Below are 144,179 nucleotides of genomic sequence, written 5' to 3'. Positions count from 1 at the left end.
CATTATTTTATGTATTGGAGTAGGTCAATATTTGTCAAGTTCTCCTGCTTGGTCTCCATTATTAGGTCAGAGTGGAACCCACAAACACTACAGGGGCAGCATCGCCTCCTCCAAATCTCTCCCAGCCCACATCCCTGAGGCCACCCTCTGTCTCCACAGACCACAGATACACAGGGACCCTCCCTAAAATGCTGACAACTCTTCTCAAGCATAGGCTGGGCAGGAAGGATGTGGGTGGAATATATCACAATTTTGGAGGTCTAAAGTTCCACATTCTATGGCATTGTTATTTCACCAACCCTAAATTTCTTTAAAAAAAAATATTTAAGTCAATCTGTCTATGGACAGAGAAAATTACATGGATTGTTAATTCTGTTTATGCTTTTTTGCACAGAGATCATTGGGTTTTCAGACCACGAGTTCTCCACATACATACACACATCACATTTTACCAGCCTGCATGTGCTTCTTTACAAATGTTAATATGTCTTTGTTAATGGGAATTCTTGTATTGGGTGTATATATATGCACTATATACAGTTTTTGAGAGATTTTTGCCTTCCTATTTCCCATTATTTTCTAAAATAATAGTTTCCCTACTTGAAAATGGAATACTTGTTTATTATAGAAAATTTAGAAAGTAAAGGAAAGCACAAAGGAGAAAATAAGAATCATTCATAAGCCCCTACCCAGGAATAAACACTCTCATTTTGGTATATATACTTCTAATCTGGTTTTCTATGCATAAATACACTTTTTTTTCCTCCAAAATAGTATTATACTATGTATACTATTTTATAAAGAGGTTTTTTCCACTTAATATGTAACAGACATTTTTCTACATCATTAAATATTCTTCAAAGCATAATTTTCAGGAGATGCATAATATGCCATACTACGCATATGCCTAAAGTTATTCAACCATACCCTATTGTTGGCTATTTAAGTTATTGCCAATATTTTGTTATCATTAGCCACATTATGTTGAACATCCTTTTATCCGTGCTTAAATCCAGAATTATTTCCTTAGGGTAAAATCTTGTAAATTAAGTTGCTGAGTCATTGGGATTAGGCAATTATTAAGGCTTTCTATATATTGTAGAATGGCTTTTCAGAAAGATTATATCAATTTACATTCCTACCAGTGGTGTATCAAAGTGCATTTTCCCCTATTTTCCAACACTAGTTTTCCCACTATTTTGATATTATATCTTCTTGGAATAGAACTTTTTCTGACCGTTGTCTCTAAACCGGTAAATGAACGGCATTAGACCTGTCAGGCAAAACTGGCAGTCAACATATTAAATCTGATCACTGACCACTGTTCTAATGCGCCTCCCATACTCTCACTTTCTATGGCTAATCTGTCCTTTTTCATCCACACAAAATGTTTCTGATCATATATCTAAATGCTCTTAAGTAAAAATAAAGGCAATTTCAAACAGTTGGGGATAGAGATTCCAAATATGGTTCTATAAAATGTAATGAGGTTTTGAATTGTAAAACTCTCAGTTGAGGGGAGAGTTCTCGGCAATGACTGTGATACTAACAGGAAGATCTAAAAAGTAAACAGCTCAGATCCCTGAACGGACCTCTGAGGAATGAAAGCTGGGTAAAAGCTAGCAGGAGTGAACAGAACAATATCAGAGTAAATAGACTGTACCGATTCCAAGAGATAAGACTGATGAAATCCAGTGTAGCACTAATATATCCCACCCACACAGTTATATAAATAGGATTGTGGAAGAGAGCTTATGGAAATGTGTGCCCTAGGGAAAAAAAAAAGAAAGAAAGAAAGAGAAAAAAAAATGCAGGCTGTGTCAGGTCAAGGCAGTGGGCTTGCTTTGTGTAATGAACAAACTATACCTCCCCAAAGAATCCTCCTAAAACTGGATCTGAGCCTGGTAGGGTAGTATAAAATAGGGTGTATTGAAAATAATTTCTTTTAACTAGTAATGCTAGTCCATATGAAGTTATGATCTACATCCAATTTCTCATCTAAAATAGTTTGGAGCTCAATAATTAGTATGAAAGGTAACTTCTAGAAATGTTTGACAGAGAAACCCATTATTTCTGTGTGAGGCTGCCAGCTGGCCTCCACATCCACCAAAGTAGTAAATGAGTCCCAGAATGCTTAGGAAAAGCTGACACACTGAACTAATCTTTAATTTATTGATTTGCTACCACACTGAAAAAAAGTAGGATATCAATAAATGGCTTTTGTTAAGAAGTTAAGGTCCAAGAAGAAACAGTGAAGGTTTGCTGGAATACACTGAGTACAACAAGGTTTATAGAAAATAAAATCAAGGGCTTCTGGGAGAAAATTGATGTCTGGTAAGGACACAAGAGCATCAACCAATATAAACTTTAAGATCAACAAACTTGAAGATCTATTTTATTATGTCCTTCCTTTTTTTCTGCCCTCTTATTTGTACAAAATAAAAAACAACAACAATAAACTGGAAATTTTCAGATGAACTAATCTAAAAACAGTAAGTGAAATGAATAATTTAGAACTCTAGGATCCCACAAAATATGACTTTGTAACTTATGACTTTATGCTTAATTATAATTATCAATTAAAGAAATCTCTGTATGAAAATTAAAAATAGGGAATCCTAAAATGATAAAACTAAATAAAAAGGAAAGTAAAAGAGAAAAGGCAATGATGTAAAATAAAAATAATCCTTAATTCTGAAGTTGAAAAGGGCCCCTGAACACATTTAAATTACTTCTTGCTCTTGCAGTCTTATATTACTCTTTCATAAGAAGAAATTGTAAAATTTTCATTTATACACAAGAGAAAATGTTGTTGAAACATATATTCTGAGCATGTATATGACATTAATAATTTGGAAATGTGCAAAATTATTTCTTTTTAATAAACATGGAAAGTTGATTTTGAATAAAATTTTAGGTAGATTTTATAATATATATGTGGTATAACTTTTGAGAAGTTTTGATTAATGAAGAGCAGACTGACTCATGATGCCATCCCTCAATGCAGCTATGAAAATTTTTGTACGTTCCTTTCCAACATTTTTTATTTGTGTTAATGTTTATTACATAGTTACCATAGGTTTCATAAAATTGGGTATCCTTTTTTCATTAACAGTATATCAGAAGCATTTTTAATATTACTATATGAGAGCTACCAAATAGTTCTCCCAGTGTGTCATAATTTTTTATTGCTCATATTGGACATTGAATTACATTTATGTATTGCTACACTATAAAAACCATGGTGATGAACATCTTCATGCATAATGTCTTGATTGCCTATGCAGATTGATTGCAAAGATGACAGCAGTTCTTCCCCTTCTAGTATCCATGCCTCTTGCCCTGTAACTGTGAGTGCAGTGCCCCCTGCTCTGACTCTGAGCTCAGCCATGTGACTTGCTTGGCAAAAAGGACATTAGAAACCATGATGCATGCAGGTGCTTTCACACTGGAGCTTGGCTCCCTTGCTCTCCTGGGAACTCTTGTCACCATATCAACAAGCCCGAGCTACCTTGCTGAATGAAGAGACACATGGCCAAGTTGCTGCCATCCCTTCTGCAGACCTGCGAACCATCAGACATGTAAGTGAAGCCATCCTAGATCACCCAGCCACCAGTCAGCTCTCCAACTGAACACTGAGATTTGAGCAAACCCTGCTGAAATCAGGAGAGCTGGCCCAGACAAGAAGTAACACCAGTGACCCAAGGAATCATGAGACATCATGAGTTATTATTTCAAACCACTTTGTTTTGGAGTGGCTTGTTATACAGCAAATACCATTAATATAGATTTTTAAAATTTCCTTATGCTACATTCCCAGAAATGAATTTACTAGGTCAAAGGGCAAGTACACTGACTTTAGTGTGATAACTTTAGTTATCACATTCAGTGATAACAAATTATTGTAAACAGTCTACCTTCTCAACATGCAGTAGCCCCAAGAATGAATTAGCCATTATGTAACTATTGTCTGAGTGGTTCCTAAAGTCTTCAAAGACTCTTCTTCAGTGAGCCAGAATGTGGTATTTGAGGTATTGATGGGCTAAAGGAGAACCCCTTGCCATGATTTCCTTAACACCCAAAATTTGAACCTCCAACTCTGATAAAGAGACATGTCCCAGGTCCCAAATCTGCTACTAAGGTGGGATATTTCCTGTCCTTGGGCATCCTTACTCTTAGGCCTGATGAGGTCCACTCTAAAGCAGTGAAGCCATTCTATCTCTTACTTTCTTTCACTCATTCATTCAAAACATATTTACTTAGAGTTTATTAGATAATGAAGCAGGTGTTGGGAGGCAGCAAGAAAATGCCTCCTACCTTCAGGATGCTTAGTCTTCTAGAAGAGAGGATACATGTCTAACCACAGAGATCCTGGCAGCAATCTCCAAACTTTCTATTAAAATATAACCTGAAACACTCTGCTCACAGACACCCAGTTCCTACCTTGATCCTAATTTAATTTCTTTTGGCTTCAGTAGTAGAGTAAAAGTAATTTAGAATAAAAGTAATTTTTATATTGATTACCTGGTGAAATGATAATATCTTGGATATACTGAGTGAAATAAAATATATTATTAATTTCACTTGTCTCTTTTTTTAATGTAATTATCACTAAAATTTAATGTATGGCTCACATTTGCAGCTCACATCATATTTCTGTTGGACAGTGTTGCCCTAAATACTTTCAAAGCCTGGATGAAAAGGATGCTGATTTAAACCGAGCAGTAAATAAATTAATTGAATGAAGTTAACTGCAATCTGGATAGGGGTGAAGACTCACATGAAACAACAAGAATGGGTCCAAGTGTGGATTTGAACTTCTCTCCTTGATGTAGAAACTTGGAAGATTAGCTAACCCTTCGGCTGGTAATACGAAATCATCATAGATGCATGTAGCCCTCAATCCCCACATCCCATCTCTCACCTCTGATCACATCCTGGCCATGACTTGTTAACCCAATAACCAACTCTGCTCACCCACTAGAGGAAATACTCTAATGGGTAAGTATCAATATATTATCCAGATTGGGAAAGGCTTGAATGAAATAGAAATATAATGAAATAAATCAAGCCCATAGTATTAAAAATTTTGTGTTATATTCAGGAAAAAGTTTTACCATTAGGACAATCAGTATGTATATGTTATTGAAGTATTTTTAGAAGATTTGGTATATTAGGGATTCTGACAGGTTATTAAGCTTTGTGATTCCAACATAAAAAATGTGTAAATACTTTTAGAATTGTTTTGAAAGGATTAAGAGAATTTTTCAAAACATGCTAAATAATACTAGAATGTTTCAGAGAATTTCTTCATGCTTATCATTTGTTTTACTATGCTTCCAAGTTAATGCAGTAGATTTACAAGAGTTTTTTAAGTGCTTGGGAAGTTTCCCCTTGTTAGAGTCAATCATTTGCCCTATCAGTATTCAAATTTGTATAAAAGAAAATAATATCTATTAAATAATTGGTGCATTTTTAAATGCTTAAGAATTTGTTTAAGCTGGATTTGTAGATAGGACTTGTTTAAAGAGTCTCTGTTCTTTTCAACTTGAGTTAATTAAATAATCTAAGAAAAAGTAGAATTATTTATTCTTATTTTAATAGATTTTTATTTTTAAAAGCTTAATAAAATATATTTCATTTTTTAAATTTTTATGAATTATTAATTTAAAACTCAAGTATTATAAGTGGTTCTTTCTATGCACAAAAGCCCTACTCAGGACATGAAAAAAACATGCACAGCAGCAAGGGAAGGTATCCAAAATTCTTGGGGGAAAGCCAAGTTCATCCTTGTATACAAATTATACTTGTTATTGAGTAATATTTCCACTAGAGATTAAAAAGCCAATCTTATATGAGATAAGAAAGTTGTGTTGGATATCAACTTAGACTCCATATCTGCCTCAAAAGGCCAAACATCTCCATCCTTGGAAGCAGTTGCCTGGTCATGCCCAGGAAATGGCTGTGGGTTGTGGGCAAGCCCTCTGTGAGCAACCCTTCAACCAAGAGGACCACGTTGGTTCAGGGGTGCTGGATGGCTCGTACCATGAAGCATTCCACTTTTGGCAAAGGCCTCAAACAGTATCTTCATATTGCCTGGAACTGGGAGTAGAAGGACAATAAAAACCACGTGAGGGGTCTCTTAGAGCCCTGAAATTTCTATCTCATTGTTATTAAGAGAACCAAAGTTGAGCCTATCCCAGAAAGAGGACTCATTTCTAATTACAACAGTCCCTAAAATATATTCTGTATGCCCACCCTGGCAACCATGTCAAAATGCTGGTCCACATATGCCTCATTTGTTGATGCTCCATACTTTCCTTTCAGAGAGAAGCAGGAAATGAGACTGAAAACACAGTTTGAGGCCACATTGTGGAGGGCCTTAAACAAAGACCAAAGAGCATTTACTCTGTTTAAAAGGCAGTGATGGGTTGGTGACGGTTTTAAAGTAGAGGATCAATCTTTTCCAGTAAGCACACATCCAGGGAGAACCTAGAGGGAAGAGGCCAGTTAAGAGGTATTGCAAGAGGGACTGAAGATCTGATCTAGTGCTGTGTAAGTTGTAGGGTGACTGTCTCATGGTCCTAATCAGGACGCTTTTGTGAGTTAAAGAGGGTGTTAACAGGATGGGATACTGGGCGGGTGTAAATCCAAACTGTCCTGAGAACACTAGGGTGTATGGTTACTCTAGCCAGGGGGAAGGTAAAGGAAGAAAGATGAGAGAGAAATGTGAAGAAAAAAAGCAAAAAGGGGCTTCCCTGGTGGTCTGGTGGTTAAAATTCTGCGCTTCCACTGCAGGGGGTGTGAGTTTGATCCCTGGTCAGGGAAGTTCCACATGCGGTGAGGTGCAGTCAAAAAAAAAAAAAAAAGCCTTAGTGATTTACCAGATTCAAGAGGTGAAGAGGAAGAGAAGAGTCAAACATGACACTGAACTCTGGATAACTTGGAGAATACTGGTACCGTTAACATAAACAGGGCATACCTGGGTGCTGGGTAAAGGGTGGAGGTAATCAGGTACGGATGTCAAGCAATCAACAAATGCTGGATTAAAGCCTGACCAGGTCTGGGTATAGAAATATGGGACTCAGCTCCATAAGAAGGAAGGTAAAAGAAGACAGAGAAGAGTTTTGGAAATATTGTCGGGGGGGAAAAGGAAGGGTAGGCAGTGAAGGAGTGGACAAAGGGGTCAGAAATATACAATGGGGAAAACTGAGCGTGATCATTACAACAAAGGCTTCCAAGCAAGTTTGGAGAAAACAGGAGAACAATGGTACGAGACACTACAGGAAACACCAGGCTGAGAAGAACTGAACCAAAAACTACTGGATTAGGGATCAGGGAGTTACCAGTGAATGTCAAGAACATCTCTTTAGAGAAATGGGAATTACAGCTAAATTGCAAGAAAGTAGTGAGTGGTGATGAGAAAATGGAAACACAGAGAATAGACTATTCTCTCTTAAATGTTTGATAATGAAAAGGAGGAGAAAGACAGAAGGGTGCTGGAGCATAATCCTACCCTGTACAGAAAACATATTTCCAACAGCTAAATTCAGGTTCTCTACCCAGGTAAGACCTACAAGGAAACCACCTGATTCTCTTGGGTTCTGTATATTCATTTTGGAGAGAGCCCAACAAAGCCCATATAATAACCTACAGCATGTTCACTTCTGTTTGAAGTCTCTCAGTGACTGTAAATTCTGGATCAATTGTTTTGGTTGAATTCAAGTCAAGTGGTTCTTTGTGTTATTGGAATTTTGTCAAAAATCTTATATCTCATTCAAATTTCCATGTTATTGCTATTTAGAAGACTGTCAATTTAGGAATATTCCATCTTCTAAATACAATTTTAATTTTCAAGTTACCAAAGTAAAGGTTTACTTTCACCTTAAAAAGGTGGAAAGAGGGGACAGGGAGAGGAAGGTGGGAAGAAAATAGAGAAGAATAGCAGCTCACTATACTTTATTTATTTATTTATTTATTTATTTATTTTTTGCGGTACGCGGGCCTCTCACTGCTGTGGCCTCTCCCGTTGCGGAGCACAGGCTCCGGACATGCAGGCTCAGCAGCCATGGCTCACGGGCCCAGCCGCTGTGCGGCATGTGGGATCTTCCCGGACCGGGGCATGAACCCGTGTCCCCTGCATCGGCAGGTGGACTCTCAACCACTGCGCCACCAGGGAAGCCCCTATTTATTTTTTATATACTGTATATATGAAAGTAAAATAATGTAAATAAAAATCTCTCTAGATTTGCTCATTTGAAGGCTGGGTCATTAATCAGGGCAGTACTCCAAGAAAATTTAAATTTACTTATATTACTTATTGTCCTGCCTCCTGCCCACCCATCCCCAATCTTTAGCCCCTTTTCCCATCCCCTTTCTAGCTCATGGTCACTTTCAGTTTACAGCTGAACACCACTCCCCATGGCCCTTCAAACTGGGTTAGGATAACATGACATATGTCACTTTCATAATCCTCAACATCCTTTATCTGCAATTATTTGTTTACTATCTGTCTTCCCACCAATCAATATTCTAAGAAGGTAGGAACCATGGCTGTCTTGTGTAAGCTGTGTCAGCACTTAGCACAGTGCCCAGCACAAAGTAGATGCCCAATAATACTTAGCAAATGAGTAAACACCTAAAGCTCTGAAAAAGGTGATCATCTATTAAGCCTGGTTCTACCTCCTATTCCTGACAGGCCACAGTATTATTTTTTTTAATTCACAGAATCAAAGGTCATAGTACTTCCAAGCAATAGTGATACTTAAAGATGATCTGGTTTAAACATTTATTTTAAGCAATAGATCCTTTTAAAAAAACACACCATCTTATATAGGCTCTAATCTCTAAGTGAAGTAAAGGAGAGCTGCTCTGGTTGAAGCATGGTTGAGGGAACCAAGAGCCCTGCCCATTCTGCCTTTCATTTTCAGGGAAAAACACCCACACACCTCACACAGCTCCATAGAAACTTGGGCCTCCATAGACAACAATTTGAAAACCACAGGACTAGATTAATACCAGTATATTAAAAGCACCTGGAAATCAATAAGAAAAATGACAAATTAACCGATAGAAAAAAGTATGCAAAAGTTATGAAAAGGAAATTCACTAAAGAAGATATACTAATGGTCAATAAAGATATGTAAAGATGAGGAACTTCTCTGCTAATTAGGAAAATGTAGATTGAAACAAGGAAAAAGACTTTACCCATAGCACTGGTAAAAATGCAAATATTATCAGGAAGGTGAGAAACACAGCTATGGAAGTGGAAATTGGGCAGCAATTCCAGTTTTCAATTGTATTTGCCCTTTTACCTAGAAATACTACTTTTAGGAATCTATTCTACAGAAATCGCAGACATGTACATAAAGATAAACATCCTTGAACATATCTTTGTGCATTATTGTTAATAAAGAGAAACTGAAAACAACCTCAGTGACTACAGCAGAAGAAGATTTAAATAAATTATAACATTCATACTATGGAACACTATTAAATCGTTTTTTAATGGTAGATAACAACAAAAACAAATAACGATAAAAGTAAAAGCTGATATAACACTATGTTAAATTGGGAGTTTTAACTGAGGCACCAAGATGCAGTGAATATAGTATACCAAAGTCTGATACCAGCCTAATTTTCAATGCAAATAATCCAAAAACTTGTTACTGAAATCCTAAAACATCTCTCCCTATTCAAAGATACAAAAGGATTGAGTTATGGGAAATTAAAAGGATCTGAGGAATACTTCTCTGAAAGGAACAATTTGCTGAAAGCCATTGATATACAATGAGTATACCACCAAGGGGGGGAGGGTTTGAGGTGCTCCCTGTATATCTCAAGTTAAGAGGCAGGGACTCCAGAGAGACTACTTAGAGAAAGAAACAAACATCCCCTGAAGTTAGGGGGCAAGAGGGGGATACAGTGAACTCATGTCTGATCCCACCTGAAAAATGGCAAAAGAGAGACAGACTGTCTCGCTACTGATGGATGAGCTGAAGGAGTGGTGGCTGTGCTGGGGGTGGCCCTCACTACCAGAGCTGATGGAAGCAAAGAGACTTGAGAGATGCCCATGAGCCAGGTGTGGGCTGCAGGGGAGAAACAAGCAGCTTGATGTCTTCTCGGGGCCTATCTAATTGGGCCGTTTGAAAGGGTGGACCGACCTCAGCTGAAAGTAGTAGTGTATTTCTAGGAACTACATAGTGGGAAAGAAGTTCATCATTCTTATCAAGGGAAATACAGGTGGGAACTCCCTAGTGGCTGGGGATATCCCAAAAGAGCCCATGCAAACACTCATAGGAGAAAGAGTCCATTGTTAAAAACTGCCAGATTCAGAAAGCACAAAATCATCCAGTAACTTTCCTGCCCCCTTACTGCTCTCCTTCCCTCTCTCCCCTCTGAAAGTGTCAGGGATCATAAAAGATGCCAGAAGAGGGATGCAAGGGGAAGATGGAGAAAGAACTTCAACTCAAACCACCTTTCCCTGGTTAAGCTTACCACTTACAGCAGGTCCTAGCTGAAGGAGGGGAGAGGTTTGAGGTTTAACTGTAAATCATTGATTACATTTCAAAGAGATGGCTCCCAAGTCCTGAGGAAGACATTCCTGGGTCATAAAGAGACAGACAAGAGACTTATTTAGCTTCTAAAATGATTTACATACATTTCAAAGAGATTGAGAAAGAACTTCAGTGACAAGTTTTCTAACATAAATGCTCTAAGAGAAAGAAGAGGAGGGAAATCTCTTATGAAGGAAGAATTAAGCCTCTTATTTTTAATTTCTTCTTTGTCCTTACAGATTGAATGTTTTTACTTAGTGGTTTGTTACCTTAATTTATAACCTTTAGCTATTTAGATATACGTCATGTAGACCTCATTTTTCCTGCAGGAACTGCAAATGTTAGAGGCAAGTCTGCCAGCATATTGCTTGTATTTATTTTCTAACAACTTTTTTTGGTCATTTTTAAATGATATTTTTAATTTTTAAAAAAGGAACTGATCTAGGTTAGCTATTTAGTTTACAGATGAGGAGACTGAGTTTCAGAATCAATGAGCACCTTGCTCAGGTCACTCAGGAAGTCAGTGAGAACTAACCAGACCTCCTGGTAAAGCTCTGTCCTCTGTCTGTTGAATCATGCTGCTTCCCGGTCACTCAGATCATTTACTATCATTGCAGGCTATCCTAGCATATCTTAATTAGTCCTGATATGGCCTAAGAGCTAAACAGCTAAACAGGGACCTGAAGAAAACTGTGTTGAATTTGACTACTTGAAACTTGGTGGGGGGAAATATGTTTTTAGCACATAATTGTTGTCTAGGAAGCTAGTCTGAAATCAATATGTCAGAAGAGGTCATTTTGCATTTCCAGAATTAAAGATTTTTTTAAAAACTGACATGTCAGCTGCCCACTCCCCATGCCCAAGATTCCTATAAATCCCTGAGGCTCACATTCCCCCAAGCTGCCTCTGGCTCTGACTTCCCTTCCTCTAACTCTCCGTTTCACTTGCACTGCTCCTCCCCAGACTGAACCTGGAGCTCATCCCACATTCAGTGAAGTCTTCATGCTACCAGACTTTCTCATCTTTCTCCTTGAAATCCAGCTCCCCCTCCTATTTCTCATTCCCCATTCACACACACAAACACATACCTACTCACATCTGGGTTCAAGATTCTCATCCTCCCTCCCTGATCCTCCGTACTCTGGCCCCCTTCTCTCAAAACGAAAATCCTTTCATTTCATTATGTAAAGCAACTTAGGTCTCACCCACACTCCAGCTACCACATTTGCACTTCCAAGACTCTGGAAGGACTAGCTACTCTGGGATCCACAGTCACATAAAAGAAAGAGAAGAGACTTTGTAATTTCAATATTTTCTTTCTCCATCAGTGGAAGGGAGTACTAGAGAGATTTCTTTTTCCACTGTATAAATTAGAATGATTTCAGCTATAAGTATTAGATGACACAATTCAAACTGATTTAAATAAAAAGGGTTTATTTTATCATGTAACAAGAAGTCTAGGGTTTGGGAGATTTGGGGATTGATTTCAAGGACACAAGCCCCTCCATCTTTTTTGCTCTGTCATCCTCAGTTTACTGGCTTGATCCTTAGAGCTGTCTCCTTATAGTCACAATATAATTGCCATGGTTCCAGAAGTCAAATGTATACACAACGTCAGACTGAAAAACACATACATTTCCTCCCAGAAGTCTCTTTTTAACTGTAAGGAAATGCCATCCAGCATCTCATTGACTGAACTGGTCAAATGTATCCCCCTAAAATACTCTGGCAAAAGCCTTGAATTACCAAAATTGGCTTAAACTAATCATCATTCACCTCCTGGGACTGGCAAGGGGGCCATTTCCTGAGCACATTTATTCTCGTTATCTATTATTACATGACAAAGTATCCAAAAATTTAGTGGCTTAAAATGATTTACTATTATCACTCATGGTTTTGTGAGTTGACTGGACTCAGCTGGGCATTTCTGGGGGCTCCTATGTGGCTACAGTCAGATAATGATGGGCTGGAATCTCCCGAAGGTACAACTGGGCTGGATGTTCTTCAAGACGGCTTCCTTGCTCACACATCTGGTCCTTCAGGATGCTTCCACACAGCCTCTCTTTCTAGCGGAGCAGCCTAAACTTACATGGCAGTCATAAATGACAGGAGGCAGAAACTGCCAGTCCTTTTTAATGGTAAGTCTGGAACTAGCCATATTCTATTATGTCATACTCTTCTGCCATATTCTATGGGTCAAACCAGTCCAGCCCAAATTCTAGAGACTCCACTTCCAATGGGAGAGTGGCATTCCTGAACAGGAAGGGGAGAATTCATGCCAGCCATCTTTGGAGTCAAGTTACCACAGGATTTCTGACCAACATTCAAATAAAATTGGGAACCTGTTGACAAGGAAAAAGTGGAAAAATAGTTGTTGAGTAGACAACCACTTTAGCCTTTCTTTGGGCAAACTGTCTCTGAGAAGAGGTATGTTTGCAATCCTAATCATGAGTCTGTAAAGTCTAATCATGGGTCTCCATTATGAACCTCAAACCAGAACGACCATCCATGAAATAACTACATAGATTCCTTTGATGTGTCCAATCATTCACTCAGTTTTAACTATCATAATTTTTTTTAGATCATAAGATATTTTAGCTGATAGAAATTCAGAGATCATTTTATCCAACAAATCATTTTGCAGGGATTACATGGAAATTATATGCTATGTCTCAGTAAATGGCAGAACCAGGACATTGACCACCAAGACATGGGCACTTCTCAGTCCCCCTCTCTGCCACTACAATAGAGTTCACATCTTCAGTTGGGTAGTAGAGTTAAAAGAGCACTCGATTAGGAGTCAGAGACCAAGTTCTATGTCTAACTTTGTGTGATATAGACTGTTCGTGCCTCCTCAATATTCAGCCTCACATTTTCCATAGTGAAAGACCTCCCAATTTCATTTAGAGCATGGGCTTGACTAAAACCACTGCATTTCCCAAACTTCCTTGGCAACAGATACAGCTATGTAACAAAGTTCTGGCCAGTAAGATTTAAGCACAAGTGTGTGCCTTCCAGGAAACCTCTTAACAATCTAACCTTCACCCATGGCCTTTGTTTTCCCTCTTCTTCCCCTTTCTCTGTTATGATGTCTGACTCCACCATGATCGCTAGAGCACTGGCAGCCCTGTGGACCACACAGACAAGGGCCACACCCTAGGGAAATGGAAGGAAACTAGGCTTCTGACAACTCTGCACAACCACCCACAAATGATTTTACTTTTCCCCCCAAATTTTCTTCCTGTCAGCTTCCAGTCTCCAGGTACAGCAATACTGCCCTCCTAGACACAAAACTACTCATAACTTTGGCATCACTTTTATCTCCCTTATTTCCGTCATCAGACAGCAAATCCCTCACCACATCTTTCTGATTCTTTCATCACTGCATGCTTTGGCCCTTCCCTCCTAGCCTGGATCTGCCTGAGCAGCTACCTGATTGGTATTGATAGTGACAGCAGCAACTAAAGCTACTTGCCAACCTCCTAAGATGATGCTTTGCTCACTGACTCAGCTGTATCCTCTGTTTTTGTCAGTCACTGTCCATTGTGTTCTCTATGGGCAGTGCATGTTGTAAGCAGAAAAGAAATGTCAGGGTTAAGATCTTCCTCCAATGAATGTACAGTCCTACCAAAGAGAGTCTGCCATTCATTCATTCACTCAGTCAACTTTTATTATGTGTTTGTTTTGTGCTAGGACCTGAGCTGGTGCCAGAGGGAAAAAAAAAGGATGACTGAGACATAGCCCCTGCCCTCAAGGACCACAGCTTCCAGAGGAGAAGATAGTTTTATATAAACAGAAACCAGAAACAAATAACTAGATGAAAATTTATTTTCAAGAAGAAAGTCCCAAAGCCAAGTTTCTCTTTGCTATTCAAGGAAGAACAATGCAAACACCACCCAGAGTCTCTTAGGCCCAGTCTACACATTTGGAAGAGAGTCCCATAGAGTCCATGCAATAACCTACAGCATGATAACTTCTGTTGTAATCTCTTAGTGGTTGCAAAATGCCCATCTATCGTCTTAGCTAAGTGGGATTTGGGTGATTACATTCCTTTCAGCTCTAAATTTCTATGTTCTATAAAATACATATCTAATGACAGTTACGGCTACCCACACACATATACATGAGTGCTTAGAGTGATACGAGTGTCTTGAGATGAGCGAGTTAATCTACGAGGGTTTAACAGAGGAACTACCCACATAGGCATTCCAGTAGGAATGAGAGTGCTTTCCTGTCAATAATACTTCCAAGTGAATAGCAGCCACAATCAGAACCCTCGCCTATGCTTAATACAAAAGAGTTTCCACATATATGATTTAGAAAATGAGGCAATATTATTTAATAAAATGTTATGGTTTCATTGCACATTTTTTATACTCCCACTGTTTCTAAAAGCTGGATTTGAAATCACTTATAATAAAATATATATATATATATATATACATACACACACACACACAGACACACACACAACACACACACACACAATAGGAGAATTTTGTAATGGGTAAGAGAGCAAGAGACCTAGAAGACTAGAATGATGGAATTGACCAGAATACTGACCTCTGAGCTTCCTGATAGCTAAGGTAAAATGTAAAACATCTTGAGTTACATCATTCTCATTAACTGAAAAAAAGAAGGATATCAGTTTATCAGGATCTCTTTTTAATTTTTGAGAATTTATTGTATAGATCTTTATGAAAGGGACAATGAACAATTTGCAAAGAATATATTCAAGAGCAGGTTTTAAAATACCTTAAATCAACACTCAATAAAACACCAAAGCATGGAATCAAATTATATCCTGTGTAGGACAACCTAATATAAAGTTGCTGCTAACTACAGAACCCTATTTTTAGAAGGAATGAAGGTCCTGTCCTAGACTCTTGTATAAAACTGAATATCCTAGGCTCAATTGCCCACCTGGATGTCACTTTGCACAGATATACTTCTGTGTGACCTGGAACTTTGCAACAGGAATCCCCAACGAGGGTGTTCTCTGAATTCTCAGTCAGTACTTGCTGATCACTTGACCAAAGTAAGCCAAACCAGTCCACCAAGTCCTAGTATACAGGATCACAAAGAATTCTCTGAAACAGCCTTCATTCTCAGTGGGTTCATGCTGAACTCTGAGTGCCCTGGACTTCACTGAAAGCCACTGGCAGCACCAGATAACCTTCCCAAATGGACCAGGTGCATTTCTACAATGACAAATGACCAACTAGGGCTGCTGATGCTTCTTTGCTTTCTTTCCAAAAATTCAAGAGCATGGATTCCTCTAGTCTGCTGGATGGATACTGGTTTGTCCCTTTGACATCTCAGGCTTGGTCCAACCTTGATCCCCAGACATCTGCCCAAGGGCTACCTAGCTTCTCATCCCTAAGAAAGGAGCAGCAGTGCTCAGCACCCATTGAAGACCATAAGCAGATGCTCTGGAGTAAGACAGGACTCCAACAACTGCTTTCGAAACTTGGTTACCCAAGAGTTTTTTTTGGAGTATTTAGAACCCACTTCTTGCTCTGAAATCTTCAGACTCCCCTAGATCCACAAAGCAGATGCTGAAAGCCCCAGCAGGCTTTAAAGGTCTTTTCCTAAATCACTCTGGATCTCAAAGATCCCAAGTGCAGCCAGCAGAGGAAGGCAGGGTAGAAGCTTGGGACAAGTCCCTTTGCCTTTGCACATGCTCCTTCCTCTTGGATGGACGTGCCTCTCTCTTGTTCATCTGTCAGAATCTTATTCATCCTTCAAAACCCAAGTCAGGCCTTATCACTTCTGTAAATATTTCCCTGACAACTCCATCTCTCCATGAGCATTAATCACTCCCAGCTCTGTACTATTTCTTTATTTGTATGGGCTTTACTGTTGCCTGTCTCATTAGTGTGTTTATTTCTCATGTTCAACTCTAAACTCCATGAAGGCAGAGATTTTTACCCCTCTTTGTAATCCTCAATGCTAGCAGAAAATGTTCTAGGGGCTTAATTAGGGTTTGTTGAACTATCTGAACAAGAGTTTTAAGCATGATTAAAAATTCCATGTGTTACATTAGGGATTTTTTCAGTCTCCTGGACTGCCTGGGTAAGGTATTCATACGTCCAGTGCTGTCTACCATACTTCACATTAGATTCTTAAGAGTTGTTAGAGTTCATCTTTAAGAACTCAAGACCTGTACTGGTGACAAGTTGGGATATGGAGGGATTGTGTGCTCAGTGAGGTTACAGAACATGTAGAAGGAAAATGTTTTGAAATGTTTGCCTCTATTGTTCCCTGTTTCTCCCCTTCCCTACCATGGGGAATTCTTCCACTTATATACTGATAACCTCTTTTCTCCTCAGCTCATGGTCAAAATTCTCTCACTCTTTGCCAGCTAAACTTTAACAAAGACAAACCTTAGTCAGGATCCTGAACCTTCTTGTAAGCCATCTGTGCACTTCTTGTAAAGTCTAGTTTGAGCAAGAACCCTGCTAAGTCAGTCTAACCAGAGGCCCCTCCCTCGCTATCTGAGCCCCCTTGATATCTGATCAGGTTCCTCACCCTCCACCATCCTCCAGGTGATGTCTGATCACCCTGGCCTGTCTTCAACAAGGATCCTATCAGGTCAGTTTAGCTAGAAACCCCCTTAGCTCTGATGGTTCCTCCTAGTAACTTTCCATCCACTGACCCCCACTCTGCTCCTTGGCAGTAAAATCCCACTTGTTTGAAGTTGAGCCCAATCTCTCTCCCCAACTGTAAAATCCCATTGCATAGGAATTCCCTGGCAGTCCAGTGGTAGGACTCCATGCTTTCACTGCTGAGGGCCCAGGTTCAATCCCTGATCAAGTAACTAAGATCCCACAAGCTGCGTGGCCAAAAAAAAAAAAAAAAAAAAATCCCATTGCAGTGGTACCTATACCTATCACGATGGTCCTGAATAAAGTCTGCCTTAACATCTTTTACGTGCATCATTGAAAATTTTTTTCTTTAATAGAACCAGAAGGAAAAGCTTCAGGCACTTAACTATTTTGGGAAAAAAGAAAATCTACTAACCTAAATCTAAGGAGAAAGATTCAAATGTATACTTGCAAGGTGTGTTTTTCTGTTCTTAGAAATAAGAAAATGTTCCCTTCTCAGCTTCGAATGGAGAGAATAAGGGAAAGGGATCACAATGGGGGGAGGGGTGGCAGGTTGAAAAGAAAACTGCTGGAGCCAAGAGCACAGAGCCCACCCTCTCCCACCTGTGTCTGAGGACCTGCAGCTGACAGCAGCCAACCCACTGCCCAGGCATTCTCTGGGTCGGAGTGGCTCTCATAAAGACACCAGAATTTTCCCTACCCTCTTCTCCTCACCTATCCTCACACCACCCTCACCCTGTGCTGGCCTGGGACATAAGCTCCTCTCAGAATGGAGAGTGAATGTCTTCACCTTCAGGTGATGGCAGGAAGAGAAAGACTCCCAACGGGCAGGGACCATATGGAACCATTTGAAATCAGCCACCCATCAGCACAGTGGTGGGACACATTATCCCCATTACAACAGCCTTATAACTGTGCAATGTTCTGAAATATGGAACCTTCACACATGTGACATCAGGCAACTCAGATGTCAAGGTCCCTTGGTCCCGGCAGGATTCTAATTAAATGATCTATGGTTTGAGGAGGGACCCATCGTCTGTGTCTCCAGGCCACATAGTTAGCTCTGTGTTTGGAATTACGAGGAGTCTTTTGGATCCTATCTTCCAGCTTCCAGCTAACACCCCAAGTGGTAACATTTTTAGTACTGGGGCTCACTACAAAAATGTGCTTAAAGTTAAAATCTAACCTAAAATATACATTTTCTTACGTGGTGACTGAGGCATGAAATGGAATCATATGGGATAAGGAAGCAGCAGAGTAGAACAAAGAAAAAATACCAATGACACAGAAATTAGTGTTTTCTGAGCCCTGGGAAACACGTTTGAGAAAGCTAATTCCCCAGGAAGTACTTGCTTCTGTGTTGTAGTTTTTTTTTTCTGTTGCACTCTACCACTTCCTTATCCCATGTGATTGTGTTTCATGGCTCAGTCACTGAAAAGAAAATGTATATTTTAATTCTGAAGTGCGAATTCTGAAACATCTTTGAAGTATGCGTTGGTTCAACAAAGCTGAATCCCTAGTAGGCCTGACAGCTCAGCAACAGAGGTGAGCCGATTGAAAAGAAAGTTGAAAGCTCAAAACGTTGATTCAGCAAGAAAATTTGGGATGACATTAGGTGGCAAGAAGTAAAGAAGTGCCAAACTAACCTACTGTTGCTCAAAATCAGGTATATACTGAGACAACCAAAAAAATAGTTCAAGCGCCTATGGAAGGCAGGTGGTAGCAATTAACAGGAGAACAAAGGGTTCTGTTTTTTTTCTGCATTGATTTTTCTGGAGAGAAGCATTGCAATGTTTGAGCCCAATTAAAAGAATTCTAATATTAATCGCTTCACTCGTAAAGAAGAATAAATCCAAAGGAAAGGTGTATACAATAGGTTATTGTTGTGTTTTTAATCAGAAGTACAGCATTTTAAGAGTCCAGTCACATTTTTTAATGGCAAAGAGGGCTACAATTGTTTTTCCAAGACAGTTATTCAATAATTCTTACACTGTTTGCTGTTATAGAGAAAATCTTTGGAGAGAGGGAATTGATGGTTGTAGAGGGACAAGACCTGCAGAAGTTCCAGCACAAAAATGCTCCTAACGTCCAGTTAACGGTTCTATCAAAGTCAACAGCCATCTGGGGCTTGAATGTCATTTGCTATTTGTGTTTCTAAAAGTTATTTATCATCATTTCTTTCTGCCTTTCTAAAAAAACAGAAAGAAAAAAATCAACTTTTTGTATCCTGGGAGATAAATTTCACCCTCAGTGGAAAAGAGCTTTATGCTCATATGTTTTCCTAACAATAACAACATTTGTGTTACCCAAACAGCCTCCTCCTCAGCTCTACAATAAAAATCTATTGTTCAAAGAGAGACATGATTCCTGAGATAGTTGTCATGCTTCAGTTTATTTGCTGCACTGAAGGAGAAAGAATGCTGATCCCTCAAGTCCTCACTGCACTTCTGAGGGATCTCAAGGTTCCAAAACTTCAGCTGATGATTGAAAAAAAAAATCCTACAATGTTGTGTGTGGAAAGTCATGTTTACCTAACAGGCCTGAATGTTATAGAGTCACCAAAACAAAGACAAGATTGAAGAAGAGAAGTCTTGCAATAAAGAGACAAAGAATCCCTGGATAGCGATGGGCCAGCTGTCCCTCAAAAAAGGCCTTCAGTTCATGGCATATCTTTTTGGACTTTTTCTATAAACTAGTTCAATTATCTACTAAACCTCTCCTGAACCTTTCACTAGCAACTTTTTGCTCCTCTCTGTTACTTAAGACAAAGTGAGACAAATAGCCCAAACAGGAAAAAAAAAAAAACACAAATCTATAGTAATGCTTACTAAAATCAAGAACTTAGAGTTTTTCCCTTAAAAATGAATTATAAATTTTTCAAGTCATGACTTTGGCCATTTACTATTTTTATTTCAGAACAAAGTGTACAGAGTCTGAAGAATGTACACACATGTGTACATTCCATGTGTGTACATTCCATTTGGCTCAGGAACCATATGTATAAATTCAGAGATTAAATCCCTTTAGTGTTTCACATATTTGAGCTCACATAAGTCAATAAATTTTGAAGTTATGGGTTTCTAGAACAACAAGAATTTTCCAACTCCTTCAGAGTAAATATTTTATACTTTTAAAAATATATAAGCAAACCCAAACTGAGAGACATTTTACAAAATAACTGAATTGTATTCTTCAAAATGTCAAGGTCATAACAAAGACAGACTGGAGACTGTCCCAGATTGAAGAAGACTAAAAAGACTTGACAGTTGACTGCAATGCATTATCTGGGGTTTTCTCTTGCTATAAAGAAAATTATTGGGAAAACCAGCAATTTGAATAAGGTAGATTAGATAATAGTATTACATAAATTCTAATTTTGTAAAAGAATGTCCTTGCTTTAGGGAACATACAAGCATTGAAGAGTAGAGGGGCATCATGTCTGCAACCTACTCTTCAAAATACAGTTCAGAAAAAACTAATAAAATGTATATATGTGCGTATATATACGCTATACACACATACACACAGAATAGGGGCAGTATAAATAAAGCAAATGCAGTAGTATAAAAATATGGAGACTGACTAAAGGGCATACAAGAATTCTTTGTACTATTCTTCTAAGTTCTCTGGAAATCTGAAACTCTGTCAAAATGAAGAGCAAATAAAAAATATTTTTAAATAAAAATATATAAAATTAAAATTTTTACTATAACACATGCACTCATACAACCTTTAGAAGTATTTAAAAAGAGAAACATATTAAGGGGTCAAGACTCCTACTAGGGTGTTTTATGCTAAAAATATGTATGAGGGAGCACTGTTTCAAGAAGGAAATATCTAGCAATAAGTTAAAAAACAAAAAGCTGGGATCATTACATTCAAAGCCTGATATCTGCAAAGAGACTTTAGAATGTGGACAGGTTTCTCACAGGTTAGCAATAAATATATTTTAAAAGCTGAGGCTTACTTATTTCAGGAAAGGGAAAAATTATTGTCAAAGGAAAGAATGATCCCCCCCCAAAAAAAATCAATACCTTTTAAAAGAGGAAGATCCCCCCCTACTCCCTACTATACTAAATGTAGAGGAAGTTTGGGGAGAGGAAATTGATGGGAATGGAAGTAGCAATACCCACCACTGATAAAAGTCCCTGTGCAAATTGCTCTAAACTGGGTCCTAGGCTTGGGTTCACTGAATGATTGTTTAACAAATGCTTTACCAGGAGCATGTACGAGTTCTTCACCTTCTTTTACACCAATCAATGGATCCCTCTTTCAGAAGGATGAGATTCACTCTCCCTTTTATTTTAACTGATATAGAGAAAAATATCAGTGCAGATGAAATGTAGTTGGAACAAGAAGTCAAATAATGGTCCTAGACAATCTGTAAAATCCAGTGGCAAAACCAAGAAGAGCATATGCCTCCTGCATTATGTTTAATATTGTTTAATATTTAGTATTTAGTATTAGTAATTTGGTCAGAAACTTAATGAATTTTTCAAATGTCCCTAGGCTTTTGTTTTTGTTTTTTAGGTAAGAAGTGGATTTATTTTGAGAGAAAAACACTCTACAGACAGAGTGTGAGCCATCTCAGAAGGCAAGAGGTCAAATGTCCCTAGTTTTTAGATTAACATCTAGGAGAGTGGGTTGCTCTCCTCACCCTCTTAGAAAAAGTTCTCTAGGCTAAAATAAGAGGAAATCATCATAAAATATGAATATTATGGCTACATTACTAATTTTTTTTCAATTTCAGTAAAATTTCAAACCAAAGTGATTCATTTTCCAACCTAAACATTTTATTAACATATATATTTGCATTTAATTTTATGAGTATGAAAACTCCTGAGCAGAAAATAAAGCAAAGTTAAAAGTTAATGTGAATAGTGCCTTGTTTTAGCTTAACCTGGGTCTCTCTAAAAAGTCATATGAATTATCATGAATTGTCTAAATGTCTGGACACAGGCTTAAATTTTTAATATTCCCATCTAAAAAAATATGAACCATTTTTCTTCTAATCTGACTCCATTTTCTTTGCTCAATGAGAATGCTACTCACATTCAGTTTGAAGTTTATGGCTTCAGCTGTTTAAGTTATATAAGCCTCAAAAGGTCCGAGCATTTTTTTAGAGAAGAAAGTACGTTTTTTCACACTCACATAACTCAAATATGGCTAAAGTGACCCAGCAGAAGCTTTAAAAAGACTCACATACCTGTTGATTTGGAAAGTTTTGACGTAAGAGAACGTAATCCATAACCTAAAATGAGACTTTTCAGTAGCATGTGTCAGGGAAGGGGAAATTTCCCCTTCTACCCATGTTGAGTTCTTGTGGTTGGACTAATAATAAAATTGACACGACAGATTAACAGGGGAAAAAGTAACAGATTTTAATTCATGCACATGTAGGTCTTATAGATGTGGGACTTAAGAAGTGGCCATAGCAGGCAGCTTTTATACTTTTTAGATAAAGAAACAGTAAGTTTGTGAGAAATTGACAGGACAAAGAAACTTAGGATTTGGGTGTTTAATGAGTGAAGAATCTAGACAGAGTCTGGACTTGGAGTAGTAAATTAAAGAAATCACAAGGTTTGTTTATAAACACCCTATCTCTGGTGAAAAGGATATCTTTCTACCACCAGATTCAGGCAGTGCACTTTTCACATGAGAGATTTATTTCCTGCTTTCAAGGAAACAGGGAGGAGGGTCAGAGTGTCCCTTTCGCACTGGCTGTTTCTTGAGTAACTTTAATTCAAAATAATCAATGCCATTATGGCATATTTGGGGGCAGCCAAACATGTTCTCATATTACCTTGATTACATGTTCTGTAGTAACATATGCAAAGTCTTAAACTCACAAGGTTTAAGAACTTAACACAATTATTTTTTATTTGGTTTTGCAATACTTTTTCTAGATGTAAAAAGGCGATTTATTAATAGATTAATAAATTAATGTTTTAAGTTAAACCGTTCATTCGAACAAATAGGAATGATGGGCATAAAACAACTATGTTGTCTCCCACTGTCCTTCAAATTAGCCCTGTCTGAAGCTAGTTTCTCCCACCTCCTTGGATGAAAATTAGGGCAGGTTCAAGAGCTTTTCTCGATACTCTTAGGTAAGAAACATTCCTCTGGTGACTCTGGTCCCCCCATCTCAGTTCATTAATAAAATGTTCACTCTCTGATACTTGTTAAATTTTCCAACAATGCTTAAAGTTACATGTTCTTCCGTTCTGCAGCTTGGCCTGATTCAGGCTGGACACTGACAGAGACAGAGATGAGCATGATGACTTCTTTATTACCCTACCAGCACTATCCCTTTCCTCTCCACCATTCCCAACTCAGCTCTAGCTGGGCCCTCAGACCTCTCAGGGTTGGAGGGGAGTGGGAGAGGAAGAGAGGTAGGAGCAGCAATATGGTGTGACACTGTTTTCTGGAAGACTTGCATAGCTGACTCCCTCTCCTGGGCTCTTCAGTGGGTTCTTGGGCAGTAGAGGACCTCTTACCTGCAATGCCGACATTCTGGAGAAGGTATCATATTAGGCTGAGAACTTACACCTTCTCCCTCAACTGCTATCTGTCTGTACTCCCCCAGAATCTTCCTGCCAAGGTCTCCTCGCCCCTCCAGCTGGACCTTTGGGGCAGATCTTGGACAATCCTATACCAGTTCTCTCTATTTTGCGGCCCACACTGGTTCCAGAGAAACCAATGGCATTTGTTGTTTCACAAATTCTGAGTGTATATCCTGTCCCCTACCCAGTACCAATATCCCCGCTTCTGCCAAAGCAAGCAACTAGGGTCAGTCCTGAGGCAGTATCATTCCATAGGCATGAGATGAGAGTAAACACCCCTTCCTCCTCTCCCTTTCTAACTTCCTAACTTTTCCCAAAGTTTCTTATTTCCAACTCTGCTCTTAGTCTCTTCAACAGCTCTTACAGGTTGGAGATGGGTGACCAGCTAAGGGTTACCAAACCAGTTCTCGGACAACCTCTTTACAATTCCTCCCTTGGTAGTCTGGAATTCAGTTGGTACCTATTGTCATGGGACCTGAGCCAGAACGGATCACAATTTTTAACATCTTGTTCTTAATACTTTTGCAATACCTGCCAAGATAATAATTAAGACACACTGGAATGTAAAAAAGCCAAGATTGGAGAATGCAGTAGTAAGCATTCAATTTATACTGTTTTAATACAATAATTTTAGACCCAGTATTACACATACAAGTAAATCTAAAAGGAAGGGAAAATACACGTTACATTTGTACACCAACATTAACGTGCCTGCAAGTTCCTATCATAACACAAAATTCTAGTGAAACTGTTAAAAGTGGCATATCCAGGTTTATGACTTCTATCTACAATTATCTCTGGGACCAAATGCATTCACATTCCTCCACATAACTCCACAAGACCACTTCATAAGGATTCATGGGCCCCAACATAGCACCAAATGAAAAATTTCCTTGCCACCAAAGATCCAGGGAATGAGCATAGAACTCCAAAAACTACTCTGAAGATGACTCTCTTTATGTTTATTCTCACCATTTTCCAATTTGTTTAGATGTAGCTAAATATGGTCTACAAGTACCTACAAAAGAAGTTGGCCATAAAATTACTTATAGTAACACAGCACAACTTAGTTCTCTGCAAAATAAGTTAATATAATACTATTTGTTCCCTCCCATAGATAACTTTGGATTTGTAATATTTAATTTCCTTCACTTCTATTTTAAAAGAAGAAAAAACATACAATAGGGGTAGCCAAACTATTGCACGGAAATATTTATCCCTTACTTTCCCTCCACTTTACAAAACAAATTGTATGATTCTAACACTCTTAAAACAAAATAGACTTTAGGAATAATTTGTTCTAAACTACCTGTATAAGTTTCCTGTGGCTGCTGTATCAAATTACCACAAACTCTATGGCTTTAAAAGAAATTCTTTTCTCTCACAGTTCTGGAGGCTGTCAATCCAAAATCAGTATCACTGGGCCAAAATCTACATGTTGGCAGGTCTGTGCTCCCTCCCAGGCTCTAGGAGAATCTGTTCCTTGACTATTCCTGATGGATGCCAGCATTCCTTAGCTTGTGGCCACATCACTCTAATATCGGTCTCCATGGTTACCGTGCCTCTTCCTCTTCTGTGTGAAATCCTCCTCTGCCTTCCTCTTATAAGGACACATTTATAAGGATTACACTTACGATAATCCAGGATAATCTCCTCATCTCAAAATCATTAATGTAATCACATCTATCAAGACCTTTTTCCATTTTAGGTAACATTTACAGTTTCCATGGATGAGGACTTGCTATCTTTGTGGGCCGTTATTCAGCCTAATACACTGACCATTTTAGAAATGAGGAAACTGAGACCAAGAGAAGAGATGTACCCTAAAAAACATGCAATGAGTTAAAGTCAACATAAGAATATAAATGTCCTGATACCCAGCTGAGTGCAGCCTCCTTCATTACAATGGTTCCATGATATTTTTTTTACTTTTGCAGAATTACAAAATACATGTACACATGTATTTGTTTTTCAAAACTGGCACCATAATGTATATACTGTTTTTGCATAAACTCCTTTCCATGTCAATTATTATTTTTTTCACCTCATTTTTAACTGCCACATAGTATTCTGTAGTAACAGTTCAGCAAAAAATGGTGATATATATATATATATATATATATATATATATATATATATATATCATCATTCTTGTTGAAAATTTGGATAGTTTCTAGTTTGTTTTTCCAATGAATATCTCTGCACTGCAATGAATACGCCTTTGCATCTTTGCATTTTTGTATATATTTCTGATTGATTTCTAATGACAAATTTTAGAAACAGAATTGTACAGTGAGAGAGTGTGCATGTTTTTGAGGTTGCCCTCCAGAAAGAACAAAAACCAGCAGTGATTTTGAGTGCCATTTCCCAACACCCTTACCAATAACAAGAATTGGCATTCTTCTTAAACTTCACTTATCTGAAAAATTTTAAATTGTATCTTACTATTATTTTAATTTGAAATTAACTAATCTTTATCCATTTGTGTTTATTATCTGATAAACTGCCTACTCTCTTTTGCCTGTTTTTCTACTGGAATTTATCTTTTTGTTATTGATTTACAAAGCTTCTTAAATAAGTATATTAACCCTTAATCATATAAATTGCAAGTTTTTCCCCCCAAGTTTATCAAGGTTTTTTTAATGTTATTTAATGTATTGCTTTTTTTTCTGACACAAAATGGTTTAAATTGTTTCTTGGTCAAATGTATCATTCTTTCCCTTTAAGGTGTTCACAGTTTCACTTGGTGCCCACAATTCTTAAAAGAGCATATGGCCTGATGTATTTGGAGGAAGAAAAGGGAAGAACTGGCTCCAGCAGAGCCATAGTGATTTCATAGTGGTGCTACTGAACTCAGCTTGGGTCTGCTTTGCCCAATTGGCAAAACAAAGCCAGTCTACTGACACCAGGTTGTGGTGAAAGATTTGTTGCAGGCACCAAGAAAGGAGAACGGGCAGCTCATGCTCAAAAAACCCAAACTCCCCAATAACTTTCAGGGAAGGATTTTTAAAGGCAACATTTGGGGTGAGGACTGCAGGGTACATGACTATCTTCTGATTGGTTGGTTGTGAGGTAACAGTGATATTTCAGGAATCGTAATGTCACCAGCAAAGTCCATTAACAAGTCCCAGGGAATAAAAATAGAATGTTGGTAATAAAATAAAGTCTCACCTTTCTTTTTCCCTTTATGCTTAGTCTAGTTTCACTTGCTCACAGGAAGTCGAGCGCAGGGCCTTTCACCCAGCACTTCAGATCAGAGTTCCTGCTGCAAAATGGCCACACTGATATCTCAGCTCAGCTGGCCAAGTTCAGAAGGCTGTGTAAGACACCTCGATTCAAAATGGTGGTGGTGGGCTGTGTGCAGAGAGGCTGCACCTGGCACTGCAATTCCCCACCACCACCCCCCATCCCTACCACGAGATCCCTATAAAGCAGCCCACACCTGTTGGGGAGAGCAAGTGTTCTAGCTCTGGAGCCAGCACCTCTCCATTCTTTGCTTTCGTTTCTGAGCTGAACCCGGTCTCGTTCTATTGGCTCAAATGACACTGGGCAAGGGAACAGGGGATGGCGCCCAAAAGGGTCAGTAACAAATTTTCATGCCCCAGATGGGACAGACCGTGGCTTTTTCACCTACACCTATCCACTAGGCCTATTCACTAGGTTCTGGGCTCACTCCAGCTCTAGCAGGAGGACAGTGGAGGTTTGGGGCAGTTCGTGTAAGGATGATGGACTCTGGTCTTTGAGGACACTCTGACAGGGTAGATAGATCAGGGGCAGCCTTCGGCTGAATTCAGAGCAGCTCTGCCCAGCAACTCGATACTCAGGTGTGGAACACACAGAGTGTAGCCCCCAGAGTAATCTGGATTGTATTCCCTTGAGGGGATTACACCGTGGCATCGCTGGGGATCCGAGAGTGAAACTCACACATGTCTTCCCACTGCCTCTGGCTGGCCTTCCCACAGTACCAATGCCCGGGGACGGTGGAGATCTGTGGATGAGAGGGAACCACGGCAGTCCTGCCTGCTGTCTTGCCATTAGTGCTGTTCTTTTGACCCTTGTACAAAGGCAGTAACGGCGGCACCAGGGCTTTTGCCCTCCTCGCCGACCTTCAGGCATCATTATCATTATTCTCCATTGTCACTTTTGGTTTGGTAAAGTGGCCAGCCCCATGAGCCAAGAGGCAAGACCAGGAAAAGGCCCAGGTCATGAGGCCACCTGACAAAACGGAACGAGGACGCTAGATCCAAGTTTAGGAAAAGGCACCAGAGGACACCTGGGGACGAAAAGATCCCAACATAGGTACGTAACCGGTGACTTGACCTCTGATGGTCAGCACTAGTTTCTCTGAGTTGGGCTGGGGAGCCCTCTGAGCTCCTTGAAAGACCAGGAAGCCCATTATCGGGAAGCCCTGTGAGCTGCTGGCAAGAACAGGAAACACCCACCGCCCTTACTCTCCTCCTCCCTCTGCTTCTGAGGGGGACCTTAGGTGATTCTTTATCAACCGAGGTTCTGCGGGCTCTCCTCCTGAGATCAGCACAGAATACCAGCTGCCCCAATGATCTAGTGAGTACCCCATGGGACTCCATCGTGCTTCTAGCTCTCAGCCAGCAGGAAGTCCAAAAACTCCTTTTCAGCCGAAAGCTGTCCTGCCTCAGACAGCTATGCCACTCCCTAATGGACCAAGTTGGTCGGGAACTAACGTGGCTAAGCTGCTCTGGCCCAGAGGCCATCCTGTCTAACCTCCTGTGGGACATTCTGACTGAGGAAGGACTATGTCAAGCACAGGCTGTTATAACTTCAAGGGAAACCCCCAACTGTATCAGAACCCATGTCTATTGGGTCTCTTGAGGAATCCATTAACAATTTGTTGCTCGTGCCAAATTTCCCAAATCAGAAATCTTATTTGAGTCAAATCTTGTGGTATTTGTATGCCAACAAATCACTCCGGTGACCCGTTCGGTACCTGGAAACAAATCCACAACAGGACATCTAAGTATAGGAAACAAACATTCAACGTACTGAAGGATAGCCCATGAGGATGCATCTTGCAGAACTGGAAGTTTTTCAGATATCACTGCCTGACCCCAAAACATTTAATCTTCCTGTATAACACAGCTTAGCCCCAATACCAGCTGAAAGATGGGGAAACGTGGCCCGTCAATGGGTCTACTAATTGCCAGCCAGGGTCCAACAACCCACCAGGAAAAGTACTCCCTTTGAGGCAGGTCCCCAGTGGAGAAGAAGGGCTCATCCAGGTTTGTATAACTGGAAAATTCATAGTAAGGTGTTGAGGGAAGATACATCCAGAGCCTCATGCTACTTTCAGACTAGGGCATCAAGTGATCCCTGATAACAAACCCAACTGGGACCACTGAGACAATGGAGAAGGGAGTAGAAGACAGAGGCCAACCCATTATAAAAATTTGATCCTAAAAGGGAATCTAGGCAGCAGGAAAGAAACTGTCGATTGGAATGAGATAACGGAAATCAATCAGAAGCCAATGGAAACCCTTTGGCAATCCTAGAGCACCTAGGGAATGCCTACCACTGACCCTGAGTCATTGGAAGGGAAAACAATCCTGAGGTCATATTTCATTTCCCTAAGCACCCCCCCCCCCCCATATCAGGCATAAACTTCCTACCTCTCGCCTGGTCAACGTTGCCTACCAGGTATTTAATAACAAGACATACAATACCCAGGACATGGAAGCAACCTAAGTGTCCATTGACAGATGAATGGATAAAGAAGATGTGGCATATATATACAATGGACTATTACTCAGCCATAAAAAGAAACGAAATTGAGTTATTTGTAGTGAGGTGGATGGACTCATACAGAGTGAAGTATGTCAGAAAGAGAAAAACAAATACCTTATGCTAACACATATATATGGAATCTAAAAAAAAAAGGTTCTGAAGAACCTAGGGGCAGGACAGGAATAAAGACGCAGATGTAGAGAATGGAGTTGAGGACATGGGGAGGGCGAAGGGTAAGCTGGGACCAAGTGAGAGAGTGGCATGGACATATATACACTAACGAACGTAAGGTAGATAGCTAGTAGGAAGCAGCTGCATAGCACAGGGAGATCAGCTCAGTGCTCTGTGACCACCTAGAGGGGTGGGATAGAGGGATAGATGACCACAAGAGGGAGGGGATGTGGGGATTTATGTATACATATAGCTAATTCATTTTGTTATAACGCAGAAACTAACGCACCATTGTAAAGCAATTATACTCCAATAAAGATGTTAAAAAAAAAATAACAAGACATAGAGGAGGATAAAAAGGCCCAGAGGCAAGCCTACCCACTGGCTGTTGCCCTCCAATGTCAACCAGTCAGCACGTGAATCTGGACTAACCACCCACAGAGATTCTGGACTCCAGCGAGTAATCCCTGGCTCCCATCAAAGGAGAGCAGCCAAGGAAACCTGGATCCAATCAGTGCGCCATATGTAAACAAGAGGGACACTGGGAAAGAGAATGCCCTCGCTGACCCGAAGAGGGATGTAAATGACAGATCCCAGCCACTACACTTGAACACAGATGGTCCAAATAGGTTAAGAGTGACGGGGCTGGGGGCTCCTAAGCTGGCACACCAATTGACCTCCAAGGAGCCCCAGCTGACACTGGACATAGGGGAAAGCCTGTTGAATTCTTAGTCGACACCAGTGCCACTTACTGGGTTCTGAAAACCAGATCGAGCAGACCCAGCCACAAGGGTTGTAAAACTAAGGGGGTATCAGAGAAAGCCTAGGAACAGGCATTCTTAGAGCCTTTACAGTGCCATTCCTTCCTGTTTGTACAAATTGGAGATTGGTGTCCCCTTCGACAAAGGGCACAAGATGATAATATTAATGGTTGAGCGCAAACCTCCTGAGACAGAGCAAGTCCATCTCCCTGGAGGAAATCCCGAGGTCTGAGCCCAGGGACGGGCGGGCTGAGCTGCAGGAGCCAATCCCGTGATAGTCCATCAAAACCCCGGACATATATGGCCAACAGAAAAGAGCACCCCCTTTGTCAGGAGGCCTTATTGGGCACTGCCTAACTGACCAGGACCTTGTTAGATCAGGCCAGCCTGTCATCTCCCCAATCTCCCCGTAAAGAAATGTACTGGGGAGTACCGGGTGGTAAAGGACCTCAAGGCAGTCAGTGAAGCACTTGAGGATATACATCCACTGGTCCCCAATCCCTATACCCTGCTAGCCGCTCTACGTCCACCAGGACCTGGTATCTGTGTTTGATTTACCTGAAGCTTTTCTTCTGAAAAACAACAAGACAACAAAAACTACAATACACCAGGGATATTCAGGCCCCGGCAATGAGCCTCGACACCAGGGCACACTCGCGTACAGGCGACAAGATCGAGATACCTGCATTTTTAGGAAAAATTTGACATGTGACCATTATTCCTTTCCTAATATTTGGGCCATGCATCCTAAATTTTCTGGCATCCTCTGTCGCCAAAACGTTAGACAAATGGTGGTCGCTCAGAGAAACAGTGAGGGCTGAGGTCTGGGGGCAAACAAATCTAAAGGCAGCTGAGGAGAAGGTCTGCTCCTCCACCCGCGGTTATGACGACGCCCACACTCAGCAGGCAGCGGTTACATAAGACGCACCTGCGCCCCTCAGCGTCCCTCGAGAATGAGGAGCAGGGCAAAAGGCAGAGGAAAAATTTGTCACCAGCAAAGATGATTAACAATTTCCGGGGAACAGAAATAGAATCTGGGTAATAAAGTCTAACCTTTTTTTTTCCTTTGCGCTTAGGCTAGTTTCAGTGGCTCACCGGATGCTGCTGGCAGAGGCCTCGCACCTGGCCCTTCAGACCAGACTTCCTCATGCAAAATGGCTGCTCCGACAGCTCAGCTCGGCAGACCGTGTTCAGAGGCCGTGCGCGAGACACCTCAATCCAAGATGGCGGTGGCAGGCCGTGTGCTGAAGCACTGCACCCGACACTGCAGTCTGGAGCCAGGAGCTGCACAGCCGCGCCCGCCCTGCGAGAACCCCCTAGCCCCGCGAGAATCCCCTAGCCCCGCGAGAATCTCCTAGCCCCGCGAGAACCCACTAGCCCCGCGAGAACCCCGTTCCCCCGCCGCGAGATCCCTATAAAGCAGCCCCGCCCACCCTTGTCTGGGAGAGCGCGTGACCCGAAGCGAGGGTCTGCATCCTTTTATTCTTTGATTAAGGGATAAAGGTTGGCTTGAAGGATACCTTGAAGGAGGACTCTTGTTGGGTCACGACTTGAAAGGTTTGGTAACATTAATCATCAGCCTTCTGTTTCCAACCAGTCTGGGGTCTTCCTGCTTGTTCTCAGCATGTAGCCTCCACCTGCGTGGGCGTCTTAGTTCTTGCAGAACAACTGAAAGGTATGTGTCAAATTGTTATGACTATCCCTTGAGGAGAAACTAGGTCCCTGTTTTATCACTGAGCTCATTTCTTGACTGCTTTTCCTTTGTTTCTGCATTCCCTCACTTCCCTAGAGAGTAACTCTCTTGCCTGCTCTTTGGTACTCAGAAAAGGCCTAGGAGACTAAAGGCTTTTTCCTGCAAACAAGAAACGGTACATGGAGGGGCTTTTGTACCCAGGAAGGTCCCCCCAGGGTCCTGCTCAGTTTCAATCCCTTCTTTGCTTTGACACTTCTCAATCCTGAGGGGAACAGGGGTGGGACAAGAAAGGGAATGAAGTTTTGGATGGAGAGGTTCATCATCAACTCAAAAGGGGAACTCGGTTTTAGGGGGACTCGGTTTCAGTGGCAAGACACATAGACAGTTGGGGAATGTTAAAGCTGGCAGTGTCAAAGGTGACTATAAATATTATCAAGTTCAATTCTTTTCAAACTTTGGAAACGGAATTCCGAAGAAATGCCACCAGGAGTAAAGGGGAGACCGAGCATGTGATTCAGAACTTTCCACTTCAGCTTTAAATGGAACAGCTTAAATTTAATGTTTCATTATTAGGCTTCCGCAAAATGTTTCATAAATTGTTTAAAGGGTCCTCTGGGAAACAAAACTCTGCTCAAAAGCAGTATGCTTATTTACAAAAGCCACTAGATGGCCTTCACTTTCTTATTGCCCTCATCATCTTGGTCTGCAGAAGCAACTCCATGAATGTTGGTTGAATTAAGCACTTGCCCAAGACAACACTGTTGGTCAGGACTAAGCTCGGACTGGAACCGAGGTCTCCAGATTCCCAGCCCAGGGTTGTGACTGCCATTGCCACACTGCTTTCAGTTATTAGGGTCCTAAGTTTAATAAATACTTGCCGAATAATTGCACTAACCTGCTTCACGTAAAAATTGATGCACACTTCCAGGAAAATATATTCAGCTCCATCGTCATGTTTGGTCATGGCTTTTACAAGACCTAGCTTTGAGTTGAGATGGGACAGAGGGTTCCCTCGGTGGTGCAACTTGGAGAGGAGTGGCTATGGCAACACCACAGAGAACCCAATTTCCACATCTTTTTATTTTTTTAATTAATTTTTATTGGCGTATAGTTCCTTTACAATGCTGTGTTAGTTTCTACTGTACAACAAAATGAATCAACTATACGTATACATACATCCCCTCTTTTTTGGATTTCCTTCCCATTTAGGTCACCACAGAGCACTGAGTAGAGTTCCCTGTGCTATACAGTAGGTTCTCATTAGTTATCTATTTTATACAGAGTATCAATAGTGTATATATCCTGTTTATCACAGACTTATGTTCTTTCAGTACAAAATTTTGCATCATCAGAAGTCCCTTTTTCAAATGCAAAATGTTCCTGGGTAGACCAATTCATTCAGTCATTATCAAAATGAATTAGAACAGTGATTCAGAAAATTGCACACAGCCTTTATCTTGGGCTCTCCTTACAAAGCAACTTCTGATTCAGTCATTCTGGGGTGAGGCCTGAGCTTCTGCATTTCAAACAAGAGGCAGGTGCCGTGATGCTGCTGGCCTGAGGACCAGTCTTTGAAACTAAGCAAACAAGTGTCCAAAAAAGACCTAGGGGGAATAGAGCACAGGCATAAATCTGGTGGCAGAGCTTCTGCATGAGTTCCACATTCAGGAAGGCCAGGCCTTGGGGGCTTCTAGTGCCGGAGATTCTAAAAATTTTCTAAGAAGGGCCTGAGTGTGGTCACGAGGCGCAGAAAAGGCAGGGGACCAAAGACTGTTTTACTGGAAGCTGGCTAGTTTGAAAAAGAAAGTACAAACCTGGGTTCAGCCAAGGGAATGGGTGAGTCTTATAATGAGCCATCTCTATGCTTAGCACCCACCTGGGCATCCACAAGAGCCTGGAGTCCTGGATTGTTTAATAAGACCCCCTTCCCAGGCTCCCTCGACTTTCAAGTTAACACCTCACTGAGGTGACTGAGCTGTAAGCACGCACTGGAGTCTCACCTAGCTCTGCCGCAGCAGCAATATCAGGATTGGAGATGATCTTCATAAAGGCTGGGGGACAGGAGCACTTGCTAAGTTGGTTTCAGTGAGACTTTCACAAAACTCCTTAAGCAGTTTGCCTCGTAGCAGGCAATATCCAGTCTTCCTCCCTCTGTGGCGTTATGCAGGGGCTTGGAGTTTCCTTAGCCCCAGCTTAATTTTTACCAGGTCCCTACTGAGCATACACAGAAGCAATTTTTTTAATTGGGCTATTTTTTTTAAATATATTTTGTACTTTTCTTTCTTCTTTTTTAAAATTTAAGCAAATACTATTGCAAAAGGGAGATGAGTCATTGGTGAAGTTTGAAGTTTTGTCAGGATTTTTTTAAGGCATTATGGTAAATATCTTTTCTCTTTTAGACCTATACAATTTAGAACTATATCCATATTTTTTAAGGGTGGGGAATATCTTTGTATAACAAAATAAAAACTAGCTCTAAAATAATTTCCCAAACTATGTTATATGTAAAATTACATCATTCATTCCTTTGCCAAATAAGGTGTAATTTTAATTTCTAGAAATGATAGTTATGTATTTTGTCCTCATCTTGAACACATCTTTTCTCTTATTGAACACATCTTTCTCTTATTTTATTAAAAAGAAACACCCCAGATTATCTTAATTATTTGTCAGCCACAAGCTTGAGACAAACTGGAGCTAATCTCATTTTTAACTTTCTGAGTTTGTTGACACCACTTTGCATTCAATCAGTTAGCAGTTAGCCCTCCTTCTCCCAGAAAAAGAACATTTTCTTGTTGGTGTTCAGTACGTTCTGCAGGGTTGTCTTCCTAGTTCTCATCGGCACTTCCCATGTTGAGGAGTCTTTCTACTTCTTTTTTCTATCACTGCAAAGTTAATGTTATTTTAAAATGTCCCCCGTCAGAGCCTAGATTCTCCTGAGGAGCATATTCCTTTCCATGGAATGGGCATTTTCACAACTTAATATCTTATATTTGATTACCATTGGTGCATATTTAAATGTTGTCTTGCTCATCTTGTTTATTACATATATGTATTAAAAACTAATAAGAGCAAAATAAGACAAAAAACGAGCATTTCATTTTGGCATCCTCCCTACTACAAAACCCTGCAGATGTTTGGCTGCCTGTGATATATTTTGGAAGATGGAATTTGCAACTGTTATAATTAAGCAATGCCATTAAGTCACCCGAGAGTATATTAGAAAGTAAACTGGTGCTGTGTGCTCAGGAACCCAAGATTATAGGCTGAGATCTCTATTCAGTGTCTGAAGTCAGCTCACTTCAAATTGATTCTGAAATAAAAGGTGTTATTTCTATTCCCTACCTCCAGAATACATAAGTGTATTAAACATGTCCCTTATATTGATTTGGCATGCCAGTTGTAATCTTGAATTGTAGGAGAGGAAATGTTTTCGTAAATAGTGCTATTTCTATTTTGCTACTCCTGTTTCAGTGGTAATGGGCAAGAGAAATGCGTAGGTCTGGATTATTTCCAGGGATTTGGCTGAGATCCATGAACTCAGCAGTGGTTTGAAAAAAAAGGAAAGAAAGAAATCAAGAGAAAGAAAGGAATCCTAGCACTTCCCATTGCAGTTAGAATTAGATGAAGGTAATGTCACATCTCAGACTTTTCCCTACATAATACCATCTGGAAAGAGACAATCAAATCCCAACAACCCAAAATACAAATCATCAGCAATCTGACTAGAACATTGATACAATAGTTGTTCACCAAAGCAGCTTGAACAACCTATAATCCGATAAATTTAGAATACTAACAATTAAAAACTTGTTAATAATTACCTAACAAAATTAAGCTAGATAATCTTGAACATAGCACCATGCTAAACTCCTCTTCGACAGCAGTTTAAGCTGACTAAACTAAGACAGGTCCGGCCCCTTGCTATTAGCTACCCAAAGTATGGTCTTAGGAACTCGCCCCTTGCTACTTCAGGTATGGTCTTTGAAGCAATATTATAAGCACAGTTTGGGAGCTTGTTGGAAATGCACAATCTTAGCCCCACCCAAGACCTACTGAATCTGAATCTATCTATATATATATATATTTTTTTTAAATTACTATTTATTTATTTGGCTGTGCCGGGTCTTAGTTGTGGCATGCAGGATCTTTAGTTGCAGCATGTGGGATCTAGTTCCCTGACCAGGGATCGAACCCGGGCCCCCTGCTTTGGGAGCGTGGAGTCTTAACCACTGGACCACCAGGAAGCCCCCTGAATCTATATTTTAACAAGATCTCCAGATGATTCATTCACATATTTAAGTAGGAGAAGCACTGATCTAGATCCTTGGCTTCCTACCTGTTTTCAGGGACCCAGGTCCGCCCAAATTCACAAAGCCTTTTAGTCACAGGACAGGTACCACCTTTTTCTACTTCCCCACTGGTCAGTCATTTCCTTGACTTTAATGATGTGGCTGATCTCCCTAAAGTCACACTGCATTTTGGCAGTTTCCAAGAATGCTTTACAAATACCACCCGTCTAGAGGATTGGATCCCCCCTCTTTTCAGTAGAGCTGCTTTTACTGAGCTCCTCACAGAAACATTAACAAGATATTGATGCTATACATTTTCAATTTAGTCCTCAGACTGATCTTTCTGCACCTGAACTGTTGTCAGGATGGATTGCTTTTCTGCCCATACCTGACATATGCCTCCCCTGATCTAACAATCTGTTGCAACTTGGCAGCCTAAGTTTATCAAGTTTTCTATTCTTCTTCCAGTTTTTCTTCTATAGATACTACTCTGCTTTTCTTCTTCATTTGTCTGGGTTCAATTTGGTTTTGCTCTGATAGAATTGATGCAAAAGGAAACTCTTTGTAAAATGACATTGTCCTTTATAGATATGGCCTATCAGGAATGTGTCCTCCCTACGATGACTCCAAAGACCTGCTTCCATGGCCTTCTCAGGCTCCCACTTTTTCACTCTACCCATCAGCAGAGGTGGAACAGTGTTCCCATTGTGTGTGATTTTGTTGGAAGATTGCAAAGGATCTTGCATATGACCTGAGGACATATACCCTCTAATGAACTTTAAGAAAAAGGAAAAACAGGAACTTTAAGAAAAAGGAAATACAAACCTAGCTACGTGAGGTCCATTGCATCATGTTCATACAGATACAAAAAGATTTAACTATGGCAAAGACCAATCAATCACTATGGTAACTAGTATATCAACCAAAAGGCCAAGGTCCACTTTGTGCTCCAGGTAGCCTCTGTAGATTCTTCTCCTCCCCCACATATACTTGCTTGTCAGTTGCCTCCATGATTACATTTAATCCAACATTTTGCTACATAAGGTTTGCTTTTATTTCTACTTGGCAGTTTTAGTTTTGCTTTGACTTCCAGAAACTCAACATTATGAATCACTTGAGCAAATAACGAGCCAATAAACACAAATCCAAGGGAAATTTCTACAAAGCTGTCTTTGACTCTATTTTCACACAGAGCGAAATGTTTCTTGTCATGGGATAATAATCTGAGAAACAACATCTGGCCTGATCCACAACTTCGTTTCAAATTGCATACTATTTTAATATGTTAGAATAAACATTTCTTTATGCAGTCAGTATCTATTCAGTGCCTACTAGATGCAAGAACAAAAGAACAAAGGAAAAACTCATACAGTTAAATGATTTTTTTTCTTATTTCTTCAAGCCTGTTCTTCTCAAATCCATCAAAAGGGCCTCCTAGCTAATTGAAAGGTCTCCATGGCTTTCCGTACTCCTAAACAGCTCACATCAGCCCTGGGAGCACTATCAATTCAGAAGAGGCCTTGAACACTTTTCAACTCCCCATGGAGGCACTCTCGCAAGCATCTAGAAGAGAGAGCTCTTGATGGCAAATCAAACATAATTTTAGTTAATATGTTTCTTAGTCATCTCAGTTTAATTTTTGTCCTCCCCCCACATGAACCATTTTTCATACTACTTCCAATGGTAACAATTTCCCAGCCTCTTGAAACTATGTGCTTAGCACTGTGGGACCTAATCAGGTTTTCTAAGCAGCTCCATGCTGTGCTCTCAACACTCTGGGACAATGGAAGACAACTGAAATAAACTGGGGGAAATGTTTTTCTTTCCCTATTCCCAAGTATGCAGTTGGTTCTCAATAAGTTTGCTTCTGATATAGTAGCCAGGCATAAAACCTTGTGATCATATTGAGAATCATTGCCCCCAAGATGCATCAAAAGGTGCTGAGAGACTTCTGATACCAGATGGGGGCTTGCACAAGACCAAGGAGGGGGCACGCAAGAGAGCAAGTCTCCATGCTGGATGCTGGATCTGTATGTCATTGGCTGAGCAGAGAGATGTACATGAGCAAATAAAATCTCATTTTGTTGAAAAGCCCTATTTGTTTCAACTACCTGCTCCAATTTGGGCTGTTTTCCAATTGAGATGTCCTTTAACTTGGAAGAACTCTTCCTTCTATTTTCCTAAACATTCCCTGATAAATTCTTCTCTTTTGCATATGGTAAGTTTTTTGTCTCCAAGGCTTTTCCTTCTAAGCTTCCCTGGAGCTTCACACAGCCTCTTTTAGGAGATACCATAAGAGAAAAGGCAAACAGAATTATAAAGTTGAGACAAATGCTGCCTGATTCTAAAACTAAAAGCAAGATTCAGCCATCACTATCTAGAAAAACAGACCCTATTAATAATAATATGATGCTTCTGATACATCCCCTACTTTATACTTTGTAAATTAGTCTGCCATTCTCATCAGTCTCCCCTCAGGGTTGGCGAGAAGAGCACTGGCGCCCCAGGTAATATTTTTTTGGCAACCCCTCCCCAAAACAACAAAGCCAGTCCCCCACTGCTCTCTCCTCTACAGTCCTCAGGTTGCCCCATCTCTCTAATTGGTATTCATCCAACGCGGAACAGTAGCTATCAGTACTTGATGATTAACAGCCTTGTGAGACCTTGTGGTAGCAGCAAGAGTTGGCTCTTGTATCCACCATTTAAAAGGGATGCTTGAATGTGAGATTCTTGTTTCAAAGAGGTACAGATGGATGGCATTGTGTTTCCACCACCTGAATGGGTCATGGGAGCGAGGGATGTGTGGTGGAGGACGGACACCAAAATCCCTCTGTGCAGTGTCCCTCCCAACATGGCTATATTCTGGGGAACTTTGAAAGCTTGATCTGATTCTACAATGCTCAGACATTAATAAATCACTTGACTGTTTAGTCTTGAGACTCCTGTTTGTATTTCAGAGGGCCTTCTGATCTTTATGTTTTCTCCATATTTTTTTTTTATAAATTTATTTTATTTTATTTATTTATTTTTGGCTGCGTTGGGTCTTTGTTGCTGCATGCGGGCTTCTCATTTTAGTACCTTCTTTTGTTGCAGAGCACGGGCTCTAGGCACGCGGACTTCAGTAGTTGTGGCGCACGGGCTTAGTTGCTCCGCGGCGTGTGGGATCTCCCTGGACCAGGTATCAAACCCGTGTCCCCTGCATTGGCAGGTGGATTCTTAACCACTGCGCCACCAGGGAAGTCCCCTCCGTGTTGATTTTTGTGCAGTCCAAACCTCTTGACCTCCGCCTCCGCCACCAACCCCAGATTTAGGATTCCTGACTCTCTGCATTCTGCACCAACTTCACTGAGTCATAGGAAATTGGATATTCATCTACATTTATGCTGGAGAGTAACCCAGAGTCACATATAGAATTAAACTTCTTTTCTGATGATCCTAAAGGTCTCTAGTTACAAAGAATTTTGCATGTCAAAATGATGATCCCACCATGTGGGGCTATTGGCTTTGCACTGGACTTGGGCACTGGATTGCAGAAACATGTCTTGGGTCTCGTGGAACTACCGAGTATGTTTAGATGGCACCAGACTTTATAAGCCACAGAGAAAATTGTCAATGCTCTTGGATACTGGTGTACATTTTATAAATAATTCTGGCAGAGTTTTAATTCTTTAGGACTTGGGGGGTTTGTTATATTCCATTTTTCATTATTTGTTCATTTCCATGTGGCCTTATTCCTGCAAACACAATTTCTTGAGAAATGGAATTAGCTCCAGATTTAGCAAATACAAAAGGATGATTTGTAACATTTCTCTCATAAACTGGTTCTGAGCAAAGGCAAAATGAACTCATTTATACTTAGTGGAACATAATTGTAAATTTACACATACAAGTTGAAGGGAAAATTGATATTTTGAATTTCACTGGTCTCTACAGTTGCTCTCCTAACCGCTTTAGGGTGATGAGGCCCCCCTCTTTCGGACAGTCTTATGCCCAGAACCCCACAGGGCCCATCTACTGACTAGAGGAAGCAGTGACTAAGTGGCCCCGGAGACAAGTTCCTCTCATTAGAACTATGTCTTTTTCGAATGCTTCAGATTCACCACTGTGCATTGGTTCTATAGAGTGACTCAAGGAGAAAGGAAATGGCTAATGTAAAAATAACTTTTTGAGCTATTCATATAATTATGTTCCCTCTGCCTAAAATACTCTTCAAGCAGATTACAGGACACAATGGCTCACTCCCTCACCTCTTTCAGGTCACTCAGTTGCCACCTTCTCAGGTAGGACCTCCCTGACCGCCTGTTTTACATTGCAGGCCCTCCACCCCCAAACCCTTATGCCTCTCTGCTTTTTCTCCAGAACCACTGTGCATGCACACAGACCATCAGACACAGACACACACACACACAGGCACACACACACACACCCCACTAGGATGCAGGCGCCATGAGGAAAGGGATTTTCGGTTTTTTGGTCACTCCTCTATCCCCAGTTCCCCGAATAGTACCTGGCGCAGGAGAAACGCTCTGTAAATATTTGTCGAATAAAAAAGGAATACAAATCCATAAACAACATACATATAAACACAATCTCAGCCACATTATCTGTGTAAAGTTCACACTGTAATATTCACTTTTCCCCTAGACTTTGCCTCATTAGGACTGAGCCTGTACCTTTTAACCTGTTTTCCTCTCTATAGAAAGGTTTGAAGTGAGAGAAAATGCATTTCCTAAACTCTACACTTTACTGGAAGTAATTAGTTGAGCTTCTTAAATGACTAGTCTGTGCCTTTATTTCTTCAACAGGCTCCCTTTTCAACTCCCGAGTGTTGAATTCAGTCCCCACCACACCACATAACAACCTGAAATTCTTCTCACTCAATCACTAAATCCACGTGGATGAGTTTTCACTTTTGTGTGTGTCTCTCTCTCATGGAGACTAAGTGGCCTCCCTCATGGAGGTTACATGCTGGTGGGTCTTACCTCACTTTAATTCATTCTCCACAGTGATGTCAGAAGGACGTTCCCAACTCTTTACTCGTCCTTCAGGTCTGAGCTGAAATGCCACGTGCTCAGGAGAGATTTTCCTTATCCTACAGACTGGGTTGTATGCCCAGGTCAGATGTCTTCCTGGTGTCCTGCCTCCCTTCATTATGGTCCTTACCACTCTTAAAACTGCTTAAGGATGAAGTTAAACCAAAGTATAATATGTGGCTTTTACTGCTTACTTCTGCCACGTGCTCACAATTCATCCCCATCGTGGCAACTTATCAAACCCCCCTCTCCCACCCAGTGCACTGCATGCTCTCAGCTCTCTGGGCCTTTGCTCACAACAGGAACTGGCATTTCTTGAGGCCTGTTATGAATCAAACATGGTAACAGGTGCTTTTAATATATTATCTCATTCAGGACTTAAAACAGTCTAAGAACTTTTGTTTTAATGGCAGTGGACAGAAACCCTCACAGAAATTGACTCATGCATAGGGAGATTTGATTCATAATAGTAGAGTGCAGGAGCAAAACGGGGGTGAGGCCTGACCTCACTGGGGTGACAGTGAGGGCCTTGGCACTCAGTTTCCCTGTTCTCACTTCTGAGGTCTGCTTTCCTTATATTGGCATTTCTGTGGGATTCAGATGGCTGTAGAAGGTCTAGGTTCAAGCCTCCCCAGAAAAAGTAGCGAATCAAAAAAAGACTCAAAATTGAATCTTGCTGGCCCTCAAGTGCCCATTCCTGGACCAACCATTGCCATCGGGAGGACACAAGGCATTGAGTGGCCCAGGCTGAAGACACACATGTCTCCACTTGAAGCTGGCAGTGAACCCTGCCTCATGAGTCTCACCCAAAGATAAGAGACGGGTGGTTTCTCCAAAGCAAAATTAGCATACAGTTATAACAAGAAAAGGAGGTAAATAATAAGTAACAAAAATAACTAACACCCAGTATACAACCCCATGATCGTAAATAATGCTTTCCTCTTTTTTTTTTTACAGTTTTGGCAATAAAGGTCAAGCCACTTGGCCAGGATCACAAAGGCCAGGTCTCTCTAGTATGACCAATGCTTCCTAACATCTCTCTTCTCCCTTCGCCTAGAAGGTTCTTACCCTATTTCTTCACGTGCCTAACTCCAAGATGTGCTTTGAAACTCAGCTCAAGTGTGACTCTCTTTTGGAAGCCTTTAGAGATGCACCTTCTCTCCTACCCAAGCTGATAAACTGAAACTCCACTGAGCAATCCCCCTCCTCCCATAATTTCCTCTCTGTTCTCCTTAAGCCTTGACTTCTTATTTGTCTTCACCAGAAATCTGTAATTTATTCATCTGTAGAACCCAGTGCTTGGAGAAGTGCTAAGTTTGTTGAATAAAATTGAGCTATCAGGGTACTTTAAATGTCACAAAACCAAATGAGATAGGTTATCAGCTCCATTCTATAGGAGGAAACTGGAGGCTCTGACAAGTTATGTGTAACTCGCATCCTCACAGGGTCTTGGGTGAGGCAGAATGGGAACTAAGTCACCAAGGGTTGGTGCTAGGGCTAGATAACTTAGTTCAAAAAGGCTAAGATTAAAGTGAGTTTGAATCTAGGTTCTAAAGAATGCTGGGAGTTAAGAGGGGAAAAAGATAGAAAATTAGGATACTTGGAAGCACATGGACATAAACCTAGCAAGAAGGGGTCTGGGTAATTGCCACACAACAACAGAGCTGTTCACATTATCTCCAAGATTTATATTTACTGGCTGTTGTGTGGGATTGGTATGAAAATGTTGAGGAAAGGACTCAAGTGGAGGTCCTCTTCCTCAAAGTCAAATGCCGTTAACATTGTTTTTTTATGTTATAAAGCTTTTGGTTTCCTTAATCCATTTTATGGATTGTAGATGTCATTCTCATCTAACAGCTTAATTAATAACTTCCTTGTGTAGCTCAATCTGGAAAGATGATTAAGAATCAGGAATATTTACTGAAGTAATTCATCTCCATGTTCATGCTAGCAGCAAAAGGGCAGGGGAGGAAGAAGAGAATTAGGATGTGTATGGCTTCAAATACCATGGCTAACGGGGGCACCCTGTGTTTTCTGGAATTCAACAGGGCCATCCTTTGCTGTCTAGTCTATTTCTGGAAGAGCAGCTGAAGAGCTAGCTGCTAACGTCAGGAGCATTATTCTTACCAGGCTTTCCAAGAAGGCACTGATGCAGTGGGCAAGAAGACTGCCTTCCAGGAACGGTGAGTTACAGAGAGAAATGACCCTGTGTTTCCTGGGAGAAGGTAAAAATGAGGGGAAACATGAGTAAATACGACACAACAATATTTGGGCCCACTAATAATGTGACTTGGAGGACTTTTATATGATTCCTGTTTTGGGGAAACTGTTTTAAAATCTTTCACTGGCCAAGGCAGACCTGGTACTGTTAGCTAGACCGGTTAATTTTACATCTGTTCTAACACAAATAGCCAACAGGCATATTATCTCCAGATTCCTAAAATTTGGTGAACAGCAGTGGAATTAATTCTTGATTACACATGAGAACATGCTCTCCCCCTACTAAATCCCATCGTGTTTTTCTCTTATAGATGGCACACAGCAGAGCTGCTTTCACAGTCCTTGATTTCTTACTAAGAAAACCTGATCCTTTTGAAAACTTGAACTAAAAAGTTTTGGAGTTTCTATTATATGATTGCTATAAAAATTGTGGAATTCACCAAAACTGTGATCCTGGATTTGATTTAGATAAGCTCCCAATAACAGAGCTAAAGTTATTAGCTCTGTTAAAGTTTGGTTTTCCTCATGGAGTTTACTCTGAGACTAGATTCTCTATCCAAGTCCAACCCAACTAGGGGAAGGGGATATATATATATATATATTTTTTAAGTATTTCATTTTGTTAGTTTAGCATTGAATTGAACACTATTCAGATTGTAAGAATAGCAGAATATCACTGGAATTTAGGCCTTCAGAGAATATGAAGATGAATTAATTATAGTCCCTGCCCCCAAGATGTTTATAATCCAACAGGAGGATAAGACAGCGGGCTTACATAAGAGAGCTTCAAACAAAATATAATGTAGATTCAAAAGAAAAATATGGGTTGAGAGCTAGAGGTTGTTGCATTTGAGAAGGTTCTTGAAGGATTTTATGAGGAATATATTGAGGTGAGGGAGAGGAATACAGAGTTGTGGAGGATATCTCAGGAAGCAGGAAAGCATGGATACTCCCGTCCCATTGCCCATGGTCCTGAACATTGATCTATAAGAACTGCATGACTTATTCTTCTCTGAAAAACCAAACTGAGTGTTAAAACTGCTCCACAGACTTTTAAAATTTTACTCTGTTTTAATCATCACTGCCTTTGATCACCAATCAGTAAGCAAATTCTTAATGTGCTCTGGGCATAACAATCAAAAGAACCAGAATAAATCAAGCTAATTTAATGACTAATGTAAATATACTGGATCTTCTATTCATGATTCACTTTGTTATTTGCCAGTTGACTCCAAAGTTGTGGTCCAGGAATAGACAACAGGTAAGGAGATCTCAAAGTCAGAACCTGGCTCTCAGGCCTTGCAAAGGTACTGTTACATAAGGCCGCTGCGTCAGCTTGACCAACAGATGATGCAGCAACCACTCCCTTAAGAAATATTCGGAGTGACTATTTGTGAAGTTCTGTCACCTGATGTTCATCTTTCCTTTCCCACCGATATATCTTTCCATCAGTAATGTGCAGAGTAAAAGCAAGCATAACATAATATACAAGATCGTAACCCAGCAGAACTAACTATAACCAAGGAGAGGGGCTTCATCTAGTACGAGAGATGCAAGGGCTTAACACTTGAACTCTGAGATCCTCAAGTGACCACTTTCTATATCTCCCTGTGTTGCCCTGCCTATAAAATGGGGCTAACTCAGCTCACCTAGATAACTCACAGACATGAAAGGAAGATTAATTATTCAGGGTTCATTGAGTGCTTTCAATATGAAAAGCACGATGTATGTCACAAACAGAGGGCTGTAACTTCAGGGGAGGGGAGACACTCAGCAGGCACAGATGAACATTTAAAAAACAAAGGCCCTATTCTCATGTAAATACGCAATAATAAAGGCTATGGAAAGAAAGCTACAGGAAATATAAACAGAATATTTTCCATGAGGAGTCAGCAGATTTTATCAAGTTAATAAATTATTACAATAGAGTATATAAAATCAAACTCATGCAGAATCAGACCAGAGAATATCATGTGTGGCTGCTGGGATTATCTGGTGGGAAAGAGCTCATTGATTTTTGTAGAGCATTGGATCTGAGAGATTTTTAAATTAGGTAAGGATGATGACCCAGTTTGGGTGGGAAAAGCTTAGAGGTTCCCAAGGAAGAATACAGCCCAAGAAGTAGTCTCTGGAGGTACAGTTATTTTTAACCTTTCAGACCTGCATGACATGAAGAGAATTCTTAAAACTGAATGCAAAAAGGAAACATTTTAAGAACTTCTGTATCCATTTCTCACTGTCATGATCTGAGCAAAGATTTTAAAAGGACAAAGTTTATTTACAATTAAATAGGGATTTAAGGAAAATAAAATTCAGGTTGCTTTTTTTATATTTACCAGTATATGAGGGAACAAAGTTGGGTGAATTTTCTCTTGGCCTGTGATTTGACTAAGAAAGCCCTGTAGGAAATAAAGACTATAAGCATCAAATACAAAATGAGGTAAGTATACCAAATTAAAAAATCAGCAGAGACATTACAGGAACACTAAAAACTTTAAAAAGACATTATTTATCAGTTAGCTATTGCCAAAATAATGCTGCATGACAGACAACCACAAAAACTAGTAGCATATAACAAGCACTTGCTCTCATGGTTCTTGGGCTGGTTCTATTTCACATATGAGGCTGGACTGTTCCACATGTCTCTCATTCTCCTTAAACCAGGGAGCTAGCCAGGGCATGTTCTCCTCATGGTTCCAGACTTCAAAACTGAAACTTCCACTCTATTCTGCCAGCCAAAGCGAGGAATATTGCCAAGCCCAAAGTCAAGGAGCAGGGAAGCACACTCTTTGTGTTATGAGGATCCAGGATGTGAATGCAAGGAAGGATGAAGAACTGAGCCCAAGAATTCAAGTAGAATTTTGTTCCAAAGTTATATATCAAAAAGCTCTGGGAAAAAAAAAAGAAGTCCAGAGACAGAGATCAAGGTGGACCTGAGATACAGAAGTACAACTTTTAACAAAATATTTATGAAATGATGACGTGTTCAATTTCTTTTCCATCTATGTGTATATGTTCACTTGGGCATATAATTCTAATGGCTGACATCAATCAATCCTCTTCTTACTGATAAAAAGTCTAAGGCATTTTTCTTTCTAAACTTAAAGAACTTCATAATGGCTCTATAATATGGAGAGCTTAGCTTCTTTGAGAAGCATTCGCCACGTACTGAAAGGTTTTGATAGTGTCATTTCTGTATATCACAAGTAAACTCTCAAAAAGTGTTCTACCAAGATACTGTCTTCAACCGTAGAGGTGAATTCCATCTCCACGAATTTTGGGAGAGTTTCAAACTAATGAGTGGAGGTAGCAGCCCCAGAATTTCTAAACCATCTTCATCAACTCAATAAAATGTCCAACAGGCTCTTAGAAAAGTTAACTACTAAACACATTTTTAAACTCAACTACTGAGAGAATATTTTCCACTTGCAATATCAACTGTCATAATGTCAGTTTTCATCTTTTATCACCAGAATTGGTTTTTTAACCTTAAAATATAACTTTAACCCATCAGATAGAAATAGTGATAACGTTCTGTGTGGGTAAAGAAACAAGCACTCTGGTACACAGTTGACTGGGAAATAAACTTATGCAGATTTTTGGAAGGCAGTCTGGCAGTATTAGTTAATTAACTGGTATGTAAAATTATCAGACCCTTTGACACTAATTCTAGGAACTTATAGATAACTTTGATAACTTCTAGGAACTTACCTAAAGTAATTAAGTAAGTAGAAAAAGGAGTATATATTGGATGTTCCTTATCATATTGTTTATAGTAATAAAGAATCTACTTAAATTCTTATCAATGGGGAATTTGTTCAATATCATGGAATATTAGATAGCTATTAGGGTAAAACTAATCATGTTAAAATATCCAAGATGTAGTATTGACTGAAAAGTAGTAGGTTAAAGACCAGAATATTACATATAATATTTTGCACATATTCATATATACATGTAAATTCCATATGTGCTTATGTATGCATGAAAACTTATATACCAAACATTTACCAGTGATCGTCACTGGGAGGAAAGAGTTGCTTTGGTGCAATAGGAAAATGGTTACCTTTTGTTTTTCTTCACACAGTCCTACGTTATTTGAATTAGTATGAAGAATATGTATTACTTTCATAGCCGTATTCAACAACAGAAAAACCTTTTCAACTTTTTTTTAAAATTAATTATTTTTGGCTGTGTTGGGTCTTTGTTGCTGTGCGGTGTGCATGGGTTTTTTCTAGTTGCTGCGAGCGGGGGCTACTCTTTGTTGCAGTGCGCGGGCTTCTCGTTGTGGTGGCTTCTCTTGTGGAGCACGGGCTCTAGGTGCACAGACTTCAGTAGTTGTGGCATGCAGGCTCAGTAGTTGTGGCACACGGTCTTAGTTGGCCCGTGGCATGTGGGATCTTCGGGGACCAGGGCTCGAACCCGTGTCCCCTGCATTGGCAGGTGGATTCCTAACCACTGCGCCACCAGGGAAGTCCCCCTTTTCAACTATTTTCACTTTCTCTGGCCTCAAAAATGCCTTTTCTAGTGGTTTTCACTTTTTCTGGCCTCCATACCAGCTATATACAGTCCACCAAAATCCCCCATTTGCAGAAACCAAAATATTCAGTTGAGCAAAATGTGTTACTGTAAAGTTAATGAAAGGTCAGTGGAGCCTGCACAACTAACTAGCCACCAGTAGTTCTGGGTCAGGTGCTGAACCCAAATGTGCTTTGGTTGAGGTCTGGTTTGTCTACTAGTCTAGACAGTGTCTACTTTTGGTTTAAATATCAATAGCTACAATTCTGGGTTCATGTCTGGCTAGGATTTCAAAGGCAGTGCCAATAACCCCAGTTATCTCCTACTTAATTGGTATCCATTTCACAGCCACGGAAATAAGTCTAAGACACTACTGGGATGTGGCAACACACTCTTTTTACCTCCCTGCTTCCAAAGATGAGGTTACCTGCCACTCCCCTGGCCAGGTCTCCATCCCAAACCATTGCCACCCTCTTGCCCCAGTACAAGAGACTTGGCCTGCCCCTCTTTGAAAATGGGGCTGAGTGAGGACAAAAGCCAATGCCAACCACTCTACCTGATTTTACTTACTGTGGGTACCTTGTTGCAGGCTTTACCATACTTCTAAATCACAGGTCTCTAACCAGATTGTGTTCATGCATTTTTTTCTCCATGCTTTTCCTACACTATCTCCTTTCATTTTCCCTCAGGGAGGTTTTTCTCCCCACTGGCCCTTCAAGAGGCAGTTCAAATGCAGTCTCGTTCTCATGAAAGTCTTTACTGAAGTAAAAATTTACATCCTTAACTCTAAGAAAACGTTTCACTCTCTTCTCTGATCTTGCCCATACTTTCTACTTCCGTCATTGCGTGAGAACACACTGTCTCATCCTGTAATGTATTGTGTACATTTGTGCCTTCACAAAAGGTAGTAAGAGCCTTCAGTAACTCTCACCATCATCCTCATGCCTCACCCTCTTCTGCTTGCATTACACTTATGCAGCAAAATTCCAACACTGGGTCAAGCCAGCCACCTGCCCTTGCACTCCTACACTGAGACTGCTGAGGAATGGTTAAATAGCAATGCAGAGTGCTGTCAGGGTCCAGTGCTGTCTCCAACAGTAACTGGACCCTGACACTGCCCAGGGCAGCCTCTCTCATACTGCCTACATGCAGTAGCTGCTCCAAAGCTTCCCACCCTAGTCACGTTCTCTGCCCCCACCAGGATCCTGCCTACCCTCAGCAGTTAACTTGGATTGCTCGTAGAGAGAGAGCCCACTCACCAGGACCTGTCTCAATCTCTTCTCCCTGCCATCTCTCCCCACCTTACACCTATGCATGGATCCACACTACAGTGGAGGCTGCGGTGCCCAGATCCCCTTACTGGCAGGTGCTTTTGTCCCTCAGCTGCTCTGAGAGCTGGTTGTTTAAAATTCACAGCTATTGCCTTCCCTGGAGAACTGCCCTCAGACCAACAAGACACACCTAGTCTGGAAGGCTATGACCGACTCCCCTGGTGGGCAGACCTTAACCGATGAGTAACTGGCACAGGGGGAAAGGCCAGTCCCCTGCCTCAAGGTGGGTAACCTTGTGCTGCAGCCCCTCCTTCCATGATCAGACTGACATTAGTTTCCAGTCAAGATCACACTCTTGCTTAGCTTTCTTCCCTACCCCATAGAGAAGATGCAGAGTAGTATCAGAAGAGGGAAAGATTTTAGGAGAAAAATGAGCTCTGTTTTTGACATGTTAAGTCTGAAATGCCTATGATCTTAAACTTCAGATGTTTAGTAGGCAATGATATTGAAGGTTTCAAGAAGTGATGTGCTGGTAAACATATAACTGGCTCTTGGTGGGGAAGGGGGAATACATGCACACATACGTACATAAGTTTTTATACATTTTCCTGATATGAAAGATGTGTGGTGCCTAATTTACAAATAATAATAAAGTATGTAACACTCTATTGTAAATTCCATACCACCAATCAATACTCACAAAATGTTTTTGTTGACTTTTACCAAGTGCTTGTTGTATCATAGACAACCTATAAGTGCAATTGACAAATGACTGCAGTTATGGTCTATATTTATGTTTATTTTATTTTTTTTGCGGTACACGGGCCTCTCACTGTTGTGGCCTCTCCCGTTGCGGAGCACAGGCTCCAGACATGCAGGCTCAGTGGCCATGGCTCATGGGCCCAGACGCTTCACGGCATGTGGGATCTTCCCGGACCGGGGCACGAACCCGTGTCCCCTGCATCGGCGGGCGGACTCTCAACCACTGCGCCACCAGGGAAGCCCTATATTTATGTTTATTTTAAGAGAAAGTGAAACAATGAAGATGTTGGTCAGAATTTCTCTTGTTCATCAATGATAGGAGTAATTTCTTTGCTGAACTGGATAATAATTTTTGAGTATTTCCTCAATTTTTTGGTGTTACAGTGTTACAGCTATAGACGTGACACACTATTAAGCTTAATCTGCATTAACATTTTCTCAATCACCTTCTTAAGTCTAGACAATCAACAAAACAATAAATTAAGCCCTGACTTGAAGTATTTCCCAATTTCCATGGCATAAATATTCTCATTGTGGCAGTTTTCAAGTTACCGAGATGATATCACTGAATGCGAGTTGGAAGAGATGTGCAGTGATACACCACTATCAAGTTCTTTCAATATACAAATACAACAGACATCCCAAATCTCAAGAGCATTAATAGTTTTAAAATGTAGAAAAATTGTTAGGAAGTAATGAGTTTTAAGTATTTACTACCTCTGTTTTTACTATAATTTATTTTATCATAAATTTATAATAAAGGCTGGGTTTAGCAGCTGGCTCACAAAATTCCTGAAAATTGGTAGCTCCCTGGCAGTCCCGTGGTTAGGATTTGGCACTTTCACTGCCATGGCCCAGGTTCAATCCCTGGTCGGGGAACTGAGATCCCACAAGCCACACGGGTCGGCAAAAAAAATAAAAATAAAATAAAATCCTGAAAATTTAACAGTCGGCTCTCCTGAGGTAGCACAAGCTGGCTGCTGCACACCACTGGTTTAAAGTGAAGTTGAGAGGTCCGGGCTGAGACGTTAAGTGTATAGATACTCGTCAGACCAGGGATATGGATGAAATCCCCCCAGGACGAATATATTTAATAAGAAGGTAAGACAAAGTAGTGAGGATGAAACCCTGGAGGAAACCAGCGTTTAAAGGCAGGTAGTAAAAAGTGAGCATGGGGAGGAGATGAGAAACTATGAAGGAGTAAAAAGGGTAGGAAGCAGAGGGCGGTAGGGGCAGGGCAAGGGCGAAGAGTGACATAAGAAATGGGGTGGTCAGCGGTACGAGATGATGCCAACAGGTGATCACAAGGAATGAAAAGTACCCATTCATTCACGGGATCATTTGTTCACTCATGCAACACTGAGAATTCATTTTTGCTGAGCACTCTGGAGTGCTTGGAAATCTAATATATTAAAGTGGGATCTGTTAGCCTTACTTGAGGCTGAGGACCAAAACACACTCCAAATAAGGTGCTAGCCCCCTTAGACACGGCTGGGGGATGTAGCAGCCTGGTGGCTGACTCACGCCAGGAAAAAGAGTACACATGAGAGGCGCGCTCAAGTGGTCTACAGCCAGAGCAGGAGGCTATGTTTGAGAAGTAGAACCTCAGAACCATTGAATGCATCCTAAGAAGGTTCTGCCAGAGGGCTAGGCGGTCTCCGCAGAAAGGCTGGAGGTGTATGTTTGGATGCAGAGATTACAGCTACCCATTTACTGTATAAAATGTTCTTTCCTTAGTTTCTGTGACATTTCTCACATTGTCTCACTAATGCTCCGTATCCACCCACTCCCCCCTCTGCTTACCTCTTTAGGAGTTCAGTCCTCCTTATGTCACTGAAACTCCTCCATAAAATTATCTTCAGAAAGAAATACTACTTCCTAGTTTGAGTGGAATATACTATATTTCATCTAATCTAAGACTCATCTTAGATCTGAGTGTCCAAACTGAAGTGATGTAATACGGCTTATCCTTTTCAGCCTGAATTTGCATACATCTTCCTTTCTCCACTGTGGCAAACTTACTGATGCGTCAGCCCAAATATGAGTGTACAGATCCCACCCATGCTAACCGAGGTGCTCCAAGGAGCTCTTGCTATCTATTTTTCACAGAAGACAAATTATTAATAATAATAAAGCCACGTCAGAAGCCCACCACCCCATGTAAGGGAACTGTCTACTAGAGGAAATGCTTAGAAGCCAGAAAATGTTAATAAAGGAAACAGGTTTAACAGGCAACTGGATTGAACATGGTTGAGTGAATATTACGCAGTAAGGAAAGCCATTTGGAATGTAACAGTATGTTTGTGGAGGGTGATACAGAGCGGGGGAGAAGCACGAGGAAATAAAAGGAGCATTGTTAAGGTAGAATTGCCATGCAGCCAAGGCTACAAGAGAGATGTGAAGTGGAGACGCCGAAGGAACACATGATGGTAAGATCATTATATGTATCATATAGTTGGCTGTGTGGGTGAAGGAGCAAACTAGCACGTATTTTCCTAGCAAGTTGTAGAATCCTAATGGTTTAGCTCTGGGCACAGAATAGAGGATAACAGAGACCAGTGAGGAATGTTGTCATCAGTGTCATCATTCTTCCCACAAAAATAGACTCTCCTAAGGAGACTTTTTTTTATTAACAAGGGGAAATAAGACAAAGTTAGCTTTGCTTACCATTTTATAACTACAAAATTATTGCAGTACTCTAATTCATTAATAAATCACCAGCATAACCAGGCAACTACCCCTAGCCTACTTAAAAATGAAATGTATCCTTCTGCTACACATCTTAAGTATAGACATTGAAACAGGTTCACAATCCCTTATCTGAAACTCCTAGGACAACATGTGGGCATATACAGTATCTTACATTGGCACCTCAAGCAGAATCTGAGTCAGATAAAGACAGACTATAAATAACCTCACCATAAGTCAGGCCAGGTTTTGCAGCCAGATGACCTCAGGATAGGTCAGGTTGGGGGAATTGTGGAGAAGGCACTGTGGGTCTGTTAAAAACCTGACTTTTATTTTAACCCATCTGTTTTATCACTTCATTTATGATTCCTTAATTTCTGCATACATCCTAACTCATAACCAAAATTCCTGATACTCTCTTTCAACTAATATTTATGGAACTCCCATTACATATTAAGCATTATTCCACATACTGTGTGACCAGCAGTAGATAAAACCAAAGTCTCTCACTTTGGGGAGCTGACAATGACTCCCTTTGGGCAATAGGAAAATTCATAGATGAGCTATAAGTGATTAAAGAATTCAGTTTGATTGTTAAATCTTGTCATGGCTCCTAAAGTGGCCAGAGACCACATCCCACATCACACCCATCATATTTTGTGGTATTAATGCCAAATGTAAGAATTTTATGATTAGGCTTGCTATACAGCTTTTTCATAGTATAGTTTTAGCAAAGTATTTGGAATATACACCACATTTGTCATCATACTCCTTTCTAAAACTGCTTCTTGTGCCTTAGTATTTTTTCTTTGTCAGATTATAGCTTTATGTTATTTTCAAGAATGCAGATTTGGTTCTTTTAGATGATCCTCTATTTTTTGCCTTATTAGTTTATGATCTTATCTTTATTATTCCCTTCAAAATTCTTCCTTATAGTTATATTGTTTTATCTGCATTTAGTTTTGGCTTCCTCATCCATATTCCTGAGTTGAATTTATTTTCCATTTTTTTGTGTTTTTTACATGAAGGCACTTACGGCTATCAGTTTACTTCTAAGAACTGTTTTATCAACACCTCACGAGTTTTTGATATTGACAGCTTTTATTATAGCTCAGTTCTAAACGTTTTAAATTTCCACTGCAATATTCTCTTTAACTACAGATGTTTATTAATAAATTTTGAAGGCTCCTGGCACATATACTGTTGTCAGATAGTGACTTCTATAATATTGATTCTTTAAAATTTGATCAGACTTCTTTTGTAAATTAGCATAAGGTCAATTTTTGTAAATATTACATGTACTTGAAAAAAATGTATACTCTGTCAGGTATAGGATTTTATATTTACCTATTAGATTTTCCGCATCAAGACTATCCAGCATGGTAGCCACTAACCAGCTGGGGCTACTGACCACTTTAAATGTGGCAGATGATGTACTCTAAGTATGAAATACAAACTAGATTTCTAAGACTCACTGAAGAGAATGTAAAACATCTCATGAATCTCTTGAAATAGCATTTGGGGCAGTTTGGGTTACATAAAATGTATTATTAAGTTTTCCTGTTTCCATAATTTTAAATGTAGCTACTAGAAAAAATTTTAATTACATATGGAGCTGACATTACATTTCTATTAGACACAATCGTTCTCTATCCTTATTGTTGTCTGTTTGAGCCGAGATTAAAATCCTTTCACTACGGTTTTGGAGTTTTACATTTTTGCTTATAATTCTCAGTTTTTGCTTTATATATTCCAAAGTTATTAAATCTTAAGTGGTTTTCCTATTAACTTCAGATCCTTTTTTATTCGTATTACTGCTTTTGCTTATAAATTCTACTTTGATATCAATATACCTGTTTATTTTCTACCTTTTTGTTATATTTTAGTAATATCTCAATAAGAGTTTAGCAGGGTTTCCCAATTTAATGTCTTTTTTTTTTTTAAGGTCTTTATTCAATTTGTTACAATATTGCTTCTGTTTTATGTTTTGGTTTTTTGGCCACAAGGCATGTGGGATCTTAGCTCCCTGACCAGGGATCAAATACACACCCCCTGCATTGGAAGGCGAAGTCTTAACCGTTGGACAGCGAGGAAAGTCCCCAATGTCTTTTAATAAATAAGCTTAATCTGTTTATACTTATCGTGATTGATGTATTTAGATCTAATTCTATGATATGCTTTTGCGACTTTTTGCCACTCCCCCCCCCGCCCTCTTTTCTTCCTTCATTCCTTCCTTCCACTGAATTCATAAATTTTCTCTATTTCTCCTCACTTTTTCCTCTTCCTCCTTCTTTCCTGGCTCTTAAACTTATAAAATATATTTGTCTTTTTAACATGATGACTCATATTTTTTATACTAACACTTTTAACATTACTCTTACAATTTCACCTTAAAATTTTACAACAAAGTCTAAAGTTTTTCAGTCTTTCTATTCCCCTGAACATGAAAACCCACTTGCTTCCTATCTTGTATCTTGTTTTTGTATCAGCTACCTATTGTTACAACAATGCTGCCAAACAAAGAAACACACACACACACACACAGTCAGGGGCATACAACAAAAAATATTTACGTAGCTTAAGAGCCTGTGGGGTCTAGCTGGTCTGGACTAGACTTGCATCTGTGGTCAGCTGGCTGGTTGGCTGGGGGTTGGGGGTTGTTGGCTGGTGTTGTCTATGTTGATTTGGCTTTGCCTCTTATGTCTCTTACATTCCTGGGCAGATTATCCTGGGCAGATTTCCATGGCAAAGGTAGAGGTATAGAGTGGAAGCAGAACTGCACCAGTGCTTTTACAGGACTCTGCAAGTTACATCTGCTAACATCCCACTGACAAAATCAAGTAACATAGCCAAACTCAGAATCAAGGAGGAAGAAAATTAACTCTGCCTCTTCAGTGAGGAAGTGCAAAATCACATGGCAAAGGTGCATGAACTCAGAGAGGGGTAAAGAATTGAGATCATGACTGCAACCAACCTATCACATTGAACTTTACCTTTCCTTTCCATCCCAAAAAGAAGTGATGTGTTTCCTATGAATAAATATTTGACAAATTTTATGTAATCTTTTTTTTCATCCCACACCTTCTTCTGAATTATTATTTTTTGCTGAAGTACATCTTCCATGGATGATAAACTCTCTTGGTCTTCGTAAGTCTGAAAGTGTTTCTATTTTGCCTTCACTAAAGAATGCTAGTTTTAGCTGGGAGTGACATTTAGGCTGACTTATTTTCCCTCAATATCTGACTCCTCTGTTATCTTTTGATTGTTGCAGATAATTCTGTCTAAATTTTATTTCCTTATAGGTAGTAATGTGTCTTTTCTCTCAGGTAGTTTTTACATGTTTTGCTTTTTGAACAGGATGATAATGTATCTGAATATGGATTCATTTTCCTTTGTACTGATTGGATTTAGGGAAAATTAACAATCTGAGTATTAACAGACTGAATTGTGGAAAACTGTCAGCTTTTATTTGTGTATAGCTTTTCCAGCAATCCCTCCATTGTCTTCTTTTGGAGCTACCTTATTAAAACTCTGCATTCACTTTCATATCTCGCCAATGTTCCTTCATTCATATATATTTTAATGTTTTTCTTTCTTTGTGTTTTGGGTATGAGACAATTTCTCACACTGTCATCTAATTCACAAATTTCCTCTTCAATTGTGTCCAGCCTACAGTTTACGCCAATTGAGCTTGTTTCAATGATTATATTTTTTACTTGTAAGATTCCTCAATAGGTTTTACATGTTTCATTTCTCCATGTTTTTGTTTTGTAATTTCATATCCATTTCATGATGTGACTGGATATATTTCCTTTAGCATCTTAAACATTCATATTTTAAAATGTCAGACCGGTGTACAAAATTTAATTTTATGTGCTGGGAATACATGTTCTGCCAAGAAATCCTGACATATTTTGAAATTTTAGTTCATGGGCTTAAAGTAGGTTTTAGTTGTATTTTTATTTTCTCTCTTCCCCACCCTTCTTCCTTCTTTCTGTACTTCCATTTGTACACCTGGACCCCTACGGGGAGTCCAGAACCAAATCTTTGAGAACTTCTTTCCCTTCAGTGATTGTTTTAGGACTATTTTAGACCTAATTACCAAGCTTTGGAATACCTTGGTTCTGCTCCATATTAAGATGCTAAATATGTATTTTCTAGCATCATTATACTTAGCTTCCTCAAAAGGAGGCCCGAGGTAGTGGTCAGCAGCAGCAAGCCTTTATGTGTGAACAGTTGGGAAGAGTCACATTCTAGCTGCCTCTGATGTCAAGCAGTTAAACTTGGCTCCAGTATCCAATCCTGTGTAATATTTCTAGTTTCTACTACTTCATAGGAACCAATTTCTTAAGTACCGCTATCTGCTTCTAGACTCAGAACCCAGGTTGTCCATGGTTTCAGCCTCACTCACTGATTTACATTTTTATTCTATTTTTGGTTCCACAAGATGCTTAGTTTGTTTGAGCCTGGCTGTCTCTGCTTTGGTTCACTTTTTTGTTTTATCTAATAGTAGTAGTAGTACTAGTGTGTGTTAGGAGATAGTACATCAAAGCATGAACTATGCCTTCTTGATCAGAAGTCTACATGGAATGTTCAAACACAAACCCACATATACTCACACACCCCAAAACAAACCATAAAAAACCCCACACACATTCCTTCTGGCCTTGAGTGACTTGTTCTTTTTCTATTTCCGAAGTGATCTTGTTCATTTTCTATTTCCGAAGAAACTTTTAAGTCAAATGACATATTTAGTGATACTAATGACTAAACATGAACTGTTACCTTCCAAAGACTGCTGTAAATTATGGTTCAAAGCCATTTAATCATGGGAACGTTTAGGTATATTTTATGTCAAAGAGTTAAGTGCCACTGATTTGCAGCTTGGAATTCAATTTCTTCTTATGAAAATCCAGTTATAAGTTACTAAAACTCAAAATGCTTTTGGGGGGGGCATGGAGGATGAATGACTTTCAGAATAGCCTGAGAGTCATGAATAAAGAAAAACATTGCTGTGTTTATTTAGAGAGTATTACCCCTTGGAGCCAGCGTTTGCAGTAATGCATTTTACATTAGCGTGCCACATCAGGAAATCCTGACTTTTTTTGGTGCCAAGGGGGTAATTAATATCAGTTCATGTTCTCAAAATAGTTGTGTTTATGTGGGAATGAGGACTGAGCACTAACATGTTGAGCTTGAAGTATGAAAGCTTGCTGTTAAGCAAAATCTTGGAAAAGAATGGAATACTGAAATTAATCAACAGGAAATAGGATTTCTATGGATAGAATAATATTAGGACCGAAAAGAAAGCCACAGCCACACTTCCTTGTTCTTAATTTACTAAGCATTAACAGAAATAATTCCTTAGTATAGTCATATCAATAGAAGATAAAATCCTTGATAGCCATGAACAGTATTTTGATCCATGATATCAGGAGTCTTAAAAGTGAAAAAATTTGATGTGTGTGAAAAAGTATATGAAAAACGATCACTATTCCAAAATATCCTTCCATAGCTAATATAGTTACACCTCCTGTAGATAGTAAATATATTTGACCTGAAGCTGAATAATAAGGGCTACTATAGGTGTAAAATCAGAATGCTTTTACTATTATACATCTTTTTTTTCCCCCAAAAGAAAAGTTGGCATGGAAATTAGAATCAATGTACATACTTCATATAGTGAAAATCAGAAAACTAAGGAAATATCGAGAAAACATTAGAGAAAAAAGTCCAAAGAACAAGTTAAAGCAGAAGAAGCCAAAATAAAGTTAAAAACCCAAGAGATTTTATAAAGCCCTACCTAACGTAATTCTCAAAATAAGTACTTAGAAACTATAAAGATGCCAAAAAAATAATAGTATGTATATTTTTCCCAGTATTTTAAAATTAACTAAATCTATTGTTAATAAATATAGCATTCAATTAATTCACGTGATGGAAAGCAGAGGATGATCTTAAAGGAAGTATAATGGATTCTGTCCTATTTCATTAGTCAAGAATATGAACTGAATGACCATGAAGTACACTCCACACACAAAACACTAATCTGTCATTCCTAAAAACTGTGACCCCAGACAGACTATGTCGTAGGGTAGTATGAACTGGCCCTCCACTACGTGACCCTACATTAGAGTATGGGGTTTGCGGCTGTAACAAAGAGCCTAATGTGACAGAAGTGTTACTTCTCTCATGTCAACATCCAAGCAGATAGGCAGTAGGGAGATTCATGAGGATGGCCATTCAGGAGACTTTTCATTCTATCTAGCTGCACTGCCATTCTCTGGAGTATTTTTCTAATCTAGAAGGCCAGACCTCCCCACTAATATGTCATATGCCAGCCCTTGGGAAATGAAAAAAAGAATATGGAGCACACTTTTAAAAATGTAATCTAGAAGCTACAGATATCACTCCAGCTCACATCCCACTGGCTGAACTTAAAGTCATATGACCACACCTAGCTGCAAAGGAGGCTGTAAAATGTAGTCACCGGGTAGGCAGCCATGTGCCCACCCAAAACCTGGGGATTATTCTTAAAAGGAGAGGAGAATATTGGGGGATAATCAGAATTCCCTAACAGAGACCAAATATATTTGATATCTCTCAGAATATTTCAAGGTTTTTCATTCAGGTATTTTAACATCAAATAATAATTTATAACGTACCATCTCATGAAAAACCTCTCAGTAGGTTATCACAGTTAAAGATTATAGTCTAAACATAAATGCACTGATCATATCTAAGTTCTGAAACTAAACATCTCTATCAGGAAAAAGATAAAAAAGAATGTACAGGCAACACAAGATTGGCCATGAGTTGCTAAGTGCATAAATTAGGTTTCTGGTACATGTGGATCTTTATACCATTCTCTCCACTTTGATGTATGTCTGAAAATTCCATTAAAAAATTAAAAACAAAACCGAAAACAATCTGTCATCACAACTCTACAGAATAATGCTAGCATCTTCTCAAACAACTAAACTAGCACAGTTAAATACTTTTAAATGTTGATCAATAATCACCCTCCTCTCTTCTTAGTAATATTTTGCTTCTGAAATTTCATGGGATGGTATGATATTTCTTCGTAATAATACATTTTGCTAAAATGAAACTTCCAGCTTTGGAATATATCTAGTCTATATGGCAGTGTCACACTTGGTAGAAAGCTATTGGTAAAGTTATTCTTCTTACGAGGTGTCAAAGGAGTAAGGTAATTTTTGTCACCACCAATTAAAAACTTTTACGAAACAGGACTGTTATAGAACAATTAAACCTTGCAAATGCACTAGTCTCCAGGAAGAAAGTCCTGGAGGAAATTCTGCTTATTAAAATTGCAATTTTAGTTTCCATTAAAAGAGAATAAGACAACAGAAGATGGGCTGGCAAGACAAATTATTTCTTAATGTCAGTTGAGCTTATTTCAAATGAGATAGCATATCTACACCAGGTTGGGTTCAGTACAATTTTGTCTCTTCAACTCATTTATCTAATTCAGTCATCTTGATTATGGCCTCATGGACTTCATTTTCAGAGAAAGAATTCTGTAACAAACAGCCCACACACATGCTGATTACTGAACAGTTAATTCTAATTAACTTGGGCATGACAGGAGAATTTTGATAAAGTCCTAGAATACAAATATAGTCTGCTTATACTAGGCTAACTTATATAAAAAACCCACAGCATAGTCTCCAGACAAAACAAGAGAGTCAAAGAGATCTAATTTAAAAAAACAAATGAGAAAATTAAAATCACAAATAATTTATTCTTCCGTTAGAGTTGATACAGTTTTAAATAGCAACAAAGTACACAGTGGTGGAAAATTGGCACAGAACCTAAAAGCGTTTCCATCACAATAAGGCTGTCCATGCTTTATGTGTTCAAACTTGATGTCCATTTTCTACTGACCATGTTGAAAAAAAACCCTATTCTGACCTTAAAACACACACACTCTCTTTCATACACACACAGAGACACATTAAAATTTCTCCTTTTGATTACAGTATGTTGAGAACAGTACATTTTGCTTATTCAGATTTATCGCACCCCTTCTGTTTTGTTTCCAGTTAGAAGTGGGGAAAAAACAATTCAATTATAAAGAATATACCTTATTCCCTGGGCACAGGCAACTGTGATGAAAATAGCAACTTACCTTTGGGCTAAGTAACTGTGGTTATAAACTTCTCAATGCATGATTTCCTGCCCAATGCAATATCCCTGAAATCACCTAAAACAGTCAGGCACAGGACAGTCTCAAATATGATTAAGTATACCATGCTAATAAACAAAGTGATCTGAAATGCAACCTCTATGCTTTTAATACAGATCAGAATAAACATCATCAATAAGCATTTTCCTAAACATCTCTATGTTATATTAACCAACATAAAAAAGGGAAAAACTTAGAAGTGTTCCTTCCTTTATAAATGGCATTATTTCCAGTCAATAAAGGTTTGTAAAGTCTCCTGAACTATTCTTATCATATAAACCAATTATCCTTCTAATGTTAAAAAATAAAATGACTGAATCAGCGTTGACTCTTCTTTGACATCATTTATAAAATGTTTTGATATTACTTACTAAGTTCCCTGATTACTCAAACAAGGTAAAATTAACACTTTTCATTTTCAGTTATTGCTCTTTTAGGAGAGGATTACCACTTCATTTACATGAAACTGTTAGCAAGATTCTTCAGATCCAATATGAAGTAATTCTTATTGCCTCACATTTTAAAACTGTATTATAAATGATCTTTTATAAAAAGGTTTTAACCCACAAAACTGGAAAGCTTTTAAAAAATGTCTTTTTACTTAAAACTGTATCACAGTGCCCTTGATTATCTAACACATAAAAGGGATCGGAATTTTCTCTAAAGAACATACAGTGGACATATGGTGTGCTTTGTCTTCTCCCTCACCTTCAGCTTCACAGAACACCACTTTGAGACCAACACAATCAAGCATCCACCTTGCTCCAATCCCCATTAACAGAGGACTTCTGATTCTGTCCAGTGCGTAGTGTACCTCCTTGCATATTCACCACATGAAATAAACATAATATACAAAATATTGCTGCTGTAAAAAGTGTACATTTCCCTCTTCCCCTTACAAAAGAATCTGTGGAAAAGTATTAAATTCCCTTAACCTTCATAAACATACAAAGCTGTTCACACCTTTCAGTCTGTAACAGTCCATTTGAAATACTGTTCCGAAATCATTGCAAATTGGTTATGTCATTCTATTTTCTGTCCAATGTTGCCATCTAGAGTAGACATGTGAAATCAAGAGTATTTTTGCGCTACTAAAGCCTTTTATAACTAAGCCACAAAGGCTGTTTACTGATGAAACAGCCACTTATCCACAAGGTTTTTCCAAAAACTAGGTGGAATGGAAGGGTCTCTTCACAGGGAGGTGTCCACAGTGCTGAGGCGACAATATGGCTGCTAACAGATTCTGGCTATTGGAATGTTAGTACTTTTCACTGCTGGTAATTTCCATACTGTCCCTAAAAGATAAATTTAAAAATATAATTAGATCATAGTTTGACCATAACAGTTTGGCACAGAAAATTACAAATCAATCTTAACACTGTCATACTACAAAAGCAACTACAATCACAACAAACAAAAACCGTTACATATAATATTTAGGTACAGAGTATCTCTGTAATTTCTTCTGATATTACAGTCAACTGCAAATGGATTTCAAAGTCTATGAGCCTAGAACAGCACCTATCAGAGTGAGAACTTAGATGTTTGGTGAATTTTATTGAACTGAATCAAGAATGAGTGAAGTTCTGGTTCTAAATGCTGGCATAGCATATACTAGTGTGTCAATTATATTCTAGTACAACAAGTTTGTGACTGTTTAGATTATTATAGTGACTTATGAATTAACAACAAGGGTATCTGAGATAAGTAGCAAGGATGGACAGATATCTGGGAGATAAAGGAAAAAGAACCTTCTAGCCACACTGTGGAATTTGGGCCTCTTCCCGAGGCCAATGAGGTATTCGCAGAGGTATTCAGACAGGCAGCTGGTACATAAAATCAAAGAAAGATTGTTTTTGATTTTGTTGCTTTTAGTAAGGTAGACTTGAAGGGCCTGTAGGCTGACAGGAAGGGAAAGAAAATGAAGCACAGGTATAAAAGAGGTAATGAATGAAGTAACAAAATTCTACAAGGGAGGTAAACAGTGTCCAGTATACAGCTGTTAAGGCTGGCTTTTGGAGAAGAGAAGGAACATCTTTTCCTTCAACAGAGAAGAAAGGTAGAAGAAAAGAGGAATGTACTGGAAAAAATTTATTTTAAAAACAAAAATGTCTTAAATGTGTTTAAAATAGATGCTCATAAAAGCACTTGGGCACATAATCAGTTAACTGTTTCCTTTGGCTAAATATCCCCCTCTAAGTCAAATTAACTATTTTATATCAAGAAAGTATTCTATAGTTGAAACCCTTCTGTACAATAAGAAATAGTACCCTAAAAGTTTACACTTCCACAGAAGTAAGATATACTTCAAAATCTGTTGACTACCACTGTATCTAATGGAATAATGCACTATAAGTAGAATTAAGGTATTTAAAAAATATTGATGTACTTTACATAATTATATTCAGAAAAATTTAAAGTCAATGCTCATCCTGAAATATCTGTAGGTAAGATTTGCTTTAACATACTCAATAAAATAGGGTGCGGGTATATAAAACAACATTGGTAAAATGCCAATAATTGTTGAATTTGGTTGGTGGGGTACACAGGGATTCATGATGCTCCTCTTTTTGCTGTCTTTGTTGAAAAATTCCTATAATACCAAGTTTAAAATAAGAAATACTTAGCATACAGGAACTTACTGTTCAATTGTTACATTATCTAAATACTGAGTTTAAGTCCCAACTCTACTGTTGCCTTTTCATTTGAGCCCAAGGAAAGCTCTTTGAGATTTCTTCACCTATAAGGTGGGACTGTAACATACCCATCCCTGGCTCTCAATTTTCTTTCTGTTTAAGGTTACACTAGTTCTACCTCATTTATTTGTTTGGACACTTAACTAAGAGAGGACATGAGAAAGAGCTTTCAAAAATTATAAAAAAGTATAAATAAGCAAGCCTCAATGCTGGAAGGAAACGCTCCCGCAGTGAGTATGTGTGATGAGATATTAACGATGAAAGCGAGTTGCACATACTATGAATGATGTGAAAGCAGAAGAGAGGTTAAGAACTGGTGTGCTATATAAAGAAAAGCTATAATGTATCTACTATAGCATGAATTACTTGACGATAGGGACTAGGTCTTATCCATTCTTATGCCCCAAGTATTGAAGAGTGCCTGACACATAAGACTTCTTCAATAATGTACACCAAATATGATATTCAAGCAATTAGAAACATTTATTGAGCAAATACTATATGCTCATCACCATAATAAATTTGAAAAACAGGGAAGGTAAGACTTACAAATAAAGTATAATTGCAGAACAAGGTCTACAAGAGTTCAGAAAGGAAAAGGCTATCGCGGCTAAAATAATTTGAAAAATATTTCAGAGACTGAGAGCCTTAAGAAAATAGTAAAATTTGAATGGCAGAGAAAAGAAAAGGGACACTTCAAATAGAAGAAACAGCTAAAGCAAAAGAATGGAGAAAAAAATAGGTAAAAAATGCTCAGGGAATTGGAGAGTAAAAAAGAATATACAACAATCAGGACTAGAAGCTATTGATTATTTGTTAACACAGAGCTTGAAGTAATGGATACGAGAAGTCTGGCTACTATCAACAATAGCTGACTCTTAGTATATCTCAATAACTTAATATATCTCAATAATATATCTCAATAACAATATATCTCAATAACTCTTAATATATCTCAATAACTCGTACCATTTGTCAAACACTGTAACAAGTGTTTTGTGTCCATCTGTTACCTGTGCAGTAAATATGATATCCATTTTATGGATGAAGAAATTGAAGCACTGAGAATTTAAGTAACTTGACCCACACCGGATCACTTTGCTAGGACAAAATCAAATCACAAGCAAGCCTAAAAAATACTGTATATCTGCGACCATTAGCAAATTCCAGGGTTAAAAGTACGGGTTTGGGAAGCAGAAATCAATGCCTAGTTTTAATTCTCCCACTTACCAGTTTCTTGTCCTTGAGGCAAGCTATCTACCTTCCCTTTCTTGACTGTCTCATCCAACAAGTGAGGACAATCATGATTTCTGCTTCAAACAGTTGCTCAATAAGAAAAGCACGACAGCACTTTGCCAAGTGCTGGTGTGGCTGGAGGCAGGGGTGTCGTGAAGGGCCCAGTCCCTGGGTCTTAGCCACTCAGCTCGGCCCTGCTTACCCATCATCTTGGGTGGATCACTCCAACTCTCTAAGCCTCGGCTTCTCTCTCTCTCTCTGCTTCTTCAGCTTCTTTGTTTGTAAATTACAAAATTCCTCTGACTAGAGTAAAGAATAAATGGGAAAGGAGGCAAGACAGCATGGGAGGATCCTTCATGCCATCATGAACTTAGGAGATGTTAATGGTCTAAACAAAGATAAGGCAGTGGTCAGAGAGAAGTGGATGGATTCAAGAATGTTGAAGGAAGTCAGGCTAACAAGATTTTGTCATTTATTAGATGGGGAGAGGGAGGAAGACTTAAGCATCAAATGTGGCACATGGCATTCTAGCTTGGCGATAGTGCCGCTCTCTCTTAAGAGAGAGCATAGAAAGGAGGAATGTGTGGGTACAAAAACTATGAATTCGTTTTGGTTATGTGAAATTGACATGATATTTCCAAGTGCGGATGACTACTAGGCACCTGACTTTCAGAAGAGAAAGTGAGACTAGAAATAGAGATTTGAGAGTCAACAGCATGGTAAATTAAAATCATGTGCGTAAATGAGATTTTCTAGGGACTGTATGGAGTGAAGAGTCCGTAGACTGAGCAATAAATTTCTTTCTTTCTTAAAAGTATTCTGTCCCAGTACTTTTTAGGGGTTTCTTTCTCTATTCTTACAATCACCATTCAAATTTAGTAAGTGAAGGCCCTACGTATTCACTCACCAGTATTTACTGACTACTCAATGTGTTCTACTAGGTGATGGAGACTCAACGGTGATAAAAAAAAAACAGATGTGGTGATGTCTTTAAAGAACTGACATCCTAGGGGAAGAGGGTATGATAATAAGCAATAACTACATAATCTGTCACATGGAAATAAATGCTATGCTGAAAAATAAAAGCATCTAACACCATATTTCATGAAATTTTCCTTCTAAGATCAGGAACAAAGCAGGGATGTCCCCTTCTCACCACTCTTTTTCTACACTGTACTGAAATTCCTAGTTTATGCAATAAGAAAAAGAAACAAAGGTAAACAGATTGGAAAAGAAGAAATAAAACTGTCTTTGTTCACAGATGACATGATTGTTTAGGTAGAAAATCCCAAAGAATCAACCAAAGAAACTCCTGAAACTAATGAGCAAGGTTGCAGGATACGAGGTTAACACAGAAAATTCCCCTATACACTAGCAATGAATAAGTCCAATTTGAAATTAGAAACAATACCATCTACATAAGCACCCCCCAAAATTGAATACTTAGGTATAAATCTAACAAAATATATAGAGAGAACTGTATGAGAAAAACTAAAGAAGTAATGAAAGAAATCAAAGAACTAAATAAATGCAGAGATGTTCCATGTTCATGGATAGAAAAATCAATATTGTTGCAACGTCAGTTCTTCCCAACTTGATCTAAAGATTCAACACAATCCCAATCAAAATCCCAGCAAGCAAGTTATTTCTGGATATTGAAAAAGTAATTCTAAAATTATATGGAGAGGCAGAAGACCCAGAATACCCATACAATATTGGAGGATAAGAACAAAAGTCAAAGGAATGACAATATTCAACTGCAAGACTTACTATAAAGCTACAGCAATCAAGACAATGTGATATTGGTGAAAGAACAGAAAAATAGATCAATGGAACCGAATAGAGAGCCCAGAAATAGACCCACATAAATACAGTCAACTGATCTTTGGCAAAGGAGCAAAGATAATACAATAGTGCAGAGATAGTCTTGTCAACAAATGGTGCTAGAACTGGATATCCACGTACAAAAAAATGAAATTTAGACACAAATCTTAACAATTAAGATTTTCTTCATTCAGAACATAAACTCAAATAGGACATTTACCTAAATGTAAAGTAGAAAACTATAAAACTCCTAGAAGATAACATGAAAAAAAATGTAGATGACCTTTAGTTTTGGAGTGACTTTATAGATACATCACCAAAGGCGTGATCCATGAAAGAAATAACTGATAAACTGGACTTCATTAAAATTAAAATCTTCTACTCTGAGAAAGACAATGTCAAAAACATGAGAAGACAAGCCAAGAAGACAAGGCAGTATTTGCAAAAGACACGACTGATAAGGACTGTTATCTAAACTATGCAAAGAACTCTTACAACTCAACAATAAGAAAATGAACAACCCTATCAAAAAATGGGCCAAAGACCTGAACAGACGCCTCACTGAAGAAGATATAAAGATGGCCAAGTGAGCATACTGAAAAGGTGTCTACATCACATGTCACTGGGGAAATGCAAAGTAAAACAACAACGAGATACCCCATAAACTTACTGAAATGGCCAAAATTCTGAACACTGATAACAGCAAATGCTGATGAGGATGTGGAGTTAACAGGAACTCTCATTCATTGCCGGTGAGAATACAATATGGTACAGCCACTACGCAAGATAGTATGGCAGTTTCTTACAAAACTAAATATACTATTACCATATAATCCAAAAATCATGCTCACTCCTTGGCATTTATCCAAATGAGTTGAAATTTTATGTTCACACAAAAACCTGCTCATGGAAGTTTATAGCAGTTTCATTCATAATTGCCAAAACCTGAAAGCAACCAAGATGTCTTTCAGTAAATGAATGGTATATCCAGACAACGGGCTACTATCCAGGGCTAAAAAGAAACACTTTATGAAGTCATGAGAAGACTTTAAATGCATATTATTAAGTGAAAAGCCAATTTTGTCATGCACATGATTCCAAGTGCATGACATTCTGGAAAAGGCAAACTATGCAGATCAGTAGGAAGGATAGAGGGATGAATAAGGGGAGCACAGAGGATTTTTAAGGAAATGAAACTCTTCTGTATGATATTATAATGGTGGATACAGGTCATTATATATCTGTCAAAATGCACAGACTGTACAACACCAAGAGTGAATCTAATGTAAATTATGGACCTGGGGTGGTAGGTTTATTGATTATAACAGATGTACCACTAGGGTGTGGGATGTTGATAATGGAGTAGGCTATGTATGTGTAGGGGTAGGGAGTAAATGGAAACTCTCTGTACTTTCTTCTCAATTTTGCTGTGAACGTAAAACTGCTGGGAAAAAAGTCTATTTTTTAAAAATTAAGTAGGTTTCTGGTCAAGATAGATTTATACTCCAGCCTGAAAAAAAACCCAGGGCTTCCCTGGTGGCACAGTGGTTAAGAATTCTCCTGCCAATGAAGGGGACACGGGTCCGAGCCCTGGTCCGGGAAGATCCCACATGCCACCTTGTGCCCGTGCGCCACAACTACTGAGCCTGTGCTCTAGAGCCCGTGAGCCACAACTACTGAACCTGCATGCTACAACTATAGAAGCCCATGCGCCTGGAGCTCATGCTCTGCGACAAGAGAAGCCACCACAATGAGAAGCCCGCGCACTGCAACGAAGAGTAGCTCCTGCTTGCTGCCAACTACAAGAAAGCACATGCGCAGCAATGAAGACCCAACGTGGCCAAAAAAAACCCCCAAAACTACAAAAAATATATGAAATACTTGTATTCAGGACACAGGACAGAAGATAATAAACAACAGCAATCTGTGAGAAATGGGAAACAAATGAGGCGAGCACTCTGATTACTGCATCTTACTGCACTGAGAGTTTCCACACTGCAGCATATGGAGAGGAAGTAAGGCTGGGTCTGAGGTAAGAAGATAAAGCTTAGAGTCTGAAGAGAAAAAAAGGAGCTAGAGTTCACAGGCCATAGTACCAAAGAGGAAAAAAATGCACAGAGAAAAGAAATGCACTGTGGAGATCTGCAGAGGAAACCTCTTGAGTATTCAGCATAGCACTGATATGCAAATGCATGCAACAAAAATACCCAAGTCCAAGAAAAGAAACACCCCAACGGATTAAAGGAAACAATTCCTGCACTCATAGAGGAATGGAAATAGTGTTTATTCCCACCAGCCAGAGTGGAAAACCTCATAATTCCAGGGCACTGGGTTGAGTACCCAAAAGGGTCTTATCTTACTAGTGGGGATATTTAGCCCAGGACTAAACACTGTCTGGTCCTGCCTAACAAATCTTCAAAGCAGTCCCCAAAAGATCAAGTTGTTTTCAAATTACTAAACTGCATCCCAAAACAAAACTCAAGAATGTTTCTAGGAATACAAATATATCCATCACTCAACAACATAAAAGTAATATTTGCAATTTCTGGCGTTTTATCAAAGATCATTGCACATGGAAAGGATGAGGAAAATATGACCCAAAGCGAGGAGGGAAAAAAAACAGTAGATCAAAACTGGCCCAGATGTTAGAATTACCAGAAAAGGATATTAAAGCAGTTAACGTACTTGTATTCCTCATGTTCAAAACTTTAGGCAGAGACATGGAAGATATGAAAAAGACCCATATCAAACACCTGGAGATGAAAAATACAATGTCTGCAATGAGACACATCTGGGAGTGGATTAAAAGCTGGTAAGACAATGAGCAAGAAAAGATTACTGAACTTCAAAACACAGCTACAGAAACTACCCAAAATGAAACAGAGAGAAAAAAAAGACTTAAAAATTAAATAAACAAACAGAGGATCACTGAATTATGGCACAACTCTAAGCGGTCAAATACACGTGTAACTGGAGTCTGGGGAAGAGAGATAGGGGTACAGGTGTAGAGAAAGGAAAAATATTTGGTCAGAATTTTTCCAAATTTGATGAAAACCATAAAGTCACAAATTCAAGAAACTATACAAACCCCAAGCATAAGAAAACAGTCAAATCATTTGATAAGGGGAAAAATCTTAAGAACAGTCAGAAAAAACAAAATACACTAACAGTTTATCACCAGAAGACCTGCATTACAAGAACTGTTAAAAGGAAATCCTTCTGGCAAAAGAAAATGATACCAGATGGAAATACGGATTTATCATAGAATGAAAAGTACAAGAAACAGTAAGTACATTAGTAAATATGTGACTCTTTTCTTACCATTTAAGTATCTTTAAAGGATAATTGATATTTTAAACAAAACTAATTCCACATACTGTGGGGTTTGTAACATATTGTAGAAGTGGAAATTATAACAATAACACAAAGGTTGAGAAGAAATGAAAGTAAACTATTATACTTTATATGAAGTGGTATAATATCACTTAAAGGTACTGATACATGATACAATATGGATGAACCCTGAAAACATTATACTAAGTGAGAGCAGCCAATCACAAAGACCACATATGCATGACTCCACTTAGCCTAAATGCTCAGAATAGGAAAATCCATACAGACAAAAAGTAAAGCAGCTATTTCCTAGGGCTGGGTGTTTGGAGGGAAATAAACATACTTAAAAAAAAAAAAAAGAATGGTACATCTTAAAATGACGAATGGTATGTGAATTATATCTTAATAAAAACCATTTTTTAAAAACAGAAAAAAATTCAAAATAAGAAAATGAGGAAAAAGGACAAAGAACATAAGGGACAAATAGGAAAAAATATCAAGATGACAGACTTAACCATTATCCATATTCACATTAAACATAATGTTCAAACCCCCTCCATTAAAAGGCAGAGATATGGGGCTTCCCTGGTGGCGCAGTGGTTGCAAGTCCGCCTGCCGATGCAGGGGACACGGGTCCGTGCCCCGGTCCAGGAGGATCCCACATGCCGCAGAGCGGCTGGGCCCGTGAGCCATGGCCGCTGGGCCTGCACGTCCGGAGCCTGTGCTCTGCAGCAGGAGGGGCCGCGACGGTGAGAGGCCAGCATACCGCAAAAAAAAAAAAAAAAAAAAAAAAAAGGCAGAGATAGATTGGGTAAAACAAAAAAACGCAAGTCCTAAGTATACACTGCCTTCATGAAACAACTTAAACATAAAAATACAAATGTGTTAATAAAAAAGATTAAAAATATATTATCATTCTAGTACTAATCCAAAGAAAACGATATTAATATTAGACAAACATATTTCAGAGCAAAGAATATGACCAGGGATAAAGAAAGTTATTACATAATGATACAGGAGAAAATTAATCAAGACATAAAAATCCCTAAAACATATGCACCTTAAAAATGTAGCATTGGGACTTCCCTGGTGGTGCAGTGGTTAAGAATCCGCCTGCCAATGCAGGAGACACGGGTTGGAGCCCTGGTCTGGGAAGATCCCACATGCCGCGGAGCAACTAAGCCCGTGCGCCACAACTACTGAGCCTGTGCTCTACAGCCCGCGAGCCATACCTACTGAGCCCATGCGCCACAACTGCTGAAGCCCACACACCTAGAGCCCGCACTCTGCAACAAGAGAGGTCACCGCAATGAGAAGCCCGTGTACCGCAGCGAAGAGTAGCCCCTGCTCACTGCAACTGGAGAGAGCCTGTGCGCAGCAATGAAGACCCAACGCAACCAAATAAATAAATAAAATTTTTTTAAAAGTCACATTAAAATACATGAAGCAAAAATGAATAGAACTGCAAGAAAATATAGACAAACACACAGATATAGCCAGAGATTTAATATTTAATATCCCTTTCTCAATAACTAATAGAACAGAAAATCAGCTAAGTCATAGGAGACTTGAACACCACTATCAAGCAGCTTGATCTAATTGATATTTACAGAACATCCCCACAGACCATACTCTGAGCCATAAAAGAAGTCTCAATAAATGCAGAAGAATTGAAGTCATACCAAGTATGTTCTATCAAGATGATGATATTAAATGGGAAATCAGTAACTGAAAACTATCTGGAATATCCCCAAATATTCAAAAACTATATACACTTCTAAATAACTCTTGGGTCACAGATGAAATCAAAAGTGAAATCAGAAAATATTTTGAACTGACTGCAAATAAAGACACAACAGAAGAGGGAGCGGTAAATACAAAGGTTCTGAGGGAGAAACATGCTGGAAACAGGCCAGTGTGACTGAAGCAGAATGAATGAAGGTGACTATAAATACAGAGGTGAGATGGTGGGGTAGGGGCTGGGGACATGAGCTGAGCATGGCCTTCTAGGCCATTATATTACTCTGGGCGGGAATGAAGTCGCCACACGGTTATGCGCGGAGGGGTGGCCTAATCAGACTGACGTTTTTGAAAGATCACTCTAGGTCCTGTGAGGAGCACATCCTGTAGAGGAGCCAGGAGGAAAGCAGGAAGACCAGGAAGGAGGACAGTGCAACAGTCCAGATGAGTGAGAGTTATGACTGTGACTTGGGTAAGGGCAGGAAATTGTGAAAAATGACTATAGATACGGCATGTATTTTGAAGGAAGAGGTGATGAGATTTGCTGGCTGACTAGATGTTTGATTTGCAAAAAGAAGGGAGTCAAGGATGACTCCGGGTTTTCTGCCTGAGGAAGTGGAAAACTGAGCTGCTGTTCACGGAGATGGAAAGACTGACCCAGGTGGGGTGGGGGGGCGCAGCCCCTTACAGGATTCTCTCTCAATGCCCCTCTTTTAATTCATCCTGCATACTGCCACAAGAGTCACCTGCCTAAACACCACTATAATTAGATTTCTTTTCCATTGCCTTAACTATCTTGAAGAGTTGAACAACTTTCCCTAAAACGAAGAAACCAACAGGTGTTTGGGTTGAGGGAATCCATGAGATAGATGTGGGGAGGCTACTAACACTAGAGTAGCTAGAATGGTCCCCTCCTCATAGCCTTTTCTAATGGGGAAGAAGATGTGGCTGGCAACTACCCCAACATCACGGGTCTTTTTCTACTGTATAGTCCCCAAATTCCTGAGGACTTTAAAGGGTGGAATAATTATCATGATAAAAGAAGAAACATAGTATGTCTCTATTATATATGCCAGCCACTGCTATATACTTTAGATACATCATCTAAAACACTTTACAGGCTCCACACTGTTATCAGGATAAAGCCCAAGTTCCCCAACATGGCTTACAAGAGCCCTCCCAATATATCTCCACTCTTGCCTCTTCTTCCCCACACTCCTGCTTTACTGAGCCACACATCTTAACACAAGTCCTTTGTGAGTGCACTTCTTTCTGACCAGAATATCCTTCTCTCCTCCACAACCAGCTGGCTAATACCTACTCATCCTTGGGCTCTCGCACTTATATAATACTTCCCAAGGAACACACGTCTGGGTTAGGAGCTCCCTTCCACAAAAATCTTGCCTTTCCTCATCCAAGTACTTCTCACACTATATCGTATCATCTGCTTACTTGTCTGTTCCCACCTAGACTTAAGTTCACAAAGGCAGAGTCCATGTCAATCTTATTTCCCAATACAGCCCCATCTTAGGTACTTGGCATATAAATGTTGCCTGAGAAACATTTGCTTAAAGAATGATGTTAAGTTTAGGAGACTTAGAAATATGCTGATTTAGAGAGAAAATGATGAAGCTGAGGAAAATGACAAGACATCCAAAGAGAGATGTTCTGCTCACAGCTGGAAAAATGGAGCTGAAGTTGGGCTGAGAAGAGTAGGCTAAGGATACTGAAAATCTAAGACAGGGTGAATATAGAGACTGGGAAAAACACTAAGCCAAGGATTGATATCTGGGGAAAAGAAAGATGAGAAACAAGTAAAAAATAAAGAAGGAATCACTGAAAATGTAAGAGGAACAAAATAGTACAGTAATATAGAAGCTAAAGAAGACCACTTAAGAATGAAGACAGGAACAGGTGTCAAATGCTAAAGTGAAGTCAAGGAAGATCCAGATAGCTGCTCCATAAGCCATAAGGACCAGATCTGTTTTACTCATCTAGGACATAATATAGTATCCAGCACACACAGAAAATTAATAAATATTTGTTGAATTAGGGAGTAAAGGACCACTTTTCAGCAGTTAACCTGTGGATGTGAAGGAGCCTACATTTTATCTGCTCAGGGATCTGTCCTTAGATACTCACTAGTCAACACTCATTTTACTTTTAAAATTTAGATAAAACTTCTGCCTACTCCTTTGATTTAGTTCTAGTGTATCTTTTTTAGTATTACTTATCTGTCCATACTTTTTTTTTTAATTAATTAATTAATTTATGTTTGGCTGCGTTGGGTCTCCGTTGCTGTGCGCGGGCTTTCTCTAGTTGCGGCGAGCGGGGGCTACTCTTCGTTACGGTGGGTGGGCTTCTCATTGCAGTGGCTTCTCTTGTTGCGGAGCACAGGCTCTAGGCGTGCGGGCTTCAGTAGTTGCAGCACACAGGCTCAGCAACTGTGGTGCATGGGCTTAGCTGCTCTGCGGCATGTGGGATCTTCCCAGACCAGGGCTCAAACCCGTGTCCCCTGCACTGGCAGGCAGATTCTTAACCACTGCGCCACCAGGGAAGTCCTGTCCATACTTTTAAGCCTCTTATATCTCTTTTATATTTTCCACTTAACTAGAACGTGTCAGTACAGGGGGTTGTAGACTTGAGAGAGCATCGATGAGAGAGCTGCTTATGCCTTAGAGTCTAATCAGCACTGCATACGCGTTGTTTCTCAAACCAGATCATCCCCACCGGTCCTGGAACCCTAACATTAAAAAGTAACCTATTTTAGGTAGCTTAAGCGGTGAAGAGATCAGATTCTCCTCACTAGAAAGTCATCAGACAAACCTGAAATCAATTTTAAAAACCTGCCAACATAATAAATCATTTTAATAATAATTTAGAGTATGTATGAGAAGATTCACAGAACAATGACTGTGGCACAGATTATTAAGTCTGAGAAATTTACTGATGAAAAGAAGGGTAACACGAGGTTCAAGAGAATACAGTCATCTTAGGACAAGATACACTTATAGATATCTGAAGGTAGTAGAAGGAAAGATAACAGGGGAGAAAGAAAGATGATTAATATCTGAGATAATGGATATGTGTATGGAAGGAGGCAACAGAGACAGGTGGTGAGTATGAGTTTAAAGAGAAGGGATATCGTGCATGTGAGGGGAGTAGGGTGAATATGCTGGAGTGAAGACGAGAGCCAGGAAGAGCACTGCCTCAGATGGACTCCACATTTCAATCAGTCAAAGCAGAGTCTTGAACAATAAACGTGAGGGACATCAGAGAAATTAAGGGCTTCAGAACACGGAATAATGTTTGGGATAGCGAAGGGAAGTATGCCTAGGGGGTAAAGCCCAGGGAGAGACTATGAATGAACAAACATGAACGAATGCTGGCACTTAGAGATACGCCATGTTTTGTAGGCTACAGCAACGATGATTAACTGTGTTAGCGTTCTATGAAGAAGACTCAAGAGTAAGTAACCACTTTTTGTAGGTTAACACTATAAACAAGAGGCGGGAAAAATGAATCTTCAGCTGAGAAACGTGCAACCTAGTCGAGAGTGAGCAAACAACAGGGCAGTCCCGGCCACCCGGGTAACTCACCTGGTCATACCCGTAAGGCCTCTGCTGCGGGGGCTGGGGTGGCCCAGGCTGGGCTGGTCTGTAACCTCCATACTGCTGCCCTTGCCCCTGCGGGTAGTTAGGGTACTGAGGACCTGGACCACCCTGCGAAGGACCTGTAAAATAATCAGCACACACAAGAGCCCAGGAGAAAATACAATAAGTCCCTAGAATTCCAGAAGCAGTTTAAGATTAGATGTTACCATATTCCCTTGCAGTCTGGTATCTCGATTTTTCTCAAATGCGTTTTGAAATACATTCCAAAAGTTATAAGAAGTAAAAATACTGTTAAGGACACTACCATGTACCAATATGCTCTGATTCAGTGTAACTACTGTGCTATGTGTCAGCCATTAAGATTTTATATGTCAAAATGAGTAAAAGAGACTCAGGAGTTGTAAAGCAAGTTAACTCCATGATGTTAAGGAAATTTATCTATACCTCTAGTAGGAAGTTAACCAGTATAATAAGCAAGTGGTGGAAAGAAAAGGCAAGAAGCAGACTCAAATTGAAATACTGAAGTAATTTCTGAATAAAGTTTGGAAATCAGTGATAGTTACAGCTGTATAACTCTAAGATTTATACTTGCAATCACTAAAAGAATCACAAAGAATGATTTTACACGTAATTTCTAGATTTGCATTTGCAATCACCAAAAGAAAGCTTTATGTTCTGCACTGACAAACTCATTATCACAATATTTTCAAACAGAAACTAAAGAAGACTTGAAAAGCCACAGGCTGTATGTGGAAAAAACATGATTCAGAAGTTACACTCTGTGTACCCATCACCTTTAATACTTAACCCATATAAATGAATGATTTCAACTTCCAGAGATGACAAGGGACTAATTTGGCTTGCCAAACAAATACGTCTATTTCATAAACTCTACTCCTGTCTATTGTAAAGAATATAAAGCATAAGCTGAAAAGCTTTGATACTTAAATGTTTTCTATCACAGCCATTCAAATCCTGTCATAAAAAACACTGCAGAGAAAGATGTCAAAGAGAACAAGAAATTTCCAAGCTTAAATTCCACCAGTCTATTATTTTATTTAGTTATTATGCATCCAATTATTAAAACTCTGTATTTTTTATTAGAAGCAAGTCTGACAGCTGAAACCTATAGATAAGCAAAATGGGAACGTCTCCTTTAGGGTGCCCAACGATGTCTGACAAAACAGCATTTAACTACTTAAGCCAAAATCACTAAATTTCTTTTACTCTCTCTTTCCACTGAAAATAGTATTTCTCTTAAATCAATAAACTTACCTGACTGATCCACATAATATATGTTCTCATGCAAACACAATAAAACCAGAATACTCTATTTATTCAATGGACAAATATTTAATGGTCATGAAATGGAAATGCCATTTGAGAGGAGCAAGAAAGTCCCTTTGTAAAGACAAGAAATACATGGAGTATTTCTAAAGTCACAGCTGGAATTTGGGAACCAGAACTGATCATTATGGGGAAAATTCCTGACACCCAATACCTGGCTGAATTCCAGTGCTTCTGTTGAAGATGCAAGAGAATTTCAGCCTGATCCTGGTTCTTAGATTTGCTATCACAGGTGGAAAGAGGTGCCCATAATAACAGCAGAGTTTAAACCAATGAATAAAAATAATAAGACATTACTAATGTTAAAAAAGAGGCCATGTTAGCAAGAGATGATGTCAGATTAAGCAGCTACTTCTCCTATTGTAGGAATCATATTTTCCTATATCTAAAATAGTTATTATAGAAGCCGAAAATTTAAGACTGAGATATCAGGTCTGTATTATTCCCCCCCCCCCCATCTAACAGTCAGATAGCCAACTAGTAGACATCATAGTGAGTATATAATAAGAAAAGATGGCTATACTTCTCCCAAAGTGTAAGATACATACCTGCAATAAATATACTCCTATGAATGTGTAAACTGCTATTTTAACAGAGAATGACAAAGACATTTTCTTTACGTTCCAAATACATCTCACTTGTACACTAAAAGATCAATGTTACTTTTCATGGTAACAGTCATTAGTTTTAGAAACAAATTTGCCAAGCAGATTATGTAGATGTTGTTAATCATCACCCAACTCATCAGTTTTCCAAGCACATACAAAGCTATTGGCTGGTTGTGGTCTAAGGTTTAGGTTTAAGGTTAGGTTTAAGGTTAGGTTTAAGGTTTAGGTTTAAGAATTCATTAAGGATTTCATTTTGAGTGACTACATACCTTACCTTTGGTCAATGAACCATCTCTAGTTTATGTTTCTTTTTAAATGGATTACTAGTTTAAGAACAACACTTTAAATATAAACACTCCAGTAACAAGCTAAGCTAAAACTGTGAATTTTCAAAAATAATTCTTAGAAAAATAAACATTAAATATCCACTTCTGTATTATGAAAGAGTAACCATCACATTTTTTGGTGACAAGAATAAACTGCAGTAAGCCATTACCGTAGCCCTGCTGCTGTCCTGGGTAGCCCTGCTGCCCTGGGTACTGCTGTTGCTGGGCTGGATATCCCTGTTGGGGAGGTGGTCCTTGGTAAGCATCTTGCTGTTGGCCATACTGTGAATTCCCTACAGGATAATTGGAGAAGAGGAAAAAAAAAAAAAACTGAGAAGTTTGCTTAATTAACTTTTTTCCTCTAAGATGCATAGCCAACAACACAAGAACAAAATAAAATGCCATATTGATTTTTAAAAGTTAACAAAACAAAGAAAAAACTCAAACCAAACAGAAGGATTTCGGCCAAACAAACTGCAGTTAAAGCCAATTGTGCAAGGTTGAACTGCAGCATTTTCAGCGTCTCTGCCATACGAGCATTACATTTACTGGAACATCACAGTCATAAGATCATGACTATGCTAAATAAAATAAAAAAGACAAAATTAAAGACAGCTACAAGAGCACACACTAGCTACACAAGATCAGCAAGCTGTTTCCTAAAGGCACTAAACTTATATGTAAAATTATACATATGTAAACACACACAAGAAAAAAAAATTGGATTGATGGATTTATGTTCAAATAGAAAATTTCCACTGAGGAAAAAATTATTTTAAAATGTTTTAGTCTTTTTATTGTTGTTAGAAATGGCAAGTCATGGTTATACATTTTAAATATTTGTAAGGAAATTATTTTGATTGTTCTAGGCTCCCTGCAACTTTCAAGACAGCCAGCAACTAGTATTCTACGAGAGCTTTGCGTGGGTAGAAGTTGCCTTATGCAAGAATTTTCGTTCCTGTAGAAGGGGATATATATGTGTATGTGTGTGAAGGTATATAGATACCTCCTTCGTAGTAATGTTGTGAGGAATCCTCATAAGGCCTATCGTAGCCTTGTTCAGGATACGACGGTTGCTGATAACCGTAATCATTATGACCTACATCAATTCGACAAGAGACAGGAAGAAACGTTAATGGCCACTGAGTGAAAACCCTAAATATATTTAAACTTTCAGATAAAATTGAAAAAAAGAAAAAGAAATGGAAATACATAAAAAATAATTTCAATTGCATTAGCCAAATATTTACCAAATGTGATTGTTTTCATATTGAGATAACGTGCAAATTTTTTTTAAAGCAAAAAACAGTTTTAGAAACATTACACTTAGTCTTAACTCTGACAATCCTCATCAAGGAGGGAAAAAAAAACTTTATCTTCAATTAAAAAAAAAAAGAATGAAAGCATTTAGGACTTTCACATGTAAATAACTTGAATTAAATTAGAACGAACAAAGGAAGCAATTATATTTTGTCAAACACCTGTTCTGCTGGTCGCCAATTCCACGGCATATGCTAAAACAATGCAAAATATAAAAGAGCTCCATAAGTTTTTTTCCCCTAAAAGAAACTGAAACAAATTTTTCACATTTTCTATTAACTTGCTTAAAGTATATGTATCTCAAAGTATTTTCAGATGCAAAAATATATTGCTTAATCCTGCCATTCTAGGAGCCTTTAGAAAATATTTCTAGAGTATCATAAACATATACCTTCATAAAATTAATACTGTGTTAAGTGCTAGAGTACACCTTTAATTTTAAGGCACGATAAATTTACACCTGCAAGATGACCAGACTTTTAATGAAATCAATAGTCTAGTCCTTTTAACTAAGCTGCTCAAAGAAATCGCAGGAAATAACTTTTCAGTTAGGTAAAATCTACACTAAATTTTAGAAAAATACCTAATTAAGTAAGGAGGAATATAGTTATGAATAAATGTAATACTCATTGCTCTAGTATTCCAATGTTCCCAAACCACCTCATAAATATCTACATTATGGATTGGCAAACTATGGTCTGCAGTCTAAACACAGCCAGTGGCCTGTTTTTGTAAAGAAAGTTTCACTGGAACAGTCATATCCATTCATATTTTCTATAGCTGTTTTCATGCTACCACAAGAGTTCAGTAGTTTAGACTGCGACCACATGATTTGCAAAGACAAAAATATTTATTTCCTGGCCCTTTACAGAAAAAAGTTTGCCAACCCCTAATCTACATATTTATTGACATAGTATCTAAACATAATAACAAAATATCCAATGCTGTTTAAGAAAATTAATTGTTGTTATAAATGGAATACTCTATGTAAATGTCAGACAAATATACTAATTCACAGCTATGCAAAAATGATACCACTGAAATTTTAAAATTCCATTATGTAATAAAATGAATTATTTATAGCAACCTTAAAGTTCTGCTATTTACAAAAATAACATCTCTATTTTGAATAGAAAGTTCATATTTATAACAATACAAATTTCACATTTCAGGAAATACTCAGGACCAAAATAACAGTGTTAAATTCAACTCAATTACTTAAAATGTATTTTTAAAATAAAACAAAACAATCATTTATTTTCAGCAGACTTCCTAATGTATAATATTTAACAACCTAGAGTTCATTTCTTTAAAATATCTATAAAGGTAACTAAAGTTTTTCATAAAAAAAAAACTTAATATAATGTCTACATGTGAAAGGAAAAAGAAAAAAAAACCCAACATTCTAAATAATTCAGGGCAAGTAAAACGTTAAAAAACAATGTTGTCTTCTAACCAGAATTATCCATACATATCACTGCCACTAACAGAGATTCTGTGTGCAAAATTCTACAGGTGTTTGTTCTGCTTGTGTAAGCAGAATCTTTGCAGGAAAAAAACAACGTCCCTATACCACTTATGCTTTATACACTGATAAAAAGTGGTGGACAAAATTATTTTTTAAATACACCAAATTATATCTTCTTGCTAGCTTACATTAGCTTCTAGTCAAATGGTCCCAACACTTTAGCTGGAAGTTCTTAGTTTGCCCAAGTTTTCTGTTAAGCAGTTTACCTTAAATACATCAAGGGAGCTTAATATAAATGAAGATTTTGGCAAGTCCTTCCAAACAAGAAAAATCTAACCACCTCTACATGATCAATTTTATTTGTTTGTATTATTTTTTCTTCAACATTGTATCATAAAGTTTTCAAACATACAGGAAAACAAAGAACTGTATGATGAAAGCCTGCTTGTATGCTTGTATTACTACTAAGCACAGTACATCTTTTACTGACCACTTTTTCACAAGCCACCTTCCCACTAAAAAATAAACATACCATTAAACTAAGTAACTAAAGTTAAAATCCGGTTTCCAAATGCCTTTCTATTCTACTAACTCTATTATAAACAGCTATATTATGGATATGATTCAGTCTCTAAAATCTTTCTCAAGTGCAAATGCTAATGTATATAAACATAGTTCTGTTCTTTGAGACATATGCAACATTAACGAACATGATGAAATTTGGAAGAATACTCAAAACTATATTCTCTTCATATTTATACAATGCATAAAAGTAAACCAGTGGGTGAACTTTACGGTATATGAATTACCTCAAAAAAGCTTTTATTTAAAAAAGTAAATCAGTAACACTTGCTTTGGTTCAAATGAACAATTCCAAATATAAAAGGATCCTCTTTTATATAAGAAAGGATTCCAATGACAGAACATGATTCCTGATGGTACTAATATGGAATAACCAAACAAAATATACTTTAAAATAGATTATAAACGAATGCTACCATTGATGCTTTAGATTACTGCAGTGTTTCTAAATTTGGAAGAAACACATTGTTAGTTTCTTCATTCTGATTAGAATGTTTTGAGTAGCTACCCACATTAATACTGGGCAGGGATAGAAAATGGGAAAGTTAACATTAGGAGAGATTACCATCAGGGTAATATTGCTGGTTCATGCCTTCTGGAGGACCTTGTCCACCATGACTGTACTGGTCCCCATAATAGTCTTCCTGGCCTGAGTACTGCTGTGGTGGGCCTGAAAAACCACAACCAGTCAAGATGTAAATAATTTGTTCTCCAGGTCATTCAAAGGCTTTCCGTCTAATCTGGTGTTATGAGAGATGATTTCTGTAGATTCCCCTCCCATGCTTTGGGGCATTTCAGATACTTTTGACTATTCGTATACACACACATACATAAACACACAGCAACACCACACACCACATTTCACAAAAATTAATGTTAAGACCATACATGCAATATCAAACAATACCAACTCAAAAAAACAAACATTAACTTCCTAAAAAGAGATTCAAACTGGAAGAAAATTAATTTCCTTTTTATTTTGATATTAGAGCAGTTTGAAATAAATTAGGGTTTGTTTCTGATCATATATTTAGTAACTTCTCAAATTTAGTAACTTCTCAAAAATAAAACAGTATTTTCTGCTATAAATTAGTAAGCTTTCGATATAAAATTTTGACGTAAACTTTTCCCAGAAAAGAATAAATAAAAGAAAGCTATAAACCAGGAAGTTCATATCCACTTTCTGTGACCCTTTGTACCTACTATACCCACTACCTTGTAAGAAAAATAATAAAATATGATTTTTAAAAATCAAGAAACAAAAAGCTCTGACTTTGCCTGTATGAAAAATTCATTAAAATTTAAAGCCTTTTGACTACTATTAAAAATTTTCCAAATGGAATCGTACCCTGTTGTGGTGGTCTATAGGGAGGAATCTGTCTCTGTGCCATCATATGATTGCCCTGGTTAACTTGACCCATCATTCCCATAGGTGGCTGCTGGCCTTGGTAATGCTGCCCACCTCCCTGCGGCATATTGTACTGTTGAGAAGGAGGCTGCTGGTGCATCATTGGACCTGAAAACAGACAAACATTATGCACGTAATTTTTTGCATATAATTTTAACATCTTAAGAGAAATACAAAAATCTTTTATCATATAATCCCTAAACTGTATAATTTATTGCAAGATAAACTGACTTCAAGTAATAAAAACAAATCTTTGAACTACAGTTCACACGCCTAAAATAATCTGCAAACAAGGGAAAACAAGTAATCCATGGTAGCTGATTTGAATTCCACTGGAGGAAAACTGTAACAATTTCTAAAAAAAGAGTGGATACAATATATAAACATCCTGAATGTATGTATTTTTTTATTATGTACTATATAGTATTTATCTATGCAATCTTTCTAGGAAAGATAGAATCCTTATGCTACATAAGAACATATGCCAAAACAAAGTAAACCACAAAATCACACAGCAAATCAGTAATCGAACTAACGGAAAGAAATCTAATTTCAGTGTATCCATTTTTTTTTTCCTTTTTCAATGCCCAGTCATTATATAATGGTAGACAGGGAAACTACAAACACATTTATGAATATACTCCTTATATTGGTGGAATTTCATAAACAATTTTAAAACAAAAATCTAAGGGTCTTCTTTCCTTTTTCCAACTTTAAGATTTATAAACTAAAAAGGTCTTCCTGAAATCAAGACTATACAATGCTTCTTAATAAGCTCTAACACACACATACACAATCAAAAACACCTAGGCAGAGAACTACAATAAGCCATAGACTTAGAAATCAGAACTATGCAGTTTCCAAAGTGAGTAATATCGAGGTAGCCCAACGACCACTGCTATAGTGTCACATTGGCAACAGTAAAAATATATCACATGATATAATGAACAATGGCCATAAAGTTCTGTGTTGTCATGTAAACATGTAAGCAGCTCTTCAGAGGTTCCCCAGGCTAAGTTATGGTATGGGGAGCTCATCATTCTACCATTATAACCATTACTATCTGAGAAGTATGTATGAGTCATCCCCCAGTTTACTGCCTAAAGAGCTACATACTCCCCGCCTTTACTGACTTGGGGAAAATTTAAGAAGAAAGTACAAAAGGCAAAGAACTAGAAAACTTTTACAGGCAAAACTGCCCAGATGAGCCAAAAGCTCATTATTTATATAAAAATTCAAAACAAAACATGCCCACCTCTTTAAATATGTTGCTGACCTACAATAGCAGCAACAATGTAAGCAGAAAGAACTCACTCTTCCAGTTTGAAGAACTGGTTATCTAAAGAAGTATTTTATCAGAGCTAACTCTTTTTCTCCTACTTGCCTTCTTCTGTTCTTCTACTTCTTTTCAAATTCCTTTTTCCTTCTAATTTTGTCATAAATATAAACCTTTCAAAGTTTACTCTGGGACTTTATTTTTCAACAGTAAACTCCTAATAGTAGGGATAAGGTGGCTCAGTGGAGAGTGGAGGGGAAGAGAACTTGACACAGAATGCACTTAACACTACCAGACACGCTTTCACATTTATTTAATGTAAATCACTAACAACTACCAAAGGTAAGGATACTAATTGTCAAGTTTTTAGCCAAAGAATCCAAAGATCAAGATCATATAAGCTAATAGATATCAACTGGGAATCAGGCATAACTCAAGTTTGACTTCAAAAGCACATTTATTCTACTGTTCTTCACTGCCTCTACTGAAGCTATAGCAAACTTAGTAGTTCAGAAGCAAATTATGCAATTTAAAAAGTTCCAAAACACTAACTACTTTAACTGAGGTTACAATTTTTAAAATGTATTTTGTATATAATAAAGTACTGAATACTAGCATTCATAATATAGTAGGCAGCATGACTGGCCATTTATAGAATTCATTTTTAGTAAATGAAGGTTTTGCCTTGTCTTTCTTCTCCATCACTGATTAAAGACCTCTTGTCTTAACAGAAGATAACTATAAAATTAAAGCATATAATATGCACTGGAAGCAAAATTAAAAATAAAGGAGAAAGAAAGCAAAAACACAATAGCTGGGGGAAAATCCCAAAGGATACAATAACAACAAAATTCCAAGCTCTGCTGTAAAGGAGAAAAGTAATTCTAGTTTAAGCCCTAGATAGAAAAGACCATGCCACTTGTGCTTTATCTTTGGGGACTGTCAGCACTTCCAATCCCAAAGAGCTCAATTACCACCCTTCTTTTATTCTCTGTCACTTCTCTCCCTCTAAGGATCCCTGACATCATTCAAGATCAAGCCTAAAACGGCAGAGAATGGAGGAGGAGAGCACTGCTAAAACATGGTACTTTTCATCTTTTCCCTTGAAGCCTTATCCATTAAAAAAAATTTCGACTTCAATTCTGATTGTTTAGGAAGCATATTATTTTTCTTATGATAATGAAATATGCTACACTGGCAAATAAATGTATGTTATCTCTTGAGATACTAATGGAAATAAGAGAGCTAAATCTCAAAAGGTTACCCCCAAAATAAGTTCTAAAAATTTGTGCTACAGAGTGAAGATTATAAGTCTATTAAAATCATTTTCTACAAATAGTGACCTCACACATTACTGTATGCTTAAAGGTTACTCTTTATCTTTTACATAAATCATTCTGATGCTAAGATGAACTAAGAAGTGTGATACAAAGATCCTACTAATGTCTTAATTATAATATGCTTTTGTAAAAGTGTTTTAAAAGGACATGTAACAAATGTACATCACCACATTATTTCTTTCCATTTTGAGTTTCACACCCTAACAGATATTCTATGGAAACAATGTCCTATATCTTAAACAGATGTAAAATATTCCCAAATCACCGTATTTTACATTACTGGAATTCTTTGCTCCAATGAGACAGTTAATACTTAGTTTTGTCTCAAGTTACTTGTTCAAAAAGAACTATAAAGATAACAATAAGCTTTGCACAGCAACGGAGACCCAAAGCAGCCAAAACTGAACTAAAATAAATTAATTTAAAAAAATAAGCTTCAAATAATCTGTGAAGAATTTAGAACTATATAAGTTTTAAAATTCTATATACATATATACATACATGCATATATATTCATATCTTGAGATGCAAACCAATACACTAAAACTCTGTAAATCATACCATTAATCTATGAATTATTTTAAGTGAAGGTTAAAAATGACAGCTAACAGTTAATGAGCACTTATTATGGCCAGGCATTAAGCTAAGAGCTTTTTTTTTTTCTTGTTGCAGAGCACGGGCTCTAGGTGTGCAGGCTTCAGTAGTTATGGCACATGGGCTCAGTAGTTGTGGCGCACGGGCTTAGTTGCTACGCAGCATGTGGGATCTTCCCGGACCAGGGCTCGAACCCATGTCCCCTGCATTGGCAGGCGGATTCTTAACCACTGTGCCACCAGGGAAGCCCAAGCTAAGAGCTTTACGTCTATTATTTATCCTCCTCGAACCCTATGAAACATGTAGTATTGTTATCAACTTCACTTTACAAGTAAGAAAACTTAAGGCATACAAGCATTAAGAACCTTACCTAAAGTTGCATAGCTAGGAAATGGTGGTGAGAATTCTAAAGCCATGCTCTTAACCATTATGTGTACCTCTTCTTCGAAGTCAAATCATACTTCTCCCATGTAATATCTCCCAGGAAAACAGTTCTATGTAACATCATCACTCTAATAATAAAATCCTAGAATACAAGAAGTTTCTTCACTTCATCTATTATCTCTGTTATAGTGACCACGAAACCGCGTAGATAATACCTACTCCAAGCCTGTTTTCTTGTTCATGTTTCATCATCTACTGCTCACATTTTACTACTTGTTCCTTAACCATTCAGTCTCAAACTAAACCACTTACAGCTCTCATCTGAATGTATTACTAATGGTTTATTTGCAAGAAAAAAAATCCCTGTATTCCAGTAAATTCAATTAGCTCACCCACCTATTAAATAGCCACTTAAAGTGAACAGGATTCTTTACTTACCAAAAACGTACATCTGTCCTCATCAAGAGTTTCAAGCAGTTCATAATAAGACATTTAGATATAACACCAAGGATAAAAGAACATGAGCCAAGTAACTAAGAAAATCCCAGCACCTTAGTAAAGTCACTGTTAACTAGTACAAACTTAGCTGAATTTCCTAGAAACCAATGAAGAAATAGAACCATGATAATTTTATCTAGTAAAAAGAACAGTTCATTAAGAGATACAAACTTTTCATAACATGAAGTTTTTAGAGAAATCTCATGGAAGTATTAAAAAGTACTGAAACATAATAGTATCAATCAATAACTTCTGTTATTGTTAGTTTCTTCAGTAGCACAGACAATCCTTACATGTACTTCCTTACAGTAATTATTTCTTAAGGCTGTGGTTTTCAACTGTGGGTGATTTTGTCTCCAGGGGACATTCAGTAAAGTCTGGAGCCATTTTTGGTCATCGCAACTGGTGTGGGGGGTTGCTACTGTCACCTAGTGGGTACAGGACAGAAATACTGCTAAATATCTCACAATGCACAGGACAGGCCCCAACAACAAAGAATTATGCAGCTCAAAATGTCAATAGTGCTGAGTTAAGAAGTCCTGGATTCTCAAGGGCATAATTCTAAATCACAGGCATCTCTACAAACTAGTCTGAGAATTAGATTATGTATTCAGTTTTCTGGTGATTGAAAATTGGAAAAGGGATGTGTTGTGGCTTAATAAATCCAGCAAAGTAAAAAGCTAGGCAATCTCTTAGCCAACTTCTCTTAATAGTTTCAACTATACTATACAATATTAATTCGAAAACAAAGTCACTGTTAAACATCTATTGTAGAATGAAAGGCATTCCAAAAGCTCTAGATTTATGGGACACAAGTGACAATCTGTTGTGAAAGTAAGGTCCTATCTTGTCCAAGTAGAAAGCCATGGAGATGGGCTATATTAGAACATATAGCTTTGTGTCACTTAGCATGAAAGCTGAAAAGTTATGAACCATCAGGTACAGAAGAAATGATCCTGCCTAGAAAAAACTTCTGAGGGAATGGACTGTAAGTAAGTATGAACTTGGAATGTTTGTAAAAGGTAATTTCTAAAATTTACCCCCAGAGATTCTGATTTAGCAGGTATGGGGTGGAGCAGACAAATCTTGTTTTAACAACTACCCCAGATGATTCTGATCCCGGTAGTCTTAGGATCACACATTGAGACAGAGGTGTAATGGAAAAAAAGGAACCAATTGTCCCCTTTTACCATAAAAGCAACCAGATTATAGTTCATGCAAAATGGTTAAACTGGATTAGAACTGCATCCCATAAGGGCACCTAGGATGTTAGCTATAAAATGAATCCCAAGGAGTAAATGTTACGAATACATCAAAACCCAGTGAATGATACACTTAAGATTGGTGCACTTCATTGCATGTAAATATTACCTAAAGAAAAAACTATTAAAAGAAAAAAGAAAAATTTTTAAACGTTGAGCTCTAATGATATGCAGACTAAAGTATTCATGGGTAAAGTGTACTAACATCTGCAAGTTACTCTGAAATGCATTCTGAAAAAGATGCTATTAATGGATGAGTAGATGGATGGACAGATAGACAGTTAAAAAATAATTCAACTAGAAAACGGGCAAAAGACATGAAGAGACATTTCACTGAAGAGGATATAGAGATGGCAAATAAGCACATGAAAAGATGTCCAGTATCAGTAGCCATTGGGGAGATGCAAATTAGGACCACAATGAGATGTAGTCTACTACACATTTTTAGAACAGCTAAGATAAAAAAGAAAAAAACTGACAATACCAAATGCTGGCAAGGACTTGGAAAAAGCAGATCTCTCACACATTGCTGGTGGGATGGTAAAATGGTAGTTACTTTGGTGATCACTTTGGCAGTTTCTAAAAAAACTGAATATATAACTTATCATATGACCCAGCAATAGCACTCCTGGTTATTTATCCCAGAAAAATGAAAACTAATGTCCAAACAAAAACATTATCATGTACACGACTGTTCAGAGCATCTTTATTTGTAAAAGCCAAAAACTAGAAACTGAAATGTCCCTCAACAGATGAATGGTTAAACAAACTGTGGTACAGCCATAACATGGAATACTACTCCGCAACAAAAAGGAATGAACAACTGATACATGCAACAAGTTGAATAAATATTAATCATGCTGAGTAAAAAAAGCCAATCTCAAAAGGCTGCACACTGCATGATACCATTTATGTAGCATTCTGAAAATGACAAAATAATAGAAATGGAGAGAAGAGCAACAGTGGTTGCCAGGGCTTAAAGATGATTGAAAGGAGGATAAACAGGATCTCTCTATATTACCTCTGCAACTTCCTGTAAACCTACAATTATTTCAAAATAAAAAATATTAAAAAATGAGTCATAATGAAACTAAATTTATAATCTGTTGAATAGAAATTCATCTGGATTCTGTCTCCCAAACCTGAAAGGTTTTGGTATAACTGACAATCATCTGTTTTCTCTGACAGTAGAAATTCTCTGTCATCATGGAATGACAGCCAATGGATGACAATACAACAGACAAGGATGCTAGTTTTCTAATTTGTTACAGCAGCAGGAAATCTAGCTAATCTATCAGTTAACAAATAGGATAAAATAGTGAACAAAAACATGACACAGTTCCTGAATTCATAGAACTTAAAGAGTCTAGGGAATAATAATTAAACAGATATTTACAAATAATTATGTAATTACAGGTACTCAAACTGTTGCTACAAAGAGCCTAAGTACAGGTTACTTACTATCCATAAGTGGACTGTACCCTGTCTGTGGAGTAATTTAAAACTTATAGTCTAAGATTATATAGGTGATTTTATTTTATGCTCTATGCTTTTCCTTCTTTTCCAAATTTTTCATATTAAATATTTTATAACCAGAAAAATGTCATCAGTGGGGGAAAGATTACAATCTTGAAAAACCCATCCAATATAGGAATAATGATCAAATGTTTAAACAAAGCATCTAGTCCGAACTACAATGTAATGGTTGTGTATACCTAAACTGTAACAAAAAGAAACTTGCAATATTACCAATGTTGATTTACCAATTTTTTTTTTTTCCCCCGTACACGGGCCTCTCACTGTTGTGGCCTCTCCAGTTGTGGAGCACAGGCTCTGGGCGCACAGGCTCAGTGGCCATGGCTCACGGGTCCAGCCGCTCCAGGGCATGTGGGGTCTTCCCGGACCGGGGCACGAACCCGCATCCCCTGCATCGGCAGGCGGACTCTCAACCACTGCGCCACCAGGGAAGCCCAATTTACCAATTTTTACAGTGAAGAAAGATGAGTGTATGCACAGTTCTCACTCACTCAAATCCACTATGGAGGTACACATGATATTTCTATGGAATAAAATGTTTGAAATAATTCTTTCATTTGTAGATATTCTATGTTGTACTTGAAATTCAGTATAATATCACAGTGCTTTTTTATATTGAAGATTTACTAAATTTATTAAACTGAGGATTCCTAAAGCTTCTGAACCTGGTTGGCGGGAGCTCTGAATCATGCCCAGAGGGACCAGAGACTGGAGACTGAGATAGACACCGTGAGCAGTCAATCAATCAATCAATCAAATCTACATAATGGAGCCCCAATATAAACTCTGAACATGGATGGAGGTTCGGGTGAATTCCCCTGGTTACCAATACTCTGTGTGTCACACGCTGGACCAGGAGAGCAAAGCATCCTGACTGCATGAGGAAAGAAACTCTGCATTCATACGTCTTCTGGATTCTTCCCTTGGCTGACGTTAATCTGTATCCTTTCACTGTAATAAATCATAACTCTAAGTATAACAACTTTTAGTGAGTTCTGTGAGTCTTTCCAGCAAATCACTGAACTTGAGAGTAGTTTTGGGAACCCTAAACTTGTAACTGGTGTCAGATATGAAGCCAACCTTGGGGACTGTTCCCGGTAACTCTGCAGTGGGCTAGGCTCAGAGGTGACAGAAGTCTTGGGGACTTTGACCTCAAACTCCTCCCAGCAGCTCAAATACATTGCTCCTGCAATTGTTCCTTTCCTCACTCTCTTGCAGCATCAATTCCCCTCTCTCCAATGGATCATTCCTATCAGTATACAAACATCATTTAGTATCTTCCCATCTTTAGTTCGAAAAGATGCTAGCTCCTAACTGTCATGATGTAACTGATGATTCGGAGCTAGCGTCTTTTCTATAGCTTGGCAAATTGGCATATTCCTTTTTAAGTATAGACCAACTTCCAGGGCTTCCCTGGTGGCGCAGTAGTTAAGAACCCACCTGCCAATGCAGGGGACAAGGGTTTGATCCCTGGTCCCGGAAGATCCCACATGCTGCAGAACATCTAAGCCCATGCACCACAACTACTGAGCCTGCGACTAGGGCCTGTGAGCCACAACTACTGAGCCCACGTGCTGCAACTACTGAAGGCCACGTGCCTAGAGCCTGTGCTCCATAACCAGAGAAGCCACCACAATGAGAAGCCTGTGCACCACAACGAAGAGTAGTCCCTGCCTGCTGCAACTAGAAAAAGCCCGCGTGCAGCAACGAAGACCCAATGCAGCCAAAAATAAATAAATTTTTAAAAAAGAGTGCAGATCAACTTCCAACGGTTTATCCTTTGCGCTTTCAATGTTATGAAATGTCTCCAAGACTTTCCTTAATGCAAAATATTTTGCTAGTCTCGCTTTCTCTGGGACATCTTCGTTCTTTCATCACAGCCAGTTTCCTCATTTACGTCAGCAAGTTCACCTTCACTGAGGACCTGCAATGCAGATCTAGAGTCTCTCAAATGGCAGCAGTGTCAACATTCCCAAAGTCAGCAATTCCTTCTCTAATTCTACTTACAAAGGACTTGGATTTATTTCCCGTAGTATTACTTTTCATTTCTTTGTTAGACTTTTACCTTTGTTGGCCAAGGCCCTCTTTGAATTATCTATTTTTATAAAATAACATGTATCTCTGGGAGCCAAGAAAGCAACACAACTCCATGCTTTGCTGTTATGTGCATAACTGATGGATGCACAGTGATCAATCACTGACAGAATCTGAAAGTGACGTGAATGGTCATCGATCATGACAATCATAAATACAGTGATTTGTGGACTGAGGAGACAGCAGCCAAGTTTGTGCTTTTGCAACTACTCACAGTTAATACCCCGTGGTAAGTGAACTCTGAACCATGTTGTTCGGCAACAGGTGTTATTTAACTAAATTGTGGTAACAGAAGTTCATGCATATCAGAACTTTGCAACAGCAGGCCTGCCTGTATTTCCAAAGGATGTGTTTCCTCATGCACGGAATGAGGATAATAACAGTAGCTACTAACCAAAGATGTGTACAGCTCTGATCAGATAATAAACCACTGTACAATAAGAGTAAATATAACAATCCTGGCTATGGTAATACATACTTTTTGCCCTTCATATTTACAATAATAAAGGTACTGAAAGAAAAATTTCCCACTACTCTAATGCCAAGTCTCTAGATCAGATCATTATCACTTGCAACTTATTAGCTAAATGAATCAAAACTTTCTTAATACTATTCAAACAAAATTAAAGCCAGAAATAAATTAGATCTTATGGTTAAAAAAGACAATAGCCAATAAACTGATCTTGAGTTTTTATTACAAAAAAAAAAAACTACCTTGTTTATTCTAACTGATTTTATGTAAAGTATACAATTACCGAATTAGGATTTTTAAATGCTATCATCTCACTTAATCTTACTTAAAGAAATTGAGTGAGTGAGTCAAAGATCCCACACACGGTAATCTATGGGGCCAAGACTTGGATCCAAGTCTGAAGAATTATATACCATACCCGGAACTTGTGAATACATGCTTTAACACAAATATAACAATTTGTGAAAATCCTTATATTTGAATACGGAATAAGTAAGTAAAATGGTGTTAAATGTGAAAAGCGATAATCACTAATGCCTGGGAATGAAAACTGCTGATTCTACCAAATGCTATCTGTTGGTCCAGAAAGCCTTACTATTCCAATTTGACTTTTAAAGAAACATCTTTAAGGCACTAACTCTGTCTTTCCAGGTTATCATATAACATCTGGTTTCAGTTCCTATTCACTGAAGAGACAGATTTGTATGCCTACCCTCAGGTTTTGTTCTAGGCACCAGAACAAAACAGTGTGAACAAAAGAGGCAAACTTCTCCCTTTCTGGAGCTTTCTGAATTCCAGTGGAGCTTACGCTCTCTCTCCATGAGTGAGTAGATCCAATACGTAAGAAGACAGTGATTCACTCTGAACACAGGTCTTACTCCTAAAGTTCAAAGTGATGGTCACTGAACTTTATCTGGATAACAGTGAGAATAACATGGAAAGTTTGTTGGATTGACTATTTACAACATTTTCCTAGCAATTTAAGAAAGAAATTAACATTAAAAACTTGTTAAACCTTTCACCTAAAAGCAGTAGTCCTCATAAGAAAACTTACAGGGAAATATTCTGCTAAAATAATAAACCTAAATGCTGAATTAAAAAATATTTCAGTTTTCTCAATTCACAGATATGTATAAAACCACAACTAAAAAAAATAAATAAAACTACAACTAAAAGTAGGCACCAATTACAATGCCACTGTCATCTAAACTCATTTTTCTTTTAAAGCTAAAAAAAAGTAACTGTTGAAATTTGTATAATGACCATGAACATAGTAATATATAATCAGTAAATTTAATAGGGCCAACTTTTTGAGCAGCTTTTTGAAATGACATGTTTTGTGTGGTAGGTCTACATGTTTTTATCATATTAGCCTTTGCATTAATATGTTTTTTCTTTAATTTTTCACATAGGGAATACAGTCAATAATATTTAACAATTTTGTTCAATGACAGTTGGTAACTAGACTTATCGTGGTGATCATTTCATAATGTGTGAAAATATCGAATCATGATGTTGTACACCTGAAACTAATATTGTATGTTAATTATAACTCAATAAAAGAAAAATAATTTTAGTTAAAAAAATAGAAAGACTAGTTGGTCCCTATGTTTTGAACAAAAAATTCCTATAAACACTTCAAGTCCTTTCTCCAAAAACAGTTAACTATTTTCTACATACACACTGCTGCATTATTTTTTCTTCTTCAGATCTTATAATGTCATATCAAACCATGCTGCAGCAACATCCACTTTTGCGCACATCCTACCTTTCCTTAACTATAGTTTCTAAGAAGTGTACCATAACTACGGTGGTTGCTGTAAAGAATCAGTATCAATTTTTCTGCTTTTTCCTGGTAACCAAACTGTACAGAGAAACATCTGAACCCCCTTCTGATCTAGCACTGACTGGATCTTGCTGTTGTTTTGAACCTTTAATTGATAGAATAAAAAAAAAAAAAATACTCCACCATGGGCACTGAACAACTTTTGCGGGGAAAAATGGAGCAAGTGCCAGTTTTGTGAAGCTGCATCCATTGACAATTTGTTCAATTATCTCCCTTTGTTTCCGGTGTATTTTATCTAAATTACAGAAAATATCTTTATTAATATTTTAAAATTACAATATATTATTTCATCAAAAATCATGATCAACAGATTAACTTCCTTTTTCTGGGTGTACTCTGGTGATGTGTTTTTCGTAAGCAAAATCTAGAAAATTTTATTGCAAATACATTTAATTCTATCTTAGACTCTTAACCTCACCGCATTTAGTAACTGAAATAGCTTTAGGCTGGCAACAGGCCAAATGTTTTCCCAGGCAATTAGCAGAACAGAGCGCCACTTACTGGTTTTTAGTTATTATTCACAAGAATACTTAAAAGAGAAACATGATAACAATTTCATTCTCTGAGGCTGGTAATAAACTTTAATAGACTTCACGCCACTCTAAGAATATAAGAAAACAGCAGCACCTCCACTGAACATTCTAATAGCAAACTATGTTAAAATTACCTTTAATGCTGAAACACAGCATCAGAAAACATTAAATCAATGGAAATTCATAGAAATTAATATATTCTTCACAAGTAAAATGAACCACAGAACAGATGTTTTTTAAGGAGTGTACTTACAAAGATAAAATTGTATTTTCTCAGTTTTCTAGCTCTAACCAAATGTTTGGTTATTCATTGATTAGCTTAAAAATCCAAAAATATAAAATCTCAAACTGTCCAAAGACATAAAAATAAATAAGCTTAAAAAGCTAAATTGAGCATTTTAATTTCTAAATGTAAAAGGAAAAAATTATTTTAAGTTGGTTTCGAACTTGATGTTCCTTTTCTATGGGTATTATTGTTCCTCACTTCAAACTTGTAATTTTGCAAATCAGCTAACATTTTGAAAAAACTGTTCGATTTTCGAAGGCTAATTGAGCATCCTAGTCAAGAATTTTATAAAGCTTACTTACCTTGGTTTGGTTGAATATTCATATTTGGTCTAGGGCCATAGTTTCCCATTGGCTGCCCTTGACTCATGGTCATCTGGTTCTGTACCGGCATGCTCTGGGACGATGGCACGGAATGGCTATAACCTCCCATGGACCCGTGGCTACTTGAAGGCATATTCATGGAACTGTTTGTCATATTGAGTTGATTGGGTCCAGGTCCCTGCATAGGCATATGGTTAGGCCCTTTGAAGAAAAGTGATCAGAACCAAAATATGAAAGTTAAATAGATGACCTATACAAAAGTACCTTAAAAAGCTTATTTATTTTTTTGCATTAATGTAACAAGAGCACAAACAATAACTTGAGTATTTAATCAATAGCAAACAAAGTAAATGCTTTACATGAATGATAGCAAATACTGTGAGGTAGACATTATTATCATTTTTACAGATTAAGAAACTGTTGCTTTTGAAAAGCCAGGAACATCCTGGAAAAAAAAAAAAGAGTAATGAAGGAGGACTTGCTTTGTAAGAGATCAAAACATATAAAGCTGAATTAAAACTATGTAATATTAACACATAAATGCAGATCAATAAACCTAGAGCACAGTCTGAAAGTGACCGAAATGCATAATTTGGTAAATAACAATGGCGCTGACGTTAAGTATCAATGAGCAAAAGAAAAGATAATTCAATAAATGATGTTTAACAACTGAGTAGATATCTGGAAAAATACAGGTTGGGTCCCTACCACATTCCTTCTACCAAAACTAAGTCCAGATGAATAAAAAAATTAAACATTAAAAAAGAAGAAAAAGCAAAGAAATCATAACAGAGTATTGCAAAACAGAGAATTTTAAAAATAATCTTGGACTGTAAGGGCCTTTTTAAGTATGCCAAAAAACCCAGAACCATAAAAGATTTATAAAGTAGAGTACATAAAAATAAAACATTTGCACATGACCAACAAAACAAAATTAAGTAATAAAAAGATAAACTGGGAAAAAATTATTTACAAGAAATATCACAGACCAAACTACTTACTTAACATATAAAGCAAGTAAAAGACCACCAGCAGTAAAAGGGCCAAGTATATGAATGATCACTTCACAAGAAAACTACAAAAGGGGTCATAAAACATGAGAAAATTGCTTGCTTTATTTAATATAATAAAAAGGCAAATTAAAACTATGAGATCCATTTTTCACCTATTAGATTTACAAAGATCAAAAGTTTTGTTCCAATTATATTATGAAGAAGCACTTTCATACTTTGTTGAGAGAATATAAATGTATAAATAAGTCTACTATAAATTGGTCTACTATTTTTATGTAGACCAATATGGTAATAACTACCATATTTTAAAATACATATACCTTTAGGGCTTCCCTGGTGGCGCAGTGCAGGGGAAGTGGTGCTAATGCAGGGGACACGGGTTTGAGCCCTGGTCCAGGAAGATCCGACATGCCTCGGAGCAACTAAGCCCATGCACCATAACTACTGAGCCTGCATGCCACAACTACTGAGCCCGCGTGTCACAACTACTGAAGCCTGCGCGCCTAAAGCCCGTGCTCCGCAACGAGAAGCCACCACAATGAGAAGCCCACACACCGAAACGAAGAGTAGCCCCCTGAAACTAAAGAAAGCTTGCATGCAGCAACAAGGACCCAGCGCAGCCATAAATGAATGAATGAATGAATGAATGAATGAATAAAAATAAAATGCATATACCTTTAACCTAGCAATTTCAGTTCTAGGAACTTATCCTATAAATATACAAGTTTTTGTGTGTGTACGTATATGGATGCAAAATTTTATCTGTTTACTTATTTATTTATATTTTACAGGCATAGTCACAAGAGCATAATTTTTAACACCAAAAGACTAGAAATAACCTATATTTCTATCAGAAGGGAACTGTCCAAGTAAATTAGAGGCATCCATAAAAAAGAATGTAATGCAGTCATCAAAAGGAATGAGGCAGCTCTTTATATACCGAGTGGTCTCCAAAATATATGTTTATATACTCATGGTCTCCAAGAGAAACCTTTAAGAGGTAAAAAAATGGTATCTAGTAATATCTACTATATGCTACCATTTGTGTTTTTAAAAAAAGAATAAGAAGAAAGAAAATAGAATGTATACATGCATATGCATATGTTTTTCAAGGATAACTGGGTACCAATGCCTGTCTAGAACAAAGAGTCTGGGTAGGTAGGTAGGGGCTGTATGCGCCTTTTTGTACCTTTTTTATTTTGGTGCCATAGATACGTATTATCTATTTTTTTTTAATCAATTAATTTTTTTTAAAAGGAATCTAAGACTAAGAGGATATACGAACAAATCAAACAGCATATAAGAAGCACTACAACTTACATTATAAAATAAAATATTAAAAACAAAACTAAAATCGGAAATTAAAAGCCTAGCTACAAATTTGTGTGCATAAAAAGGTTGGCTAAATACTATACAAAACTTATTAAATAAAGACAATATAAGTAACTGGACCTCCAATTTCTCCTACACCTAACTGTAAACTCTCCAACTATAAATTGTTTTAGAAGCTCTATGGTATTCTGGACAATCTAGGTCATAAGTGGTTGAAAATCTCTGGCTCATAAAGAGTATATCTTACTCCAGACAGCCTTACACAAAAACGAAGATGTCACGTTAACAATAATTATATTGCTGCTGCTTGCTTCCTCAGCCTTAGGCTTGAATGTTATCTGGAGAACTTGAGTCAAAATCCTAATTAAAGATACCACTGGGCTTCCCTGGTGGCGCAGTGGTTGGGAGTCCGCCTGCCAATGCAGGGGACATGGGTTCGTGCCCTGGTCTGGGAAGATCCAACATGCCGCGGAGCGGCTAGGCCTGTGAGCCATGGCCACTGAGCCTGCACGTCCAGAGCCTGTGCTCCGCAACAGGAGAGGCCACAACAGTGAGAGGCCCGTGTACCGCAAAAAAAAAAGAAAAAAAAAAAGGTACCACCATAAAAAGTCACAAAACTCCTCTAACATGTGCTAGTGCTAACCTGCATTAGCACTACCCCACCAGTTTTAAAAACAATGTGTCCTAATGAGCTAGATGTGGATTAAGCAAGAAGCTTGCTTCTGACCACAACCAGACAAGTAGTTACCTCTTTATTCCTACCTCCACATGGTAGAAGGCCACTGGGCCATGACCGTGGAAGCATTGGCAGGAAAGAGAAGGTTGCCACCAAGACACCACAGCCCTCCTACATGACCCATCACACATCAATCTCCTATAAGCCAGGCTATCTGGCCTCTTTTGCTCTGTGCTCTCTTTTGCTTCATTTTTTACACCCATAGTCCCTGGACACCAATGCTACCAACCAACATAATCAGTTAAGACAACACTATCCTAAGGATGCTAATATTACTAATTTAAAAAATAAATTGCTCTGTTATTTTAATTTACTCTCTTTATTGCTATTTGTTTAATACTTTCTTTTTGTTAATGAAAACAACCTTTGTCTTTAGAAAGTAAAAATATGAATTATAGGTATGGGTGTGACTGATGTTACAAAAACAAAATAGTTTAAAGATACTGATACTTTGCAGATTAAAAATTCAAACCAGCAAAAGGTAACTAAATAAGCATCCAATGGTCTCAAGGATATTTTAAGCGGCTCTAAACTTAAAATGGATAAATAGTAAATGGTTCATTATATAAGAAACCTGACACTTTTCAGCTTTTAATTTTGCTTCAATATCAATTTCCATATTTCTACTATACTATAAACATATGTATTCATAAAAATGCATACTCAGTTTCAAAAGACCAATGAGGAAATACTAAATACATGAGCACTTTAGAGCCTGTTTTGTTTTTTCTCCCCATGTGTCTTTTCCAGCAATACTGTTTCTGAGACCAATAAATTTTTAAGTAAATACAAAACTCAGAGAAATGTTACACATTTTTATAAACAGATCTTAATTCTTAAGCCATGGCACAATGCCTTTTTTCCCCCAAAAGCTTCTAAAGCCAGCTGTATTGCATAGTTTCAGACAGACTAAATTTAGCCAGTTCTGTTCATCAGAGGAATGCTGTGTGTCAGCTACATCAAAGCCCAAGGGCAGCCTGATAAACACTGAATACAGGTCACGTAGCTCTGTAGCTAACAAACTCTAAGAGAGCTTGGACTCGGGGGCATTCAAAGCAGTTTTGTCATCAACAATCTAGTATCCCTTGAGCCCCCACGTCGTTTCAGTTGCTAAGCAACTCCGGTGTTAATGTCTTAGAGGAGAAAAACTTACCAGGCATCTGGCCGTTCATCTGGTTCTGCATGTGTGGTGCAGGAGGACCCCCAGCTACCATTCCATCTGAAGGCATGTTGTGTGAGCGTGGAGGTGGGGGAGGGCCGCTCTGATTCATCCCTCCAGGACCCATAGGCATATTCTGTGTGGGTGGCTGAAAGAAGACAGTTTAGTAAAATAAGAAAAACAGTCAGACTAATATACCAAAGATGCATATGGTGTAACAGTTGCCTATACTATTCAGTTGAATAGGGACAAAAACACAAATGCATGTCAACTTATTCTAATGCATTTTAATCATGGACTTAACAACATCATATTTAATATGCTTCACAAGATTCAAAAGACTTCACAAGACTGTTAGCATGAATATATCATCCGACCACCTTAGACCAAAAGAACACCATGATTCAAGTATATTCTACTTTACAGTGAAAATTAAAAATTATAACATTCTATACAAAAAGAATTCTTATTTATTTATGTATAAGGATTTCTAATGTGCCCACTATTGTTGTTATTTAAATTATGTTTTAAAAATTAAGTCTCCTTTCATTATTAATATATTTGGATATATTTACTATTAATGATGAATTTTACCTGAAAAGATACAGTAACAAAAGACTAAGGACCAGAAGCTTCAAAATGTGATATATTTTATACTGTTTGAGGAGGGGGAGTGGTTTTGGAGGGGAAATGTTTTAAACCACAAAGACTCAGCTCAGCCCAACATTTTTGTGCCGACTACTCCTATGGATTGGAAACATTACTGATGGCCTCCAAGGGTACAGAGACAGCTGCCTCAAAAGGATGCCTTTGGCAAATTTCCTAATGAAAGTGTGAAAAAAATCACTGACTAACCTTGAGAGTTCACAAAAGGGCGAAAGGAAAAACACAGATACAAGGTGCTCTATAACACCTGGCTCCCTTCTTGGGAATATCTGGGTAGAGAAAGCACATAGTTTCTTTCCAAACCCCAGTTTTTTAATCCTACAAGAGGATAGGGAAGTATTGTTCTTTACAAATCTATTTCTGCCTCTTTCTCTACTTGTCTATGTTTTAAACATAATGTCCATTCCTAGAACTTCAGTCATTCTCTTCCTCCCGTATGTTTACTGTGTCTGTACCACCCAGATTTTGCAAACACAATCCTCCCTGGCATACTTACCAGATATACATTGTTCTTTAGACATCACAGTAAACACTCAAATCTCCAACCACCTAATAACCACTAACATTTACAAAATTAACCAAGTACTACTCTAATAGCACTCGTTCCAAATTCATAATCTTCACTACTACTACTACTAAATCCAATCCAATAATTGCTCATTAAATATTTTCTCTTCAATTCTTATCTTAAATTCTTCATCCAATTTGTATTCTTTAAACACTTTGTTCCATTTTCAAAAAACTTACTAAATATCAACTTAGTGTCACATATCTCACTTTAAATCATCCTTTACCATCCTTCAATATTGCTGACTTGGCCCTCTTGCTTGAAAATAAAATTCCTTTCTCCTATATCCTTGTCCAGATTTTCTCTTGAAAATTCATGCTCTCACTCTCAATAGGTATCAGTTTTTCATTTTCTTGTGATTCAATTCATGAAACATCAATATGCGTGGTTCCCATCATAACAGACTAGCTTGTACCAAACCAACCCTCTTGCTAATAAAAGTTATAAAATCTAGACAAATGTAGAAACCATCTGAAGGCACTGAAGAGTAATGTACACAGAGAGGAACAAGAGGGGGCTACAACTCTTTAAAGAAGGGAAAAATAGAAAATCAGCCCCATAATCAACTTGGCTTTTCCTTTACTTTGCTGTATAACCGGAAAATAGAGTCTAAGTAGAAAGTGGCAGTCCTACTAGACTGAGAGAAGACAGAATTTTTGGCTAACAGAGAGCTGGAAATTAAAGAACCAAGTTCCAGAGAGGAAGAAACACAAAGAGGGGTAAATTCAAGAAAACTAGCAGAAAACAGCAGTTCGGAAGCAAAAGAGCTGAAAAGAGATTTCAGCTTCTGCCCAGTTCGAGGGAGACGAAGATTGGAGTGTAGGCCCCACCAAATCAGAAGGACCTTCAAAAACAATTCAGTCTCTCTGTTGAGACTTCAAAAAAGCCTCTCCGGGCTTTCCTGGTGGCGCAGTGGTTGGGAGTCCGCCTGCCGATGCAGGGGACACGGGTTCGTGCCCCGGTCCGGGAGGATCCCGCATGCCACGGAGCGGCTGGGCCCGTGAGCCATGGCTGCTGAGCCTGCACGTCCGGAGCCTGTGCTCGGCAACGGGAGAGGCCACAATGGTGAGAGGCCCGCGTACCGCAAAAAAAAAAAAAAGCCTCTCCTTGGACTAAGGTAAAAATTGAAACAGATCAGCCCTAACAAGTCAATAAGCCCTCAATTAAAAGTTACAAGGCATTCTAAAAAAAATAAGAATAAATGGCCAACACCCATTAGGATGGCTATAATAATTAAAAAAAAAAAAACTACAGAAAGTAACATGTGTTGGCAAGAATGCAGAGAAAATCTCTTGTACATGCTGATGGGATTGTAAAAGGGTGCAACTATTGTGGAGAACACTTTAGCAGTTTCTCAAAGAGTTAAACAGAGTTACCATATGACCTAGCAATTCCACTCCTGGTATAGACCCAAGAGAACTGAAGACGTACATTCACACAAAACTTATACGTGAATGTTCACAGCAGCACTATTCATAATAGCCAGACGGTAGAAAAAAACCTAAATGTCCTTCAGCTGATGAATTGATAAACAAAATGTGGTAAATATCCACACAATGGAATATTTTTCAGCCACAAAATGGAATGAAGTAGTGATACACGCTACAACATGGATAAATCTTGAAAACACTACGCTAAGTGAAGAAGTCAGACTCAAAAGGCCATACATTGTATGATTCCATTTATATCAACTGTGCAGAATAGACAAAGCCGGAGAGACAGAAAGTAGACTGATCAGTCTTTGCCAGGGGACGGGCAGAGGGGAGAATTGAGGTTGAATGTCACTGGTCATGAGTTTTCTTCTTTGGGGTGATGGTGTCCTAGAATTAGATAATGGTGATGGCTGCACAGCACTATGAATATACTAACACCCACTGAATTGTATACAGGGATTCCTCATTTTATTGTGCTTCACAGATACCATGTTTTTCTACAAATCAGAGGTCTGTGGCAACCCTGTGTGGAACAAGTGGATCGGCACCATTTTTCCAACAGCATCTGCTCATTTCGTGTCTTTGTGTCACATTTTGATAATTTTCACAATACTTCAAACTTTTTCATGATTATTATATATGTTATGGTGGTCTGTGAGCAGTGCCCTTTAATGTTACTATTGCAAAAAGATTATCACTCACTAAAGGTTCAGATTATGGTTAGCATTTTTTAGCAATAAAATATTTTTTAACTAAGGTATGTACATTGATTTTTAGACACAGTGCTACTGCATACTTCATAGACTACAGTACAGTCTAAACATAACTTTTATATGCTCTGGGAAACTGAAAAATTTCTGTAACTAGCTTTATTGCAATATTCACTGTACTGTGGTGGTCTGGAACTGAATCCACAATATCTCTGAGGGGTGCCTGTATTTTTGAAGGTTAAAATGATGAACCTCATGTTACACGAATTTCATCTCCATTAAAAAAAAAAAGAGTAGATGGACAACAAATAGAAATAATAGAAAACAGGAGAAGATACATAGGTCATTCACATTTTAGAGTTATCTGAGAGACTTTAAAAATGACTGATTGATATATTCAAGGCAAAAAACAAACAGGACAAATGGAGAATTTCAGCAAAGCCTAGAATTCTTAAGTCAAAGGGAGCAACAAACATATAGAAAATACAACACATCAAAAAGATATAAAGGAGAGAAAATATGAGCAGAAAATGTAAAGAAAGACATGTACGTCATGGTGAAAAGGCCTAAAACACATCTAACTGGAGTTACAAAAGTAGAAGAGAGAGAATTCCCTGGAGGTCCAGAGGTTAGGACTCCGTGCTCTCATTGCCAAGGACATGGGCTTGATACCTGGTTGGGGAACTAAAATCCCACAAGCCATGCAGTGCAGCCAAAAAAAGAGAAAAATGTAGAGAAGAGAAAATAACACATAAGCAATAAGAATACTGCTCAAGAATTTTCCAAAGCTAACAAAAGACATGAGTCTCTAGCAAACGTATGAAGCGCTACAAACCTCAGCAGGATATGAAGAAAACCATGGCTAGATACTTCAAAGTCCTAAAAACCAAAGTCAAAGTGAAAATCTTAAAAGTAGCCAGGGAAAATAAAACACATTACCTTCAGGTGAATGGCAATTAGACTAAAAACCTATTTTTTATCAGAAATAATGGAAATAGAATATTTAAAAAATGACATCTATAAAGTGCTAAGACAGAAAAAGAAAATAATCAACAACCAACCTAGAATTCTATACTAAGAGAAAATAACCTCCAAACACAAAACTGAAACAGTAATAGTTTCAGATGAACAAAAGCTAAGATAACCTGTAACAAATGAAGAGAATTCATCAAGCTAAATGAAAACGGCACAGAACTAGAGGGATTAATAGGAATGGAAAGGTAAATATGTAGATAAATAAAAATATTAACATTTAAAATAATAGTGGGACTTTCCTGGTGGCACAGTGGTTAAGAATCTGCCTGCCAGTGCAGGGGACATGGGTTCAAGCCCTGGTCTGGGAAGATCCCACATGCCGCGGAGCAACTGAGCCCATGCGCCACAACTACCGAGCCTGCGCTCTATAGCCACAACTACTACGAGCAACTGCGCTCTATAGCCACAACTACGCGAGCCACAACTACTGAGCTCACGTGCCACAACTACTGAAGCCCGTGCGCCGAGAGCCTGCGCTCTGCAACGAGAGAAGCATGCGCACGGCAACAAAGAGTAGCCCCCGCTCGCCACAACTAGAGAAAGCCTGCGTGCAGCAACGAAGACCCAACGCAGCCAAAAATAAATTAATTAATTAATTTAATTAAATAATAGTAACAATGAATAGTATAGTTTAAACATATGTAGAAGTATAAAATATGACAAGACTAACATAAAGGACAGCAGAATTCAGGAAGTTATATTGTTGCAAGTTTCCTGTATTTTTCAGCAACTGTTAAAAGTACAAATTTGAGTGGAATCTAATAAACCAAGGATGCATATTGTAATCTGTTAGGCAACTACTTAAAAATGCATATGCACATATAAAAAATGTATAACTAAAAAACTAGAAGAGAGGAACAAATAATGCTTGACTAATTCAAAGAAGGACCAGAAAGAGACAAATAGGAAACTAGTATCAGGGTGACAGACGGAAAGCCTACTATATCATGTTCAACATTAAATGTATACAGACCCCTCATTTCAATAAAATAACAAAATTATTTTTTAAAACGCTCAACTATATTCTGTTCACAAGAGATCTACTTTAAACTTAAGGACACATATGTGTTAAAAGAAAAAGAATACTATGGGGGCTTCCCTGGTGGCACAGTGGTTGGGAGTCTGCCTGGCGATGCAGGGGACGCGGGTTCGTGCCCCGGTCTGGGAAGATCCCACATGCCGCGGAGCGGCTGGGCCTGTGAGCCATGGCTGCTGGGCCTGCGCGTCCGGAGCCTGTGCTCCACAGCGGGAAAGGCCACAGCAGTGAAAGGCCCGCGTACTGCCAAAAAAAAAAAAAAGAAAAAGAAAAAGAATACTATGTAAACTCCAATCAAAAGTATGGTGATGTAACCATACATTAGATAGTTGACTTAAATCAAGACGTATTACTGGGGGAATTCCCTGGCAGTCCAGTTAGGACTCTGTGCTTCCATTGCAGGGGGCACGGGTTCAATCCCTGGTCCCTGGTTAGGGAACTAAGATCCCACAAGCCATGTAGTGTGACCAAATAAACAAATAAATAAAATAAAAAGGAATACTACTAGAAATACTAAAGGGATAGTTTATTATAATAAAAGGATCAATTCAACAGAAATGTAACAATCATAAATTTGCATACATCTCATAATTGCAGTTTCAAAATCTATAACGTAAAAGGAAAAACGGAATAATCCCTAATAATGGTTGGAGATTTTAATATACTTCTAGTAACTGACAGAACAAGGAGACCAAAAAAACAACAAACAAATGAAAAAAAAACCCTGAGAATATGAAAGATTTGACATCATTATTAACAACTCAATGTAATTAACATGCATAGACTACTATATGCAACAATTGCATAATACACATTCTTCTCAAATACTCAAGGAATATAGACCAAACTAGGTCATATACAGGGCCACAGGGCAAGTCAACAAATAACAAATGATTGAAATCTTATGCTGTATGTTTTGAGCACAGTGAAATTAAACTAGAAATCAATAACAGAAAACCAATAACCTGTTAGTTAATGAAGAAATAACAATGGAAATTAGAAAATACGTTTAACTGAATGGTAATGAAAATGCAACATCAAAATTTGTGAGACGCAGCTACAGCTATGCTAAAAGGAAAATTTATAGCTTTAAAATGCATATTTAAAATTCATTTTTAAGAAAAGTTGAAAAATTAATGATATAAGCTTCTATGTGCAGTAGCTAGGAAAAGACATCAGTCAAACCCAAAGTAGTATAATGAAGGAAATAAAATAGACAAGTACTCAATGAACCATATACAATCTTCCAGAGAACACAAAAATGCAGAACAATTCCCAATCCTTAATGAGGTCACCAAAACTCTGACACCAAAACCTCAAAATGACATTACAAGAAAGAAATTTACAGGCCAATATTTCTCATGAACAGACACAAAAATCCTAAACAAAATTTTGCAAATCAAATATAGACTGTATTAAAAAGACAATACATTATATAACCAATGGAATTTATTCCAGGAGTGCAGGCTGATTTAACTTTTGGAAATTGATCATTGTAACTCACCAAATTACCAAAATAAAATTCATATAATCATCTCAATAAAGGAAAATTATGTGATAAAATTCAACACCCACTAAAGACTTCAAAAAATTAATAGGAGCATCCTTAATCTAACAAATCTAGTTTACAAAAAAAATGTATACTCAATATCATCTTACTGATAAAATACTGGACTTTCAGGAAAGAAAACAAGAATTCAGGAACAAGACAAGAATATCCATTAACACCAAGACTATTCAACAAAATAAATAAACCAATAAACAAATCAGTAGTATAAAAAAAAGTAGGAAAAAAATAAGAAGGAATAAAAGATTGGAAAAGACATAATTATTATTCAAAGATGACATGATTGAATGCATAAAACCCAAGAAAATCTGTAACAAACTATGAGAATCACTAAGGTAACTAGAGACAAGGTCAATATATAAAAATCAACTGTATTTCTATATATTGCCAATAAACTAGAAAATTAAAATTTAAAAGATGATACCATGTATAATAGCATCCAAAAAAACTGAATAGCTAGGAACAAATCTAGCAAGATATGTGCAATACTTCTACACTGCGACAATGTTGAGAGAAATTAAGGAGTTTACTAAACAGAGGGATATGCCATCTTCATTGACTGGAAGACTAAATATTGTGGAGATATCAGTTTCTCCAATGTTGACTTAGAGATTCCATGTAATCTCAATCAAAATCCCAACAGGCTTTCTGTAGAAATTAACAAGCTGACTGTGAAATTTATATGGAAATACAAAAGACAAAATAGCCAGGACACTCAAAGAACAACACTATCTGCTGCTATAATTAAGATATTGGTTGGTGCAAGGACAGATAAACAAACCAAAAGAATAAAAAGACCAACAGAATAGAGTTGAGGAACAGTGTAACACATACAGTCACGTTACAACAAAACGACTTATATTCAATGGGTAAAAACTGATCTTTCCAATAAATGGTACCGGATAAGTTGAATATCGTATGAACAAAAATGAACCCTGACTCCTAGCTCAGATCATAAACAAATTTAATTTGCAATGAATCATGGATAGACAAACTTTTAGAAGACTACATAGGCATATCTTCATGACCCTGATACAAGAAAATATTTCTTAAACAAGATACAGAAAAGAAATAAAAAAGATTGATAAACTGGATTTCATTTAAATTAGAGACTCTGTTCATCCAAAGACATCATAAAGAGAATAAAAAAGCAACTTTCGAACTGGAAGAAGGTATCTGCAATATATATAGCCAATAAAAGATTTGTATCTAGAATAAAGAACCCCTACAAATAAATTTTAAAAAGGAAAACCCAATGGAAAATGGGCAAAAAACAGGCATCGGAAAACTTTTCTGGAATGGCAGCATTGTTCTATATCCTGATTGTAGTGGTGGTTACATGGATTTGTCAAATTAATCCATCTATACAATTTAAATGAATGAATTTTATTCTCTGTAAATTATACCTCAAATGTCATTTCCTCAAGGAAGACCATCAGAATCATCAGCCCCCATTATCTGCTCCCTTAGTCCTAGATGCCCTTCCTTCATAGCATTTACAATTGGCACTTAAAATGTTTGTGTAATTACTTAATAAATGTCTGCCGACCACACTGTATGTTAACTTCTGTTAGGACTGAGTCCATAATTATATTTGCCTATCACTGTAGCCCCCAATCATCTAGTGTAAAATACGGTACTCAATAAAGATTTGTTAAATGAAAAACTGATTTTAAAATATAGCATTTCAAAATTAAATCAGGGGCCAGATCTTTGTGGTAATTTTCATGTTTTTTAATTGTCAAAATTCCCTATTCTACCTCATCTCCATCTGGAAGTCTATCAGACATCTCAACTTAAAATCTACAACACTGACTCCCTGATATCTCTGCCTCAGCCTCAAATCCCTTTACCCAACAGTATCAGCTGATGGCAATTTCATCCGTCCAGTTGCTCTGAAAACCATGGGGTCATCTTTGACACTTTTCTTCTTACACTCTGCCCCCTACATCCAATTTTCAACATATCCTTTGATCTCTACCTTTAACATAAACTCAACAGTTTGACCACTTCTACCACTACCTCTTCTGCTACCACCATGCTACCAGCCACCATCACCTCTCTCATGTTGATTACTGCAAGGGCCTCCTTACTGGATTTCCTGCTCCGACCCACACCTCTCCATAGTAAATTCTCCACACAGTAAGCAGAATGAGCTTATTAAAATATACCAATTCACTCTTCGGCTCAAAATCCTCCCAGGGCTTCCGATTTCAGAGTGATAAAGTCCTTACAATAGTCTACACAATAGGTTCTGTTCATATAAACTCCTTATTCTGTCCCAGCCACAACAGCCTTCATGTTGTTCCTTCAACAAGCCAGGCACAGTTTCACTTCAGGAGCTTTCCACTGCTTCTTTCCTCTGCCTAAAACAGTCTTCCTCAAGTCTTAGCTCAGACGTCACCTTCTCAAAGAGGTATACCCTGACCAGTCTACTTCATATTACAAATTCCATCCCCTGCCTCCAGTATTCCCAATACACCTCTCCCTCTCCTATTTGTTTTCCTTTTCCTTAGCTCTTTCCATTGTCCAACAGACTACATGATTTAATTATTTGTTATGCCTGCCTCATTTGCTAGAATATAAAACCCAAGAGAGCAGGAATGTTTTGCTCACTGATGTTTCAAAAACTAACTATTGCCTGACACACAGTAGGCACTTAATACTTAGTAAATAAATGAAGAAACCATCAAATTTAAATGATTTACTATAAAACTAAAAATAATTTTGACTATAAAATTATCTTCAATATTTCTTTAGAATATAAAAAAACTGAAAAATACAAATTTTAGTTTAACAATTCTTCATCTGTATAACTATCATTAGTATAGCTGTCATTAAAATAGTTCCCCAAAGGAGGCACTAAAGTGACATGTAGAAATAGGAGATTTAAAAATAAATTATTCAGAACAGGCTATACATATTTTACATATATAGATACATATACACAGATAAAATACTTCCAAAAGTTGATAAAGAGATGATCCCTATACACACAAAAGACTCTTGATTAGTCAACCAAGACTGGATCCAAAAGCCCCATCTGTATCATATTTGCCTTACTTCCTAGTCCTAAAATCAGTCTCCCCAAAATGAATTTTACACATATCTGAAACAGTTTAGGAAGGTCTCCTCGATTCCTCATTCGTGCCTACAAGAAATTTCAGGATGCCACCATGGGTAGCCTTGAATTTATGCTGGCTTTTGACCTCACCAATTGATTTCTTCAATTTAACAATCTCATAAATTGTCATATGGCACCTTGTTCCAAAAAAGATAGCTAATATTCAGTCCTATCGTAAAATGCGATCAGTTTAACTTTCATAACTAACAATATCTCCCAGTTATTTTCACAGCATTTTGATTCTTCAACTGTCCTAAAGGCTTAGGCCCCAGAATGACTGACCTACTAAAAATACTCTCCCCAGTTTTTACTAGGTTCCCCACTAAATTCAACTTTATGAAACAGCAAACATTTTTACCATAACAAATCCAACATTACACTTTGTCTCAGTTCTGAAAAACCAAGTCTTCCAGACCCTGATGATGTTAACCACTAAACAATCACTCCAGAACCATATAATCTAAAGAACAAAAAGTAAATGTCTTTTTCTTCACAGACCAGAAGATTTCTCTAGAGTATTCTTTCAAAAGAAAAGAAAAAAATAAATAAACTAATCTACTCCGGAAACACTGGGAGATAGGACTCTAAGCCTTTCTTTTTTCTCGGTACGCAGGCCTCTCACTGTTGTGGTCTCTCCCATTGCAGAGCACAGGCTCCGGACGCGCAGGCTCAACGGCCATGGCTCACAGGCCTAGTTGCTCCGCGGCATGTGAGATCTTCCGGGACCGGGGCACGTGAGATCTTCCTGGACCGGGGCACGAACCCGTGTCCCCTGCATCGGCAGGCGGACTCTCAACCACTGCGCCACTAGGGAAGCCCTAAGCCTTTCTTAAAGTTGTAATAATATCACCCATTAAAAAATATATATTTGGCTTGGAACTTCCCTGGTGGCACAGTGCCAATGCAGGGGACACAGGTTCAAGCCCTAGACCGGGAAGATCCCACATGCTGCAGAGCAACTAAGCCCATGCACCACAACTACTGAGCCTGTGTTGTAGAGCCCGCGAGCCACAACTACTGAAGCCTGCGCACCTAGAGCCCATGCTCCGCAACAAGAGAAGCCACTGCAATGAGAAACCCGCACACCGCAACAAAGAGTAACCCCTGCTCACTGCAACTAGAGAATGCCTGTGTGCAGCAATGAAGACCCAGCACAACCAAAACTAATAAATAAATAAATACATTTTTTAAAAAAATGAAGAAATATATATTTGCTTGATCTTGGATTTTTTAAATATTGTTTTTGTATCTATACCAGTCTGGCTTAATTACAAAAATAATGTGTAAACATTATAAAAATAGAAACAATACACACGGGAACCATTGCTAAAAGTTTGGTATGCACATCTCCAGAATCTTTTTCAAAATTCATATATATAAACATATATTTAGTTTTTAAAAGTAGGGTCACACTATCCTGTTATTAATTCTACTGTAGGTATTATTCTATATCAGCATATAATTCAATCTCATGCAAAAGTACAGAACTCAACTGAATAAGATATAACAGTTTTTAACCTATCCTCACTACTGACAGTTTTTCCTTATATTGTTTCATTATTTTGCCAATAAAAATAATGCTTGAACAACCCTGTACAAATACTTTTCTGTACTTATTCTGTGCAAATAAGAATAAATTACTTAATTTCCAACATTTAGGTTCTTTACTTTCTTAGCTATATGGCAAACAAATTCTGCTCTTTATAGAGGTGAGCTAGATACATTATTTTCAATTAATAACAAAGGGACAACCTTTAGGTTCTCTAGTACATTTATAAGCTTCATTCACTAATATAGTTCTGCAAGAAAATTACACACACATTTGTATTTCTCGCAGTAAGATATATCCAATTTCTTTACATATTTGGACTCAGACAGTCTTCTGAATTTTATATATGCTATCCAGCAAATAGTTAACATGATTTTTCCTAGGATTCTAAAAAGACAAGATAGGCAACAATATTGGCAAAAATGCTCCCTATCATACATTAATGTAGAGAAATGTGCCCCCATAAATCAATTCTCTATGAAATACAGGGTTACCTCCTTTAGGAAACCTTCCCTAATCCTCAACAGAACTAATTACTTCTATGTTTCAAATGTACTTTAAATATACATAATTCTAAAATAGCATATAAGTGTACTATAGAATTACTATCTGCTGTCTTTAATATCATTTATAGAACTTTTTGGCATATAAAATACACATTTCAAAAGACCATTTCACCTGTAGTCTTGCTTCTGTTTTTAATACCAAAATGTCTTAATTAGACACCTTTTATTTTGCAGCACTTAGGTAGAAGAGAAAGAAGACAGCTGTGGCTGGTGAAAGGGAAGTAGTCTGAGATGATCACTATGTTTCTGACTAAAAGAACTCAGTGTTCACACTACTCACTTGAGATAGAAATAGCAAAATGGCTGTGCACTTTTTTTTCCTTTAACAGCAGGGAACAGAGGGGGAACTGAGACGGATGACTTTTGCCTACATTGTGTGGAGAGGTCTGTAAAATATCCAAAATGGTTATGTCAAGTGGAAGCTAGATTCATGGGGCACACTTGGGCAAGAAGATACATATTTGGGAGCCAAGAATATGGAGGGGAACATCAAGTCAAGAATATAAAAAATCAGGAGTGTGGGTGAAATCTCCCAGGAAGGGTGTGTATAGTAAAAAGTTGTTCAAGTACAGATCATCAACATTTGATAGGCAGGTAAAACATAGGGAGCCGAGCAGCTAGAAAGGTAAAAAAGAAAACTATCACTGAAGTTAAAGAATACGAGTCTCAACATTATCACACTGACCAAATAAATATGATCATGTTCATCAAACACTTAAGACATGCTGAAAATGATGAAAATATTGAAGAAAAGTTCTTTCCATAATTCTAAATAAGAACTTAAAAGCTTTCATTAAAAAAACTGTAATAAAAAGACAAGGTACAGAACAGTGTGTATGGCAATCAAGGTTCTACCTGCCTAGAAAAGAAGGGGAAAGTATGTATTTACATTGGCTTTTATTTGCATAAAAAGCAGGTATAAGACAGAGGTGGGAATAGGCTTCTGTATGACTTTTTGTAGTTTTTAATGTTCTAACCACATCAAAGTATTACCTGTGCTAAAAATTAAGTTAAAATTTATAAATGAGATAAACTCTGCTAATCTTTAAAATGTTCCACAACGCTAACCACGTGTTCCCACGTGTTCCTTCACTTCACTTGGATCACACCTGTAAACAGTAAATCCTATAATATCAAATTTTAGTCAGTGAAATACCTTAACAGATGGATGCTCTGCCAGCAGTCACTGAACCTGAAGACAAATATATTATCGTTTTTACTGACACTTGTGTAAGGAAAGGCTGATCAAGTGCCCAATGCTCACTCAAAACATCAAGTGTGGTATCACCAAAAAATGAAATTTAGGAAATAAAAAATATATAAAATGTAAGGCTACTCCCTCTAACCAATTTTCATTAATAGTTAAGACTTTTATTTTTTGGACAGAACACCTATTAAACAAAAATGATCTTCAATACTTTTAAAATTCAAGTGTATCTGATTAAATTAGAGATTTCTTTAAACAATGCTCATAATGAATTAAGTGAAAAGCAAGACAAGTAATTCCAATCAACTTTCAGCCTTCTTTTAAAATTAAATGCATACCATAAAAAGAAATGAAATTGAGTTTATTTGTAGTGAGGTGGATGGACTTAGAGACTGTCATACAGAGTCAAGTAAGTCAGAAAGCGAAAAACAAATACCGTATGCTAACACATATATATGGAATCTTACCCAAAAAAACGGTTCTGAAGAACATTCAGGCAGAACAGGAAGAAAGACACAGACGTAGAGATTGGACTTGAGGACACGGGGAAGGGGAAAGGTAAGATGGGACGAAGTAAGAGAGTGGCATGGACATATATACACTACCAAATGTTAAATAGATAGCTTGTGGGAAGCAGCTGCATAGCACAGGGAGATCAGCTTCGTGCTTTGTGTCCACCTAGAGGGGTGGGATAGGGAGGGTGGGGGGGAGACGCAAGAGGGAGGGGATATGAGGATATATGTATACATATAGCTGATTCACTTTGTTATACAGCAGAAACTAACACACCATTGTAAAGCAATTATACTCCAATAAAGATGTTAAAAAAAAAACTTGATTCTACAAATATATGCTTTGCCTTCTTCCATACTGACAAAAGAAAATTAAATGCATACATACTCAATCTTAGGGAATGGCATTAATGTCACTCGAGTCTCCAAACTCCTTCCTTATCCTGCATATGTATTCAGTAACTGAAACCTGCTAATCTTCTTTCAAATTCTCCTTAATCTGACTTCTCTTTCCATTTACACATTCCAATTGCGTACTACCTTCATCTTCATTACCATCAATATTTACTGAGTACCTCCTATATACTGGACACCATGAATTGTCTGAATTAATCCTTCATTTAACAGCATTACAGAATAAGTATTATCTTTCTCATACTGTAAAAATGGCCATGGTACACATCAAATGAAGGTGATACTACAGAAATAGGAATCATATTTTTCCAAAGTTTTGCATATCCTCAAACATCACTGGATATTCCATTTAAAATGCGTAGCAATATAAAATCCTCAATTCCTAGTTACACAATAGAATCACCTGAAAAGCTTTTAAAATGTGCAGCCAAGGTAAAGAAACACTAGACTATGTGATTATCCAAGCTCCTTCCAGTTCTAAAACTTCTAATTCTGTAGAAATATTTCTAGACTGTATGCCTTCAAAATGAACTACCACAATTAAAAGACTATTTTCTCCCCAAGTTTTTCCCAAAGAAGAATTAAATCAATGGATAAAAGCTTTTTTTTAATTTAAATTGTTCTCTCATAATTCTTTCTTAAATCAATGGTGCTTACTACTTCATAATACTAGCAGATGACAAAAATAAACTAACAATAACTAATATTAGCCTAAAACTTAGAAATGCAATTTCTTCAAAGTACATTTGTAGGAAGCACTTACATACACATAATATAGTCATATTTTCTACTGGCAAAATTGTTCCTAGTTCATATAATGAAAATAATTATGTCAATAGTTTATGTTGTTTCAGAAAGTATACCAGCTCTGAAAACCAACATTCTAATGATGTCTCCAACAGTTACCAAGGTAGATAGGACCCTATATACCTCTACTAAATGGAGTCAGAATAGTGTAAATTTTGAATTATGTCAGTTTTGTACAAATATTTGGTCTCTTTCAATGCCACCTCAGCTGTCAGGTACACTGCTTGTAAGTATGCCTGCCTATGGAATACACTTCTGATGTGTGATTTGCTGCTTTTGGCTATGGGCTTAAAATTGAAAAAGCAAACTTGTTCAAATATGTGTAAGACTAAGAATAGTTTCTGTTACAAACTTACAATGCCTTTGAAATAAGAAAAGAATACCCAGGGCCCAAACTAAGAAGCAAAATACCTAAGTGTTAGTACACTGGCTTCATAAATTGTTTTTCTCCATTTAGGTCTTTTTCCATTTATTCCTGGTTTTCTATTCTTGACTTTCTTTCAAATAGGAGAAGTTTGCTAGATCTGGTCTTGTTCCAGATACATGAAATATTACTATAAATATATAATTCCTCTTTTGGGAGGACATTAAAAAACGTAAAAGTTGAGCATACGTATAATCATGAGCACATTACTAACCAGTTAAATAAAGTGAAAAATGCCGTTCTGGAAAACTTCAGTAAAATCACCCTAAAACATACAGTCCTTTTTCAGGGTCAAAATTTCTCAAACTACAGTTAGTAAGTAGTATATTTTATCCCTTTTGGCAGATTGGTTGTATGTATTCTACTATTCTAGTTTTCTCAAATTCAGCTTTCTTCCTATTTCATTTCTAATCCAACTGCTTTCCTTCTTGCTGATTTTCCCCCTCTTTAGCCCCGCTTTTATTATTGGTCCAACTCTCTGTTGTTACCCCTACTATGAGGATCTATTTATCTCTAGGCTTTCTAAAACCCCTCTTCCTTTGTTAACTTAGCTTCCCAAGCAACCTAACCTTCAAAATACCCATTTTTTAAAATGAAAATGTGATCACATATTTTATTTATTTATTTTTGCGATACGCGGGCCTCTCACTGTTGTGGCCTCTCCCGTTGCGGAGCACAGGCTCCGGACATGCAGGCTCAGCGGCCATGGCTCATGGGCCCAGCCGCTCCGTGGCATGTGGGATCCTCCCGGACTGGGGCACGAACCCGTGTCCACTGCATCGGCAGGCGGACTCTCAACCACTGTGCCACCAGGGAAGCCCTGATTACACATTTTAAATAAAACTTTGACCAATATTAAGAAGGAAAAATTTTATTTCAAAATACATAAATGGCAATAACTATATTCTTTAGTAAAATATGATGTAAAATAGTAACTGTGTTAAATGAATCTGAAACAATGGTAGGTTTGTAATGAAATGTGTGTCTTTCCTTTGTAATGGTTCTTAACCAGGTGACGGTAAAATAATACTTTCCCTAAATATAAATAATAATTTTTACTGTCCTATTTGATTTGTAGGGAAAAATGTAAACTCTATAAAAAACAAATGAAAAAAAATTCAACAACAATGTATAACTTAGCAACAGATGAGAATGGAATAGTAAATTCTGAGTTAGAGATTTTGCAGTACCTTAATGAATATCTATGGGAAGCTAAACTTTACCACACTGGCTTCTCAATAATTACTACCTCCTTGAGGAAGGGCAAGAGAAATGAGTAACTAAATCTCAAGATGTGTGGTATGACCCAACATTTTTGTGTTCTGCATAGAAGCTGGAGAGAATATGGGACATATCTGAGAAACTGTAATGTTTAAGACTTTAAGACATTTCCATATATTATGAAGACAATATTTCAAATCAAGACAAACTGACAAAATCCAGAATTGCGCAGTACTATAAGTCAGTCACATAGAGACTCTCAATTGGTTGGGTAGAAGGGATACGGAAGGGTTAACAGAATCACCTGAGAACACTCTGCAAACTACCCTCATTCCCCAACCACCCACGAGACTCTAAGACTATCTGGAGGAGAACGTCCCCTCTTCACACTCAGTGCCCTGACTTGAGAACCCCTGTGCAATGCATTACTGTTTTGATGAGAACATGTTCACAATGTGTCACATCTTTCAGATGTACTAGAACAGGAGAAAAAAAAAAAAAAAGAGGGTTTCCCTGGTGGTGCAGTGGTTGAGAGTCCGCCTGCCAATGCAGGGGACACGGGTTCGTGCCCTGGTCCGCTCCACAACGGGAGGGGCCGCGGTGGTGAGAGGCCCACATACCGCAAAAAAAAAAAGAATCACTGAGTTATAGGTCACCATGGTGATAATAAGCTAAATTCTTTTCTTTTTAACATCTTTATTGGAGTATAATTGCTTTACAATGGTGTGTTAGTTTCTGCTGTATAACAAAGTGAATCAGCTATAAGTATACATATATCCCCACATCCCCTCCCTCTTGCTTCTCCCTCCCACCCTCCCTATCCCACCCCTCTAGGTGGTCACAAAGCACCAAGCTGATCTCCCCGTGCTATGTGGCTGCTTCCCACTAATAAGCTAAATTCTTAACCTGCCTCTTAAATCTATAGTATAGTCCCCAAACTATAAGCAGACTCATTCATTTAACTTTATTTTTTAAACTTAACACCTGAGTACAGGAATAATGCTAGACAAGAAAGAAACAAAAATGATCACGGCATTCCTTTCCATAACAACACAGTAGAACAATCAAGACACCGCAGGTTGTAAAATTTAGATTCAAGCTCTTGAAAAATCTAGCCACGTCCTACCCTGATACACAAACTTAAGAGCAAATGGGTCAGACTTTAATTTCTATTCCATCCTAATAGCAACATGACTTGGTATCATAATGCATGAACTGCTTTCAGTAAGGCCTGGGTTCAAATGCCATGCTACCACTTAGCAACTACAAGTCCCTAGATGCATTAATCACCCTGAGACTCAGTTACCTCAACCATAGAATGGGACTAATATCTTAAAAAATTCTAAGGATGAAATAAAGTACTGAAAGGACCCAATACTTAGTAGTCCTTCTGCAAGTGTTTGTTCTCTCTCCAGTGAAACAGTCATATCTAAGAAGCCTTAAAAATAACTAACATTCTATGGATAGCAAAACAGAATTCTATTCCAATACTAAGGAATCACAGGTTAACAGCAAATTAGGTCATTCAAACCCTCCACTGCGGACAACAAAAAAAACTGGAGAAAATACTTTTAAAATATGTTTAAAGATATGGAAGAGCAGACAAAGTAGTTAGAAATGAACAGGCCAAGATCCAGAAAAAAAAAATTCTAGAGACATGGGCCCAAACTTGGGGGCTACATTTGCTGAGGGCATGTTAGCCAATATAGAAAGCCAGTTGAGAATTTTCCAAAACTGATATCAATCCACAGATTTCAGAAATCTCAACAAACACCAAGCAGGATAAATAAAAAGAAACGCACACCTAGAGAGATCATAGTAAAACTGCAAAAAACTCTAGACAAAGCAAAAAATCTTCAACACAGTCAAAGAAAATAGTCAAACTGCCTTCAAAATAGTAACGTTTACACTGACATTCAACTGCCAATAGATAAAAGCCAGAAAACAGCAGAATGATTAATTTAATGTGCTCACATGCCAACCTAAAACCTGTCCCTGGCAAAAACATCTTTTAAGAATGATAGTGAAAAGGCATTTTTAGATCACCAAAAAAACAAAAACAAACAAAAAAAGACCTGAAGGTATCTGTCACCACCAAACCAATGCTAAAAGGAAATACTGAAATATGTTCTCTAGGGAGGAAAAAAGAAATGATCTGAGAGAAAAGGTTGTAAATGAAGGGAGGAATGAAAAGCATCAAAAATGGTAATAATGATAATCATCTAATGAAGACTAACTTTAAAAAAAAGTAAAAATCACTTGTGAGTAAACATCCACAGATTTAAAATGTGTAACACAATGGATAAGTCATTGAGGGAATGAATTGAAATAAAGTATCTGAGGGTCCTTGAATTGTTAACTATATAGTAACCTCTAAAATAATAATAAGTATGTAAGTATATAATTTCCAAACTAGTGGGGGAAAAATTTTTTTAAATAATTATCAAGACAAAAAGAACAGAAAAAAAGGAATATAAACAGATGAGACAAAAATAAAGTGCATTCTATGATGGCAGGTTTAAATTAAGATATAAAAGCAATTACGTTCACTGTAAATGGATTTGATGTTTCAAGTAAATAACAAAGATTGCTGGATTGGATTTTTTTAAAAAAAACAACATGCTGTTCATAAGACACATATCTCTAACACAAAGAAATGGAAAGGTGGATACACCATGCAAATGCTAAAGAAAGATGACTCAGCTACACAAAAACCAGACAAGTAGACATTAATACCAAAAGCATAATTAGAGATAAGGAGGGATACTTCATAATGACATGTTACAAAGAACCAGAAAGCTATAACATTTCTAAACATACATGCATCCACTACAGTGCCTCAAAATGTAATAAACTCGAAAGAGTTACAAGGAAAAACAGTCAATCCACAACTATACTTGGACATTTTAAACATACACCTCTCAGTAACTGATAGAACAAACACACAAATGAAACATCACAAAGTTAAAAAAAAAAAATTCAGTAAGGCTATACAGAAGATTCAAACAAGATTAACACACCTGAACTAGTGAACATATACAGGACTCTGCACTCAGGGGCTAAAGAATACATAGAACATTTGTAAAACCTGACCACATGCTGGATTGTAAAACAAATCGCAAAGAATTCCCAAGAACTGAAATCATACAAAGTGTTACCTACCCACAATGCAATGAAGTCAGAAATTATTAAGAAAAAGAAAACAATAAAATCTCCCTATGTTTGCAAACTAATATATTTATCAACCCATGTAAAAAGAAGAAATAACAACGGAAATTATAAAATATTTGGAACTGAATAAATATGAATATACCACATAATAGAACTAATTAGACAGAAATTTACACCCTTCAAATGCATGTATTAGTATGGAAGGATTAAAACTGATGAAGAAGGCATTCATCTTAAAACTCAGAAAAAGGACAGCAAAATACACTGAAGGAAAATAAAATGAAATAATAAAGATGAGATCAGAAATTAATCATATCCAAAAACATACAAAAGAGTAATGGTCACAAAGTCTGCTTCTCAAGATTCTTTTAGGGAATCTAAAAGGTCAAAACTATTTCCATAATAATACTAAGATGATGTTTGCCTTTTAGGCTATGTTGATATTTACAACATCATGGTGCAAAAGCAAAAGTGATGGAGCCTTGGCATATATCAAGGTATCAAACTCTACTGTAAATCATCATACTATTGACTGCCCCAGACTAGCAGTTAAAGAAAGAAAAAGTCATTTTCACTTAAGAATGTCCTTGACAAAGCAGTAAAAATTATTCATTTATTAAATTCTCCGTGTCAGTTAAATATTCTGTGTGACAAAATGTGAAAATAATAAACATATCTGCTGCAAATCAAAGTAAAATGAAAACACTTTGTGATTGTGCTGCTTGCTGATTTAGGCACTGTTTTCATGGAACACCAATTTTACTTAAAAGAACAATATCTAGGGCTTCCCTGGTGGAGCAGTGGTTGAGAGTCCACCCATGCAGGGGACATGGGTTCGTGCCCCGGTCCGGGAAGATCCCACATGCTGCGGAGCGGCTGGGCCCGTGAGCCATGGCCGCTGAGCCTGCGCGTCCGGAGCCTGTGCTCCGCAGCGGGAGAGGCCACAACAGTGAGAGGCCCGCGTACCACAAAAAAAAACACAAAAGAACAATATCTAGACAAATTATACTTATCCAGGCTTGGGTATTTGGCAGAAATTTCCTCAAAACTGAACATCGTGAGCCTGGAAAACAACTGATGGCATTTTCTGCGAATGATCATATTTGACTTTTCAAGGAAGAATTGGGAATTTGGCAAACTTATATTTACTGTCTTGAGCTTGACAACATCCCAGTACTTAAGAGCCCTTTCTGATTAGATTGGTGGTGATTTCAAAAAATCACCAAATTTTTGGTATCATATAATGAAATATGTCAGTATTTGGAAAAGGTGCATAACTAAGTGAACTTATTATTTTCCAAATGACCAAAGCATGATGTTATGAAATCACACATGAGTAAAAGATCCATACAGAATGCAAAACAGACCAATGAACTTTAATGTACCAGAATAAGAAAAATGTACTGATATAATTTCAGATTCCATACTGTAACTAACCTTTAAAAAACACTTGCTGAGATCTGCTATACTATCACAGATTATCCACAACCTAAAAAGGCTAAAAATATTCTTCCCTTTTCAAATTTCACATCTGTGTGGGACTGGATTTTCTTCTACTTCAACCAAAACATATGCTAGATTGAATCCAGAAGTAGATATGAGAATACAGATGTTTCCTATTAAGCCAGTTAAAAGAAATTTGCAAAATTATTAAAGTGTCATTTAACTCACTAAATTTTTTTTCAAAGATAGTTATTTTTCCTTTAAAGAATGTTATTTATATTAACACGCAATGGGTTTACTGTTGTTCATTTTAAATGAATATTAGCGTAATAAGTAAAATATAATCAATAATATCAGTGTATATAACTGACATGAAACTCCTCAGAGCGCTCAGTAATGTTTAAGTATAATATAATGGGGTTCTGTGAACAAAATGTTTGAGAAATGCTGCAACAGAGAAAGATCAAAGTCAAAAACTGACGCTTTAAAGACTAAAAGAAGAAAATACAATAAATACGTGGCAACAGTGATCAAAAAAATTTTTTAACGAGGAGACACAAATAAACCACATTAAGAATAAAATAAACTATCACTACAGATCCCACAGACATTAGAAAAAAGAGATTATTTCACAAACTTTATGTCAATAAATTTGAAAATCTGGATAAAATGTTAAAAAGCACAATTTACCAAAATAGCTACCTCGTAAGATAGAGAAATGTATAAACTGTCCTATAACCATAAAGAAATTGAGTCAGTAAATAAAAGCCTCACAAAGAAAATTTCAGATCCAAATGGCTTTTCTAAAGAATTACACCAATCATTTAGGAAATGGTTATACTCTGCAAATTCTTCCAGATAAGAAAAAGTGGGAAAATTCTGCAGGTCATTTTATGAAGCCAGCATAACCTCAAAATAAAAAACAGACAAAGGCATTATAAGAAAAGAAAATTAAAAATCAATGACACTCATGAACAGCCATAAAAATCTTGATCAAAAATTTAACAAACTGAATACAGCAATTTTTTTAAAAAGACCATGACCAAGTGGGTCATGAAAAAGTAGGTTAATTACAAAAATCCAAGACTGACTGAGCATTGAGAAGTAAATCAATGTAATTCACCACATTAACAGATTAAAGAAAAAACTATGATCACCTCATTAGATGTAATAAAAGTATTTAATAAAATTTAACATCCATTCAATATATAAACTATTAGCACAACAGAAACGAAAGGGAACTTCCTTAATCTGATAAAAGGTATCCACAAAAAAAACTACAGCAAGCATCATACATAATGGTCAAACAGTGAAAGCTTTCCCTTTGTGATCAGGAACAAGATTAAGATGTCCTCTATCACCACTTCTATTCAGGAATGTACTGGAGGTCCTAGCCAGAGAAGTAAGGCAAGAGAAAGAAATAAAAGGTGTAAGGATTGGCAAGAAAAAACAAAACTCATTATTCACAAATATGTTCGTGAATATAGAAAACTGGAAGTATCTACAGAAAAATTGTTAGAAGTAAGAGTTGAACAAGGCTGTGAGATTCAAAATCAATTGAGTTTCTATGTAAACTGTAATCACAGTTACAAAATAAAACTTAAAAAACAACGATTCCATTTCAAATTGCCTCAAAAATACGAGGTACTTAGCAATAAATCCAGAGAGATGTGTAAATCTCTCTGCAGGAGAGAGATGTGTAAATTTCCTTTGCAGGAAAATCACAAAACTTTATTGACAGATAGTAAAGGACTAAATAAATCAAAATACATGCAATGATCATGTTTTGAAAGACTCAGTATTGTAGAGACATCAATTCTCCCCAAATTGATTTATAGTCAAGTTCACCTCAATGAAAATCACAAGCGGATTATGTTGGACATGCTGATGTTTAAGTGTATATGGAAATGCAAAGATATTCTTGAAAAAAATAAGGAATATAAGGAATAAGTAAAGAACTTCTCTAACATACATCAAGACTTATTGGACTATGACAACTGTGACAAGATAGTGGAATTTATAAAAACTGGCCAATGGAACAGAATAGAGAAATTAGACACAGACCCGCACATATATGGACACTTGATATATAATATCTTTTCTCTATTTTGTCATGCCACTTGATATATAATATCAAGTGGCATGACAAAATAGAGAAAAGATATTTTGTTTTATTTTTCTAACAGATAATGCTGGGAGAGAATTATCTACCTGGAAACAAATGAAATCAAATCTATTGCTCGTACTAGCTGATAATGAAATCCATGGCAAAAAATCACATTAACATTCTTTCAGATTCAAAACTAAATTTATTCATTATATATCCCTAGTGAGATATATCTAAGGACAAGCATATTATTGTTAGCGGCAATCTTGGTATTGTTATATTGAAATTATGTTACATATATAGTAGTATAAAGCAAACAAGTGACTATAATAATGTCACTGAGGTATCAAGATTTTTAGAGTAAGACAGAAGAGATACTAACACATAAAATCAAATCTGGGTAAAAAAACTTTTCCTGAAGTGGCAATATCACTAATTTAATATTTTCTTTCTTTTTAAAAAGCGAGTTTACTACCTCTGTCTGCTGAAAATGCCAAGAAAAAATGGAAACTCAGTAATAATGAATGCCCCAAACATCCAAATTGTGGTTTCTAAATACCAATTCCCATAGGAAAAAGGCTGGTTGGAAAAATAGTTGGGGCAGAATAGTTCTGGGGCAGAAAACATAATCAGTCTGATCTCTCTCACAAATTCTGAAGCAAAGAAGCTATACAATAACGAAATCATGTCAGAAGGACACAGGAGCCAAATGAAGGGGTAGCCACTGACCACAGGTGAGAAAACTTGACTGTCACAAAGAATGACTCAATGGATTTAAACACATTAAAAATATTAAAATGTATAAGTTCAGATAATAAAAAAAAGACAAAATCCTTGGTCATCTTTTGCAGGTTGCTAGAGACCAACTGGTTATTCCGAAAATTGATAAAGGAATAGAATCAAGCCTTTATCATGACTTTCCTATAGAACTCTCTATTTCAGGATAACCAAATATTTGATTAAAGGAAATTTTCCTTTTTAAAAGAAGTACATTGTAGGAGGAACTGTAAAGTTAGAAACTCATTGTTCTTAGATCCTAAAATGAAACAACGAACCTGATCAACAAGCACCAATGACTGCTAAAACCACTAACTGAAAGGTAGATGGGGAACTTTATAATGGACTGATCAGACCAGTACCAACTGTGTGCACTGATCAATCCTGACATCACTAAAAACGGGACAACAAAATATGTCCCTGCTAACGAGATACAATAGGCAACACAAACACGGGGCCACCAATGAAATAACATAAAACTAAACCTAATTCTAATGGAGCCTCTCAATCTATAAATTATCAGTTTAGAGGAGACAGAGATGAGATGGAGGAACACGTTAAAGAACCACGAGGATACAATCAGCCAAATCCAAAATGTGAGAAGTTCTGCAAAATATATGACCCAGTTTCTTCAACAAATAAATGGAGAATAAAAAATATAAACTGATACAGATTAAAAAAACTTAAGACACAGATCAACGAATGCAACAGGTGGACCTTGTTTGGATTCTGCGGCAAACAATCATTAAAACATTCGAGTTTTTTAGATAATTGGTGAAAATTGAAAACATCCTGGGTATTATAAGACATTAAGAGATTCTGGTTAATTTTGTGGTGTGGGATAATAGTCCTTATCTGCCAGAGATGCATATTAAATTACATATATGATGGCTGGGGATCTGCTTTAAAATATTACAGATTTGTTCCTAAATAATTTGTGCAATTACACATTTAAATAAATAAATAAATAAATAAATAAATAGGTGGGTTAGTGAATAGATGGATGGATATAACTTCTTCAGTCAGGGAATCAATTCCAGGTGAATTAATTCAAATTAAATATGAAGGCAAAATAATAAAGCTTGTAGATCATATAGGAGAATATCTTCATGTTCTCAGAAGAGGGCAGGATTTGCTAAACAAAACTCAGAATCACCAAACAAAAATGTGTTATTCTGTAAAGAACTCTATAAAAATTATCTACTTCACACTATTTTAAAGGTACTTACTGCTGGTAAAAGAGACTGCATGTTTTGATTAGAATCTGCTATTGTAGCAAGGTAGACCAAGTTTGTATGCAGCATCTGTTGATACCTATTAAAACAAAACAAATATCAATATTAAAAAATAATTTTCTTCCTATCTGCTTACATATTATACAAACAGCATTTTATTCCTCAAGTTTAATGAGCGATTTCTGTTACCTGAACATCAACAGCACTTCAATTTTTCCTAGTTCCTCTGCAAAATAATTCCAAATAAGTATGTTCAAAGACAATAACAAACACGGAGCTCTTACCATGTGCTAGATATTGCTATAGTTGTTTTACATACTTAAACATCTGATTTAATCCTCAAACCAACACTATGAAGTGAAGATTCTTATTTTCTCCATTTCACAGATGAAGAAATTGAGGTTTAGATAGGTTAATAACTTGTACAAGATTGTACAGCATAGTAAATGGAATAACTGAGACAGGTACTGGCTCCACACATATAACATATGCAAAGAGATCTAGAATGAAGGAATCAACAAAACTGATATGCTTATTCCCTTCCCTCTGCCATTTTCGTGTTGCCAAAAACCTCAAAGCCAAGTACAGTCAACACGCTCTGCTAAAATGTCAGAAAGGAGGTGGAAACCACACATTTTTTCCGTTCTCATTCCTGCAGCAGTGACCAACAATCTATGCCTGCCGTGGTTATGCTGCCCATGTATCAGGACGTATAGAGAGGACAATAAAGAGGCATCTCCAATTACAAAAAAAAGAAAAAAGTTATATGCTAAAGCACCGGGATGGAGGAAATAATAGGACACCAACACCAACAACACTGCAAATTAACTTTAAAAAATAAAGCAAATTCTCATTATCAGAGTCAAGTGGTTAAACATGTTTATTGTGATCTTACTTACCTATGAATTAGTTTTGCTAAGTCACTCTTCATAATTTAAAAAATTAACTCAGATGAAACCAGATTGAAATTAGTAGTGATCCAATTACTAGTGCTGGTAAACCCACAAAATAATATAAACGTAAAACGTGCATCAAATTAAGCTTTTAGAATTTCATTTACTAATAAATACTATACAAATTAAAATAATGAAAATAAGTCAAAAGAACTTTATTCAGCTAAATAGAGTCTTCTAATATGGATCCCAAATGAAGTAATTTTCTAAGACAGACACCGTTAAGAGGAATCCTAGTAAATTCTTTGCTGCATTATTTATATCCTGCTGGAAAAACTGGTTTCACTACTGTTTTCTTATTAGGGAGGAAAAAACTTATTTCTCACTGAACTTAAAGTTTCTTCACCAACAAGATCATACTTTTATAGTTTGCTTGTTTGTTTTTTTATAAATTTATTGAGATATAACTGATATATATAAAGAACTTCACGTATTTAACGTGTACAATCTGATGAGGTTGGACATACACAAACACCAGTGAAAACATCACCACCATGGAGGTAACAGATATATCCAACACTTCCCAAGGTTTCCTTGTTTCTTTGTTTTTGTTTTTTTGTTGTTGTTTAAAAACAAGTCTAAGTTCTTAATGTTCCTCCTCACATATACACTATGTTGCTCAATCAGACATGATATATTGTTATAGGGATCCTTAAACAAACAAGGACCAAGAATTATTATTTTGCACTGAATTATTCATAATGGTTAATTATGTCATTGAAATTCTTCAAACAGCACTAACAGGCACCACTAGCTGGAACTACTTCATTATTCCATAGACATCTTGAATGGAATTTAAGATACAGGATTCTACAATCTTGCCATTTTTAAAAAACCAACCAGCCATTAGAACATGTAACCCATTTCAAAGGCTGCTCTTCCAAGTTTTTCTTTTCTTCTGAATATTAGTATGGCTCTATCACATGTACTCAGATATGAGATTTGCTGACTGCCCTATCAAAAATAAAAATACCAACTTTACTCAGAGACTATGGCTTACTCATGACCCTTTAAGAAAATTCTAGTCATGCTTATTGGTCCTCAGTAAGCCAGTGTTAAAATACTGTTTAATCTGCCACACGCTTGAGGCCTCATTTATAAAATAATGGCAGGAACTTCCCTGGTGGCACAGTGGCTAAGAATCTGCTGCCAATGCAGGGAACACGGGTTCGAGCCCTGGTCCGGGAAGATCCCACATGCCGTGGAGCAACTAAGCCCCTGTGCCACAACTACTGAGGCTGCACTCTAGAGCTCGCGAGCCACAACTACTGAGTCCGCGTACTACAACTACCGAAGCCTGCGCGCCTAGAGCCCGTGCTCCACAACAAGAGAAGCCACCGCAATGAGAAGCACGTGCACTGCAACAAAGAGTAGCCCCAACTAAAGAAAGCCCGCGCCCAGCAACGAAGACCCAACGCAGACAAAAATAAATAAATTTATTTAAAAAATAATAAAATAAAATAAAATAATGGCAGTGAGGGTAGATCTCTAAAGTCCTTGTGGTTCTAAATATCTATAAATATAGCAACTTTTATGAAATACTTTAAAGACATTTCCCCAACTATCAAATCTTAATTTTTAATCTTGAAATAATCTCAAACTTACAGTTTCAAGAATAGTATGAAGAACTCCCAAATATTTTTCTCCCACGCTCCCCAACTGTCAGCATCTTACATCTGTCTTATACTATCTCTAAACACCTACACCAACATACACGTGCATGCAACGACACACTTTTTTCCAAAACCATCGAGAGTCAGTTACCGGCATAATACCCCATTACTCCTAAAACTTCAGTGTTAATTTCCCAAAAACAAGGACATTCCCCTATATAACTACAATACAACCATCATAACAAGGAAATGAATACTGATACAATATTACATCGAATCCACAGAAACCAGTCAAATTTCTACAAAAGCTCCAAATCTTTTTACCTAATGTAAGGGGGTAAGTAAAAATGATCGTTTTTAATGGTCTTTTGTAACTTCAGTAGGGTTTCTTCTTGTAAAAACGGCATTCTTTTTACAGCACTCATCAAATAAGCTTATTCTAAGATTCTTCTACAAATATTAAACATTTTCCTGAGAAACTTTTTTTAAATTCTATAAATACTATTAATTTGTCACTGAAGCAGTTTTTATATGCTTATTATTTCTAAAAACGTATACGTTAATAAAAGAAAACAGTATGTAAGCAAAGGGAAGATATAAAATATATTCGACATTTTATATTTCATGATGGTAACTTCCTCATAAATACTGGCAGATACTTCCAGATACCCTTAATTATTAACCTATTAAATGAGAGGCAGTTCACTTCCCAAAGATACCACTAAGAGCCACTACATGAACTACCTCGAATAAAGTAAAATAACCACCATTAAATTTATTGATATAATTACAAAATGAATCCCAAAAAGTCAGATTTCATTTTGAAAAAGAAACTTTTACCTAGAAGCTATGAACAGTGTATTTTTAGGTCAACACAAATACAATTTATAGAATAAAAGTTAACTTCCTAACTAGAGATTTAAAACTAAATTCATTTACACTATGATGAACAAAAATTTTTCACTTGAGAACTGTTTATAACACACTCTGAAATAGGTGCACTCACCCTGAAATACAAAAAATAAGGGCTGATTTAAGCAAATACATGGGATGATTTAGAAAATGCTCAAACCAAACACCACAAGAGAGCAATAATATATTCTTATATATAAGTTGTCAGAATTTAAAGGGAAGAGGATCTGGGCATATGAGCTCTACAGGTGATTCACTGACTTATATGAGAGTGAGTGTGAGTGTGAGTGTGAGCGTGTGTGTGTGTGTGTAGATAAGGGCAGAGTAATATATCCAAAGATGTTACCAGTGAAAAATCTTTGGGTGGTGAGAATATGCTGTTCGTTCTCTAAATTTTAAATATCTGTGTTTTCTAATTTTCTACAATGCCTATACTGCTTTCATAAAAATAAAGTTACTTTTGATTTTAAAAAACATTGCTTCAGGGCCTCCCTGGTGGCGCAGTGGTTGAGAGGCCATCTGCCAATGCAGGGGACACGGGTTCGTGCCCCGGTCCGGGAAGATGCCACATGCCGCGGAGCAGCTGGGCCCGTGAGCCATGGCCACTGAGCCTCCGCGTCCAGAGCCTGTGCTCCGCAACAGGAGAGGCCACAACAGTGAGAGGCCCGCGTACCGCAAAAAACAAAAAACAAAAAACACTGCTTCAGGCAGTTATCACATCTTAAGGAACTGTTTAATTATTGGGCTTCCCTGGTGGCGCAGTGGTTGAGAATCTGCCTGCCAATGCAGACGACCTGGGTTCGAGCCCTGTTCTGGGAAGATCCCACATGCCGCGGAGCAACTGGGCCCGTGAGCCACGACTACTGAGCCTGCGTGTCTGGAGCCTGTGCTCCGCAACAAGAGAAGCCACGACAGTGAGAGGCCCGCGCACCGCAATGAAGAGTAGCCCCCACTCGCCGCAACTAGAGAAAGCCCTCGCACAGAAACGAAGACCCAACACAGCCAAAAATATAAATAAATAAATAAATAAAATTGAACTATCAATTCCCAGATGGCTGTCATTGATGTTTCTCTTTATTCTCCTTTCACTTCTCCTGTGAGAAACAAGAACATTTATTAATGTTGAGAGGCGAATTTTTTTTTCTTCACTCACAAACCAATTCTGACAACTTGAGAAAGAAAGAGTATATGAAGAACTCTAAGAATGAAATTAAATACAACAGAAAGGGCAAAATTTAAGATTCTACCTAAATCAATTTAAGCCCCATTTATACATATATGTGAGCAAATGAGGTCTATGCCAATAGGCAGAGAAGGGGAAAATGATCACATACACAAAAAAGCTAAGACTACGAAGAATAAGACAGTATGAACTTTTGCCGACAAGTTGGAAAAGTGGGTTCTACATCTGAACGTCTTATCCCTGTCACATACTGCTAGGGCCTATAGGAAATTGAACCAGTCCTATGCCCGTGGCTTTACCTGGCATTTTAAAACGCCACAGGTGTGATGACCATTTTGTAACATATAGATATGTCAAATCACTAAGTTGTGCACCAGGAACTAGCATAGTGATGTAGGTCAGTTATACTTCAAAAACAAACGGACAGGGACTTCCCTGGCTGTCCTGCAGTTAAGACTCAGCGTTTCCACCGCAGGGGCCATGGGTTCGATTCCTGGTCAGGAAACTAAGATCCCACATGCTGCACAGTGCAGCCCCCCAAAAAGAATAACAGAATAACAAAAACAGACAAACTCACAGAAAAAGAGATCAGATTTGTGGTTACCAGTGGTGGGGGGCGGGGAAGAGGAGGAGCTGGATAAAGGTAGTAAAAAGAAGAAAAAAGCCATAAGTGAAAATAATTATTCTAATCAGTGCCTCTCAGTTGTTATCATTCCATGGCTGACATGAGGTAGTGATCTTCTAACCACTGATGATTATCCAGTTGTAATTTCTTAAAAGAAATTTTCACATATAAACAGACAAGATTCATCAAAGAAAATATACATAAAAGAAGTGGCAATGGTCACATAAAATGCAAAATGTACAAGTGATTAGAAATTAAGATATCCTAGCATTGAGATCTTAATTTCTAAATATTATTCTCCAAAAATGAACTAGGGCTTGGAGAAATGATTCCAGACTGGGGCAGAAAAAAGTACAAGAGGAGCCTAGAACATTCTGTCATACAAGAAATTTTTTAAATGCTCAAAATTAATAGAGACAAGTCAAGAAACCAGCATGAGGGGCTCCCAGTGGCCAACATCTGGGACAATTTGAAAAAGAAAATTAATAAATAATAGACTAACAAATTAAAACCCAGAGAATACAGTAAGAATCCATAAGTTCATTCAGATATAAATCAATGAATGAATGAATGGGACAGGGGCTGGGAAATTTGTTCCTTACAGTAGGATTCCAAATAACTGTAGAAGGAAAGATGGGTTCAGTCACCTTTTGGCAACTGCCACAGTAATAACTGTTTTAGTCCAGAATCACTGGTGGATGTTAAAACGAATGTGTGGAAATAGGCTAAGAAACAGGGTTATGTGTGTCTCAAGGTATCTCCCCAACACATACAAAGAAATAACAAAGGAAGAAATAGTAACTTTACAGTAGAGATCCTGGCAGGCACCACCTTAACAAAGTAGCCAAAGTTACCCTGAATATTGGGACAAACTGCTATCACACGGTTACTGAGGATGCACTGAGAAGGATGCAACATCTTGTCTGTGGTACTCCTGCCAAAAGTGTATAACATGAGTCTAATCAAGGAGAAACACCAGTCAACCCAAAATGAGGGACATATAACACAACAACTGGTCTGTACTCTTCAACAATGTCAACATCACGAAAGATAACGGAAAAACTGAAGGACAGTTACAGATTAAAGTATTCTGAAGACACAGACCTAAATATAACATCTGATCCTGCACTGGATCATGGAACTGAAAAAATACACTAACGGGACAATTGGCAAAATTTTTGAAAGGTCTGAAAATATGATAACAGTATTTAATCACTGAAGCACCAGGGAAGTCCCTGAATTCTTGATTTTAACAATTAGACTCTAAGAATTTGTGCTTGGTTTTATGAAAGACACATGGATGTTACAAAGATAAGAGAGAATCATGCCTGCAACTTTTTTCTCAAATATTTCAGAAAAACGAAATGGGGAAGAAGTGAATGACATAGTGGACTAATATGTTAACATTTGAGGCATTTCAGTGAAGGGCATACAGCAATTTCTTCTACTATCTTTGAAAGTTTTTTATAAGAATGAAATTATTTAAAAATAAAAGGTTTTAGAAAGAGATACCGCTTTTCACCAATCAGATGTGTAAAAAAATTTTAAAAGATGGCCAGTATCCGTTGCTGGAAGATATGGTTGAAAACCAGGACTCTGAAACCTAGTGGGAGGAAAGCAAACCAATACAATCTCTTTGCAGGGTAATTTGGAGATTTAGAACGGTCTTTGACCCAGCCATTCCATTTAGAAAACCTTAATCTGTGAAAACTAAAATACCTGTCTAAATGTGTTTAGATAAATGTGAGCACGTATTTGTAAATGCACAGAAAAATGTTTTGAAAGATAGGTACTAAACCATTGTAAGTAATTACCTCTGTGGAGAGAAGAGAGATATAAGAATGAGAAGTAAAAAAGCGACTTTTATCCCTACAAACTTTTATGGTTTATAAGTTTCTTAATTCAAAAACAATTTTAAACAAAGGGGAAAGAGACAAAGTCATGGAGAGGGACTCAAAACTAGGTAAAGAGTTAATCGGATGACAGCAGGCGACCAGCACAGCATGAAAGCCACGCAGAGAAAGAGCCAGGGTTGCCGAAAAACTCTTCCTGAGAGCAGACCAATGAGATCTCTAGGAAAGATAGATGTGTCCCAAAACAATGGTGAGAGTAAAATATTCAGAGCTGAGTTGTCCAATACGGTAGCCACTAGACACACTGAACTTGTGGCTAGTACAAAATGACATGTTAGTAGGGTAAGATGCACAATGGATTTCAAAGACTTATTATGAAACAAAAGAACAAAATAACTCATTAGTATTTTTATACTGATTACATATTGAAGAGATATTATTTTAGAAATAGTAAGTTAAATAAAATATATTATAAAAATTAATTTCATGTTTCTTTTTACTGGTTTAATGTGCCTACTAGCAAATGTAGAATTACTTATGTGGCTCCCAATATATTCCTACTGATAGTGTTGTTCTAGAGACTTTTGATAAAATATTCAATTTGTTCCACTATACCAGATTCTATTAGGGGATACCGTTTACTTCAGACACATCATCACTTCAGAGTAAGAAGTTCGGTTCTTATGAGTGGTAATCAATTCTGTACTAGACATAAACTTTGCGTTCTCAACCACATACAGCTGACCTTTGCACACAGTGGTAGGAGGGACTGAGCCCGGCGCAGTTGAAAATCTGAGTATAACTCTACAGTCTGCCCCCAGTATCCATGGTTCCGCATCCACATATTCAACCAACCGCAGATCATGTAGCACTGCAGTACATCTTTACTGAAAAAAATCCACATGGAAGTGCACCTGTGTAGTTTAAACCCATGTTGTTCAAGAGTCAACTGTACATGGATGTAACTAAATACCTTATAAATGTGAATATCTAACTTTTCCACAAATCAGACTATGCAAATTTGAAGTCATTATTTTATAATGCAGGATAAGAAGTATTAGAAAAACACTGATATCCACTCCATCCCAAAGCACAAATTTTTTTTATAAAAAATCAAGAAAAGTCACACAAAAAATTGCACACGAATGTTCACAACAGCATTATTCATCATAGTCAAGAATTGGAACCAACCCAAACAACATCACTGATGAATAAATAAAACGTGGTATAGCCATGGAAGATTATTCAGCAATAAAAAGGAAGGAAATACTGATACAAGCTTCAACATGGATGAATCTTGAAAACACTATGCTAAGGGAAAGAAGTCGGTCAAAAAAAAACATGTATTGAATGAATCCATTAATATGAAGTGTCCACAATAAGCAAATCTACACAAACAGAAAACAAATTAGTGATTAACAAGGGGTGTGGGATTGGGAAGTGAGAACAGGGAGTGACTGCTAATGGGATATGGTTTCTTTTGGGAATGATGAAAATGTTCTAAAATTGATTAAAGTAACAGTACAACTCTATGAATATACTAAAAACCACTGAATTGTACACTTTAAAATAGGTGAATTATATGGTATGTGAATTACATCTCAATAAAGCTGTTCCTAAAAAGAAAAGTAAAAAATTAACGAACACAGAAAAACAAATACAAAAAAATTCATATCAATCTTACTGAGAACACTCTGAGGTCTTTCCTTTATTCTGATAGTCCATTATACACTGAATAAGATGGTTATTTTCATCCAACATCTGAAATAAGAAAAAGTTTATTGTAAATCTAGTGCAACAATTAATAAAAAATTCAGATTTCTAGAAACATTTATCTCTACAGGAACTGAATTCACAGGACTTTTTTTATACATAGTATATAGCTCAGCACAAAAGATCTTATTTTATACCTTTGAAATGTTATCATGTTTAATCAACATTTTTTAATTTTTTTTTTTTTTTTTTTTTTGGGCAGTGCCGCCCGGCTTGCAGGATTTTATTCCCTGACCAGGGATCGAACCCGCATCCCCTGCAGTGGAAGCATGGAGTCTTAACCATTGGACCACCAGGGAATTCCCTAATATTTCTATTTCAATTATTCTCCCTCTGAATTATTACCTGAAGCTCAGCACAGAAAATTTGGAGTTTCTTTTCTGTTCAAACATTTAATTACCTCTACTATCTGAAATAGAAGTTTTAGCCTTATTAAGACTAAAAGTTAAGAGGGAATTCGCTGATGGTCCAGTGGTTAGGACTCTGAGCTTCCACTGCAGAGAGCACAGGTTCAATCCCTGGCAGGGGAGCTAAGAGCCCCCAAGCCGTGGGGTACAGCCAAAAAAAACAAACAATAAAGACTGAAAGTTAAGAGTCCAAGTTGGCTTTGCATCATTGTAATGCTTTGTCTTAGTGAAAAAAAAATCTGTCTTTATCCAGAATAAGCTCATGAAAACTTCAACTCAGGAGGCTTAAGGAGATAGCTGGCTAGTTTCCAAGTTTTATACAGCATGGTTTCGTGATTCTCCAAATATGCAATAATTACAATAATTTCTAGGTAAGTACTGAATATTTATCGCAGACTCTATGAGCCTACCTTATAATTTAGTTGTACCAAAAGTTTAAAAGTAAGAAGCATATCAATTTATCATACTATCATCTTATAACAATTCAAAGCAAAACTAGCTTTAAGGGTTAAATAATTCATCTAAGCAAAGTGGCACTGAGGAAAAAGCACTGATGTAGCAATTAAAAGGCCAGTTAGTTTTAGTGCCAGCTTTGCTACCCTGTAAAAACAACTTAAGATTTCAGGGTCTCAGATTTATCAAGTGACAGGAGTAGATGTTCCTCCTAAAACTGCCCCACCCTTCCAGGATTCAACGAAAGCATGAAGTATAATAGCATAACCACTCTTTCTCACTAATTGAGTTAATGTAATTCTTTTAACTAAACACGAAAACCCATTGAACAGTATGACTTTTCTGCATATGAATCATATGCAGAAAAAAATACTGTGCATATGATTCATATCGCTGGAAAAAAATATTAACATGCCCTTCTAAAAAATGGAGTTTTCTTCTTAATCATCAGATGCCAAAAAATTTGTCTTTAAAATGTGTTAATACAATCTCCACTCTAACGATTTCACAACCTATCTTCTCGGATTCTTCAACCTAATAAACTTCACCATTAGAATATTTGTCTCATACCTAACATCAATCCCTCACGCTATAGAATGAGGCACTTAATTTGGAATCCTTTTTCTCTCCTCAGCTGAGGATGAAAACTTTAACTGATCAGCATCTCCTGAATTAATCACCCATGATAAATATCTTTAGATGTATGTAAGAAAAACTCTTTACAGAAAAAAAAAAGAAAAATTCAGAACTTTTCTACAGGCCAAAAATAAAAAGCGAAGTCTTCCAGAGACACGTTTTGCCTATGTGTACTTGAAGCTGTTTGCCAGGCCGCAGACTTAGCCCAGTACGCTACACGAAAAGCACTGCATTTTCAGGCACTGCCAAGCCGGTTTGTTCATAAAAATAAAGCAACAGTTGGGCAAATGTCAAATGCCACACTACAAAGAACCTGAGAGTCAACAGAAGCCAATTAACATAATCTACCGGGCGTAGGATGGTATCCTGAGTGGTACTAGAAGTTGACTTCTCTTCAATTTTCACCTTTGTTCCGGTGCATAAAACAAAACCGAAATATTTAAGGTAAACTGCAAAATTTTCTAAGTAACTTTTCAAAGTCGGTTAACTAAAACTCAGAACGCTGCCTTGCTCATAGGCAACAAGGGGTAGAGAATAAAGAACCTTTGTGTCCCCAACTGGCAAGTAACAGCAACGACAGCACAGCTCCCTGTGTATTTATCACTACTTCTGCAACTGGTCACGAGAATCAGACTGTCTCCACTACTCGACTGTAAGCTCCGTGAAGGCAAGGACCATGCTCACCACTGCAGCCTCGGCGCCTGCTGTAGGCGATCAATGAGTATTCGCTACAGCTGTAGAGGTAAGGGGTGCATCCGGAAGGGAGGAGGGACTCCGAGAGAACCCCGAAATCCAGAGGGTTCTCCCTCGCCCGCCCCTGAGCCTCGACTAAGGTTCCCTGCCGCGTCCCCCAAGTTCTGGTGAGAGCTCCCCAACTCGGCCGGAGTTTGCAGCTCTGCGCGGGGAGACAGCAACGCTCCGGCTTTCCCTCGGGCCCCCGGCGACCCTAGGTGAGGTCTGCACAGAGCCGCCTCGGCACGCGGGGCGGGGCGACGCCAAAGTAACTCCGGAGCGACGCGCGGGGGGCGCGGGCCGCGGAAAACAGCCCTTCCTCGCGCGGCCGCTACCGCCGGGTGCACGCGCCCCGCCGCGCGAACGCCGCCCCATCCCTAGAGAAATCAGGCGCCAGTTGCTTGGGCTTTTGTGCCTGTAGGAAGGAGCCCAAACGCGCGCGGGACTCCTCGAGAGAACTGGTTCGCCCCCTTCCGCCACCCACTCGGGCGCAGCCCGCGGCTCGGGTTCCCACACCCACCCGCCTCCCAGCAGGCCCGCCTCCGCCCCCAGCCCGGCCGACTCCCGGCCCGGCCCCCGGGTCCCTCCCAAACGCGGGCAGGGCCTGGCATCTCCGACCCCACGCGGTTTCACCTTCTGAATCGCAGCGGGAGTGATCTCCCCCTTGCCGCGCTGCCTCGGGGCCGCGAACGCCACGGACATGTTGCCGCCGTCACCACTATCGGCAAGTCCCAAGCGCTCCGGGTGAACGGCAAACTGGGGGAAAGACGCCGGTCTCTCGGGCCGAACCACGTCGAGAGCGCGGGGAGGGGGGATGCTCCAGCGCCCGACGGGCAGCCGGCCGGCCCAGCCTGGACGGGGAACTCTGGCCCGTACTAGTCCAGTTTCTGCGCGGTACTTTGGAACCACAGCCCCGGCAGAACTTCCCTGCTCTTGATCGCCCTCCCGTTCCTCCACCTTTCCTTCCGCGCCACCCCCCGGCCCCCTGCGCTTGTGGTAGAGCCGCGCCCCAGCCCTCCCTCCGTTTCAGCGATTCAGGAAATGGTCCCGCCGCCGCGGGAGAGGGAGCGGCTAGGGCAGCCCCTGTCACAGGAAATGCGAGCGCCCGAGCCGGCCCGCCCCTTTCGCGCGGGGCCGCTTTCCTCCCGCTCCGCGTGCTGGAGCGTCCCTCAGCCTCCGTTTCGGCGCTCTGCTGTAGACCGCATTTAGTTTTTCCAACTTCATCCTTACCCTCTCCGGGGAAGAAGTGGCCTCCCCGAGCTGTCCGGGTACCCCGGAGATGGGAGGAGGGAGGTCAGGACCCGGGAGTTCGTGCCAACCCGTGGGGCATCTGCCAAGATGAGGCAGAGTTGGGAGGACGAGGGGAACGCGGATTCGCTGGTTTGAATGGCTCAGCTACGCCCCCAGTGCGCACCTCCGAGTCCACGGTCTCGCGCGCACACACAGTCGTTCTTAACAATTGGAAAGTAAGCGCGACGCAAAATCGGGAAACGAAGGCTGTGTCCTGCACTCGGGGGCAGTCGGCCAAGTTGGCTGGAAAGCCCACAGTTGAAGAGTTCACCTCTTAGGATAAACCCTTGTTAGAAATGTGGGTCGATTTCATCTGACTTGCATCTTCGGAATTAACTTTTGAAATAGGGCACCCTTGCTCTTTTCTTTTGCAATATTTAGTGGCTTGTAAATTAGGCCCAAGCTACCAGGCTTCCAATCAGTGTGAGGCAAAAAGCCATAGCTTTCAAATTTTGTAAGGGACATGGGCAAATGTGTGTAATGTGTTGGTGTGGGGTTTACTACTATGGTGTAAATTTAGACTTTCATGTAACACAAAGGAAAAGTTTAAAAGTGTTACCCAACATTAATGAGGCTCAAAAATCAATCCCTTAGTTTATGTATAAACTATATCGGAAAAAACAAAGGAAATTTTCATATTTTAAAATTTATGTTTCAAATAAATGCTCTTCACAAAAAGGTCATGAGTTTCATTCATTCAGCAAATTTGGGTGCATTTTATGTGCTAGGCTTTATGCTAGGCACCTAGGATACAGCTGTGATAGAGTTGAAAGACCAGAAACAAGTAAACAAATATGTACGTATGTAAAGCACTAACAGGGACTTCCCTGGTGGTCCAGTAGTGAGGATTCTGCCCTTCCACTGCAAGGGGCACGGGTTCTATTCCTGGTTGGGGAAATAAGATCCCACATGCCACATGGCACAGCTAAAAAAAAAATTAAAGTACTAAGAAAGACTAGCAAACAGGGAACTGAGAGAGAGTGACAGAGGCACTCGTGTGGGTTAGGGTGGGAAGTCCCCTCGGTTATATTTAAACTGAGGCCTAAAGGATGAAAAGGCTCAAGCCATCCTAAGAATAAAAGTAAGATGATTTGTACTCCTACAAATAGGAGTTACTCTTAGGAATTTAATTGTCTTTCACTACCCTAAGCCTTGACAAAAATATTCTGGTATATTTGGACATAATGTAACACATCAATTTAGAAAACCTATACCTATTGAATTCAGAACAGAAACGAAATCCATCACTAAGTCTTTCAAGATGAAAGCCTGGCTGCCATCATCTTGTCTTGATGTTTACACAAACGTGCCTTAGTAGTTAAAAACAATATTTCAGTAGGAGAAATGAAAAATACTCTTACTGCTTCAGTTCTGTCTGCTAGGCAGATAGCACAGAAATTTTAGAAGAATGACATGAACCAGTAGGAACACTGTCTGAACTACTATATCCCAGAAGAAAAAAAAAAATGTGCCAAGGGGACTCCTATTCCAAGGAGGTACCCAGAGATGGGTACATTTTTTGTCTAAATTACAGTTTCCCAACAGCAGGAAAGGAAATCAACAGAATGGGTAAGAGATCTGCTTAAGGTGTTTATTCCTTCAGAGTAGCATGCTAGAGCCTAGGGTACCCCCGAGCCTCTAGGCATGGACCACAGTTTTCTCTGATACCATGTGTGCCATAAAAATACCAGTATTTTCTATGTGTCCATCACATGAAATCAGAGGGGTAGCACTGGTGTAAAGATCCACCCAAAAATACATATGATCTCCCCAAGAGAAGACACTTTTTTTTTTTTGAGAAGACACTTTTTAAAAGGGACTTTATCTTACTCTTAAGCGTCCACTGTAAACCAATCAATCAGCTTGACCTGGAAAAGTGGAAAATTCAGAAAGTGAATGGAACGTTCCTTATGGAACGTTGTAGCCTGGAGGAACTTTCTTAGAATTTTGGAGTCTTTGTACCTGTAAAACGCCCTGAGTTAGAAAAAAGATAGAAGCATCTAGTAAATCCTGTCTCACTTCACCATTAAGAGAGAGGAATCCCAAGGTACAGATTGAGTGGTATCAGAGCTGGAAAGAAAAGAACAGAGTCCCCAGCATTTAGTTAAGGAGAAAACAGAGAAAGAATATGAGCAGTTGGCCCAAGTTTGAGAAATGACTCTGGGAACTTAAAAATGAGCTACCCAGGCAACCATCTCCCCAACCAGAAAAATCAGTCCCATTATTTAAATTGTTCTTGGATTGAGACATCTGAAAAAGGAATTGAGATCACATAATGAAGATGTGAAAGGTTTTTTAGAATATACAATAGCTCAGAGTAAATAAAATAATCTGGATGAACAATTAAGTGTTGATTATTCACACTAATGAATGTAGTACAAACCAAAAAAAGGTAATAAGGAAATTATCCATGCTTGATTTTCAAATATGCTTCAATTTTTTATTTGTTTTACATGAATCTGTATTCCTTAAATGTATTTCACTGAAGTGATAGCTTGAAGTGCTGTAGGAATACGCTCAATATTTAGTGAAACTATATAATCATGGCATTAAAATTACCTCAATCCACAAAAGAAATCATGAATTTGCAGATAATTGAGATTACTTTCGTACAAACATTTCTTTAATACTTATTGTTTTATAATTAGTAGAATCTCTGTACTATCAAATTAGCTGATATTTTAAGCCCCAGTGCTGCCATAAATTCTTATAATACATTGGGAAGGCACAGACCAAGCCTGTCTGCTTGTAATTGGGCTCAGAGCAAAACCCCTCAGGTCATATCTTTCAAAATATTTCTCTGCTTACTGTCACCATGGCATTTGATGAGTCATTTTGAGTTGTGGCTTCCACAGATTTCAAGACTATAAGGTGAAGAGCATACATCTATATATATAATCACTATTCCAGGCAAGAACAAATCACCTTTCACAATTCTTCATAAAAGACTTTATTTTCAATACTCCAGAAGATTTCATTCAAAGTAGACTATAACTTAGGCCTCTCTGGTGCATTTCCATTTCTTCTTATAGTATCAAATATTTAATGAATTAAGAAGGAGCTGAATCAATTATATTTGGGGATTTAATGTTATAAGAAAGTATTGCTTCAAAAAAATTAGTTTCTATGGGAAGCTCTATGCAATCGTAACTCACTGTGATGGATGCCCAAGTTTGGAGTTCCCAGTTCGTCCACCTGTGGTATGATACTGGACAGGGCATTTCTGTATCTCATTCACCTTTCTAAAAAACAGCCGCCCTATTTAAAAGGCTATTAGAAATAATAAACTGTTTATCATTTAGTTAGCATTTATTATGCACAGCCACTGTGCTAAGTGATAGTCTTACCTTAGATTATTTAAGACTGTGTCAATTTTAACAGGTAAAATATGCAGAAACACATGATATTGTAAAGTACTAAACAAGGATAAGATTTGTACTTAATAATCTAATAGGAAGAGAAATATATACTTCAAGGCTAGAAATGGTCCAAAATACTTGGTAGTCTATCCTTGAGATAGTTTCTGGCAATAATTTAGAGATCATATGATTTTTTTTTTCCTGTTTAACATGTTTCCTGACCTTGTGCATGATGTGCAGTTACTTTACCTTTAGTAAAAGAATATAACTGTTGAACTACTTCACAATTTATAGGATTTATAATTTCCCTATGAATTCATAGCTACTTTCCCTATGAATGGGTATGATAGGCACAATAATTTCATCCTCACAAAGATGACTACTTCCCAGTCTTCAGAACCTGTGAATATGATAGGTTACATGGCAACATGGAATTAAGTTTCCAGATGGAATTAAAGTGGTTTACCAGCTGACCTTAAAATACAAAGATTAACCTGAATTATTTGAGTGAGCCCAGTGTAATCACAGATATCTCTAAAAGGAGAAGAGTGAGGCTGAAGAGTCGTAATCAGAGAGATGGCACCTTGAGAAAGAACTGACTGGACATTGCTGGCTTTGAAGATAGAAGGGGGTTATAAGCCAAGGAATGTGGGTGACCTCGAGATGCTGGAAAAGGCAAGGAAGCAGATTCTCCCCTAGAGCCTCCAGAAGTAACAAAACCCTGCCGACACCTTAATTATAGCCCAGTGAGACCCTTTTGGACATCTGACCTCTAAAACTGTAAAGTAATAAATTTGTGTTGTTTTAAGCTTTACGTTTGTGATAATTTGTTCAAGTAGCAATAGGAAACTAATACAATGTTTATTCCCCATCTAACATTGATGGTTGAATTATGCAATGTGCACTAAAATATTGATGTTATTCAATACGTTACAAACTACTGTCCTAATTATATACTAAGCTAACTTATCAATCACATTTATTGTATATTTTCTATAAAAGAAAAATAATAGCATAATATTATAGTGCAGTCCTGTAGACACCATGATTTCAGCCTTCTGGCCTCCAGAATTGTGACAGAATAAATTTCTGTTTTAAGCCACCAGGTTTGTGGGAATTTATGATGGCAGCTATAGGAAACTAATACAGATGCCAAGGTAATTCAATAGAGAAAAGATTGTTTTGAAACAACAATCCATGTTTCATCCATGTTTTTAAAAATGAACTTTGACCTTTTCCTCACATAGACACAAAAGTTAACTTGAAAGAGATTGTGGACCTAAACGTAAAAAATAAAACTATAAAACTTCTGAAACAAAAAATTGGAGAAAATCTTCATGACCTTAGGTTAAATATTTCTTAGACATAACCAAAAGCAAGAAGCATAAGAGAAAGATTGATAAATTGGATTTCAATAAAATTAAAAAATCTGCTCTTCAAAGGATTATAAGAAAATGTAAAGGCAAGTTATACTCCATGAGAAAATGTATGAAAACAAAGAACCTGTATCTAGAATATTTAAAGAACCCTTACAACTCAGTAAGAAGACAAACAACCCTATTAACAAAAATGGACAAAAGATTTAAAGACTTCACAGTAACGAAGTGGCCAATACATACATGCAGGTTTATTATGGGTTTTCTAAGCTGAATTTCTTTCATTTATCCTGCTTGTTAATAGTTTTTCCTGAATCTGTTGCTTGATTCTTTTGTCAGTTTTGAAAATTTCTAAACAAACTATCTTTACGTGTTTCTGCCCTATTTTTCTATCTGCTATTGTTCTGGTACTGAAACTATACAAACATTAGGCTTTTCAGCATATCCAAAACGTTTTAAATTCCTTTTCCGTGTTCTCTATCCTTTTACCTCTCTCTGCTTTGATATGGAGGGGTTTTTTTCTTTTTTCGGTGCATCCATTAGTTTTTATTTTATATTACTTTTTTTTACATCTTTATTCATTAGTTTTTATTTTTAATCATTCTTACTAGTAATTCACAGAGAAAACTTTGAATTTCCAAGATATGGAGATTTTATATACATATAAAACTATCTTCTAGTTCTCTACTTCTCTCTTCAACTATATCTACGCTGATTTTAAATCCATTTATTGAACTCTTAATCTCAATTAATGTATGTAGTTAGTTTTCATTTCTACAGTTTCCAATATGTGCTTTATTGATAGTTCTAGTCCCTGCTGAAAATCTTGATCTTGTCTTTAACCCCTTGAATATAATTATCTTATTTGTTTTAAAAATCTGCATCTGATAACTCCATTATCTAGATGCTATATTGTCTGCTGTTTCTCTTGTTCTTTGGTCACACCATTTTTTGTGTGTGCCCGGTTATTTTTGATTGAGTACATGATATTGCAAATGAGAAAGTGTAGTAATTATTTGAGCTTCTACATGATCTTATCTTCCTCTACAAAGGATTTACTTTTGCTTCTGGCAGGTAGCTAATCATCTAGGGGCACTAGCAATGCTTTATCCCAGTGCTTCCCAACTTTTTGGCCTTAGGAATACTTTACCCTCTTAAAAATTACTGAAGATCTCAAAGAGCTTTTGTTTATGTGGGTTATATCTATCAATATTGATCGTATAAGAAATTAAAACATTTTACTTATTGATTCATTTAAAATAGTAAACTCATTACATATTGATATGTATGTTTTATATATTTCTATTAAAAAAACTATATTTTCCAAAATTGGGAAAATTAGTGAGAAGAATGAGATTGTAAATCTCATTCATGTCTGGCTTAATAAAATATAGTTGTATTCTTATATCTCTTTCTACATGCAAACTGTTGCAATATGTTATTTTGGTTGAAATACAGGGAAAAAACTCACAAAGATAAGTATTGGAAAATAGAGGAGTATTTTTTATAGCCTTTTTAAATCACTGCACATCAATCATTCAGTGAATTTCAATCATTGGGTCTCCTTTGATACTAGACCAGTGCTCAAAAGGTGATAGTTTCTTAAAGTTGGTTGAAACACAATTTAGAATCCTATGAGTGAACTTTGATTATTACATTAAAATCCATTGGTCTACAGCAATTTGAATGTCTTTTTTTAAAAAAAATTAATTTTATTTATTTATTTATTTATGGCTGTGTTGGGTCTTTGTTGGTGTGCGCAGGCTTTCTCTAGTTGTGGCAAGCGCAGGCTACTCGTCATTGCGGTGCGCGGGCTTCTCCTTTCAGTGGCTTCTCTTGTTGAGGAGCGTGGGCTCTAGGCACGTGGGCTTCAGTAGTTGCGGTACATGGGCTCAGTAGTTGTGGCTCACGGGCTCTAGAGCACAGGCTCAGTCGTTATGGTGCTGGGGCTTAGTTACTCCGCGGCATGTGGGATCTTCCTGGACCAGGGTTCAAACCTGTATCCTCTGCATTGGCAGGCAGATTCTTAACCACTGTGCCACCAGGGAAGTCCCGGTAAAGTTTTTAATTTTTAAAAAATTTATTTTATTTACTTATTTTGGGCTGTGTTGGGTCTTCGCTGCTGCGCACAGGCTTTCTCTAGTTGTGGCGAGC

General features: G+C 37.8%; 1 protein-coding gene across 2 annotated transcripts; it reads right to left on the bottom strand.

The window, feature by feature from the left end:
* Window positions 1-60,637: 60,637 nt before the first annotated feature.
* SS18 (SS18 subunit of BAF chromatin remodeling complex) lies at window positions 60,638-136,721 on the bottom strand. Of its 2 annotated transcripts, XM_082852830.1 has the most exons (11): window positions 136,634-136,721; window positions 133,684-133,760; window positions 124,855-124,939; window positions 99,283-99,436; window positions 95,028-95,249; window positions 82,545-82,712; window positions 81,762-81,866; window positions 78,833-78,925; window positions 77,997-78,119; window positions 75,531-75,664; window positions 60,638-62,397 (listed from the first exon to the last, which is right to left on the bottom strand). In XM_082852830.1, the coding sequence occupies exons 1-11, from the start codon at window positions 136,700-136,702 to the stop codon at window positions 62,371-62,373; spliced, it is 1,257 nt and encodes a 418-aa protein (XP_082708956.1). In that variant the 5' UTR covers window positions 136,703-136,721; the 3' UTR covers window positions 60,638-62,370. The 2 variants fall into 2 exon arrangements, with proteins under 2 accessions (XP_082708956.1, XP_082708955.1); XM_082852829.1 differs by lacking the exon at window positions 78,833-78,925.
* Window positions 136,722-144,179: the final 7,458 nt, after the last annotated feature.

The sequence above is a fragment of the Leucopleurus acutus genome (assembly GCF_964270905.1).
Source record: "Leucopleurus acutus genome assembly, chromosome: 13".
Taxonomy (NCBI): Eukaryota; Metazoa; Chordata; class Mammalia; order Artiodactyla; family Delphinidae; genus Leucopleurus; species Leucopleurus acutus.
Note: the sequence above shows the minus strand (reverse complement) of the source record. Positions and strands in the feature narration are given on the sequence as shown.

What these genes read in the sequence shown, in the direction of transcription:
- SS18 (XM_082852830.1), bottom strand. Translation starts at nt 136,702, where the DNA reads ATGTCCGTGGCGTTCGCGGCCCCGAGGCAGCGCGGCAAGGGGGAGATC. An exon ending in GATGAACGGCCAGATGCCTG is followed by an intron (nt 95,250 to 99,282) that starts GTAAGTTTTTCT and finishes TTTTCTTCAAAG; the next exon opens with GGCCTAACCATATGCCTATG. An exon ending in CTATAGACCACCACAACAGG is followed by an intron (nt 81,867 to 82,544) that starts GTACGATTCCAT and finishes GTGGTTTTTCAG; the next exon opens with GCCCACCACAGCAGTACTCA.